A 144,179-nucleotide genomic window follows, 5' to 3' on the forward strand; every position below is an offset into this window, starting at 1 on the left:
TCTCTCATCATTGATGTTTCTATCCCTTCCTCCCTCTCTAAAATCAGTAAAAATATATTTTGAAAAAAAGAAAAAATAATTTTACATTTTAATGGTTGAAAATCACTAATTTACATCATGGAGCTGTAAGAGGATGTAGAGAGATCATCCAACCCTCCCCCTTCATTTGACCGACGAGAGATCTGAAAATCAGAAAGACTAATGGTCAAAAGAATTACAACATCCCCCCTGACTCATGGTCCCAGGGTCAGCACCCCCATCTTTATGCCCCTTCTTATCCTTTCCTGTTCCCCACGGATGCCCCCTCGGTGGGCTTCAACCCCTTCAGTTCCTGGTTTACTGAATATTTATTGAGCACCTCCTGTGTTCCAGGCACTGTGCCAGAAGGTCATTATTTCAGCAGCGCAGTCATCCTAGGCTCACATACGCTGATGGTGTCCTGGAGCTAGCCTAAGACATCTCACGAACCTGCTCATGCTCAACTCCAAATCCACGCTCTGTGCCATCATGTTGGCAGCTTGAAAATGGCCTTGGTGGGGACAGTCACAGCACAAAAATGGGCAAACACTGCCAACAAGGATTACTGGCATTATTTTTTATCTCCTGAAGAGTTGGTTTCAACATTCACCAGCACACACTGGGCTTAGTCTTCAGTCACATTCTCTGTCAGGCTGAGAGGGACTCCATGCCGACTATAGGTCTGTGTAATCTCATTCATTGATTCCCTCGTTCAGTAAATATTCATTAATCAACTGCCATGTTACAGGCAGACATATGGGCCTGGGATTGCTAGATCTGATTTTTTTTTTTTTTCTTAAGAGAGAGGCTGGTAATCCAGATTTTTGCATAGAATTTCCCAATCTTAAAATGTGGAGCAACAGATTTAAAAATTATTTTAATCTATTGCCTGGCCCAGCCTACACACCTCTTAAGGAATATTGTCCCGGGATCCACCAGTATGGAACCTCTGTTCTAATCCTAACAGAAGGGCTGGTCCCGGCCTCTCCACTCTCCCCTTCCCGGCAGTCTGGCTACCGTTGAGCCACCTGGACCTCCCGCCTGGCACTGCCCCCTGTGTCCTATGCCTTTCCTGGGAGGTGCCAGATGTGTGTCCTTTGCTTTCTCTACGGTATCTCCCACAGTGCTGGGTACTTCAGCGGCTCTTGCTGGAACGAAGTCATGAAAGCACGAGTGAGGGGCACCTCCTCTCTCCCCTGGTACACAGCGTGTCGGGGCCCTAATCCGTGCTGGTGGGAAAGGCAGGAAGCAGCTGTTTACCTTCGAGGGAGCGGCTGGGTGATGTGCCCATGTAAACAGCCATGTAGCCAGGTGTCCTGAGGAGCCACGGGGAGAGAGAGAATACACATCGATTCCTCTCCTCGCGGCAATGGCCCAGAAACCCCAGCTTGTCCTTCTGCGTGTCCCCGGGCTCTCCTGGAGTGGGAACCTGTTTTGTTTTCTGACCTGCCTGGGTAGGTCTCTAGTAAAGGCAGTGGAGCAGCTGCTTCAAACGCTGGTATGGAGATGAAAAGACAGAAGTAGCAAAGTCAACTATAACTATAGCAAGTAGTTAGAGGAAACACAAAACAAAAAAAGATCTAAAATGTGACGTCCAACACAGAGCATGGGAGAGGGGAAGTAACCCTGTACCACTTGAAGAATGCATGAGAACTTAAACGCCTATCTGCTTAAAATAGACTGCTATCTGTATTGATATATATATACACACATATATATAAACCTCATGAGAGCCACAGACTAAAAACCTACAAAACATACACACACACAAAATCAAGAGAAAGCAACCTGAATGCAACACCAAAGAAAACCATGAAACCACAAAGAGACCAAGAAAATGAAAAACAGAGAAGAACTACAAAAACAACCAAGAAATAATTAACAATATGGCAATACGTGCCTGCCTATCAATCATTACTTTAAATGTAAATGGACTAAATGCGACCATCAAAAGACCTAGGGTGGCTGAGTGGATAAAAGACGTGGCCCATCTATAGGATGTCTAAAGGGGATTCATTTCAAATTGAGATGAGAAGTGAAGGGATGGAAAAAGATATTCCATGCCAATAGAAAGGAAGAAAAAAAAAAAGCTGGAGTAGCAAAACTCACGTTAGGCAAATAGATTTGAAAACAAAGACTGTAAAAAGAGCCAAAGAAGGGCATTGTATACCGATAAAGGGGTCAACTCAAGAGGAAGCTATGGCATTTGTTAAATATAGGTGCACATCTATATTATAAAAACCCAGTTGCCCTAACACCGTAAGGACCAAAGGCGGGTCACCAGGAGGCTTCGTGCGCGGTGAGGCGCACGCGGGTGGGCAGGGACTTGACTCTGGGTCTCACAGAGTGGTGCGGCGGGACTTGGGGGAGTCCCACAGTGCGGCGGGGTCTGGGGTCCTGGGTCTCACGCAATTTCGCACGCTGGGTCACTAGTAAATATATAAAGCAAATATTAACAGACATAAAGGGAGAATTTGACTTCAGTAAGAGAAAAATCATAGGGTCATTTAAAAAAATTAAAGAAATAAAAATGGCATAGTAGATAAAGCAGCTGAAAAGTGAGCTGTTTCATAGGTCTCTGTTTCATAATTTGGGAGAGCCATGCTTATAGAATGGCCACCTGGATGGGGAGGGAGAGTATGTCCCCTGGTCACACATCCTCATGCTGTGTTTTACAGTAGCTCCCTGGCTAAGCCACAGGTTGGTGAGTTACCCGTAGCGACCCAAAGCTACTTACTGTTTCTTATTATGTACTTGATCTGTACATAAAAGGGAAACCAGAATTATAGGAATCTTCCCACTTTTAAGAAAGCATTTACTTTGCCAAACTAACTGTAGCAGGCAACTAATTAAAAAACAACAAGTTCTTAGAGAGAGAGAGACACAGACCCACAGCGTGCTCCAATTTGCGTAAAGGCTCATTCTGAAAACTGCATTCCATTACTTTGCAAGTGAGACCTGAAATCCAAATTTGGTAGTTAATACATCTCTGAGCTGATTTTCATCGTATTCATTCTACTTAGGTTTCTAGACCTTTATGGTCATTTTGAGTCTGAATTTCTCTCCAACTACATTAACTAACATTTCCATCCTTTGGTCAGCTGAAAATTCAGAGGGCATGTCTTCCAGGTCCTCAGCAGTTATTTATTAAAATATTGGAAAAAAAATAATCGGAAGCAAGGGCAGAATAAAATGAGGCTTTCCTACAGGCCCCTCTGCAGGTTGTCCATTATAAATCAACAACAACGTTCGTGTCTGATCGTTCAATCTACTTTAAATCCACCTGACAGCAGTGTAAATTTATCCACATCTGCCCCATTCCTCGAGGGCTGCCAAATATTTTACTCCCATTCAGATCTTCTTCCAGGTGAACTAACATAGTCATAGACCACAAGCGCCATGTACCTGACCGCATAGACTGGACTGAGGATAGAGAAACTGGATCAATTGGATTTTCTATCTCAAGAATTTGGTAGAGTTCATATGAGAGTAGGTCTTAACATTTCTCATCACAAGAAAAAAAAATTATAACTGTGAAGTGATGCATGTCAACTAAACTTACTGTGGAAATCATTTCACAATATATCCATGTATCATGTCATTATGTTGTACACCTAAAAGGTACGTGATGTTGTATGTTAATTATATCTCACGAGAGGCTCAGCACACGAAATCGTGTGTGGGTGGGGTCCCTAGGTCTAGCCTGCAATCAGGGCCATCTTCCCCCTGCTCACCAGTCCCCAGTCCTGCCCTACCGCCTCCACCCACCACAGTTTCCCGGTTGGCCGGGCATGATCTATCTGAGCCTGCGGGCCAGTGGGAGGGACCAAGAGGTGCCCAGTCCCCATTCCCGTGCTGCCAGCCACACAGCCCAGTTCCCCGTGGTTCCCTGTTGGCCATCCAGTGATGGGAACCTGCAGGCTGGAGGGAGGGACCGAGAGGTGGTCAATGCACCTCATAGTGACTGGTCAATCAGTTGTTCTGGTCATTATGGCGTTACAGTTGTTGGCTTTTTAAATATATATATAGATTAAATCCAGAAACAAAAAAACCCAAACAAACAAAATAGGTATGGAGACTGAGTCTATTAGCTGTAGGGAGCCAAAAAGGAGGGTCATGAGACTTAGAGGCTGAGCCCACCTGTGTTGGACCTTGTACAGCGGACGAGTGGGGGCTGGCCTGTAGGGAGAAAGGAAGAACCAAGACATACATGCTGAGAGAAACAGAACGCTGAGACCAGAGAGAGAGGAAAAAATGAAGAGTCGCCGCCTGTTGGCTTCTCACTTCCCCCTGAGGTCTAACTTTAGAACCTGCACTTTGATTATGCGAATTTTTTGTAGTTTTTAAAATAAAACTCCTTTTTTTTTTTGGCTTGAGCAACTAATGGGCTGAGCTAGGTTTCCTCCAAGCTGTATAGGTTGAAACCCTGACCTTCGGGACCTCAGAATTGGACTATGTTTGGAGATAGGGCCTTTAACGAAGTGATTACGTACAGGTGAGGCCGGGAGGGTGGGCCCGGGCCCGATCTGACTGGTGTCCTTATGAGGATATTAGGACAGAGACAGGGACCCTGAGAATGTGCGGGCACAGAGGTTCGACCCGAGGAGAGGCAGTGAGAAGGGGCCATGTCCAAGCCCAGGAGCGCGGTCTCTGGGGGAACCAGCCCTGCCGGCACCTTGACCTGGGGCTTCCAGCCTCCAGAACGAGGAGAAATTATGCTTCTGTTGTTCCAGCCGCGCAGGCCCTGGTATTTCCTATGGCAGCCTAGGCGAACTAGCCCAGCAAGTGTATGTGGTTCCGTGGCTTTCAGAGCGGGTAACAGAACTTAGACTTCATTGTATCAAAGGATAAGTCTGCGTGTTGTTCACATAACTAGAAGTCAGGAGGGAGAGAGCTCCAGGGCTGGTAAATCCGGCGACCCATGACATGGTCCAGGGTCGATTCTTCCCGCGTTTCTGCCCCACCATGCTCATCTCTGCATGTCAGCTCTGCTCCAGGCTAGATCCGTGCATGCTGACGAGATGGTTGCAACCTTTGCAGGCATGACATTGTCCAGAAGACGAAATTATTATTTATGCCTGAGAGTTTATTTCCAACAAACGAGGAAACACTTAAAAGAGAGCCCTCTCGCACTCTTTTGCACATGTCTCATTGGCCAGAAATGCATCATAGCCAATGACTAAGCTAATCTCTGGCCATGGAAATAGGGCCATTATGATAGGAGAACTGTGGCCCCATGGAAGAGGGTGGGGTTTACATAAAATGGAGATGGGCTAGGCAGAAAGAAGGGAGAATGAACCTGGAGTAAGTAACCAACAGTTTCTTTTAAGTGCTTCATATATATCTACATATATAAAAGTCTAAGTGTCTATCTGATCCGTTGCTATGACATGCACTGACCATCAGGGGGCAGATGCTCAATGCAGGAGCTGCCATGATGCGCACTGGCCATTTAACAATACCGGCACCACTGACCTGGTGCCAACAAAACAACACTCAGCTTCCCCCAAGTAGGACACAGGCCTCGGCACCACCCCAGAGCGACACCCCACCAAATCACAGCCAATGCTGCCAAGACCCCATGGCGCAAAATGCGGCCCACAGCCCAGCCCAGCCCAGCCTGGAAATGGTCGCTGTGGGTGCCGGTTAATGACGTCATGTAGCAATGCTCAGTTTCCTCTCCCTAGTGACTAGCCTCCGTGGAGCTTCTTTAGCCGAGTAACACGACTTGCTTTATAGTCGGGTGCAAACATTTTACACTTTAAACACATGTTTGTGAAGCGTTTTCACATGCCTCATCTCATTTGATCCTCACAGGAGTCCTGGAGTAGGTAGATAGGAGACTCGGTAGAATCCTATTATCTTTTCATTAGCTAGAAAACAGAGATTTAGAAAGTTTAGAAACTTGACCCGACTGAAAAGAAGTAAGAAATGGTGAAACTTGAAAATGACTTCAGGTTTTCTCCCTGTGCAAAATATCGTCAAACACTGCTGCAGTTAAATATTTTACCCTTTGTTCTCCTTGCGTGATCTACAATAATAATCTGCTTCGTGTTGATATTTACTGCTGTGTTGCTGACAATTACCTGAAAGAGAAGTTGGGGTGCTTCGTTGGGCTGGAAAAAGTTTAGCTAAATCAGAAAGCAGGTCTAATTAAACAAGTTTATTCTATATATGTAAAAGGCTAAGTTGACTTGCGCATGTGCAATACATATAAAGCTGTCGCTGGCACCAGTCGTATGCATGTATTTTGATCTGTCATTGTCGATCGTGAATTTGGTTGACACTTCTATTATAGAGAAAGGATGCGTAGTGATATTAAAATATTTCTTCTATTTAATTTCCTTTCAATGTGCACGAATCTTTGCACCGGGACACTAATATGTGTGTGTGTGTGTGTGTGTGTGTGTGGTGTGTGTGTGTATGTGTGGTGTGTGTGTGTGTGTGTGTGTGTGTGTGTGTATGGAGGATACCAGCTCTCAATTGTCTCAGTGCCATGTACATGACATGTGTCACATGACCCCTTTGCCTACTGGCAAGAAAGGTTAAGAAAGACATGGTGGGGGTGGGACAGCACATGGACATTTAATACACAGTCACCGTCTCTGCCACAGGATTTTATAAGAAATACCCCCGATAAAGATTCATTTCTTTATTCACTTATAAAGTTCTACTCTTTGAGGAGTGGTTATAGAAGCATCATTTTAATGACAGCTTCCGCTGGAGGAGAAAAAGTATCATATTAACCTTGCATTCAGACGGTGGGGATAAGGAGGCGATAAAGAATAACAAGTCAATACTAAAGAAAGGTGACACTTTTATTTCTTTGCCCTGCAGTGATGCGGTACAAAGAAGAGATCTCAATTTACATCCCAACTCTCCTCTGTGCTACTTCTGTGTCTTTAAGCAAGTTCTTTAACCTCTGAGAGCCCGCTGCTACCACTTCAAAAAAGAAATAGCATCTACCTTAGACAGATGTCATGAGGATTAAAATTTAAATATATATATATGTGTGGGGTGTCCCCAAAATGTCTACACATACACTTTTTGATAGCTCAATTGATGTTTCTTTCTTTTCAGATTTAAGCCATTGAAATTAATAATTATTCAAAGTGTGTATACAGTTTTGGAGGACATCCTGTGTGCATATGTACAAGGTGTGGCAAAAGTAGGTTTATAATTGTGTGTATGCAGACACTGAGTTTATTTTTGTATTATTTTTCATATGCGCCAGAAGCAGGGAAAGAAAGGCAGTAGCTGGTAGCAGAGGCCAGAGCCTAAGGGCCAGGGACACAAGTTAGGAGGGTGTCACTTTTCACTAGAATCTACCTCACGATGTTTCAATGAGGCACCGGCTCTGAAGGGTCTCCTGCCATGGTGGTCTTCATGCTGCGCCTGCTCTGGGTTTCTGGGGGGTGTGGGTTGGGGGGGTCTATGGAGGAAGAGAATGGCAGTGCTGTTTCAAAACTCTAGGGGGCGCCGTCCACACTGCGTTTACCTAATAGAAGGAAGTTGTGTTCTCCTTTCCTACCAGTGGCCTTGACCAAGAGGCAACACGTTTTCCCTGAACTACTCAAGACCACCTTTCTATTGGATGTCGGTGATATATTTACCACTAGAGGGCTGATGCACGAAATTTGTGCAGGGGGCTTGGCCCTCGAAGCCCAGAAGGTCATCTGTGTGCAGAGATCGGGGGTCTGCATGTGGAGGTCAGGGGTTGTGTTGGAGGTCGGGGGTTGCGTGTGGATGTCGGGGCTGCATGTGGAGGTCGGGGGCCACGTACAGAGGCTGGGGGCCATGTGCAGGCAGCCTCTGGGAGCGAGGGGAGAGCTTAGCGGGGCTCAGCACCACCCTCACATGTGCATATGAGGGCAAGGAAGCCAAGTGCTTAGTGGCTAGCTGCAAATTAACCAGGGATTGAGCAGGGGGCTCCAGCCTCAGAGAGCTTGCTTTCTAGCTCTCATTTTGGCCTGCAGTGAATGAATGACGGTCAAAAAGGATAGGCCACACATCTCGGCCACCCTCCCACTTAAATTACAATTAAAATTTCAGATTTAACCCATTGAAATAACTCAGTCAGATATGAGTCAAAGATCTCAGTGCTTAGGTGAACTCTCCAGAGAGATGGAGGGCTGCCTGGAGCCAGGAACAGGAAGGGAACCAAATGTGCCAGGTTAGGCACCAGGGCAGGAAGCACTGAGGTGGCCCCCACTCGCTGGCAGCCTCTGGCTTCGTCCGGAAGGTCGTCCAGAAGGTCGTTCGGCTGTCCCGTCTAATAAGCATATTACGCTTTTATTATTATCGATTTTTCAATGCCCCGGAGCCCTAGTTTGAAATTTTTAATATTCTTTTTAAAAAATATATATATTGATTGATTTCAGAGAGGAAGGGAGAGAGATAAAAACATCAACGATGAGAAAGACTCATTGATCGGCTGCCTCCTGCATGCCCCCCACTGGGGATCAAGCCCGCAACCCGGACATGTGCCCCGACCGGGAATCAAACTGTGACCTCCTGGTTCAGAGGTCGATGCTCAACCACTGAGCCACACCGACCCGGCTGAAATTTTTAATATTCTTTCCTTTATCATGTTGTTGACACAGGACATACTGCATAAATAAAATGAGATGATTTTACCTGCTGGCCTTAAAGAACAAAGCTCTTGGCTAACTAACTCACGTTCTTTGTAGAAAAGCACAAATCCTCTCATCGAACTGCTCACACATTGAATAGTTCGGATATGTGGCTTTCAGGACCCTCCAAAAAAGTCAGGCCGCGGGGACAATGGGAACCGCTGGACCAGTGCCCACTGGCCACAGAGCCAGGAGGTGGCTCTTCCTCCCGGGTCAAGAGGTCAAGCCCTGCCACATGAATTTTGCTGAGTTGCTTTGTTGTAAATCACGCACAAGGTCATTCATTTTCATTTTCATGTTTCTAATTGCGCGCATCTACTCCCGGGGATGAACTCCGTGAACAGGTGGCTGGGATGCTGGGGAGAGAACTTGAACCGGGTCCAGGGAACAGGCCAGGCCCCTCTCCTGCGAGAGAGTTGGATGAGGGAGAGATTTCGTCACCACGGGATGCGCACCTGGCCGATGACTCGCAAAGCAAACACTCATCTGTTTGGCGAGCACAGATCTATGTAAATTAGGGGAGATTATGTAGCTGCTCATCCTCGGCGGTGGTGTGATTAAATGCAATTGTTTCCCATTTCTTAAGAAACACCATCTTTATGAGACTCGGTCCTTTTTCTCCATTATTGTTACAAGTGAATTGTCCTACGGTTATTAAAAATAACAGGCTGTGTAAATGAAGTCTGGGAGCAAAGTGCTTATCAAAGAGAGGCTCTAACGGGGAGAGATATTTATGTGCAAGGTACAGAGACCTGTCAGAGAAGGGTTTAATGAGGTTCTGCCTGGCGATCTCTCTCCTTCATGCTCCTATAGCTGTCCCTTGGTGAAAAATAAAAAATGGCCCAGCCGGGTAGCTCAGTGGTTGAATATCAACTTATGAACCAGGAGGTCACGGTTCGATTCCCTGTTGAGGGCACATGCCCGGGTGGCGGGCTTGATCCCCAGTGTAGAGTGTGCAGGAGGCAGCCGATCCATGACTCTCTCCCATCACTGATGTTCCTGTCTCTCTCTCCCTCTCCCTTCCTCTCTGAAATCAATAAAAATATATTTTTAAAAAATGAACTCCCCCCTCCCCCACCCCTAAGAGAGCCCGTGGGCCCTCAGCTTTCATTGCGCAGCCTGTGGACCTTGTGGGCAACACCGCAGGGCCCCTCTTTCTGGAAACCCTCTGAAGCTTCCTGATGTTCACGCGGTATAAACCTCCCCTCTCATCACTACCTTTTTCTCCTCCAGGAGAAGAAAAAAAAAATCTTTTCCACTTGAGCAAAACAAAAACTAGCCGGCATTTGTGTGTTCTGGAGTGTAATTATAAACGGCATTGTACATGGCCCCTGGCTTTGATGCTTATCTTGAAGAGAGTTCCGTGAAAATAAATTGTTTTTATGGAAGCGGAGAAACCATTTGATAAATGCTCTCTCTCTGAAAATTGTTCCTGCAAAAGAGGTCATTCTCCCCCTTTAAGAGAAATAGAATGTGTTGCAGAAGACGGGCAGGACCACAGCTCAGGATGTCTCTGAATACAGGATCTATATGTTTTTAAGGCAGGGCGTAAACACATTGAAAATTGCACACCTCCCGACAGTGTGGAGCGTATTGGTTTTCATAATCGCTTTATTGGAGAGCCACTCAGGTCAGGGGCAGGTGCTTGCTCCCTTCCTTTTCCTGGGAAGGGATGTGACTAGGATTTTGGGGAGCTACCATTCCATAATTACTGTATATCTGTCAGAACCGATGGGCGTATCTATTCTGAGTGAACGTAATAGTCAGCTGGGAAAATGATTTGTTTTCTAGAGCATTTCTCGTGCCTGGTAGCCCAGAGACCAACATGGCCCAAGTGAGTGGCAATAATAGGAGATTCAACCTCATGCCCATAACTAAATAGATATTTATTATCGTGTATGGAGAGTTTTCTTATTCCCCCCCCACCCCCGCATTTACTCATGTGTCTGCATGTTCTCCTCTAAGTAAAATATCAAAACAGTCCACATTTCCAGGCCAGAAAAGTTGGCATCCATTTGAAAATGAAAACTAACCATGACAATGTTTGGGGATTTTTCCTCCCACGGTAACGCCGGTGGGGTACTCTCTCCTGGCGATTTGTTTTTCGAGCCTGCGCTGGAGACTTGTCATGAGGGCCACGTGGATGTTCACTATTATGAGTGCCTTGGTCTTTTTTTTTTTTTTAATATTTCTTTTTATTGATTTCAGAGAGGAAGGGAGAGGGAGAGAGAGATAGAAACATCAATGATGAGAGAATCATTGATTGGCTGCCTCCTGCACGCACCCCACACAGGAATTGAGCCCACAACCCGGGCATGTGCCCTGACTGGGAATAGAACCATGACTTTCTGGTTCCTAGGTCAACACTCAACTACTGAGCCGTGCCAGACGGGTGAGAGCCTTGGTCTTCATTTTATCTGCATGGGATTTAGACTATGAATGTGAAGGGGTAAGTCTCTCACATGAAACTCTCTTAAGTTTCATAGGGACGAGTTGTGCAGATGCTAAGAATCCGTGCTGGCTAGAAACTCGAGGCTTAATGACATGGAGTCAAATTCAGATGTAAAACCAAGCATAAGACATTTTCCCAACATCGTGCGTTAGCTGTTACTATGGGAATAGATGAGAGGAAACTTGAGTAGCGCTGGCCTGGTTAATCTCCATTTGGAGTTGCTGTTAATTTGGCTACATTACAAATTGCAAGCAGGGATCATAATATTTGGATAGGACTTTTCATCACCGAAAAACTCAAGAAGATTAAACCGTATTTAAGGCTCAGTAGTATCCTCATTGCATCTGGGAAAGCTGGACACGGGAGTTCAATGACTGCTCGTAGGTCCCTAAACGCGGGGGTCCCAGTAAGATCTTTGATTCTATGACTCAGCGTTTCTCATGGGGGACTTTCTTGTTTAATTTGGAGCCAGATAAAATAAAGAAATGAAGTTTTCAGAGTTCTGTCAAGAGGTAAAATAGCTTTCCCATGACAGCTTGTATATTTCTCTCTCTCATATTTTAGAGATTCTTGGAGGATACGGCCTATTCCGTTAGAAAAATCAAGATATTAAGATAGAGTTTTAACCCAAATCATATAAACACCCAACAGGAATTTTCTTATTCCCAGGAGTTATATTTTGGCTGCATAACCGATTCTCGTGCCGCTCTCCTAAACCAATGGCTGTTCGCACTGCTCAGCATACATCCAACGCGAGTTTCAGATATGTTCTTGCAGGAGTGTCTTCAAATTCAGGGCTAACCTAGTACAAAGGAAACCTTTGTCTATGGCAGGGGTGGGCAAACTTTTTGACTCGAGGGCCACAATGGGTTCTTAAACTGGACCGGAGGGCCGGAACAAAAGCATGGATGGAGTGTTTGTGTGAACTAATATAAATTCAAAGTAAACATCATTACATAAAAGGGTATGGTCTTTTTCTTCAATAGTTTTATTCATTTCAAATGGGCCGGATCCGGCCCGCGGGCCGTAGTTTGCCCACGGCTGGTCTATGGTGTTTCAGAGACAAAATTGCTGACAGGCTGAAAAAGGCGATACCCTTACGATGACACATAGCATGACACTTACAGTTGCCTGACCTTTTTAAAAAGCATCCTTGTAACGTTTTGGTCTTCTGAATGCAATGGAGAGTTTCATCAGATCAGTTCTAAAGGAATTCTGCTTTGAATACATACAAAGGAGCTGAAAGGGTGGAGTGCAAGAGGTCCCCTCCCCCTCCCCCACCCTGATTGTCTGTGAATATCTGAATCAGAGGTCCTGGGTTCTTTCTCTCTCCTCAAATCTTACTTTAACCAGGTTCCCTGGAAAAGATACAGTAGGTCCTCTGTTACGTCGGAGATCTGTTCCCACGGCGCGACGTAACGCGATTTTCCCCGTAAGTCGGAACCCACCTACAGAAGCACCTATGTCACTCACATGGAGCACATAGACAGCAGTAATGAAGTGAAACAGTAAAAAAAGCTTAAAAGAAAGATAACAACGCCTGACCTTTACTTGTGGTAAATAAATAATAAAAAACATAAAGCACATATGTACATACGTTGAAATGACGGAACTTTTTTATTTATTTATAAATACTGTAAATGGGAGATGGCGACGTAACCACGAAACGACGTATGTCGAGTCCGACGTTACCCGAGGACTGCCTGGATTCTCAGTGTGAGGGATGCCAAGCTCTGTGCCTCCCTGGTATTTCTGAAAGGAAGCCCCAGGGAGGGGAGGGGGCGGGACAGGCTGTTCAAGACCTCGCCCCCACCCCCTCATGACTGTCTCCTAAGAACCTTGGACCAGGCTTGGTACTTACCAGTAGGGGGTTTGCAATAAATAAATATTCACTTAGGAAAAATGGGAGGGGAGAAAGGGAAAAAGGGAAGAAACAATGTTTTAATAGTGGAATACTGTATGTGAATGTGTTTATCAGGACTGTCCCTCTCAATAGTAGTAGCTGAGTCAGGCCAGGATCTCCAGGTGACTGCATGGGACAGGGCATGTGTGCATGTGAATGTACTAGTATGTATATGTGAGCGCACAGGTGTGTGGAGTGTGCAACTCATAGTCTTCATTGAGGGCTTCCATGTGTGTCATTGGGGATCCTCTTTCTCACTCACCAGTGCCTCAAACAGTGTCTGGCACAGAGCAGTCACCCCAGATAGCGGTCAGAGTGCCTGGGAGGGCAGCAGCCTTCCCAGATGACCTGTTTCTGTTCTAGTGATTTTTGTATCCTAAGGGCCTCGACTTACATCTCTTCGGAGAATGGCAGTTTCCTTTTCCCTTCTCCTCATTCAAGACGCACACTCGGACTTTTTGCTTAAGGTACCTCCTTCTAAATCACCATCATCATACAATAGTCACTCACGGAAACAGTTTCTTCCCAAAGGCATTTGCCTCTGAACAGGGAGGGGGATTTTGAGGGGATGGCTTTCCTAAAACAATGGCCCAGAGGTCATCTGGGACATGACCCTGTATCCGCAACTCCCCAGCTTCCTGGGAGTCTCGCTTCCCTTTCGGGGCTCCAGGGCACAAGGTTCAAGGCAACCACACATGAGCCCACAGGCAATTCCCGATCTCGCAGCTAGTGGGGTTGCCACTGCGAACATGTGTATTCCTGACCCTCGGGGTCTGATGGCCATGACAGGTCAAGCTTAGTCTCTCTGTAACCTGGATGGCCCTTCCCTTCATCCTCTGGAGTCATCAAGCTCAGATTCGTGAGGAATGCGAGCGTGCCAGGAAAACACCCGCTTCCCAGTCTTTTGGGCTCCTGTGAACAACTATTGGGAAAAAAACAAAAAACCAACCACCACAGCCTCGTTTCTCTTTGGGAACCCGTGGCCAGGGGGCTGCACCTCTGCTGTGGCCAGATGCTGCCCTCCACACCGTGCTGAAACGCTAACAGTGAAACTTAAAAGTTGTTCTCTTGCCAGACAACAGGTGGCCACTGCGACCTCCAGCTCCGATTGGCGGAGAGGCCACAGGCGCGCCCAGTGGCCCAGAGAAAGGCCCTCCAGGCCTGAGGTTCAAGAACCTGCTCAGTAGGGTGTTGCCCTGATAATATCTCAGCTCGCTGCCAATTTGTGCAACCTGCTGGGCCATTAGGGAGCACGCCCGAGTTGTCAGTGTTAAATGGAGACTCTGGAGGGGAGACCAAAGCTTTTTTTTTGGGGGGGAGGGGGGGAAGGGCGGGTAGGGTGGAGAGGGTCGGTGTCAACCCAGGGGCAATGTGGGCAGTTGTCCCTTTCCTGAATACACACTGCTCTCCCCTGCAGTCCCCAGGCACACGCTTCTGCTACGAGAAGAGCCAATCCACTAACAGTCACCTAACTGAAGTTTATTTTCCCCTGCCTGGTCCCAGAAAGATACCATCCGCGGGCAAAGGGAGAAGGGACCGTACACAGGTGTCACCAAGCCCAAGTGCCTGTGCAGGACAGAAGAAAGGTCGCCCCCTGTGGGACGCTTGTCTGGCAAAGTTCTGGCCCTGGGCCAGCAAAGTGTGAGCCTGGGGCCAAGTGTCAGGGCGTGGGAGCTAAAATAAAAAAAAATCTGTAAATGTCACCCTTCTGCTCCAGTAGCTCCTCAATCACCAGATGGAGGAGGGGCTGTTGGCAGGGGACCCTTTCCCGGGACCCCATTCGTTCTGCAGGCTGACTGGCCGCACAACTCAAAGGACAGGCAACAGATTCACGGGAGAAGAATCCCATGTTAGTGCGTGCACACGGGGAGCTCACACAAGCAAGGGGAACCCCAAGACAGCCAGGCGGAACGCGGGAGAGATGTTACATTGGGGGGGGGGGCAGGCCAACGTTTGGCAAGTTCTTGCAGGGCCACCCAGAGGCAGTGGGGCACGGACCAGATTTTGTGCCCCCGGTGAGGGGGCCGCAGGGATTTCATATGTGGGGTGACTCTTCCGGTCCCTTCCTGAAGCATTTGCCGGTCCCTGCACCACCTCCCCCCCCCCCACCCCCATCACCACACACAATCCCGTGAGGCAGGTAAAGGGGGAAGGAGGTGAAAACGCTCGTCCTGGGTTTGTTGGGTTTAATTGTTTTCAGCTAAAAATAATCTGCACATTCCAGAGCCAGGGCCAACCTCAAAACACCTCTCCCCAACTCCTCAACTCTTAGCCAAGTCTCTTTGCCCGGCTGGGGCCAAACTCTCCTGAACCCAAGCGCAATCAATCCGAGGGGCCAGAGGGGAGGGGAGGAGGGGGCATGTAGCTTAGAGCAACAGCAAGAAATGAACAAGGGGGTGGGTGAGTGCAGTGTGAGCAAGTTAGCCACCCAGAACCTTCTAGGAAAATGGGGACGTTTTCCCTCGGAGCAGCGAGCGACCCGCCCAGACCCAGAGACTCCAAAGCCTCCCGAAGACAAACAAGAGCAAAGAAAACACGAAGGGAACCGCCACGAGGCTGCCCACCGGGAAAGGTCAGGCCCGCCACCCGCCACAGGTGCACGTGGGCCGGTGCGGGCTGCGGGGTTAGGAGCCTCCGAGCAGGGGCGTGAGTGGGGTTAGGCGGGGGGTCGGGGAGAGGAAGCCGGGGACCCGCACCCACGAGCCGAGGAGAGGAGGCGATGGGAAGAAGGTGGGACTGGAGCGGCCGGCACGTGGGTGCGAGTGGCCGGAGCTGGGCGTCCCGAATCGGCGGCTGCCACGGCGGGGAGGGCCCCGGGGGCCGAGGGGCTGGACGCGGCCGGGGCGGCGGAGGGAGCCGGGAGCGCTCCGAGGCCTCGGGGACAAAGGGGACCGGAGCTGGAAGGGGGCGCGGTGGGGAGGACGGGGGCCTCGGAGCGGGAGAGGCCGAGGCGCGCGCGGGGTGAGCGGCGCGGGGCGCGGGCCGGGCGGGCGGGGCGGGCCGGGCTCCCGGAGGCGGGCCGGGCGGAGGAGCGCACCGGCGGGGCGGGCGGCGCGCCAGCTGCCCGCGGAGGGAGGGGCGGAGCGGCGGCGGCGCGGGGAGGGGACCGGCGGCGGCAGGAGGGGGAGCGAGAGGGGAGGGGCCGGGCCCCTTGTCTCCGCGGCTCCTCGGCTCAGTCCGCCCGGGAGGAGGAGGAGGAGGAGGAGGAGCGGGCAGCCGCGCCGCCGTCCCAGCCTCGCCCGCCCGCCGCCCGGCGCACCTGAGCTCCCGCGCCGCCCCCGGCCCCGCGTCCCCGCGCCCGGCCCGCGCGCAGCGCCGCCTCGGTGCCCGGCGGGGCTGGTCCCCCGGGCCGCCTCCCGCTCTCCCGCGGCTCGCGTGGCCGCGCCTTTGTGTGCGGCGGCCGCGGCTCCCGGGTCCCCGGACTCCGATCGCGGCGCCCCTCCGGCCCGGAGTCCCGCGCGCCGCCCCGGACCACCCCGACCCGGCGCCCTCGACGGTGGATCCCGCCGCGTAGAGGAGGCGGGCACCCGCCCGGCGAGCCCCAGCTTCGGTCCCGGCCCGGGCCCGGCTCCGGCATGGATCTGAGGTTCTACCCCGCGGCGGCTGGGGACCCCGCCGGCCTGGACTTCGCGCAGTGCCTGGGGTACTACGGCTACAGCAAGGTGACCGGGCCGGGAGGGGGGCGGGGGCCACCTCCCCATCCCGGGCGCGCCCCGCACTTTCTTCCCTCTCCCCTCCCCTCTGTTCCCCTCCCCTCTCCACTCCTCTCCCTACGCGCCTCCGTCCCTGTCCCTGTCCAACTCTCCTCTCCTCCTCTAGCCCCTTCCCGCCCCCACCTCCGCCTGGCCCCCTTTTTGTGCCTCTGCCGGCACCCCCTCTGCCCTCCACCTCTCCTTCCCCTGTCCCCCCGCCCGCCCCCCGCCCGCCCCCCGCCCGCCGGCGCTCCTCGCCGCCCCGGGGAAGCTGAGCGCAGCCCGAGCCTGAAGGCGGGACTTGCGTGGGATTCTTTGTTGTTGTTATTAGTGAGCGCGGTCGCAGCCCCCCGGCGGGGAGGGCGCAGGGGTTCCGGGTCTCGCGGTCGGAGGACCTCGCCGCCCCACTCGCAGCCCATCATCCCTCCCCCTGGGCCCCGACAGCCGGACCGCGGCCGCTGGGGAAGGAAAGGAACAAACTTTTGAGCGAGCCCGGCGCGGGGAGGGGGCAGGGGTGGGACCCCTGCAGGTGGCTTTTGCTCCCCTCCGGTGGGGCGCCTTGGATCGCTCCTCCGCTAGCGCTAGGGACTTCTCACCTGTAATATTTTGGGAGGGAGGGTCCGTTTTGCCTTTTGGGGAGGGCAGGGTGGGAGACCTGCACGCCACGCCCTGGGTCGTCCCCCCCAACCTCCTCCCCCTCCTCCCCCTCCCTCCGGGCGACTTGGAGGGCTGGGCGGTTCTGGCGGCGGAAGGTGGATCTCAGGAAGGTGGCCAGCGCAGCTCCGAGGGCGAGTGGGTGCGGGAGCCCCAGCCCCCCCCCCCCCCCCCCCCGGCCAGGGCACGCGGACTCGGGGTCCCTAGCCTTCCCGAAGCCCGCAGGGCCGAGCCTTGGGGGAAACATCCCCCCGAGAGCGACATTCGGAGACAGCGCTGTGCCCCGCCGAATGGCTGGTGCCTTTTCAATGTGGTTTTTTCTTTCTCCTTCCCCCGCCCCTGCGCCTCCCCCTCCCCCCTTTTTCTTTCAAATCGTAGTTTGTTTGCGATGGCTGGGATCGTCGGGGGAGGGGGGGGGGGGAAGCAGAGCCTGCCCCAGAAAGGTGCGCTGCGAGCCTGAGGAATAAATGGCAGGAGGAGGGAGTGTGGAGAGCGAGGAGCGCTGTGCTGCGCCCCCCTGGCTGTTTGTTTATACTCGTGCCCAACTCCGGTGCTGAAGTTCGTGCGGGGCTTCAGGGTCCCCAGCGCCTGGCACAGGGGGGCCCCCGCGCCCCTAGAAGGCGGGACCTTATTCAAGCGGGTTTTAACCCTTCCCTGAGGGTGGGGGTTCACGCTCTCCAAATTTCCAGAGTGAGACCTTCAAGCAGAGAAAGAGAAACAAGCTGAGAGAGCAGGCCCCGCGGCCAGAGTTAAGGCTTCACCGTGCCTGTCCTCTGATCTTGGATTTACTCGGGTTATTAAGTGCTTTAAAAAGTCCCCAATGCGCGCGCAGGGAGGGACTCGGCCTCCTAATGAAGTGGGGAGCGGTTCTGAGGCTCCACCTGATTGTTCCTGGCGGGTGTTACTTGTCTCCTCGCAAACCCAGCCTGCGTGTGTGCGGGCCCTGTGCGCCTGGGCAGGCGCTTATTTTTGGAAACCATTACGTTGCCTAATGTAACTACTTTTTTTCCGATTTAAGATCAGCAACACTCCAATGACACCAAAATAGAAACCCTTTGTATTCATCCAGTCACTGCAATGCAGATCTCTCTGTTTCCCTCTCAGATCCCAGGGGCGCTTCAAGGCACCCGGAGGACATTCTGGGTGTTGTGTGTGTGTGTGTCCCCCTTTTTTTATTTATTTTGTTGAGGAAGGCTGTTTTGAGTCCATTTAAACGCGGAACGTTTATTTCAGGGAGGTGTCTAGAGAGAGCTGGAAAACAGACATGATTTATTGAGGTGCATGCTTCACGTGGGGAGTGGGGGGGCCTGCTGGTTGATTATCACGTTTTCTGAATGCAGCGGTTGGCCTGAAATAACTCGGGCTGTTGGTAATTCAGCAGGCCCGTCATCTTCAGTAGTGCTGTGGGTACTCAACTTGTGAAAGTTAGACACAGCGGTCGGTATTGGTAGAAATCAAAGTATGCTTATTTTACGGGATGTTTGCACTTAACTCCTTGCAAATTAACCCCCCCCCCCCCCCACACACACACAATAATCTGTAAATGGAGCCACAAAACTCTGTTTGCCTACTGTTCATTTCAGGAGTGACAAACCCAATTTTATTCCCTGTAATTTTTTTTCTTTATGGGGAGAATGGAGGAGAAGAGGAAGTATTAAGGTTATGTGTGTAAAACACCAAGTGCTAATGAAAGGTTTATAGCATTTGTTTCACAGCTCACGTGGGTGTCTGAAGGGGTGCTATGAGGATAGGTTTCTACTGAAGATGTGAAAGCCAGCATACCAGACACATTTATTTTATTTGAAAGTACTTCTACTCATTCCTCTCTTTGAGACTTACCTCGGTGACATGTATTATCTTCCTGGATGGGAAATGATGGATTGGAAAGACAGTAGGTTTCTGCCCTTTCTTGTTTTAATGACCATCTGGGAAACTTTAAAGGCAATACCGAACCCTCCTGGGCTCCAGGCCGAAGGAGGGAAAAGTTAGGGCTTATCTTGAAATTTTATTTACACACCGTGAATAATAGGGTTTCATTCATCTCTCTCTTTAACACATGACCAGACTCCTGTGTAGAAATGATTTGCGTATATATTATCTTTACATTCTGTGAGTATATATGGGTCCTTTTTAAATGTCAGCGCCCATGAAAGTGTGCTCTGTCTGTGGAGAATGGATGAAAGAGTGCTGAGGGTTCAAAAGTCCTAGCAAGTAGCAGAATAACTTCAAATAAAATATAGCCAGGATCATTAAAATCAGTTAATAATTCATGAACCAGCCACTGATGTATAAACTTAAAGTCATCTCTTTTTTCTAAGGGCTAATTTCCATTTTATTTTCAAGTGGAGAAATCTGTTTGAACAGTTCTTTTTCTGATGTAGCCAACAAATTAAACACACACACATACACACACACACACACACAGAATATATATATATATTTTACAAAAAGGCCTTAATGTTACTCAAGTGACTTGGTGACCCATTATCCATATATCTAGAATTTTTCTTTTCCTGGGTTCAATCTGTCTTTTTTGCCAGTAAGGTCATGTACAACATACCAGTTGGCATGTAATTGTCGGAAGTCTGCCAGCCCAAAATAAACTGTTGTATTTAACAGGGGTGTAAGGTGAAATTACACAGTGGGTTAATCATGAACTTGGACTAAACTCTAGTTACTGGCTTTTTCTGCATATTCTTGGGGTTCCCCCCTCTTTTTTCAAAATATGGCTATTAGCTTCTTGCCCTCTGTAGACTGCCCGTGTTGTTTTTACCCATCAGCCCCAAACCGTGTTTTCTAATTATGGTGTGTGCTATTGATCACTCTGCTTAATTAAGACGTTCTGAGGTGAGTGCTCTCGCTCTATCTCACTGAGCCTCTCTGTCTTGGTCAGCTCAAAGGGTAAGAGGACCTGAAGGGTCATTTGTCATTTGTCTACCTTCTTGGAGACTGTGGTTCAAATTGAGACCATACTGAGAAGGGGATTAGATCGAAACTCTTCTTAGGTTGATACCTGGCGAACTTGACACATGAGAACTAATGATTTCATTTCTAGGGTCTGGAGTATTGGGGGAGTTGAATCTTGAGAGCAGATGAGAGAGAGCGATTTCAATATTTTCCCATGTCAGGTCTTCAAAAAGAGATTGAAGCCACATTGTGAAAGAGAAACAAGATATTTCTAAGGACCTTAGACCAGGGGCCATGAGCTCAAATGTCTATGGGGACAGCCAGTTACCCTCCATGAAGACAGGGTTAGGGGTCTAGGGATGGCGCGCCCTGTTTCCCGGGGTAGCCTGTCCAGCATTAGTAGATCGTTGCCATGCCAACATTTGGGCCCAGTCTCGTCCACATTTTGTAATTATTTTTTTCAAGAGAGTGATAAGCTGGGTTTTTATGTGCAGTATTCTGAATTTTAAAGGTTGGCAAGAAAGGAACAAATCATTAGAACCGTGATGCGGGCCCCTCAAAACGTGCTTGCGTCCTGATGCTTTGCCTCTTCGTCTTAGACAAACTCCTAGCAGCTAAGGATTCAAAACCCTTTTTCGTGAGTCATTTATGGTTTACGTTCAACTCTGTGGACAGTTCCACTCCCGTGTCCTGCTCTGTGGACAGTTTAGTTAAGTGAGTGGAGGCAGTAGACTTTTCCACTTCCAATGGAGTTCTGGTCTGATCATTTGGATTCTATCATTGGTTAATTTCCTGGTCTCAAGTCAACGGACTACTAGTTCTAGATCAGGGGTTGGCAAACTGCAGCCCGTGGCCTGCTGCCCCTTCTTGTGTGGTCTGTGAGGTAGGAAGGGCTTTTACATCTTTAAATGGTTGAAATCAGTCAAAAGAAGCATGATATTGTAGGACTGTGAAGATGACATGAAACTCACAATTGTGTCCATAAATAAAGTTTTATTGGGACACGGCCCCACACATTTGTTTCCGTGTTCCTTTCATGATGCAGGGGCAGAGTTGACTCATGATGGAGGCTGTATGGCCTACAGAGCCTGGAACATTTACAGTTTGCCCGGGTGTGGTTGACCCATGAACCAGGAGGTCACCGGTTGGATTCCAGGTCAGGGCACATTCCCCAGGTTTCGGGCTCAGTCCCCAGTGAGGGGCATGCAGGAGGCAGCCGATCAATGATTCTCTCTCATCATTGATATTTCTCTCCCCCTCTCCCCCTCTCTTCCTCTCTTCCTCTCCCCCTCCCCCTCTCTCCCTCTCCCCCTCTCTCCCTCTCTCCCTCTCCCCCTCCCCCTCTCTCCCTCTCCCCCTCTCTCCCTCTCTCCCTCTCCCCCTCCCCCTCTCTCCCTCTCCCCCCTCTCTCCCTCTCTCCCTCTCCCCCTCTCCCCCTCTCCCCCTCTCCCCCTCCCTCTCTCCCTCTCTGAAATCAATACAGAAATCAAAAACAAAACATTTACCATTCGCCCCTTTCCAGGAAGAGTTTGCTGACTCCTGTCTGGCTGATCAGAGCACTTGATGAGCCTCCTTTGTTCCCAGCCTGGGAGGTAGAAAGAAAGTCTAGTTCACAAGATGGAATAACCGGAAAGATTACCGTCCCTGAGAATGTTTCTCAAAAATGCTTCTAGAACAGTGGGTTCCCAGCCCTGGCTGTTCTTGAGCCCTGGCTGAGTGGGAGAAAGCTTCTTAAAAAGACTTAATACGTGGCCTTTCCCCGGACCACTTCAGGGAGATTCTCGGGGACCCAGGTGGCAGTGGTTTTGAAAGCTGCCCGGGTGATTCCAATGGGCAGCCATGGTGGCCGAGCCTTGATTGAGGCTGAGGGTCCTGCTTGGAAGTGGTCAGCCTCCAGGAGCCGAGAAGCGGGTCGAGGGGTTTGATGGCTGTGATGAGGACAGGACTCCTGGCAGGAAGGTGGGCTCCCGGTTGGCACTCGGGGCCTTTCTCAGACCTTGGCAGGCTCCAAGCACTGGGGCTCGGGGCTCCCCTACATCATCGCAGACATTAACTTTCCCCCTGCTCCTGCCTGTAATGTGATAGGATTCCCTATCGGAGTTGATGAGTTGCACTTTGTGGACATTTAATTAAGCATCTGTTAATTTCAATTTTGTAGTTTGGGTGTGTGTTGTGTGGCCAATTAGTTGTTTCTTTCTTACACTTTTAAATGTTTTATGTAGCTCAGGGGTGGGCAAACTTTTTGACTCGAGGGCCACAATGGGTTCTTAAACTGGACCGGAGGGCCGGAACAAAAGCATGGATGGAGTGTTTGTGTGAACTAATATAAATTCAAAGTAAACATCATTACATAAAAGGGGACGGTCTTTTTTTTCAATAGTTTTATTCCCGCGGGCTGTAGTTTGCCCACGGCTGATGTAGGCCCTTGAGAAACTCACAGTTCTAAGTGTCTTGTTTATAGTGACTAAATACGTTAAATAATCCTGCTGCCACAAACCAGAGGCCCACAGACGCCCCATGTTGCCACCCGGGGCAGTGGAATGTTTACAAAAATCCTGTGAGCAGTAGAGGCCGGCCTTCAGTGAGCCACCGCAGGTTAATTTTAGTCATTTTACATGAAGCCAATGCATGTATGTGGCTACAACGTTCAGAGTGGGTGTAGGTATTTCAATTCGTCGCCTGTATATGAAAAAGACCTTTGCATAGAGAGCTGTATCTCCAGCTTCTCTTGAGGAAAAACTCTTACGTTTGGCAATATTGGACCCCTTCGCTCACATGGCACCATCTGCTCAGTGCCCTCCAGGGCCCATGCTCTTCCTCCTTCACCGGGGTCCTCTCCACTCCCTGTTTCTCATTCTGGGTTCCTCTTGGGTCCCTGGAGGCTTCTAGCTTGGAAACTTTGATTAAGGAGAGATGGAATGAAACGAACGACAAATGATGCTCCAACTTGGTGAAATGAGGCCATGGTCATGGGAGAAACACAGTCCACGTGTTCCTTACGGTATGCCAGTGAGTAGAGGCATGGAAAACAGTACTTTGTGATCCTGTTATAGAGCATTGTTTCTCAAACTTGAACGTGCACAAGGATCACCTGGAGAGCTTCCGGTGACAGGTGATGGACTTAGCCTGGAGGAGACTGCAGGTACGTGTGGGGTGGGGTTCCCAGGCGATGCTGATGATCTGTGAGTGGCACGGCACAGGGGGCCTTCAGGGGTACAGTAAGGAGTTTGCTCTTTGCAAGTCTTTCAGCTAGAATGCGTTGGGCTGCAGGTAACAACGTTCAACAAACAGTGGCATGAGTTCTAAGGAAATGTGTTGACTGACATGGAAGTCTTGAGGGAGGCAGTGTGGGCTGTTTTGGATGGTTCAGTCATGTTTTCAAGGACCCCCTTGCTTCTGTTCTGCCATTTTTGGGGTTTCAGCAGTCTCCTCAGGGTCACAGTTGGCTATTGTAGCTGAGGCATCACATCCTTATGTGATAGCATGCCAACTGGGGAGCAAGGGAGTGTGGGGGTGGGGGTGGGGGGGACAGCAAAAGGGCACGTTCTCTTTCTGTGCATCTCTTACCAAGAAGGGCAAGGTTTCTTGGAAACAGATCTACTAGACTTTTTTTTAAATCTTATTGATCAGAAATGAATCACATGTTCACCCTAGGGCCTAGGCCAGTAATGGCAAACCTATGACACACGAACTCATTTTTTTTTTGGTTAATTTTTCTTTGTTGAATGGCATTTAAATATATAAAATAAATATCAGAAATATAAGTCTTTGTTTTACTATGGTTGCAAAGATCAAAAAATTTCTATATGTGACACGGCACCAGAGTTAAGTTAGGGTTTTTCAAAATGCTGACAATGCCGAGCTCAAAAGGTTCGCCATCACTGCCCTAGGCCAGTCATTGACAAAGAAGAAGGCGATGCAGTGATTGGCTTAGCCAGCGGTTCTCAACCTGTGCGTCGTGACCGCTTTGGGGGTCGAATGACTCTTTCACAGGGTTCGCCTAAGACCATCGGAAAACACATATATAATTACATATTGTTTTGTGATTAATCACTCTGTTTTCATTATGTTCAATTTGTAACAATGAAATTGGGGGTCACCACAACATGAGGAACTGTATTCAATGGTCGCGGCCTTAGGAAGGTTGAGAAGCACTGGGCAGACCAATCCCATGTCACCTGGGGCTGGGCCCAGTGTCACGTGAGCATAGTTGATGTTCTGCTCTGTCAGCAAGGAAGAAGACAGTTGGGAAGAAAACCAACAGTGTCGTCTACTGAGCACATTTGAAGAATGTTGAGTGGGCTGGTGGTGTGGTTGGAGTTGTACTTTGTGAACATGGATCTGACCTTTTGACTAGATTACTGTAGTCAGACAGGAGGTGATGGGGCGGGGTGGGGGGGGGGCAGGGAGGCTGCCATGACCCCATTGAACTAAAGCTGTGGGAAGGATTGGAACTGAGGAGATGTGAATGTGGATGTGAAGTAGAGAAGTCACTGAACAGAGCATGTCTGGAACATAGGAAGAGAGGAGGAGGAGGCAGACATGACTCTGCATGTTTGCATGTGGGCCCTGGACCAATGGGAGTGCCTTGAACAGAAGCAGAAAGATCAGAGGAGCAGCTGGTTTTGAAGGAAGGAAAGTGCTGATTTGGGGTATTTTGCTGAGCTGTCCCCATCCAGATATCAAGTAGGCACTTGGACCGGTGCGCTGGAGCTCAGAGGTAAAGAGACGGGAATGGCAGGGCTCCTCCAAGAGGGAGGAGACGGGTTGCTAAGGTCCTCTCCTCGGGCTTGCAGGTTGGTTGGTGTTTGTGAGTCCAACTTTCCAGTTAGAGAGGAGGTAACGTGTGGGGCTCAGAAAAATTGGAAAGCCTGCTGTCCTATTAGAAGAATGACATACAAAGGAGTGTGTGTGTGTGTGTGTGTGTGTGTGTGTGTGTGTGTGTGTGTGTGTTGGCATGAGAATATATCCTTTCTATCGTAATAGTTATCTGGAAAGAAACATTCTTCAGTGGTGGCTATTCAGTGGGAATGTTGCATAATTTGCAATAACCTAATTAAAGACCCTATCAGCCATTTATGAATTAAAACTTTATGGGTTGTTTTCTGTTTATGTAAGGGGTGCAGTTTCTGATGGGATTTTGTGACATGTTCATGAGGTCAAGTATTTGGAGAATCTGTTTTGCGTGTGGTCAATAAGGAAGGGCAGTTTTTGCTAAATATATGCTTATAAATTTTTTTAAAAAGTTTGAAGTTGGAGTCAGCTCTTTCCCCAAACAAGAACACATACACCCACACGCACACGCACACGCACACGCACACGTACACCCTTGATTAAAATATGATTTAGAAGCTTTTATTTAAGGTCTGCATGAGCTCCTGACAGGCTTTACCTTCTCCCTTGGCAGTGGATGGATCCTTTTATTTTCTTTGTTTCCTAGGTTTGTAGCCTTAATCCCTTCCTGAGGGAGGCGCTGTTCCCTCAACATGTTCCATGCTTGTGTGAAACATACCGGCCACTGAAAAATGGCCCTTTTTGCATGTCTCACATTCTGATTTTCATCTTTTCTTTTTTTTTTATTGACTTTAATCTTGACTTTGTTTATAAAACAATAATTTGAATGTCTCCATAATCCATTAGTTAAGCAAATTGGCCAGGATCAAGAAGTATTTGGATTTCACTCTAAATACATATTTAAATGATATAAATTCATTTTTTTTTTTTTGGGAGGAGATAGATTTCAAGCTGGGCCTTTCTATTCCAAATGTTGCAAGTTGAATATGGCCTTTTCTACACTGACTGGATGGTTTACTTAGAAGAATTGTATTAGCTGTGGTAACGGGAATGAATTTTTTAATATTTTAAATGGATGCAGTGGAAGTCACTGTTCCATATTGAGAGATTTTTCTCAGCAATTTCTACAGCTACTTTGTAATGAGCAAGGGATTTTGATGTACTGTAGAATAACCAACATTTTACACATTCTTTTCAAAAGCTTCTACATATAGAAAGTAGAAGTCCCAAATGATGCCCTGCCTAGAAAACTTTTATATATATATATATCTTGGAAGTTGATTTTTCTTGAAAACAAAAACAACATGAGTCAAATCTAGGAACACTGAGCACGTAAAAAGCATTCTCAGTAGCTCTGTTTTGCTGCTCCTTTATGCCTACGTCTCGAATGAGAAACTCAACTCTTACTGGTTGGCTTACTCTAAAAATTCTAATAAAAATATTTACTGGGGAAGTGGTTAAAAGTATGTTTATTAGTGAAAATCCTTTCGATTGCAAGTGGGGAAAAGTCCTCGCATGGAGTTAAGTAGAGAAGGGATTGTCGGTTTTGGTTCAGGTGTTGCTGGATCCAGAGTTTCCAGGGGTCCCCTCCAGACTTGCCTGTATTCACTTTGCTTTCATCTGTTTGGTGTCTCCCCCCACCCCCCTGCCCCCCGTCACGCTCTCCTCAGGTGGCAGGCAGATTTCCCACAGCAGCTCCAAGTCACAGCCCCTCCAAGAGGGAGAGATTCTCCTTCCCACTTGTTCTAGTACCTTCTCTAGACCCAGTTGTGTGGGGATGGCAGTAACCCCTTCCATTCAAGCTCCTTGACAGTAGGGACTTTTGATGACTTATTGCATGCCCAGCATCAGGAATGGTGCTTGACGCGTAAAAGCAAGTATGATAAGGAGTGCCCTAGAGATGAATACAACGATTGTTGAGAAGATCTGGTTGTTCTTTAATCGTTGGATAAACATATGTTGGACCTACTATGCGCCAGACACGTCTATGCACTGGGAATGTAGAGTTGAAGAGTCCCTTGTCCTTTTCTGAAGGAGCTTGGCCTACAGCTGTAATGATCCCAGTTAGAGGTTTTTAAGCTTAAATTTTTATTTTACATTTCCTCTATCAATGTTTCATGTGTCGATGGGTGACAGGAATGGAGCAGTGGAAGGCATGGATGAGTTGATGGTGGTTCTTGCCCAGGCAGGAGTGAGGGAAGAACAGACGTGGAGGGAAAAAAGTGAAGGAGATCATTGAAGTGACGGCTCTTACTCCAAGTGTCCAGACTGGTGAAGAAATGGTCAAGGAAGTGGGGACTTTGATATGTAGCAGTGGCTTAAATGAGGTGGATGTTCAGCCCTCTTCCCCCTAACGAAGTGGAGAGGTTAATTAGTCGGGGGCTGGTACGGTGGCTTTGTAGACATCTGGGAGCCAAGCTACCTCCAGCTTTCATAAGACCCTTGTGCTCATGGTTCAAGGTAGATCACCATCCATCATCCACGTCAAGGGTAAAGGGAGGTTTCCAGTGGCTCTCACATGACATTGGCATCTTTTTCAATGGCTAAAACTGTGACCCATGGCCACATCTGTGATGACAAGCTATCCAGGAAATGTAGTCTGTACTGTGGCTGGCCATGTACCCAGTGACGCCCTCAGTTACTGTGGAAGGAAGGGGGGAGTGGGTAGATGGGGACAACAAGTAATTTATGGCAGGTGTGTGGGAGTGAGTGATGTGTTTGATCTTTTCTGTATGAACTATAGTCTTATATTTTGATAAACTTCATTCAATATTTTAGTCCTCATTTGTTCCGTGGAGGGTCCTCCTTTGGTGATACACTGATATCTTTCCAGTTCTTTCTTCAGTTTGGGGGTTTTATTTGGGGCATCTCAGAATACCCAATGGCTTATATTCTTCGTAGGAACTGAAGTCCTGTCCTAATTTTAACTGATTATACCTGTATTGTAAGCCCACATTTATCTTCTTTGCAGAATACCTCTTGAATTTTTATGCTACCATTTCTCAAGTCAAAGTTTTGAGCACTTGTCATCAGTTTCCAAAGTGGTTTTCTGTTAACAGTGATGCTTTTGCTTATTGATTCAGCCCACTTACCTCTCACTCATCATATCCCTGCAACCACCGAGTCTTCTTCCCCAGGAACCAGCAGTCCTTTATGTTCTTTCGCCTCATTTGCTCCACGGGCCCCTTTGGTTCACCTTTGACTCTTCATGCAGGCTCAGCTGCAAAGCCATCTCCCCCCCCCCCCCCCCCGTGCCTCCCAGCCTCCTCAGAAGCGTGTTTTGTGCCATCCTTCAGGTCAGTGTCATTGCTCAACTTTAGGGTAACTGAAAAGTGTGTCCACTTTCCTTACTAAAAATTAATGCTGCTGGAGTATACCTGGGCCCTTTGCTGCACAATCCATGTATTTATCTGTTTATTCTTTCAGACTTTTCCCACAATGGGTAGTCCACGTCTTCTCCAGGCTTCCAAGTCTGGGTCAAACCAGCCCGACCCTCATTCTTATAATCGAACTCTGATCTCTCACTTAATGAGGAATGTTGATATTATCCTATATAATAAAAGGCTAATATGCAAATTGTCCTCTTGACTGGGAGTTTGACCAGGGGGCGGGGCCGACTGACCAACTGCCTGCAGCCCCTCTCCCCAGCTGGACCCGCCCCCAATCGTCCCCCCCCCCAACCCCCATCGGGGCGGGCTGGCTGGAACCCACCCATGCACGAATTCGTGCACCAGGCCTCTAGTCTGATATAAATCGCTCATTTGTCATCCTCACTTGCCTAGGGTCCAGTTCTCTCTTTTCCTAGACCCAGGTAGAGAGAGCCCATCTACTCTTGGGGATCAGTCCTTCCAACAGTGTTTACCCTTTCTGATTGTGGAACATCCTGAGTTCTACAGACAACACCCATCTTTCCTGCTTGTTTTCTCTCCTTTGAATGTGCTCAGATTTCTCCAGTCTTTGGTTTGTTGAATGTCACCTCCCTGTCGGACTTTTGTCATCTCCTCATTCCATCCGCATAATAATATGCTTCACATTTTTGTTTGACTCGCTCTTCCAAGTCCTTAAATATATTAATGTGAAATTAAGACGACCACAAATGGAAAATTCTACCACTTTTCATACATAGAAGAAAAGCCTTAGAATGAACGCCAGGGGGGTAAACAGTATTATGGAGACCTTGCTTCCCCAAGCTCTGCTCTCTGTTGAAAAGGGGGCTTTGCCAGCCTTAGGAAAGTGTTGAAGACGGGTTAGCGCCAAACTGCGACTTTGTGTCTGACTTTATCTGGGGGCTTGAAAGGGATTCAAAACAGGATGACTTTCTCCCAGTCTCTGTTAACTCACAGAGCAGTGCTTCTCAATGTGGGGCATGCATCCAGGCCAACTGGGGACCTGGACAAAAGGGCGGCTCAGCAGGCTGGGGTGGGCCTGAGACTTGGCGTTGCTGACGCGGTCCCAGGTGGTGCTGATACTGCTGGTTCCCGGCCACACTTGCGGGTGTTGAGTTTAGGGAGAGACCATATATACGTTTGCACCTTTGTCTGACTCTGTGGACCTTCTCTAACATGTTTCTGAACAGCTTCTCGAACAAGAAATCTTTGCCTGGAGTTCCACCTCTTCCCCACCCTGGCCCTCCTTAGCACCTTGCGGTCTATTTCTATTCCCTGTTAGGTCACGGAACATATGATTCCCCCTCTCCAGGGAGCTCTGCTTTGCCAGATAAGACTTCATTCATCCTAGGATCTGGAATGGCTACCTTAGGCCAGGTACTGCTCTAAGCACCAGGGTCATGCTTTTCTGATGACTCCTGGAAACCCCCTATCTCTACCCTTTCACCTCCACTTCCCCTCCCACCTCCCATGTCCCTGGTCCCCTAACATTGTGTATTTGGATGCTTCGATGGCTTTCGCTCTGTCATGGTGTCTGCCCCTTTCCTTCCTCGTCCCAGCCATTGGGAATGTCCTTCTAAAGCTTGGCTCTTGCCTCTGTATCCCCCCCCGTCCCCCCCCCCCCCCGCCAACTTTATATGCGGATCTTGTTTTCTGCCTTCAGCTGTCCCCTCTATGGGTTTGTATCAGTTATCTATCGCCGAGTAACAAATTAAACTCTGTGGCTTAAAACAAAAAAAAGAACATATTTGCACCTGATTCTGAAAGTTCCTTGTGTGTTTCCAGTCTGTTGCGAGCTCCTAGGAGGCTTTGCTTCTGGAGCTTGGCTGGCTGTCAGCTGGGTCCCCCCTCTCTCCTGCGTGTCCTCCCTTACCTCTGTATGCCAAGGCGAGCGCAAGAGCTCTCGTGGTGGCAGCACGCTGAGCAGTGCTCAAGAGCCCTTGAGCGCAGTCTAAGAAGGGTCACGCCGTTCCTCCTACCACATTCTGCTGCCCAGAGCAAGTCACAAGACCAGCCCAGATTCAAGGGGAGAGGAAGTGGGTTCCGTTTCTCGAAGGGAGAGGAGCTGCAAAATCACCTTGCAAAGGGGCCTGGGTGCAGGGAGTTAGGGAGAATCGCGGCCCTTTTTGCAGTCTACCCCACGGCCTCCAGTTTTTGTCTCCGGCTTGATCTGCATTTCTCCTCTCCTCTACGGCAGCTCCTCCACAGCATAGCCCCACTTTGCTGTCTGCCCTCAGTTCAAGTCCAACATAAGCCTTATGGCAACATGCATTGCTTCTACCTTCGAAGTTCCCCATCATATTTTTACCATTTATCTCGGTGCCTTCATCAATTCCAGATGCAGAAGAAAAATTAATTTTGATGACTTGGCTTCTTTTATTCCCTTAGGTCAATGAAATACAGCATAGAGAATGTAGTCCATAATAATATTGTAATAACTCTGTAGGGTACCAGGTAGGTACTGGAAATATCGGGGGGGGGATATGCTGTAAAGTATATGATTGTCTAACCACTATTCTGTACATCTGAAACTAATACAAAATAGTATTGAATGTCAACTGGAATTGAAAAATAAAGTAGAAACAAAAAAGGCCATTTGGTAACTGTCCAAGATGATAGGATATAAATTCCTATGTGCTGGTCCTATTGGCTTTAGTATACTATTCTTAATTCTATGTTCTTTGCTTTGAGTCTTATAAATTCTTACCCTTTTCTTAGAGTCAAATTTACTTTCGAGAGTCACCCTCAGTTTCTGTGGAGAAAAGCAGCTTATGAATAAATACTTTTAAGTACTTGCAAGTGCAATGAATATGTTTGTATAGTGTCAAGGATACTTTGCATATCTTTCTACAAGAGAAATTTCCACATTGAAAGTGTATGTGTTGCGTCAATATTGTAAAGGTAAAAAACAAACTCTTACCCCACCTCCCCCTCCCCCCCCCTTTTTTTATAGGAATGAATATAATTCTCAATTTAAAGCACTAGCTACAGTTTGTCACTTATAGGATATTTCCCCTGGAATTATGGAATCTATTGAAATAGTGCAAATAGGGAAATCGCTATACTCCCTGAGCCTTTAAATAAGGTTTGAACTCTTCGTTTATTAAAATAGCAGGAATTCGTGAAAGTTCAAATCATGCTGTAGTCAGCATTTATTCTAGCGAAGATGTGGTTTGAATGTCACCTGACAACTGTCCTAAGATTCACTGGGCATTGGGGGTCCATGGACGGGACCAGTTGTCCAGTGTTGAGTGGTTCACACGTGTATCCCATGACTCGGTCCCCTCGTGCATCCCATGACCCAGTCCACACATACATTCCGTGACCCGGTCCCCACGTGCATCCCATGACCTGCGAGTTGGCTCCCTGTGGTTGGAAGAGTGTCTGCACTCGCCCAGGACGTGGCCCTCTGAGAAAGCGCTGCTCTCTGACGTGGGGAAGCCTGCCCTGATGGAGAGAGGCAGTGAGCACCTGCACAGCCCGCCACCCCTTTAGATCGCTTTGAGGTGACCCGTGGCAGTGCCCATGTACTTTACCATTGTTGGGGGGGTGGTGAGGGGACCCTGATTTGTTTCACCGGCTCCCTGAAAGGCAGAAAACTTGATTGTGGTAACTTTGGAAAGCAGCCTGCCTCCTTCCAACTCAGGCGGTTGTTGGTTCTGTTTACCTAAGGTGTAGACTGTAGACTCAAGAGGTCCCATGGGTTTCAGCGGCTCCAAGTAGCCAGCAGTTGGGAGGGCAGAGGCCCGGTGTGAACCCCTTTCCAACACTTCCTGGCATGCTCATCTCTCCAGCGGGGACTCTGTTCTGCTGGGTGCCGGGTAGACATGGTGAGCAACACAGGTAAAGCTTACACACCCAACCACAGCGTGGGATTGTTGTGTATAACTAAGAAGCTGGGAATAATCATAGCATTTACAACACACGGTGCTTGTCAATATTGACGGTGGCTCTGGCTGCACTAAGCACCTTGTTAATGTTGGCTCTTGTCACCATTGGATTTCCATCCTGAGCTCAGGTGAACCTCTTCACACGTGGGTAGATTGCGGAACGGAGACTATGGGAAGAGAATCTTCCCTTGGGATTTCCTGATATTTTAGCAGAACCGCCAGGAGGACCTCACACCTGGAGCGCTGATGCTGGGGGCGCTGCTCTTGCTGTGCACCCTGAGCCGGGTTTCCAGCCTCGGCGCGATCGAGGTTTTTGGGGCGGCTCATGCTCTGTTGTGGGGCTTCCCTGTGCACGATGGGATGCTTCGGGGCATCCCTGGCTTCAACCCACTGGAGGCCGGTGGCCCCCCCAGTTCCGACACCCCAAAATGTCTGCAGACATCTCCAAGTGTTCCCTGGTGGGGGAGAAGGGGGCAGATCACCCCTGGTTGAGAGCCAATGAGCTGGAGGAGTATTTTGGAAAACGTTCCGGTTGTGTCATTTAGAAAGTGCTAGCGGGGACGAGTTCCTCCTTTGTTACAAAGGGCACCTGCCTAAATATAGGGCAGTTCTCTCTCCGGGGCTGCAGAGCTAAAAGGAGCCTCCGTCGCGTTCCTCAGAAGAGCTAAGAAGGCCAGCATCGCTTCAGAGGAGGTGGTCGCCGGGGAAGGAGGCTTCTGGGCCAAGAGAAAGAAGTGCCTGTCTCGTCACCTGCCACCTCTTTTCTTCTCTCTCTTTCTGTTGGGCGGTCTCTCTGGGTTCATAGAAATAGTTTCAGAATGTACAAAGCGGTGTGACTTTGGTGGGCGGAGGAGAAGAGGTCTGTGCTCGCTAGAGGGAAGGATTGTCCAGGAACCGGGGAACTGGCTCAGCGAGGGGCCCACCTGTGTCTCTCGGTGCCGGGACCAAGTCGGTCACAAAGCTTTTGGGATGAATTGTTGAAACATCACCGGTGCCGGGCAGTGATTGGTGTCAGAGGAATAGAGGGGACCTGGGAGTTAGGGTTTGTGTGTCCTCTTCCCTTTCTTCTGAGGTCGTGGGGCCCGCTCACCATGCTTTCATGGGCTCGGTTGTTCTCAGTGTAGCTGCTAGTTATTACTATATTTTTTAAGTCTTGGAGTCACGTGAACCCCAAGCTCAGAAATCCTTTCTTCATTCATGCGTTCCTCACATCTCTATGCAGTGGCTGCCGTGCAGAAGTGGAAGGAGTCGCTCTGGCTTTCCGGACTGTGAGTTGCAGAGAGCAAATGGCCACGTCTATTTAGTTTGTGGCTCGGTCAGTCCCCAACCCTGAGCCTGGCGTGTGGGCACATCTCAGCCCCTGCGTAACTGGTTGCACCATTTTATGCTAATATTCAGTGTCCTTTGCTTAACGACGGTACATAGGTTGATTACTTGACAACTTTTTTGGACGCTTGGCAGGATATCCTCAGGAAGCCTGTGGCAACGTGTTTAGAAAGAGCAATTCCAAGAAAGTGGACTGTGGTGGCCCAGCAGCAAATCTCAAAGCCTACCTGGTGGACTTTCCCAAAGCACTTGTCAGAAGTCACGTCCCTCCCCTCGCTGCCACGCCTGCAATTCCCAAAGGGGAGGGGGCCCTGCCTGGTTCAACAATGTCCCCTCTCTGGCCTCTGATCCGGGTTTTATTGTCAGGAAATCCCTCTTTTCAGGGACTTCATTGTCTGCATCCTCTAACCAGTCCTCCTGCCCCCTCCCCGCCCCCACAACCCCTGCCAGCCAAGGATTTCAAGGCTTTATGGAAATGAAAAGTAAGTTGCTCTTCTTCACACACACACACACACACACACACACACACACACAGATGGGGGGGAGATAAAGTGATTAGCACTTATTTTGTTGGGGAATCCATCCGAACTCGCATCCTTGAACACTCATTGGGGTTGTCGGGAGGGTAATCTCTCGCAGAAACATGGGGCCGAATTGGCCGGTTCATTATGTATGTAAGTCTGCTCAAGAATGCTTAATTCACGGAGCCCTCATCTCCAGGCTCCATAATCTCCTGCCTTGGCCATTCTGTTCTCTGTGAGTCTCTGCAACTCATTTCTCTCCTGTTTATTGAATCTTTCCCTGGACGTTTCAGGCTCGGCGGAATCTCAATGAATAGATTTGGAGGGGGGAAAAAATTCCACACTCTTCCCGTTGGTGGTTGGTGACTGGATTGTGCTGGGGGCGATTAAACTCGAGGAGCGAAGCATGCAGGCAGAAAAGCGGGAGGTGGCTTAAGCCAATGGAAATGTTGGGGAATGTCTGAGAGGCGGTGGGAAATGCTTGCGAAGAGTCGCTCCCTTGGACAACAGGGGCAGTTCTCAGAGAGCCAGTTCTGGAAGATCTAAGTGACAGCAAGTGAGCGGACCAGACTGATGTTTTCACTGTTTAAAGACAGGAACCGGTCGTTCCACTGTGGGTATCTTTCAATGGGATGCATTGTACAATTTTCCCGTTTTTCTTGGGTTCTGGAAGGGTGTGTGTGTGTGTGTGTGTGTGTGTGTGTGTTTGTGTGTATCTGCCTCGTGGGACTCAGATGGATGTCCCAGTGCTGGGAAGCAGGGTGTGTGTGTGTGTGTGTGTGTGTGTGTGTGTGTGTGTGTGTGTACCTGCCTCGTGGGACTCAGATGGATGTCCCAGTGCTGGGAAGCGGGGGCGGGGGGGGGGGCGTGAGAAAGGGCCGTCCTTTAGTTACTGCCTGTGTGCTTCATGCCCCCGCCATCTCGGATGGCACAGAAGCAGTGAGTTCATTCATAAATGCTTGAGGGTAGCCACTGAGTTGAAATGAGAGTTTGCGCCTGTAGGTGCTGGTGGAGTTGCCGCTGGCAGGAGGCATGCTTCTTAGCAAGTGGCCCGGGGCCTGAAGTAGGACTTGATTTATCATTTTTATTTCGTATGCGCTCTACTGTCTTAATCAGTTAGGGAGGGGCTCTGGACTCCACATGCGTTTTCTTCCCACTTCTTTCCCAGTAGGCGGGCTTCAGGGAAAAGGACGAAAGAAAAAAGATGAACAACCCGTAGACTTCTTCAAGGGGAGGGACCCTGTCATTATTACAGATACATGAATAGTGCCCTCCCCCAGTCATCCACCTTTGCATTCATCAGAAAGACCTCGCATTACCTGATTTACTGTGTCCAACCAGGGGCCCTGCAGTCAGCCCCTACAAAGCATGGAGTGGTCAGGTTCTGCAACTTTTATTTATTTTTTAAAACCACCCTCTCACCTTTATCTCCCCTCAAAGGTCTTGCCTTTTAGAGTTTTTGAAACCAGAATAAAACAGAGAAGATAAAAAAAATAATTCTCTCTCCAAAAATAAGCTTGTTTGGGACTGTTTACCTCAACAGAGGAACATCAGGGTGGAGGTGCCATAGAGAGGCAGAAATCGGGGTCTCAGACAGGAGGAGCACGAGGCCGGCCTGGGGCAGGCCTGGCTTGTCGCACTGCAGGCTTTGGGCCTTACCTTGTCAGGTGCTTTTAAGCTCAGCCTGCGCCAAAGGTCTTGCTTGGATGGCTGGTTTGGAAGGTGGCTGGAACTGGTGTGAGGGCTGCCTGGGCGGGGAGGAGGGTGGCCCTGTGCTTGGGGCGGGAGTTGAGTCCCTGGAAGAGCATGGGAGGGCTCTTTTCCTTTATGGCATGTGCAGCGAAGTCTTCTGAAATCTCATTAAGAGACTTTGTAATCAGGTCCACGTCTCCGGGGTGATGTGAAACCATTTGCATTTCCTGCCCCCTCCATGTAAATCATGGTAATTTTAGGAAGAAAGAATTGCAAACATCTAAAAACTTCATTGGGATTCATTTCTCAGGTTCCATCTTTAAGACATCCCTTTCTTTCAGGCCATCTCATGTCTTACCCGAGTAATTTTTTAAAAAGGAAACAGACCATGTGTAGGCCCTATTGGATTCAGTGAATTATTAAATTTCCCATCTTTCAGGGGTTTTTTTTGGTGTTTTTTTCCCCATAGTTCAAGATAATGTTTTTTTAATACTACATGCAGAATTCCAGAGATTCATAATAGCTTGTGACATCTTAATGTCGACAGTGACATTCCACTGGTCATAACCAACCATGACAAACAGCTCCGTACTCTGCGGCGACACAGCCGCTAAGTGAAATGCGGGCAGATGCCAGCGGTCCCTCACTCCTATGACTAATGTTTCAGCTCCTGCATGTTAATTCTGAAGAAAACACATGTTTCAATTTAGTGCTTATGCCTTCAATTCCTAGTCCCTTTATTCTTCCAGGAAAAAAAAAATCAAGCAGCTATACTTTAAATGAATTTAATGAACTGCAAAAACTGACATTTTCACTATAAAAGTCACACTTCATTTAATGAGTAGTTAAATATTGATGCTATATTAAAATACAGGCAGAATAAAAATGGCACAGTGGAGTTCAAAATAGGAATTCAGGGTTCTTTTAGGTTGAAAATTTCATGAACTGAAAAAAACAACAACAACACACCAGTATTGTTCATCAGAATGTCTACATAAACACAGATAATTCTGGGGAAATAGCCTATTAGCCTACAGTACATAAATCCCAGAAGATGACCGAAGTTAGTCTTTCTTTCCACTGGTAGCTTCTAAGTCATTCTCTGTGGCCAGAGGACCCCATGATGTGAAATGTGTTTCCTGTCTTTAATGAGAAAGGTGCTAACATGATGGGAATGGAGCCTGATCGGTGTGGCTCAGTGGTTGAGGATCGACTTATGAACCAGGAGGTCAGGGTTCCATTCCCGGTCAGGGCACAGACCCGTGTTGCGGGCTGGATTGCCCGTGTGGGGTGTGCAGGAGGCAGCAGATCCATGGTTCTGATTTCTCATCATTGATGTTTTTTCTCTCTCTCTCCTTCTCCCTTCTTCTCTGAAATCAAAAATATATTTTAAAAAAATGATAGGGGTGGGATCCAGTTTCGTTGAACTGACTGACTTGGATATGAAGAAAACAACCAGTGTATGTCGATAGCTATTCTAGAAAAACAATTGAGCTGGGGCCTATTCATGCTGTGAGTCCGCTGTTCTCCAGCGGCTCTGATTCATTCATAGTCAAAGTCAAGTCCATATGAAGTCCTACACAGAGCCTTAGCATGGAGGCCTCCATGATCTCCTTGATCTTGTCTCCTCCCACAACACACCTGTGTCCTTGTCACCACCAGGCATACTCCCACCACAGGGCCTTGGTTTCTCGGTCCTAAGCTCTTTCTTCAGATATTTTCCTGTCTCACTTCCTCATTTTCTTAAGATCTCTCCTCCACAGTCTCTTTTTCTTAGGAAGGTGTTTAGGACCGTCCTACCTAAAATAAAGCCGTCTTCCCTTTCCCTGATATTCTTCATTCCCTTCCCTGCTGTGTTTTGCTCCCAGCGCTTGGTCTTAAGATAGACTGTTTTGCAGATTGCCTGTCTCTGCTCGAACAGAACCTGGTGAGGGCAGAGATTTTTGTCTCTGTTCTTCATTGTTTCACCCCCGTTGACCAGAACTGTGCTGGCTAGTTAGAGAAGTATTTCCGGAATGCACAAATGAATGGAAGAAAGTGTTTTGTGGTTGGGTTTTTTTAGACAAACGTGAAGTTTTCAAGGGAGATGTTCCCCGTGGTAGTTGGAAATGAACAGAATATCAGGAGAGACACCTAGAATGTAGATTTGGGAGCCACCTGCATGAATAGTGTGAGCAACTAATTCCGTGTTTCTTGGGACACCCAGTTTTTTTTTTTTTTTAAGTAAGTTTTTATTGACTTCAGAAAAGAAGAGAAAGAGAGAGAGAGAGAAACATCAGTGATGAGAGGGAATCACTGATGGGCTTTCTCCTGCACGCCCCACACTGGGGATGGAGCCTGAAACCCTGGAATGTGCCCTGACCGGGAATTAAACCATGACCTCCTGGATCATACATAGGTCAAAGCTCAACCAATGAGCCACACTGGCCAGGAGGGAAGCTTCTAGTTTTAACATGAAAGACCCGTGTCCTGGGAACCCCCTCCATCTGGACAAACTCGGATGATTGGTCACTCTCTGCAGAGAGAATGTACTTGAAGGTTGTGGAGTTCGCAGGCGGACAGGCGCTCACAAACCCAGGTTCATAGAGACCAGGAAGGTGAATGTAACTTAGACCTCTCTACAGGGTGGTTGCAGTTTCTCACGGGCCAACTGTAGCTCAGGAATTGTAGACCAGTGTTGTCTGAGCTCCAGAATTTTCAAGGGGAACCAGACATTTTGGTTTTGTGATGTTTTCAATTTTTAAATGTTGGCGACTTAATTCACAACTGTCTCAGGACTGTGTGTGGCCTGTGGGCTGTCTACGTTGGCTGAAGTGGACCTGGGCTTCCTCCTCTTTGGGAGACAAGGCCTATGAACATTAATTTTAAGTCATAAATGAAGAAGATAGTCATTAGATGTCTTTAATGTTTGGAGGCAAGAAATATTGTTAGCTGTAGGTCAAGGTCTTATGTAACTTACATGGGATGGTATTGATATCTGTGGAATATCGCCAGGAATGATTCTAAGTGTGTGAATACATTGAATACACTTTATGTGTATGAATACATTTAATCCTCAGCAGCTCTGTAAGGTCAGTACTGCTCGTGTTCCAATGTACCGAAGACGCATTAGATTAACTGACTCATTCAAGGTCACAGGCCAGGAGGTGATAGGTCTGGGATTTAAATCCAACAGCCTGGTTCTGGGGCCTGTGCTCCTTGCCCGCCTGCCTCTCAGATGTGAATGTGCATCCGAGTCACCCGGAGGACTTGTTAAAATCTAGGTTGTGGGGCCCCACACCCAGAATTTCTGATTCAACGTGAGTCTCACCATCCCAAGGCCGCTGGAGGGGATGGGAACCAGTGGGTAGAACGTACCTCCCTCCTTGGAGCTGTGTCCACGCAGGTGATCTTTGATGGCAGACTTGCCTACTTTGGTGATGACACTGTCTTCAGCCTGGGCAGCCGTAGACAAACGCATGGGTTTAATAAGCAATAACATGGGTTTTGTGGAATAGGAAGCACTTCCTGGACCCCTGTAGTCCCACACAACTTAAGTGTCTTTTCAGTTGCATCCCGAAGACCTCTGTATTTCCAAATGTCCCACAGAGAAACTGGGTCTGGCCAGGGGCAGGAGCAGACAGGAGGGTGAGTTGGTGTAGGACTAGAGGAAGTCAATGGTGAGGGGCTTCTGGGATGTGATTGGATTGTTAGCTACAAAGATAGGTCATTAAACCACATTGAGCCCCCTAGAAAGCATTTCAGTTCTCCCTGTATCAGTGAGAAAAATCTCAGTTGGGTGCCAATATGTCTTTAACACCTAATGCTTGCTTATCTCTTTTCTACAGAGGGATTGAGAGAGGGAGAGGGAAAGGAAGAGGGAGGGAGTCAGGAAGGGAGAGAATGCAGGACTCAATGTCAAACTCTTCCATAGCTAGTAGCTTGCTAGAATTAGTTAGATTATTTTGCTATTATTGTATTTCTTTTGGTGATTATATTCTATGTATGTCAAGGAATCCTGCGTTTTCCACTTATGATGTAAAGGTTCGTTTTGTTAATATAAAGCACAATTTTTTTTTCTTATTTCAATGACCAAACTTAAAGAGAAAAGTTTACGATACCTTATCCATACTGCCCAAATTCTAAAAGTTCTAGAAAACAAAGTTAAATAAGTCGATAGCAACCCACTTGCAGCAAAACCTGAACGTCCTGAACAATGCGTGGCTGTTTCTGTCCTCTATGTGTCTCCCTTTGTGGGACATTCAGACTTTTCACTGTGGAGATGTGTGTGTGTTTGATTATGGGGTGCTGCCCTGGGCCACGGGAGCTGTTATGTAAGGGATGGGACATGCATCCTATAACTTCTCTAAATCTGAAAAACTCAACTGCAAAACACATCTGGCCCCAAGATTTTGGCTAAGGAAGAGTGTGGTCCTGCTTTCCCTGGCAAATTTCAGCAAGAAGGCAAGCAAATCACTCAAAGTCGCAGGCGCGACCCAGGGTGGAGAGCTGTCATCTGAGGTGAGCGCGTGGCCATGCAGGGAGCATGCGTAGCACCTAATGGACAACTGCAGCGGCTGCATCCCTGTCATAACTGTATTTTGCGTAACATGAGGTGCTGGTCCTGCTGCTAAGTCTGATCTCTTAAAATAAAAGCTCTGCAGGAAAGTGGTAGTGTAAGACAGAACACACTTGGATTGGAAAACTTAAGATATTCAATCAAGAGCTCGTTTTGATTTTTTAAATCTTACTTTAATTGAATTTATGGGGGTGACATTGGTTCACAAAACCAAACGGGTTTCGAGTGTACAACCCAATAAGGCACCACCTGCACACTGCATCGTGTGTTCATTTCCCAAGCAAAGTCTCCTCCTGTCCCGTTTCTCAAATATAAACATGTTTTGCTAATTCTTTCACCTTCTTTCATCCAGTCCCCCGACCTCTCTCCCCTCTGACAGCTGTCGGTCTGTTCCATGTCTCCATGCCCAAGAGCCCCTTTTTAAATGGACTTAGAGATAGTATCTCAGGGTTTTAAAAACATACACTAATTACTCTTACAGATCTGCTTTCTACGTTTGGGTTTTAAAAGACTGACACCCCATAAAATCGGGCGTGTCTGACATGTGATGCCTGCATTTACATTCCAGTTTCTGTCGTCTGTGGGGCCATGGCATGTGTAGGGCATGGCTGGTGTTACTAGTGACGCCTGTCTTCTCAGTGTGAAAAAGGGCCGATTGCCCAACTATCAGACCCCTTCCTTATCTTGTTGAGGGAGGACTCCCTTCTTTCCCCCAATCCCACCCAGCGGAGGGACTGCAGAGCCAGAAGAGGCAGAGAAGAAAGACTCAGTTGCTCACAGAAGGTATAGTGAGGGGCCAGCCCTGCTCAGGGAGCGGCCACATTGGGTGATAACTTGGGAGTCAGACCTGAGTTTCTGGTGAGGTTGCAAATGGTGGCCCAACTCACCCTGCATTTTATCAGTGTGTGTGATGAAGGGACTAGCTCTCACCTTTCTCGTTTGCATATGATGAAAGGGGTTGGGAAGCAGGAGGTGTAGATTTCAACACCACACGCACGAGCTGATGAAGGTGTCCTGGGCTTGCAACAGTTTGTAGCCTCCGACATATGTGTAGATGGTTTGGCCCATGCGTCTGCCTGGGACAGTTAGTGCTGGGAAAGCTTGGCTTTCCGGGCTTTGAGTGATACTGTTTCCCTTTGATCTTCTTGACAAGAGTTGTCCCCAAAGTCATCCGCAGGGTGAGGGAGGGTGTCCTGCGAGGGGACATTGTCCTGTCTGTTTTCTTCCAGCATCTATACCCAGGCTCCTTCGTCATTGTTCTTCGTGTTTACGCTCAAGTGTAAATTTGGGTAGGAAAAAAAAGGAGATGATTTATTCAACCACAGAATATAAATGATCATTGGAATAGGATTCAAGTCGGAAACATCCCATGCGAGTGGAGAATGTTTGGAAAAGCGGTTCCTTGGTCTTCACACTTGAAATCTCTGAGGAATCTGTGAAGCAAAGTGATTGTTTTTTTATTTATATAAAAACAATTGGGGACACAAAGCCCCTAATTCTAAATTACTGTAAGTGTAAGCTGCTCTTCCCTTCTGTGCCGTATTGGATAGTTTTTGTTTTGTTTTCCAAAGTAAATGTAGATATTTAAGAACTATGGTGCTGCCGATTGCTTGTAAATATTAGAATGCTGTACGGCAGCGGTTCTCAACCTGTGGGTCGCGACCCCTTTGGCGGTCGAACGACCCTTTCACAGGGGTCGCCTAAGACCATCCTGCATATCAGATTCATCACAGTAGCAACATGACAGTTATGAAGTAGCAATGAAAATAATGTCATGGTTGGGTCACAACGTGAGGAACTGTATTTAAAGGGCCAGAAGGTTGAGAACCACTGCTGTACGGGAATATTGATAGGAAAGCGGCTTAGGACTGACACCATTAGCAGCGAGGTAGAGAAGATGTTTTATTAAATACTAATTTCATATGTTATTTAACAAGTAGCCAGCTTTGAACACATTAATCTCTCTTTTTAATTCAAGGTTGATGGTCTGGGTCTTACATATTGTATCCCCGAATAGGCCATTCAATAACTATGCAAAATATCTATTTCTCCCCTGGGTATGTGCGCTTTGATATTTTCTGATCCTTATTAAATTTAAACAGGATCAAATTTATACAGCTCCGGCAGAGATTTATTAAAAGACACTGAGCGGCCAGCTTGTGGGAGCGCAGTGTACTGTAATAACATATGCCTTTTACCAGAGAATAGTAATTATTGAGACTCAAATAAATCTGTAGGCGGTTAAGTATATATGGAAAAGATATCAATTGCAGTTCTTCAGAAACGCGCCTGAAATATTATTTGAAGATGTGTGAGTGAGCAAAGAAACAAGCCCCATCCTTTTAGACTCTAAATATTTAGCCATCTTCGAAAGGCAGGTTTTGGGGGGGATGTTTTAAATTCCGAGAGGGGGTGGGGACTCAGCATGATCAGAAATGTGACATGTGTTGCAGCACACTCCGTCTGTGGAGGCACCTGTGTTGTACTTTGCCTTTCTTTTTATTAAGTCGAATGGAAAGCACACGTATCACACAGTTTGCAGAGCCTTTTTTTTATTTTATTTGAAGCAGACATTTGGGTTTCCTTTGCTTGGGGTTTGGGAGAAGGATTGCAGATGGACTAAATAGAGGCCCTTTTCCAGACTCGTCGTAGTTTATGTTTTTCAAATCCTGTTTTGTCCTGAATGTTGTGTTTTCCTACATTATCTTCAAAGCGGTCTTGGTGTGTTGAATCTAATTGAAAAGGTTGCCTTTCCCCGAACTTATCAATTTTTCTCGGTGTGATGGCATCGTTGGGGGGGGGTTAGGATTTTAAACACTGAACATGTAGGTAAGGTAGGTTACGTAGCCCTTCTGTTCTTTCAGAGCCGCCGTGGTTCGAATGCTTTATCCTTCATAAACTATTTAATACGTTACATTCGTCATTATTAGTGCTTTTGTCTTCTCTCTATTTATAGGCACTCCTGGGGGCTGGCCAGGCCGACACCAAGCAGAAGAGAGATCTCAGTGAGGCGGGGGGGGGGGGGGGTTCCCCCAACAAGTGATCCAGGCTTTGCCACTCCCTTCTCCCCCCAGAATCTGCATTGCTTTCTCTGCCTAGTTCTTGTATAGAAGCAGAGGTGCAGGTGGAGGTGGGCTGTTCCTCTCTCCTGGTCAGAATCTTTGAGTGTCAAGTGAGACTGGCCTGAAGGATGGAATCAAGGGAGGCTTTGAGCGGTGGCACCGAGAGGAAGTGAGTTAAGATGTTCCTGGAGATTTCCCAAGGCTGCCCTCCACCAAACGGAGCATTGGTAAGGGGTGGTCAAGGCAGGGGGGAGGGAATCTGTTTTTTTTTTTGCTTTGTGGTAGGATATGTAACTTAATTTTTGTACTTGTTGTTTCTTTAACATTTTTTAATAGATTTTTTTTTTGAGAGAGAGAGAGGGAGAGAAAGAGGAGCACCAATGTGGGAGAGAAACATCGATTGGTTGCCTCCCACCTGGGGATTGAACCCACAACCTGGGTCTGTGCCCTGACTGGGACTCAAACCCGCCACCTTATGGTGTAGGGGACAACACTTCAGGCAACTGAGCCACCCGGCCAGGGGGTTGTATTTATTATTTCTTAACACACAGTAAGCATGTGTATGTGTGTGCTGTTTTTATAAGAGAATCACTATTAATTCATTTGTTGTAGTATTATGTTGGGTCATAATTAACATGTGTTTGTACATGAGGCTCTAGGTAGGCACTCTATAAGAATTCTTAGGTGTCATGGTAATCAGGGCACACACGCGTGTGTGTGTGTTTTCAGATTTACTGAGATATTGTTACATATAGTAAGGTTTGCCAATTTTAAGTTCTGACAGATATGTAGTTGTGACAACTCTGCCACGATATGAAGCATTTTCATCACCTCGGGAAGTTTCCTTGTGCCCAGCTTACCCCCAACCACTGCTCTCTGTCCACGTGAAGTTTATGCATTTATATTTAAGGCAACTTTATTATACTAGTAAGCATGTAAATGTTTATATATAACTGTAAGTAAACCTTTAAGACTAACATATATATTTTATAGTTTTTCCATCTTTCTCCCAATTTTGGTGCTGTCGAGTCATTATCAGAAAGAGGAAACGTCAGATATTTGAGTAAAAAGTTTACCTCAATTATAGTGAAAAGGATTATGGCCCAAACTACTTGTCACTTAGAAAATAAGTGTAATTGGCTGTATTGCCAACTTTTCTCCGCCATTGTTGCTTGTGAATGAGAAAGGTTATTCTGAAAGCTTTTAAGTAATGCATTCAGGTCCCTTTCTTCTGCAAATAAAATTTTTATTTGCATGTCTATTTTTATGTGGGCAAAATATTATAACTTGCCTTTTATAGTGTTGGTTTGATCCACAGTGTACTATAGACCTCGTTCCTGAAAGATGAAAATAGATAAAAATATTAAATGATATGATTTTAAAATCCCAATGTGTTCATCTTCAGTTGGTTTTTCAAAGTATTACATCCATGATCCTGTTGGATATCTGTGTGCAATTTGAAAGTTATTTTACATTTAAGGTCATTTGCAATACTAAGTCTTTGGACCAGATGAGCTCAAATGTCCTTTACAATTTAAAATATATAAATGTTTGAGTTCTTTTTAACAAATGAATGTGTGTATCTGATGTGTGTGTGTGTGTGTGTTATGTATGTATGCAGGTGTGCATATAAAGATTCACACACACACATGAATTATAAATGGGAAAGAAAATGAAAATATCCAAAGCGATTATGCTCTTGCTATCTTAGTTATTGTTTCAGAATATTTATTGTAAAGATAATTAGAATAACATCCTAGAGGTTGATTATGCCAGTTGGAACAGTGAAGAAGGTGGAAAGCTAAGTAACATACTTTTGCTACAGGGATCCTTAATACCAAGAAAAATACCAAAAAAAAAAAAAAAAAGACAAAAGCAAAAAAAAAAATCAGTATAGTCTGTTCTTCTGTTTTACCTCCTTCAAATTTATAGAGTAACATGAACCACTAGCTGCATACATGCCAAGCTCTTAAATGCTGTGCAGTAACAGGGGCATTTTTTTAGTGTTGTCAGAACTTTTGTTTGCACCTGGTGTTGCCCTCTATCACTGAATAATGGAGTGATAATGACTGTTATTTTTAAACTAAAGTATAACATCAGGGGAGGATGAGAAACTCTGAAAGCCCAACTCCCCCCAAGGGAGTAGGGAAATATAGTGTCAAGCACGCTGGAACTGTCCGAAGTCCGTGCAGCCAGCTATGCAAACTCAGAGCAGGAGTCACGCAACGATTCGTTCTGCAGCTCAGAAAAAAAGACTCTTTTTATTTCACAAAGATGAAAATTCAAGGAAAAACGGGGAGCATCTGGACACCAATGAACTAGGATGAAGAAACCGTCATAACTAGACAAACACAATCATTCAGGACCAAGGACAGAGGCACCGGCCTGCCTCTCCCCACTGAAAACCTTTTCTGTGTGTCAACGCTTCATAGCTGTGCTTTTAATTTATCCACTTGCTTCATTTATTCATTCAACAAGTACCTATTGAGCATGTCCCATGGGACAAAACAAGACAGACCAGAACTCGGCTCTTAGGGGACTTGTCTTCTCTTAGGTTCTTTGCTACAGTTAGCTCTTTTATAAAGTTATACGTTCTTTCCCTCTTTCTAGGGCTTGCCTCCTCCAAAGGGATTGTATCTTCCATCAATACCTCTTAGATTCTCAACCTGCTACCGTATTTTTCCGTGTATAAGATGCCCCCATGTATAAGACGTCCCCATGTATAAGACGTCCCCCACTTTTCTAATCCAAAATTAAGAAGTCAATATTTTAAACATTTTGCTGGTTGTCCTCTGAAGGCCTTCTTTTTTGGCACCTTAAGGAGTTGTTCTTCCTGTTTTCTCCACTGTCTCATCATACACTCAATGGGAGGAGGTCCACATTGTCTCTCTGCAGCTCTACGTCCATGCTCTCTTGTATAGCTGATTGCATTCAGTTTGAATTTTGCAGAGTAAGACCATCGCTTACCAGTATTTATCTTCAGGTCCATAGAAGGTTTAATATCTACTTCAGGTCCATATAAGGTTTAATGAACGTAAAGCATCTAGAAAAAGTAGGTGTAAATTCTCTACGTATTTTTTAATGAATCAAGGTAGAGGGGGGATAAATGGCGATGGAAGGAGACTTGACTTGGAGTGGCGAACACACCATACAATGTAAAAATGCTGTATTATAGAACTGTACCCCTGAAACATTTTTCATTTTATTAACCAATGTCACCCCAATACATTTAATAAAACATGTTTTAAAAACAGAAATACATATTCAACTAAAGGTAAAAAAAAAAATTAGTGAAGTTCCTTACGTTTTAAAAGTTCTACCTTTTAGATTTTTTGCAATGTTGACTTTTCCATCTCAATTCTAGGTCACTCTGCTTTTGCTCGGTGGAGTTAGTTCTAGAACTAGAATAGAAGCTACACAAACATCCTGTCGCTTTTATTTTGGAAAAGAACTCACGTTTCCTGAGCCCTTACAGGATCCTCGGTACTTTGCATATATTACCCCATTTTAACCACAAGAGAGCTTGTTTTCAGTGTCTTTTCAATTATTTCTATCTCATCTGGACTTCCGTCGTTTTCACTCATGTCTTTACCCTTGCCACGGTTTTAGTGTATGAATGTTTGGGAAGTATGGGCCTGGTATGTCTATACATGGACTGTACAGAGAGGAAATGCTCATTTGTCGTCTTTGTGATGAATAGAATACAAAATTTTTCTGGAGCACAGAGGTAACATGGTATTTTCTTTTTTTCAAAAATATTTCTTTTGGTTATTTATTGATGAGAGAGAGAGAGAGAGAGAGAGAGAGAGAGAGAGACCTGTTGTTCCACTTACTGATGCATTCTTTGGTTGCTTCTTGTATGGACCCTGACCAGAGATCAAGCCCACAACGTATTGGGACGATTCTCTGACCAACTGAGCTACTCAGCTCGGGTCAACCTTGTATTTTCTGTTGTTTGGAAGATGGTGCTACTGGTCATGATGACTCTTCTGAGCACGAGTGGCCATGGCGAACCTGTGCCTTTTCTGTGGGTGTGTCCTCAGCAGTTAGTGCTGAGCAGGCGAGGCTGAGATGGATGCCGACTCTTCGTGTCTCCATTCTTTTCACTCAGGCCCCTCAGAGCATCAGTGTCTGTCTGTCTGCAAATTAACCGTCTTTCCTTGTGATTCCCTGCTCAGGCACACAGTGCGGTGTTAGGAACATGTATCGTGTTTGGAATTGCAAAAGGAAAATTGATACACCTTTTGATGTTAGGTGGGAAATTATTATTATTTTTAAATCCTCACCTGAGGATTTTATTTTTTCCATTGCTTTTCAGAGAGAGTGAAAGGTAGGGAGGAGTGGGACTGGGACTGGGAGGGAGGAAGGGAGAGAGATTGAGAGAGAGAGGGAGAGAGAGAGAAAGAGAGACATTGGCATTGATGTGAGAGAGACACATCAATTGATTGCCTCCCGCACACACATCCCTACTGGGGCCAGGGATGGAACCTGCAACTGTGGTACATGCCCTTGACCGGGAATCGAACCCATGACCCTTCAGTTCCAGGGCTGACCCTCTAACCACTGAGCCAAACCGGCCACGGTGGGGTTAATTATTCCTTTTGCTTACCTTTCTCACAGCAGTGGGTTCTCTAGTCCCTTCCTGTCCATGCTGAAGCCATCCTGCTCCCTGGCATTCACATGCTGAAGCTAGCTCCGATTTCACCTGTTGCTTTTTTTCTCTTGCATGCCAGGCCCTTCCTGACTCGGGGCTTTGACACTTGTTCCTTCTTCTGCAGGGAATGCTTTCCCCGGCTCCTGGGTAGGCCAGCTCCTTTTCATCGGTTACGTCTCAGCTCAAAAATGTCCCCTCCTCTGAGGAGATCTTCCTGCTTCCCCTCTCAAAAGCATCCTTCCCACCCCGTTATTTTAAGGAACATAATCTTATATTATTTTCTTCCTCTGAAATTCTTTTTTTTTTAAATCCTCACCAGGATAGTTTTTTTTAAAAAATATGTTCTTTATTGATTTTTAGAGAGAGTGCAAGGGAGAGGGGTAGAGAAATAGAAACATCAATGAGAGAGAAACATCATCAATCGGCTGCCTCCTGCCGCCCCCTTCTGGGGATCGAGCCTGCAGCCGGGCCTGTGCCCTGACCGAGCATCAAACCGCAGCCTTTTGGTGTACGGGACAGTGCTCCATCCGGCTGAGTCACCCGTCCAGGGCCATTCCTCTGAAATTCTTATTTATTGTCATTTATCTTGGCCTCTCCCCGTTTGTCAGGGGCAGGGACCTTGGTCTCTTGTTGCCAACGCCCTCTTACACACATAGCCCAGGGCCTGGCTTAGAATAAAAATGCTGATGGCCTTTGTTGCTGTGCTTGGGTCTGTAGAAAAACAGAGGCTCGCGATGGTTGGGCTATCTTAGGAGTAAAGTTCTGGGTTATAGACCATTTTGGGGCTGGAATCATTTTGAACATAACCCATTGGTTGTGTAGTTTTTCCTTAAAAAACCTTCCTGGCAGTTGGACAACTATTTCTGAGGCACGTTTTTGTCCTTTTAATTCACTTGAAAGAAAATCATTTTGAGCCAATATTTCTGTGTTTCTTTTTCCAGAATGTGTCCTGATTTCTGGGGCATGGCAATAAAAAATATTCTTTTTATGTGAAAACCATCTTAAAGATGAGTCACCACATACAATCAAAGAAGTACGAGCCTCAAGGATGGTCAGTTTCTCACATTTGATCCCCACATTTACTCTGGGAGGGAAGTATGAAGGCGTTAACATTTTAAAAATGTTTGGCATTCGCTGTCTTCTTTGGTTTTCAGTATTCTCTGAAATTATAAAGTCAAATACAATTTTACACTGGAATTTTTTAAGTATGCTAATTTTTTAAAGTATGTTAATTTTTTTTAATTCATTAGAGAACAGACTGATAGCTTTCAAAATTCTTAAGACCTTAAGACTCCCTTGTTCAGCTGCTGCTGGGGTCCTGCATGTCTTCTCGGAAGAGTCCTGACTTTTCTGGAACTCTTTGGGTTACTCTCAGTGCTTGTGTTCATTCTTTCCTGCAAACACACATGCTGAAAAATGCAGCTCTTTTTGTGTGATAGGAGAAACAGCATCCAAATCTATGGACACCACCTCTTCACATTTACTTTTTAAAAATATATATTTGTATTGATTTCAGAGAAGAAGGGCAAGGGAGAGAGAGATAGAAACATCAATGATGAGAGAGAATCATGGATCAGCTGCCTTCTGCACGCCCCCCACTGGGGATTAAGCCCACAACCCAGGAATGTGCCCTGACCGGGAATTGAATCGTGACCTCCCGGTTCATAGGTTGATGCTCAACCACTGAGCCATGCTGGTCAGGACACGTTTACTTTAAAATATCTTCTTATACTCCCAGTTCTTTTGTATTACAGATAACCTTCTTATTTTTTTGGTGGACTTGACATTCATGTTGCTATTTTAGTGTCCTAAATTCAGAGCTTTTTATAGGAAGCTCTTTGTTCTAATGAATTATAATTCAGACTAGTGGCCCAGTGCACGGATTCGTGCACATTGAAAGGAAATTAATTAGAAGAAAGATTCGTGCAGTAATTACATTACTGCAAAAAATTGCATGTTAAAGTAGTATACTACTATCTAATATAGTATTATAAAATTAAACCATGTGTGTGATTGGCGCCAGTGAGAGCTTTATATGTATCGCGCATGTGTGAGTCAATGTTTATTTTAAATTGCCAGTGTGCGTCATATGTACCGGCTGGTCAGTTGTTCAGACAGTCAGACGGATGAATGGATGGTCGGTCGGTCACTTAGCCTTTTATATATGCATAGATTCTATGGACGCTTGGATGGTCACAGCGTGACCCGTGGGAGCCTCCTGTTTCCTCGTCAGTCCTCTGGGTGACACCGCCAACGTTCCTGACGGCACTTCGGTTTTCCGGGAGCCACAGGAGGCCCCCGTCCATCTTGATGCTCTCCTGGCCCAGCGCGTGGAGTCTGCTCTTCTCCAGGGAGCTGGTTCCTGCAGGAGAGAAAAGCACGAAAGGCTCAGCTTTGGATGCAGTTCCATTCAAGTGCCTCTGGAAGGAAGGAGATGACTCCCTGTGAGGTCATGCCAGGGGGGGTGCTGGAGAGGTCATTTTTTTGCTAAGGTCACGGGTTCAACTAGCTATATCCAACGTCAATCCAGCCTTACTAAATCCATTTTTTATTTTCTAACATAAAGTTTTTATATCAATTTCTGCTCAACTGTAAATTCTTAAGGCCCTCATCCTAAGAATTACTTTCATTCCTTTCTCTTCTTTACTATTTAAATTTTTTAAATTTTTTTTATTGAATTCACTCATCTATCACTTCGCTGTAATTACTTGATGGGCACAGATATTTTGAGGTTGTCCGTGCTTGTCACAAGAGAAGAGTGGAAGATGTAAAAGAGGACCTTGCATTTGAACTTGTAAGCGGCATCATGTGTAGCAAGGCTTCTCTCTCTCTCTCTCTCTCTCTCTCTCTCTCTCTCTCTCTCTCTCTCTCTCGGAAATGCAACAGATCTGTTTTGAGGTGCAGGGGGACGGGGTGGGAGGAAGGTAGCTGATGTTATCCTTGGAAGCTCCGCCCTCATCATTACCAGCAGCAAGCATCTGGTTCCTGGGAGGAATGGGACTGGGGGTGCTTGGAAGTTTCATGTAGCAAATTCCAGGCCCCATCCTTATAGCGTCAGCTTGTCTGTGTCCACGGGTGATGCATATATGCTTACAAAGTCACTGCTGGCTCTCTTCCCACCCCCCCTCCCCTGCCTTCCCTCTGAGGTTCAACTGTATTCATGCTTCTATGGTCTGGGTCTGTTTTTGATCATCAGTTTATTTGGTTCATTAGATTCCACTTATGGGAAGACATATTTGCCAATGACACATCCGATAATGGGTTAATCTCCAAAATATAGAGGGAACTCATACAGTTTAACAAAAGGAAGACAAACAGTCCAATGAAAACATGGGCAAAGGACCTAAGTGGACACTTCTCCAAAGTGGGCATGCAGCGAACCATGAGACATATGAAAACATGCTCAAAGTCACTAATCACCTGAGAGGTGCAAATCACAGCGACCAGGAGATAACACCCATTCAAATTTAACGGGTAATGATAGGAGGACTGCTGCTGTCAACCACTATGCTCGATATACCATACGATGGTAGGCGAAAAGTCCGTTTTAAACAATAGCTAGGCGTTCATGTGCGTGCATGCACTTAGGCATTCTGTGTGGTTGTGTGTGCACATGTACCCACACATACACATTAGGCCGCGTTGCATGATCTGGAGGAACTGCGAGGGGGCGGGTGTGATTGGCAAGTGTGAAATTGAATTTAATACGAGATTCTCTGTCTTAGGTAAAATATTTGCAAGAGCGTAGATAGCACAAAGCTGTCTAGCTTGGTGAAAAAATGACTTGTGTGTTCTGGGAGCAAGAGGTCTGAATGTTAAAATTTCATGTAAATGGCAAAACACATTTAGAACAAGGCTGGAGAATTTGATTTTAGTGGGAAAGCTTTAATTTGCTTATAACATGAGGCACATGTTATTAATTGCACCAAAAATAACATACTAATTAAAAGGTTCATGCATCGCTGTCAGAGGTTAACTGCACACCGACAGGCTTGGAATAGAAACTAATTATATTATGTTCTCTAAAAGGAGTATTTTTACCCACTCCTCTAAGATACCTTATTATAGTGCTGTGTGGGGTTTTTTCCCCCCCCCCCCTTAGCTTGGAAAGAAATCTTTGAGATGTTCTTTATAATAAAACTGCAATGATAAGCATTCGAACCCCATGACGACGCTATATAAATAGCTTTACTTGCAACATTAGCTGCAAGCATAGTTATAGAGGTAATTCGCAGTAAACCGTTATTCATGTTTGCCACTTAGAAGAAAGATACACAAAGTGGATCTTCCCTCAACTTCATTATCCTGGGTTGAAAGAATAGCGCAAGACGCAGGAATTCTGCAAATACTCTAATGCTCCCATTTCAGTTACTTTATCAATAACGATCTCCCTTGGACTGTTAGTAGGCCAGCAATTTGGGCCTGTTCACTCTTTCATTGCATTTTAAACCTCTTAATGGTCATATCTGTAAATATACATGTACAGATATCTGTGCATGTGGATTTAATTTGTGAAATCTACTTTATAGGCAGGAGTGCAAGTAAGGAGCACATTTAAAGACTAATGATAAAACAATCATCTTTTTGCCCAACTCCCAACTTCATTGAAGGTGATCTCCTTCTCAGTTGCAACTTCCTACAGCCACACCCCCAGAAGCAGTCACATCCCTGAATTTTATATTGATCATTTCCTTGTTTATTTCAACAGTTTGAACATACATCTAGTTACCCCCTCAACACTAATGTTGTTCAGTTTTGCGTATCTCTGGTCTCTGATAAGGAATGATATCATACATTTTCCTTTCTGACTTACTTTCCCCTCTCAGTGTTATTTTTGTAGCAGGCATCTCAGATGATGCATGGGGCTGTACGTTTTTTTTAAAAAAAGTATATTTTTTATTTCAGAGAGGAAGAGAGAGATAGAAACATCAATGATGAGAGAGAACCATTGATCGACTGCCTCCTGCACGTCCCCTACTGGGGATTAAGCCTGCAACCTGGGCATGTGCCCTGACCGGGAATCGAACCATGACCTCCTGGTTCATAGGTCGATGCTCAACTTCTGAGCCACGCCAACCTGGCATGTGGCTGTGCCTTGGTTTTCACAGCTGTAGGCTGTTCCATTGTGCGAAGGTGCCACTTCTGTTGTGGACATTTACACTCGTTACAACGTTTTTCTGTTACCCGCAGTGTCCCTGCAGGCTTCTTTGTGTCTGTATCCCAGTGTAACATCCCAGAGGGGTGGTTTGTGTTTGGCGAGGTAATAGTGAACTGTTTTCCAGAATGGTCCTACTGAGTTATACTCCCACCCCCCATGTTTCCATGTTGAACGTTGCCTCCAACAGCCGTCATCATAACGTCTCCAGCTTTGTGTCTGATAAATTAGTTCTCCAGTTCAATCAGAGGGAAACTTTTCTCAAACTTTTAGCAGTTCTGCTATGATAGAATATGTCTTGGCATACAGTGCTTCATCAGAAGTGCTCAATATTTTTGATCAAATATTAAACATGGGCAGCAACAAACCCAAAACTCATTAGTCATATTGTTCTAGTTATGCAAACCCCAGTACTTCCTCATGTTGATTTCAGAAAGGAAGGGAGAGGGAGAGAGAGAGAGAGAAACATCAATTAGAGAGAGGCCTTTTGGTGCATGGGGCAATGCTCATCCAACTGAGCCACACTGACCGGGCAAGTTACTTCTTTTAATACATCACCAGGGGCTACTGTTCTCTGGGACTTGTGGCATCTCCACTCTCCATTTCCCTAGATCCAGTACCACGCCTCGCCTTTCCGTCTCTCCTATTTGATCCTGTCTTTGTCCAGCCCAGTAGGTCTTTAAGAGCCTCCTTTATCCCTCCCACCAGTGCAACAAACCCCATCTCTTCCACCCTTTGAAACCTCACCTGCGCTTTGAAATGTCATGTGAGCAGGCAAGAACGTAGAGCTGACTGTGGTCTTCAACGCGCGTGTCCGTGGGGCCCTGTGTGCACAGACGTCCCTCATTGCTCTTCATTTTAGAGTCTGAGTTCTCTACCCGGGGCCTTTGCATCCTTTCCCAGCCACTGACGTTGCACAACGAGGCATGGCTGGCATATGCTGCCCTCATTTTCAGCGAGGCTGAAAGACACTCCTTAATCCCCGGATTTTCATGACCTATTATTTATTAAATATCTCATCTCATGCTGTCGTGAATATGAAAGTGGCGATTCTGTTGGAGAACAAATACCAGCGTATGACTCCTGGATGTTAAAAACAGCAATAAAGCAGGCTTTGAAGCGAGGGTGGAATTATCGGACGCGCTTGCTCTTTGGAGTATTGTTGTATCGTGTTGGAGCTGGTTAATGTAAAATATGCGTGTTCTTCCCAGAAACACATCCTTTGGTTCCAGTAATGTAAAAGGAAAGCTCTTTTCATTCTTTGTCCTTTGGGAATTAGAGAAAAACAAATTCTGTAGAATTTTGTTGAGAAAACCAGTTAATACTTTTAATATTCACTATTATTTTCTGTTGCCTTTATGTTTTGTAAAACTTTAGAAGATCCGGGTTATACTTGAATTTGGAAATGAATGTACAGTTTTGCCTGAATACCCACCGAGATCGCCACGGTGCCGGGTGTTTTGGTAATATCATTAGCGATCAGGCAGAAGGAAGTTGTCATAGGGTGGGTGGTAAGGTTATCCTTTCTGTCCATTCACTTGTCTGGGCCTCACAATGAATGACCACAGGAGGTGAAGACTGTCTTTATCTCCATTTTACAGATGGCAAAACTGACACCTAGACGTGGAAGGTCACTTGCCCAGAGTCCCACAGCTGTCCTAGAGCCCAGCCCTGTTGGATTTCATAGCTCAAGGCTCTTCATTCTGCATTTTTGAATTTACGAAATTTCTTTAATGAGCACACATAATTTTTTTATGGTGGAAAGACTGCAATAAACATTAACCATAAAAAAACACAGTAGATACAACTATTAATTTAAGTCGGGGGTTAGAAACTATGGTCCGTGGGTCAGTTGCCTGTTTTTTGTAAATAAAGTTTTATTGGCACACAGCCATGCTCATTCATGTACTGGCTATCTTCTATGGTTGCTTTTTGCTATAGCAGACAGAGCTGAGGAGTGGGCAACAGAGACCATCGGGTCCACAGAGCCCAAAATATTGACTCTCTGGAACTTTAAGAAAGAGTTTGCTGGCCCCTGATTTAAAGTAACATGAGAAAATGCATTGCTATTGTTATTAGTATCAGCATTCTACTACCAGCAAGCCAATGCTACATTATACTTAATGCAAGAAGCAATATTATCGGACCATTGGAAATTTCCAGAAATGGAGTTAATGGAGTTCAGTCTTCATTAGAATATCATGGAATTCTTATGTTAGTCTCTCAAAATTTTCGTAGTCATTGTAAAATTCTTCCTCTGCTCTTAGTTGTGTAAACATGTTATATTTGAGAGATCTTTCCGGAATTCTTCATTCTGCATACAGTGTAATTATTTGGTTGAACTTCAATCCTAAAGATTTTCTTCAAAGTCGTCCTGCTCTTCATTGGACATGGCGCCTGGATCAATGGTCTTTTTCCTTCTTTGCTGGTGAAATACTATCGTCTCCGTCTGTGCTTTTCATGAAGCGTAGAATTTTACATTTGACTGGAAGTTGTTTCCTTTGCTTGAAGACATTCCAGCTTGGACTTGCATAATATCTATTACTGCTCATCTTGCCGGAAACTGGCTTTCAGGCTCATACGTAAGGGAAGACATTTTAGAAATGAGAATTAAACCTGCAGCGTGGAAGAGTGGTGTTTGTCCACCCAGGGTGGATTGCCGCCTAATTTTTTTTACTTGGAAATCTTGTTCCTGAACGGCTGTAGCTTTTCTGTTTGGGCTCCTGGCCTTGCACGCAGGCTGGCAAACAGGAGGTGCTCAGGAAATGCGGAACTGCTGGTCTGATTGTAGGGGTGGAAGGGACTTTCAGGAAAAGAGAGGAGTTTCAGTGTCCCAGAAAGCGGTGCATCGGTAAGCTGCCCGGGCAGGTGTGGCCACTTTCTCTCTATGGACACACCATGTTCTATTGGGTGGGTGTTCATGTTATAGGAAACAATAATATCCTTCCCTTCTCTGTTGCTTCCTTCTCACAAGGCGAGAAGTGTCCTTGTCCCCCCAGGAAGGAAGGCCAAGGGGTCCTGGTTGGGGACACGGTTGTCTTTTATAGATTCTTCTAGATGGGAGGGTTGGTTGACAAAGGAATCAGAGGGAAGCGGGGAGGGGGGCAGGAAGAGGGTAACCAAAGGACTTACAGGCATGTATGCATTGCCCGTGAACACAGACCATCGGGTGGTGAAGGCCTGGGGAGGGGTGGGAATCGGGTAGTGAGGGCAAAAGGGGAAAGGAGGGGAAGGGACATCTGGAATACTCTCCACAATATAGATTTTTTTTTAATAAAAAGGAATCTGTTCAGATTAGTGGCTTAGGGCAAGAGTTTTCCCCAGTATGGTTCACATGGCTTTAGGATTCAAGAAGAAAGTATTAGTAATCCTATATTTTCTATCATACTTTTTAAACTATAACTTTCGATATGCTTTTGAAATATCAGAATGGAAGTGACTGTATGTAATTCGTAAATAGATACATAAATAAACCTGCACACACTGGAGGTGTTTTTATTAATTTTTTAAAAATATGTTTTTTATTGATTTCAGAGAGGAAGGGAGAGAGAGAGACAGAAACATCAATGATGAGAGAGAATCATGCATCAGCTGCCTCCTGCACACCCCCTACCGGGGACCGAGCCTACAACCCGGGCATGTGCCCTTGACTGGAATCGAACCTGGGACCCTTCAGTCCACAGGCCGACGCTCTATCCACTAAGCCAGACCAGCCAGGGCCACACGGGAGTGTTTTTGGAGAGACAGTGCAGTAGCTCAGGAGTGTGGACTCAGGAGCGTCACCCCGCCTCCTGGGCCGAGGCCCTCGGTAGAGTTTGGTAGTGAGAGCACCTGCCGCGTAGGTTGTTGTGAGGATTTAATGTGTCAGTGTGCGAGAGGGTTTCGAGCTGCTTGCCACCACAGTGAGTCACAGGAAAGTGTTAACCAGCTCTCACTTCGATGATCTTTACTAGCGGCACGGAATAGAAAATAATTGGAACCTACTTACTTAGAATGTAAGATTTCAGAACCAAGCTGTTCTTGGTTTGAATCTCGCTTTTCTGGCTGTGTGATTATGCACAAGTTACTGAACCTCTCTGAGCTGTTGCCTTAGCAGTAAATGGTGATTGCAATACTACTACTACTAATCTATATATATAAAACCCTAAGTGACCAGTCAACCGTTCGACCAGTCCACCGTTTGGTTGCTATGATGCGCATTGACCAATAGGGCACAGATGCTCAATGCAGGAGCTGCCCCCTGGTGGTCAGTGCGCTCCCACAGCGGGTGTGCCGCTCAGCAAGCTTACCAGCATCCCCTGAGGGGTTCCAGGTTGTGAGAGGGTGCAGGCCAGGCTGAGGGACCCCACTGGGGCCTCTAGAAATAATAACAATACCACGTTTCACTAAGGCACACATTTCCCCATCTTTTTACAGGTAGTTGGATTGTATCTTATAATCAGCGGTGCCTTAGAGCTTATGAAATGTGATAGTTTCTACCTGTGAGGAACACCTTAGTGAATAGGAAGGGATTTGCAGAATGCCCAGCATACAGAAGGTGCTCAATAAATATGACCTGTCATTCTTAAGACATGTGGGCAGGGGGCTCATGCTGTGGAGGAAGTGAGGAAGCTCCGTGCAGGGCAGTGGCTGGAGGGTCAGGAGCCCCGCCCTACCTGTGGAGCAGGCGTGGGGACCTCAGCCTTCTCCGTTCTGGGGAGCGCTCCCAGGGCACCCAGTTCTCCAAGCACGGCCGCCTTTTGGTGTCCTCCAACAGCCTCTCTGAACCATCTCTCATTTCCGTGTCACTTTTACTTTCCAACCAGAAAACCTTGCGGGATCCCTTCTCAGCCTTTGGCTAAGATCAGGTGTAGGGAAAAAGCCATGGGTTCATACTCGCCTCGCACAGCAAAGGAATGACTCGGGAAACCTTTCCAAGGATTGGGGTGCCTGCCGCCCGGCTTCCTGGGTGGGAGCAGCTGTCTGCGTGGCCGAGGCTGGCCTGGCAGCCCCTCCTCCTCGCGCCTTGCCCGCTGGCTTTCTCATGTCCCCCTGTGATCATGGCCGTAAAGCCTCATTTCCAGGGGGAGGGCCTTGCGAGTCATATTCGGCGCTTTGGGTTAGAATAGCCATTGGGTGTTGCCCCGGTATTCATTTTCACCATTACGGGATAATCGAATCACCCCTCTCCGAGGATGCCGTGCAAACGGGAAATAATGGGGCTGGGATGTACAAACGGCGGACGGGATGCAGCGCGCTCACCCGGGCGGGCAGGCATGTCCTCCTTTCCTGTTCCAGCTCACTGGAAGCCGTGATGGAGGAAGGAGATGGAAGCGCATTTCCGCATCTGTGCTAAGGCCGGCCTGTCCTTCATCTGAATATGCAATTGTCTTTTTATGGCTCAGGGGGTGGCGCACTCTCAGAGGCCTCCCCTGCCGCCGCAGGGACCTGGGGGAGCAGGAGGCCGCCTGGACCAGCACCCTACCGCGGTTTCCCTTTTAATCACAGACAGCATTGGGTGTCTCTCTGCTTCCAGAGCTATCGCTTGCAACTCTCTTCCATGCTCATCAAGGCCGCCTTCTAGCTTTTCTGAAAAGAAAATAAGTACATAAAGAGCACGCCGAGGCTACATTGTTGGAAAGTGCAAGCCCCCCCCCCCCCCAAAGGTTCTGATTTGACAGGGATGTGGGGAGGCAGGTCAAGCGACGGCCTAATGAAGATGAATGAAGAACATCGTTGGTACCAGGATCGCGCGGGGGCTCCCGGCCCAGGTTGTGGAAAGTGTGATGGAATCTCATCGCTTCATTTGTCAGTGTCATATTTGGGCTAAAAGTGAGCAGTCTTGTTCTCATTTCTCCCAGATGGATAGGTCAACTTTAATATGTATGGCTCTTGTAGAACATTTGTTTGATGTATTTCCATTAGCTAGGCAATAATAGAAAAGCAGTGGAGAGAAACACAAAACAGCTCCCTTCCTATTCAAGTTGAAATACAGCGCACACGATTGTAGAACCACGGCCTGAAGTGCCATTGATCCCCCCCCTCCCCTTTTGGTTGACGACATGATTGTATATATTAAAGATCCTCGTGAAAATAATGGGGAGGCGGCATGAATAGGCTATATATTGAGAGCAGCTGGCGGGGTATAAATTGTGTTGTCCTTTGATTTTCATGATGTGGTCATATAATTGGCGAATTTCTCACGGCTATATATTAAATTCTTCACCCGACATCATATTTTAGAGTTGGGAATAATGTGCAATCATCCTCTGGGTTCTACGGTGAATCTCCATAAAGCTAGGATTTTTTTTTTTTTCACGTGATAGAGCCGATTGTTTTCAGTCGCTGAATAATGTTGACTTTTTTCTTTATATCTTTGTGGGAGGGAAAAAAAACTGCCTTGTTATAAACAGCATTTCCCCGCATTGCGACTGCACTGAAGATAAGACCCTTGCACGTGCAAAAAGATTGGCCCTGCAGAGACACGGGGCTCCCAATTTATTAGCTGATGCTCACATTTTGCAGGAATCGAAACGCCAGGACGTTACTCTTACGCGGCGGAGCAAACCTAGCTCTTGGTGAGGTAGGTGTTGTCTTAAGTGCAGCGCAAACATCCTCGCCATATGTTTCTATAATTTAAATTAATTCGGTACAGTCATACTGTTAATCTTTAGTGACTTGTTGATTGGCATTTTGCAGACATATTTCTGGAAGGCTCCCAATGCCATTTTCTGCAGCCTCTCTGGCAGTAGCGAAGAGCAACATTTCCACAAATTGGAATCTTGTACAGCCCTGGGAAGCGAGCCAAGATTTAAATTAGACAATAACCTCTGCTCGGGATATAGCTTCTATTCTTCAGCTGCAGGCAGAGTGATTTGTTTAATACAGTCAGCCCTGGAGCATATAATAGACTGATATATGAGTCACTCCTTGGCAATGTGTGTTTCTTAAATTTATATAGATTGAACAACTGGTCGGTAATGTACTTAGTTACAGTTGTACAAACAATAACTATTAGCAGGGCTGAAACAGGCCTGCAAAAGCTGCCCTGGGCCGGTGTTTGTGGGGGATCCTAAAGCATTGCCGAATTTCAGATAATTCCCCTTTGGAAGCTAAGGGAGACTCTATTTCATAAACCTGGGTGTGTGATTTTTTTATTTTTTTATTTTTTTAGCAAAGTAGCAATAAAAGTTTTATGGTATAGTTTTCTGTTTCTCATTTTCTATTTGTTTAAAATTGAATCGGGGAACCTAATTTGCTTCAAAAATTACACCTAACATCAGTCTGCATTTGGGGCAGGATCATTGGGTTGCAAGAGTGTGTGTGTGTGTGTGTGTGTGTGTGTGTGTGTTTTTAAACATTCGCTATTTCTCTTAAAAGAACATTGGTATCAATACATGGCTTTCATTTCTTTTCCCAGGTTAGATTGTCACGGGCATGAACTGTTGGTAGTTGAAGATCTTTTTGAACAACAAAGATCTTTTCAGGGAAAGAAAGTGTGCGCTCCACAAGTTCAGTTCATGTTTATTTAAAAGATTAACATCTTTAGACCAGTTCTCACTTTTTTTGAGGGGGGGGGGGGCGTGGGTAGTCCAAAAGAAAATTGATTTTGCTTCCTCATAAAAGCGGGATCTCAAAGAGGATATTCAGGAATACGCACATCGAGGCGATGTGGAATCTATTTGCGCCGCTGAACAAAGCTGTCCTGTTGTCCCCGCTGGACACTGGCTTGGCCTCGCTGTGAACGTTTCTGAACAGCGTTGTCACCTGCCTTTAGAAATGACTTGTTTTGCGAGGCAAAGGGGACCGCGTTGATCTAAAACGTTTTAATGCCTTTTTAAAAAAATACACTTACCCCAGCTCGAGCGCTTATACAATAACACACCCTGTAAATACTGAACGATACGAAGACACCTTTCATAACAGTTCACCGTGTGCCGCGTGTGCTCGGGGGAAGCCCAGCGGTAGTTAGTGGCGAATGATATGCCAATCAAAAATTACCATCGCGAGTGGAACCTGGTAGAACGCGGTACCTGATCTGGCAGCGTCAGCTTGATCGAAGCCAGCTCTTTGTCTTCGCAAGTTCAGCTCTTGTTTGCCCTGGGTGAACGCTGCCTCCCGGAGGCTCATTTGCATTGCGTGAGGGAGATTCTACTTGACAGTTTTATACATTTAAACAATCTTGATTATATGGTATTTTGCATGTATTTTTAAGCTCCCAGTTTCTATTTTACGTCGGCTTTTAAGTCTTCAGTGGAAGAGAATGAAAGAAAGTCATAGGTAGAATCTGATACTGTGTGTGTGTGTGTGTGTGTGAACAGCATCTAGTAAAATTGGGTAGAGAGCCTCTTCCCATTGGCCCCCGGATTCAGGACGGGAATGTCTGATCGTTGCTGGTGGGGGGCTGGGGGTTGTTTGCACCGTTTCTCAGACCTACATTCTAGTGAGAGTCCATGGGAGACCACGTGATACTCAAGTCTCACTAGACAGAAATAGAGACTTATACTCTTTTGCCCTCCTTCCTACCCCATGATAACTTGGAGAACTTCTAGATGAATTTGGGGGGAAATGTGAGGATCAGGTGCCCCACTGCAAGAACTTGGAGATGGTCTGTGTGCCAATTGTGCCCTGGAAGGTCAGGGGCGCATCCAGACACCGTGGTGGGCGTTGAGGGTGCACCAGCCGGCACCAGACAGACTAGCTGCAGATCCACTGTCCACCACAGGTGCCTGTCCATGTGGCTTTTGAACAGGATGCTAAACTGCTCTGAGCATCCGCCTCTGCAGCTGCAACTTGGGGAGAAAGGAACACTCCCCGGAGAGCTTCTGAGAAGGAAAAGGTCCCGAAACATCCATGAACGTTAGCACTAACATGGTCTGTCTGGTAGCTGCTTTCGATCTAATGAGATTTGGAAACGCTGGTCCAGAGTGGTAGCTTTCATCCATGCTCTCCTCTCATCAGCAGATTATCTGGTAATTATCAGCGGAAGGTCCCACGGCTGTTCTCCAGATTGTGGGAAGAAAGGGATTTTGAAGAGAAAGTAAGGCATCTGGGAGTTGCATTTTGGGGAGGAAGGGAGATCTTCTCTGTTTTCAGATGTACTTTCTGAACTCCGGACTCCTTGGAAGACCATATGATGATGTCTGAAAGGCAATGGAGTTTTCTTCACGTCTCTTATGAGCTGATCGATAATCATAATCCTTCAACTCAGTATGAGTATCAGCTCCAGCTCATTCTCTTCCATAAAACAGGAGATTAATGGATTTAAGGAGTTTGTAATGAGCTTATATAACCCTAGCTGGTGGGTGGGATTTGAACTCATAACCTCCACACAGCAAACCCATGCCCTTTCCTGCCCAGCAGGCAAAATTCCTATTTTTAGGAGAATAACTTCTTCATGGAAATGCTGTTAACCACCCGTCCCTGTGTGGTGCTGGGGAGGGGGTTGTTATTAGTGAGCTAATGAAACCCCGTTGGCCATTGGACATGAACTCTTGTGCCCACTGGTGTACAGATGACACAGGTGGGTGCTTTTGTCACAGGAAAGTAAGTAAACTAAAAAACCTCCTCTCCTCTAGTATCATGTCATCAGGTTGGCCTTGCATTTGATGGAAGAGAACTGAATAAATATTTATTGATGGAGGGGTTCAAAGAGTGATGTTACCAGATGCAAGTGAGTGTGATAGAAACGATATGTAAGTATTGAGAGGACGATTTTTGATGGAAGTTTTTATTGGAGAGATGGGTTTGACCAGAAGTTTGGAGGTCAAAAGGACAAAGAAGGATCTAAGTAATATAGAACCATTGAGATGGCCCCCAAAGCTCTGAGAGGCAGAAATGAATACATGGGAGATGATGGCCTGGTCAGATGATAGCCCAACATCTGTAACAAATAGACCCCAAATGGAGAATAGAGTAACCATAATAGAGGTGTATTTCTTGTTCACCTGTTCAGCTTCAGGTTGGTCTTGCTGGTGAACCCAGGCTGATGGAGGCCCTGTTGTCATCTTGAGGTGCCAACAACCATCTTTACGTGCCAACTAGAAGGTGGGGTGCAGGGAATAGGAGGTGGAGAAGCCACACTTGGGTCTCTGCTTTGGCCCCACAGCGACACACATCTTTTCTGCTCAGGTTGCCTTGGTGAGAGCTAGTCATATGGCCCGACCAAGATGCAAGGGGGTTAGAAACAGCCAGTCCCTCTCTCTCCCATGGAAAGAGGAGTGTGACTTTCAGAACATAATTAGCTGTCGCTGCCTCAAAAGACAGAGCAGATCTGTCTGCCAATATTCGAGGATTCTTTGGGGAGTTGGAGGAACAGATTATAAAATTCTTCTTAAAGAGTTCTGGGTGGAAGGGTTAGAGGGCGTCTTGGATCATCAGTCAGGACATATCTGCTCTCCTAAGATAGAAAACTCAAGTCTCTCCATATGGGCGAAGATAAATGTTTGTGGAGCACAGGCCTGCAGGGAGAGGTATACACACTGGAAAGGCATCTGAAGTGTTGGCATTGAGGGTGAGAAGTGTGCCAACGACTGAAGAGCCGTCTGGGTAATTATGCGCTTAAACAGATAGAAGTTTGGGAAATAATTACCACCATTCTTCCAAACAAAGGGCAGGGTTTTGTAGGAAAACTGGGGTTTCGAGAGGGGGAAGCAAAGGCCTGGGCATTTAAATGAAGAAGTCGCATCACAAGCTGTGAACAAGGCACCGTGTCTAAGATCCCGAGATGGATGGGGATGAACATAAAGATGTTGAAGACATTTCCTTGTCATGAGAGGGGTTGGGAAGGACAAAAGAGAGTGTTCAGGGTTGTCAAATATTTATAACCGATTGTCTGCCTTGATTCTTGCTGGTAATTCTCTTCAGATGATATTTGGTATACCGTGTGCTTTATAGCTTTTCATCACCCTGGAGTTTACTTATACATCTATTTTTTTAATCTCTCCAAGGAACTCACCATTACTACTTTCATTTTACGGTCCAGTTTATGGCTGCGCTGCACTTCAATAAAGAGTGTTGCTCTCCACGTGTCCAACGAGCTGGGTTCCGAGAGGAAGAGGGTTGGTGGACTTGCGGGCGTGTGAGTGTGGCTGGCTGGGCGTGTGAGTGTGTGTCCAAGGCTAGATATTTATTAACGCTGCCTTCCATTGACGTCTCCCTCTCATGTGATGCTGCACAAGTCCTTTGGAGTCCTGCTCCCTTTGCCCCAGTTACGTCACTGGTGTCAGATGCCTATTTTGTAGGACAGGAGTGTCCTTAGCAGGGGTGAGGATGGAGAAGGCGGAGGGAAGCGCCGTTCTGTCCACTGGCTCTGTGCTCAGTGGAAACACAAAGTACATGTTTGTTCCACGTGTGGGTAGAAAGGGAGAAACCCCACCTGTTTTGCCTTCAGAAATATTCTTTTGATCTCAGAACAAAAGCCAGCGTGGGCTATTTTGTTTTTTTGGTGTGTTTTTTCCAGTTGGGTTGTCTGATGTACCTTGTGCCTCTCATGAAAACAGAATTGGGAGTTGAAAGAGTCTACACTTGAGGGGGAGGAGGGGAAAGCAAAGATGCTTTTCATCATCTTGCAAATCCGAAGCAAAGATGAGGCCTTTCATTTTTCTTGCCATACCCGACAGCACCTGGTAACACGCGGGGGCCCTGACTGGGTTGGGAAGGGGGAAAGCGACTTAGCTTTGATTGGCCGTCTGTCTCAGGTCCCCGATACAGTACATGGAAATTCAGGGATCATGAATGTTCCACATCCTGATATGAAGGATTTTTATAGTTTTAAAAGTGATGGACAGCAAGCGCTCCATTCCAAAGTTTTCGAAATATTGCCCAAGTCATTTGATACCTGAATTCATCCTACAGGTCCATTTTGAGAACTAAATCTAATTTACAAAGCTGGGAGTGAGTGAGGGAGTAACACTTCAAAGCCAGCCTTTGTCATGTCAGGGGGGCCTAGCAGAGCTGTTGGGGTTGGCGTCCTTCAAAAGCCAAAGTTCCTACCGCCCCAGGCTGCGTGGCCTATGGCCCTAAGCGTGGTGTGACATATGGCTGCGCCCCCCCCCCTTTTTTTTTTTCATGAGAGACAAGAAACCTTGATAAAACTTATTACAGGGCATTGAAAAATACTGACAATGTCATCTTCTGATTACTTTTTTAAATCCTTACCTGAGGGTATGTTTTGATATTTTTAGAGAGACAAAAAAGGAGAGGGAGAGAGAGAGAAGCATTGATGTAAGAGAGAAACATCTATCAGTTGCCTCCAATATGCACCCTGACTAGGGATCAAACCTGCAACCTGGGCATGCGCCCTGACTGGGAATAGAACCGCAACCTTTTGGTGTATGGGATGGTGTTCCAACCCACTGAGCAACCCAGCCAGGGCATGATCTTCTGATTTTTGATGTGAAACCCTAACCAAAGTGCTTGTGCTCCAGTCTCCACTCTCAGGAGGCGGAGCTAACACTGTCATTGACCTCACAGGGTCATTTATTCATTTACACAGGAAGTCTTATTTAGCAACTGCCCCCTCCCACACAGCACCGTCAGTACTCAGAATGAAATAGTGAGCAAGAAGAGGTGCAATTCCATTGTGACATTTACAGTCCGTGGGGCTGGCAAACACGTCAACCAAATGATTCCTCAAATACATGAAACGTGTAACCGAAGCTCAAACATCATACGTGGCACATACTTAGTCTTTAATGAATGTGAGCTCTTGTTTGCAAGTAGTATGCAGTAAGTCCTAGACTGGCAACGCATCCACATAAAAACCATTGTTTTAATTTATTTGACCCAGATTTGAAAGGCTGCTCTGGGTCTTTTTAAAAAAATGTTATTTTCCATTACAGTTGACGTTCAGTATTTGTATTAGCTTCAGGTGTACAGCATAGTGGTCAGACAGTTGTACACTTTACAATGTTCCCCTCGATTCTTTCAGTACCCACCTGGCACCACACAGAGTTATCACAGTATTAGCGACCATGTTCCCTGTGCCGTGTTTTAGATCCCCATGCCCGTTTTGTAGCTAGCAATGCGTACTTCTCAGCCCCTCACCCTTTCCAACCAGTACCCCAACCCCCCTCCCGTCTGCCACCATCCGTCTGCTCTCTGAGTCTCTTTCAATTCGGTTTATTTATTTTGTTGTTTGGATTCCACATAGAAATGAAATCATGGAATTTGTCTTTTTCTGACTTAGTTCCACTTAGCAGATGACACTCTAGGTCAGGGGTGGGCAAACTTTTTGACTCGAGGGCCACAATGGGTTCTTAAACTGGACCGGAGGGCCGGAACAAAAGCATGGATGGAGTGTTTGTGTGAACCAATATAAATTCAAAGTAAACATCATTACATAAAAGGGGACGGTCTTTTTTTTTTTTAGTTTTATTCATTTCAAACGGGCCGTAGTTTGCCCACGGCTGCTCTAGGTCCATCCATGTTGCACGCGTGGTAAGGTGTCCTTCACTTTTTACGGCCGAGGAATATCCCGAGGCTTTCGATGTGCACCGCCGTGGCGTGTCTCCCGGAGGGGCTCATGGGGGACTGAGGGAGGAGGAGGAAAGAACCGGGCACATGCATGTGTGAGACGGCCTGGGCATCCCCGCAGCACGGGGCAGGGAGAACCAAGGCGCGAAAGGCGGGGGGCGCCAGAGGCCTGAGGTTGACAGCTGAAGAGGAAGGGAAAGGGATGAGGCTGGAGGGATGCGGGTGTGGACTAGTGTCTGTTTTCCCTGCTGAAGAAAGGACTTGGTGATCATTAAGCTGTGGGCATCGCAGGAGGACTTCAAGCCTGACAGGAACATGCTTCATCAGATTTCCGTTTTGCAAAGCTGACCCCACTGAGGCCTGAGGAAGTCAGTCATGCTCTCCACGCCTTGGCAGACTGTGTGACTATGAGAAACCCCATCCTAGAAAGTGATGGCAAGGAAAATGGCGAGGGAGTATCTTTTTCCATTTAAAAAGTGTGTTAAATGTATATACTTAAAAAAATAATGTACTGAAAATGTTATCTAGCAGATCACTGGAAAGAATAACTGCAGACACCGCGTGGAGGATGGAGGAGAGGGGAGAAAGTGGAATCTGAGGGTTGGCTAGGATGGGCGGTGCCTTGAGAAGTGATGGGAAAGGTATGTGTAGTTGGCAAAGCTGAATGACCTTACGTGGGGGATGAGAGGATCAAAGGGGGTGTTTGGGTGGGAAACCTAACAGATAGTCCTGGGTTCCTGGAGGGAGCACGTTGGAGGCCGGTAGAGATAAGCCCTGCGGCTGGGTGTGTGGAATGTGAGCGGTTGGCGAGGCACCCCTGCGCATGCAGCAGGAGCTGGGAATTTGCAGCTCACTACCTGACAGATGTTTAGACTGGAGAGCGTTGGTGGTGGCTGAGGCACCCGACGTGAGGAATGATCGGAGCACATGTTAAGAAACTGAGAAGTCTTCGGGGGGCTGAAAGCAACTATTTCCAAATGAAAATACTCTTTCAAAACAGGGACTGGCTGAGCGTGTCAGAGGAGAGATACTCCGGGGAACTGTCTGTGGGATTTGGAAATGACGTGTCTATAGTAGACATAAGGACAGTAGATGATTACATAGAGGGAGACAGCTAGCAGGAGGGTTAGGAGAGAATGAGAGATCAAGGTGTGGAGATGGGAACTGGGTTAGTGGGATGAGGGGTGAGATTAATTTGAGAGGGGCTCTGTGGCCTGGGCTCTCCCACCCCCTCCCCTCAAGGATGAATGGGATTTGAACATTTTCGTAAGTTGAGGCAGGAAGCAGTGGAGTGGGAAAAGTTGAAGATCCCATGAGAGGTGAATTGATGGAGTCAAGTCTAGATGAAACAGGATTTCGAGTAGAGGGTGGGAAGGGGTGACTTCCGGTGCTGGTTTTGGGGTGACAGTTGAAGAATTCCTTCTTGATGGTCCTTTTTCTTGGTAAGGCACACATTTCTTTAGTGGAGGGGTGGGTGAGGATTGGAGCAGAGAGCTGCCGAGAGGGGCAGGGGTTCATAGAACTGCTGTGGGAAATGGATAGGAAGCGTTACAAGGGATTGCTGAGATCTGAAACCTAATTATGAAGACATCGTGCCTATTGGTGGAAGGTGGGTGAGATAGGGGAAGGGGCTTAAGAGGCACAAACTTCCAGTTACAACATACCTAAGCTTGGGGCATATCGTCAATAATAATTACATTATATGGTGATAGGTGGTAACTAGGCTTACTGTGGTGATCAGTTTGTAATGTAAATATCCAATCACTGTGATGTACTCCTGAAATTAATAGGATGTTGTATGCCAGTTGTATTTTAATTAAAAAATCATGGATATTGGGAGATACATATTTTGGTGTTCATGTATCCAAGGTTTATTAGTCCTTTGTGTGTGTGTGCGTCTACATATATGTGCATGTGTATGTGTATTCCATAATGAAGGCTCCTGCACATCTGTTGAATAAATGAGTTGTCGGTTTTTGCAGGCAATTGTTTTTTTGGGGGGGCGTTGATTTCCTGGGATGCAAGTAATATAATGTCAAGATTTGAATCCCTTTTCCTGTGTCTTACTTACTTTTGTAAAACCTTTTCCCCCCCTCTTCGGTGGATGTTTCCTCTTCCACCAAAAAATAAAGTTCATGTGAGCCCAAACCGGCCTGGTTCAGTGTTTGAGTGTCGACACGTATGAACCAGGAGGTCATGGCTTGATTCCCAGTCAGGGCACATACCCAGGTTGTGGGCTTGATCCCCAGTGGGGGCTGTGCAGGAGGCAGCCAGTCAATGATTCTCTCTCATCATTGATGTTTCTCTCTCTTCCTCTCTGAAATCAAAAAATACTTTAAAAAATATTTTAAAAATACTTCATGTGACAATGAAAAATTAAACCCAAATGATTACTGTGTTCCTTCCATGAATAAAACATTGCACACAGCTAACCCTGCACAAGCCGATCAGTCATTCATTTGATTTTTGTTTCCCCAAATTGCAGACTCGTAGGAATTCCCATGGCTCCGTAGACAAATCTGCCCATTGAAAAGTGCCCCAACCCCAACATTTATGAAGACCAAATTGCTTTTGTGAGAAATGGTTTCCGATTTTCTTAGAATTTTCCCGTTCATATTTCATGCATTACCTTGAAGTATAAAATCTACTGGGATTCTCTTGTTTTTAAAAACAGTATTGAGGGACACGTGACCATGGTAGTTTCAGGCTCATCACTGCTTCTTGTCGAGGTCATTTTCTTCTGAACACATCTGGATAATTCCTCACACTTACAGGGTGTGGGTCAATAAAATTGGAGACAGGAGGTATTTCTTGCTCAATGCATGTATGTTTAATCTTGAACTATCCCCCCTTCCATGTTAAAATTAAGTCTTGAGGTGAAATCAGTCTATAGCACCTTTAAATATATGACATTTCCTAGCAGGGAAAGGGCATTGGCAAAGCTCACTCTTTTCCCCTTTATCACATGAATGATGAAGGCGATATCTTTTTTTCTTTTTTGTCATCTATTTTTTTTTTGACTCAGTTGCTTCCTTGGCTCTAGAGCTAATGGTGATGGGCAAGGACCGGCCCTGTGCTTATCACCGCCAGACCCACAGTTTGTGGGGCATCCAGTGCTTACCGTTATTGGCAAATGAGGCCTTCTCACCGATTCCAAGTAATGCACCTTGTGCTTTATTAGAAGAGAATCTCTTTCCTTCATGTGTTCTAAGGAATTCTGCTTTATGGAAATCTTCAGACCCTGCATATCTATTGAGGGCTTACTATTTTTCTCCCATGATAATCAAGATCACAGGATGGGTGTTCACCGCGTTTTTTTCTGTGTGTAGTTCTCCCTTAGCGCAGCCTTCTCTCTTCCTCCTCCACGTCTCTCTCCTCCCACCTAAACTGGAGCTGAGTACTTGAGTTTCTCTGGGTGTGGTTCTGAGTCGAGGCTTGTCTGTCTGTCTTGTCTTCACAGCTCCTGAGGGCAGCTGGGACCCTCCCTGCCTCGTATCTGGAGGCTATGCCTTTGAGAACGGCAGAGGGTCTTGGCATCAGGAACTCCAGCGAAGACAGTATTTCAGCTTCCAAGTTTTTGCTCTACGTATCGTGCCTGATCCCTCTCTCGTACTGAGGTCCCCTGTTGACGCCAGGAATGTCACTCTTTCCAGGCTGCCCTTCTAAAGCTCTTGCCAGCCATTCACAGGCTACGTGATGGGATCAGTGTCCCTGTCATTAAACAATGGAGTTTCTCAAGATCCTACTTTAAGTCATCCTTCCGGTTCTCCCTTCCCACATCTCCTTCACATTGATGGCTTTATTGAACATCCGCACCCATGCGTCTGGCAAAAAGAGTCTCCCCATTCCAGACCTTTTGCATAAACCATAGACATCACTTGGTGCCTCAGTCCCAGCACGTTTAACATGCACCCACGTTCCGCCCACCGTCCATCCCCAAGACTGATTCTGTTCAGCGTCCCCGTGCCCATGAATGGCATTGCCACCCATTCAGTTGCACAAGCCCCAGACCTCGCTGACCTCCTCGGCAGCCCCCGCTCCCTCACCTCTCTGAACTCATCATTGCCCTGGAATCACTCACTTCTCAACTTTCCCGTCTTCTCTCCCCACCTGCCATTGCCACCCTCGTTCATGCTCCTGTCATTCATCTCTCATCTGCTCTGCTGCGTGTTTTCCTTCTGGTCTACCAGCACTTATTCTCATTCGTTCTCTACCCTACGCCCTTCTCCATGGCATACTTTGCAGGTGAAGTTTCACCATGTTGCTATAATCATTTGATTGCTCCCTGATTTCCCTGCCCTAGGCTCTATGCTCTATGAAGATAGGGGAAAAAAAAAAAAAATATATATATATATATATATATATATATATACACACACACACACACACACACACACACATATGTATTATATTTGGCTCATGGTGTATTCTCAGTATTTTAGCATATAGCCTGGAACATAGATGCTGTCGAATGTATTGTTGTAAGAATGAGTAAATGAATGAACAGTAACATTGATTATTGCTGTTTTGTTTATTTTCGGATTTTTATTTACTTATTTGCTGTTAGAGATTAAGGAAATACTTGTTGAGACATGTTCCATTGCAAACATTGGTTTGCCTGATTGCAGAACTAGTAGGTGCTAATTTTAGAAAGCATAGAAACATTAAAAAAAAATTTATCCTACTGTCCGTGGTTCTGAATCATGGTTTTTCTATGATCCCATGACCATTTTCCTGTGTCGATAAAAGCACTTCAGAATTTTCATAAATAAAACGGACAAATCTGAAGCACACAGCCTTTCTGGAATGTGTATATCTGATGCAATGAGACTCCTGGGAAGACCTCGTTTAGTTAATGACATTTCTCTACACCAGCGGTTCTCAACCTGTGGGTCGCGACCCCTTTGGGGAGTCAAACGACCCTTTCACAGGGGTCACCTTATGTTCAGTTTGTAACAATGAAAATACATCCTGCATATCAGATATTTACATGACGATTCATCACAGTAGCCACATTACAGTTATGAAGTAGCCACGAAAATAATTTTATGGTTGGGGGTCACCACAACATGAGGAGCTGTATGAAAGGGTCGCGGTGTTAGGAAGGTTGGGAACCACTGCTCTACACTATTGGAGTCCACAAGGTTTGATGAACGTTAGGATCTGTTGAAAATGTATTACACTGTGCTTAGTGTCAGAGATGGCTTCTGCTTCGTGCTGCTACTTTGTAAAATTCCATGTGATCACCTGGACCTGCCCATGTTCAGATTTCCCAAGAGCAGGGTGAGGATTCCTTGGTCGGCATTTGTCACAAAGCGACCCTTGATATTCCCCATGACCACACCAGGCATCAACTCCAGGCTCTGCCCTGAGGAGTGGAACCTCCTCTCGTTGGTAAAGTTACTTTACTTTGTATTAAAAACTGCCCTGGCTGGTCAGGGAAGCAACCTTCAGCATTTTCGCCCACTGGTGCGTGGGTAGGCACGGAAGGGTTCCTTCCAGCTCTTGTGCTCAGAAGGGGAGTGGGTCCCTGCTCAGTGCTGGGGTGAGGTGAGCTTGTTTTCTCAGCTCTTCTCTTCCATTATCGCCCATGGATTTATTTTCTCACGGAGGAACCTGATCTTTTATACGGCGAGTGTTCCTTGTATATGAACCTGTATTTTTTGTTTTGTTTTTTCCCCAGTTGAGCCTGAAGATGTTCAGGTTTCCCGCTTTATGATCAGATTAACATCGTTAAACAGGAAAGAGAGAGGTTGGGTGACATGGTCGTGTTGGAGGGCTCGGTCTCCTGGGAGCGCCTAGTTTGGGGAGGGGGTGTTCAGAGGGAACAGTGGGGAAGGGAGCGGCCTGCGGCCCGTGCCAGATGGCCATCCCTCACGGAATCTGTTACTTGTCCCAGGGGCCCTGTTATCCCCGGTTTATTTTCAATATTAATCTTGATATGAAGGCAGCTGCAGTTCTTAAAAAAATTCATACCTCGAACGTATTTTTATTATGGCCAAAGTAATTTATAGATAGGCTTTCTGATGGATCTTACTTTCGCCTCCGTTATTAACCAGCACTGCGGAATGTGGGGAAATTTTTCCTTCGTGCCATATATATTCTTCCGCTGGTAGCAATGAGTAAAGAAAAGCTCTTTCTAGGAAAAGATGGAGTCAGTATAGGCTGGTAATATGTGCATCTTATATGAGTCCTTGTAAATAAGGTGCTAACATTTTACTTTAAACCCAGGCAAGTAGTTTGCCTTTTTTGTGTGTGTGTTTCTAAGCCAATCCCCGCCTCCCCCCTTAACTGGCATGTGGAGAAGGTTAGTGAGTTTTTAGGTTGTATTCACATACTGTCTTTAGCTTAAAATGCAGCCTCACCGATGTCCTTTTGTGGTTCTTTTAAGGTTTTTGCATCTGTTTTACTGCCTTTTCGGTCACTTTCGCATTTACACCTCGATACGATTTGCCTTCATATAGGCAGTAGAATTTGTTTTTTGCTGGAGTGCGTGAAAGTTGATATATGATTTAAGAGTAGCTGCTTACAAGTGGCTGTCTATAATCACATCTTTTTAAATTCACGTCAGGGAATGCTAAGGTCATCTTGAGAGTATTAGTATACAATGGCTGTTTGGGATTCTAAGAATAAAATGCCTCTCTTATTTAGGAACTAGAGGCCTGATGCATGAAATTCATGCAAAAGTAGGCCTTCCTTCCCCCGGCTGCCGGCACCGGCTTCCCTCTGGCACCTGGGACCCGGGCTTCCCTCTGGCCCTGTCTTCATCCAGAATGATGTCCAGTCTAATTAGCATATTACCCTTTTATTATTATAGATACTTAAATTCATGGTTATTTTATATAAAGTGGTATGATACGTTTGAGTTGTATACCAGATTAGCATTGACATCTTGACTGAATGCTACCATTTGCCTTTAGGATGAAAGCCAAGGGCCCTTACTTTGAAGAGATTTTATTTTATGGTTACTATTAAGAAAACATTAGCCTCATACTCAAACTAATTAAAATATAGGTCTGGGTGGGGGGAGGAAACCCTCTTTTTAAATAAATGTAAGATATAAATTCTTAAGTTACAAATTTCGGAATAGTGGGTTGGGAGGAATGTGATTTCTCTCCCTCTTGCCCCAAGACCTTATCCGAAGTGGGATTTCATCTCCTGTGATCCTTTCCTAGCAAAAGACTTTAGATAAACAAATGAACAAAACGGGTAAGAGACAGAGAAGTAATGAAAGCTATGCAATCACCCATCTGGTGAAAAGTTGTCCCTACAGAGTTCAACTCATCATAAAATCGCAGAAAAATGTCTGTAATCAAGATATTCTTGCAGTGTGAGCAAAAGCCCTCTGGCCCTGGCATGTTTCAGTGGCCAGACCAGCGCCAGTATTTTCATGTCTTAAGTCTCATAATTCCTTATCAAGTATCAGAGACTTGCTCGTAAACGTTTGGAATTGAAAGCTGTGGCTTAATAGACATGAATAGACCTCATATGCGATCCTGTTTGATTGAAATGATTACATATTCTGTATGCTTAGGAGCTTCTTACCATGGATGGTTTTTGAGTTAAGCAGGTTTCCAGTATTGGGTTACCCAAAATGATGGAGGCTGATAGGGAATACAGTTCATAATACTGTAGTAACGGTGTACGGTGCCAGGTAGGTACTAGACTTATTGGGGGATCACTGTATAAATTTTATAAATGTCTAACCACCATGTTGTACACCTGAAACTAATATAAAATAATATTGAATGCCAGCTGTAATTGAAAAAGAAAAAAAAAGCAACTAAATAAAAATAATTGAGGCTTGAAAATAAGCACATTAAGTCACTTAGTCCTTCAGAGAGAATTTATAATTTATTGATCTTTTAAAAATGTTAGCCTGAGGAAAACATGTTCATCTATTTCTATTTCTGGAGTTATTCACAGCAGGGGGGAAAAAGTACAACTGACTATTTATGGAAATGGGAAGCTTCCTAGCTGACATCAACTAGTTGATACATGTTGGAAACTCATTATATAGATAAAAGCCTAATGAGCAAAGTGTTCCCTCAGGAGTTCAACCAACCGCAAGTTAGATCGCTCGCTATGACGTCTGCTGACCACCAGGGGGTGGCGTGGAACGAAGGAAGGCCCTGGCTGGCAGCTGGCAGCTGGGGGGGGGGGGTGGGGGCGGCGAGGGGAGGCCCCGGCTGGCAGTTGACAGCTGCTAGGGACCCTACCTGTGCACGAATTTCATTCACTGGGTCTCTAGTTTAACATAATTCTTGATTGCACTCAATGATCTTACCAATAGATCTAGTCAAAGTCAGCAGAATGCCCACTTGAAGAAGGAATGCCAGTTGTGTTTGGATCGTGTAGAAGTGATAATCCTGTAATGTTTTGGTTAAAACATTTTATCTTTTGTTTCTGTTTAATGTATGGATTGATTGATCTGTATTAGAGTGTCTCAGCCTCAGCGCTATTGACATTTTAGGCAGGGTAATTCTTTGTTGTGGGAGCCATTCTATGCCTTGTAGGGTGTTTAGCAATATCCCTGGCCTTGAGTCGTTGGGTGCCAGAAGCACCCACTAGTCATGACAGTGAAATCCCTCTAGACATTTTCAAATGTCCCCATGGGGCAGCAAAATTGCCCCTCGTTGAGAATCCCTGATATATACATCTATCCTATATAATAAAAGGCTAATATGCAAATTGACCGAATAGCGGAATGACATGCACTGACCACCAGGGGGCAGATAGCGCCCCCTCTCCCCTCCCCCCCCCCCAAGTGCATGAATGTCATGCGCTGGGCCTCTAGTATATTTATATCTGTGTATCTATAACTTTATGTGCATCTATATATTAGCCTATTGGTTTTAGGCACCTGGACACGATGTAGTTTAACAGCATACAATTTTAAACTTTAGCAATCTAAGAATGGAAGATAATACAGGAACTCATTAATGTTGTGATGGAATTCATATGAAATCATAATTAGAGGGGTCGAAATTGGAGAACGTGTTTGTGTTGCCATTGGTTAGTAGAGATTGGTTTCTGAACTGAAAGAAATGTTATAATGAGTTAAGATGTTTGTATTTAAAAATACTGAGGGACATTTTTCTTAGATTTTGTTCCCTTTTTACATTTGAAACGTCATGTGGCTGTGCAGGAAGCAAGGCCCAGGAGACTTACGAAGAGCCCAAAGTCTCTAAGGTCCTTAGCCATTTGGTTGCAACATGAGCTATAAAGTCTGGCAGGACCAGGAAAATAACTCAGGTTTCGTCTTCTATGACTTTCCATTTCTATTTTGTTTTAAGGCTTGGTTGTTGGGCCCATCCCAAAGATTGCTCCATTTTTTTTTATTTTTTATTTTGCTAAAAAGAAAACGTGATTTGGGAAGCTTAGAATCCTCTCCTCTACTTACATTTGTTTCTGATATTAAACAAGTGCAGTTTTTTTTTTTTTAATTTCTCCTTGCCACTTCTAACTAGTCCAGATGGTCCTGCAGTTCACAGACTCCGATGTGTCCAGACCGTGGCCATCCAGAGGCCTCCCTGTGCAGGGAGAGCCCGTATGTTTAGGCCTTGCTGCTCCTTCTGTGGGCCCACAGGACTTGCTGAAAAATTGGACGGTGGAGCGCGCCTTCCCTCCGTGGTCCAGCCTAGGGTGCTCCCGTCCTCCCTCCTGGCCACGAGGGTGCCGGGGGCTGATGGTCGCCTCCCAAGGGGATACATGTTCCTGCAGCAGCGCCTGCGACCTCGGCATTTCAGTGCGCTCCTCCTCAGCTAGCTGGGGAGGTTTATTTACAGAAAGAAACCTCCGCCGCAGTAGTCTGAAGCGAACGAGGCTAGTACTTTTCAAATGGGAGTGTGTTTTAGAGTTCCTGAGGAGCTGGTTAGAAATAACAGATTTTTAGGGCCCTGCCGCGTAGAGATTCTGCTACGGTCAATCCAGGGTGCGGCCGGGTAATCTGCATTTCCTGCAGGCAGTGCTGGCCCTGTGCTTCCTAGCGCCACACTTTGAGGAACTCTGACATAGCCTATCAAGCAACACACACACACACACACACACACACACACACACACACACACAGAATATTTTAAATAAATTAAAAAAAATAAGTCATCAAATTTAATACTCAGATTCTTGCCCCTTGATGTTAGACCTTGTCTCCTCTCAGTTCCTTACTTGCAGGCCAGACCCATGTTGTTCATCAGAGCTTGTTTTCAACCACCTAAGGCCCCACCCAGCCTGGACACTCCAGCCCCACCCGCCTTGGCCTCCATATCTTTTCTATAAAAGGGTTCGTTCATTTTCTAGAACAAAGCATATTTTTTTTTCAAGCTTAAGTATCTCTAGCCTTTAAGATGTTAATTTTATTAGGAGATGTAACCGTTCCTATCACCACTTCCCCACCCCCCCCATGGGTGTGGTTGGTGGAGGGACCCGGGGTGATGGGTGCTTGGGGTTTCCCCTTTTCACGTGGATTTCAGGTGCTTCTACTGTGCCCTGCTTGGCCTGGAGAACAAGTCTACGTAGCATCCGTTCACACCTAGAAATTAAGTCGATGGAGATGTATTGAATGCCTGCTGTCTATCAAACAGTCCTTCTTAGCACTGGGACATCTGTGCAAACAATGGACAAGACATTCATATCATTAGGTTTGCAGTGTAGTGGCGCGGGGAGAAGGACAGTAAACACATTGGAAAGTGTTATGGAAACAAATCGACGAGGGGGAGAGGGATAGAAAGTGCTGGAGGTGGAGGACCGCAAAGGGATTGTCTAGGGGCGTCAGAGAGAAGGTGGCATGTGAGGAAGGACGCAAAAGGAGGGGAGTGAGCAAACCATGGGGACACTTGGAGGGAGGACATTCTGGGCAGAGGAAAGAGCCAGTGGAAAGGCCCTGAGGTGTGTGTGTGTGTGGGGGGGTGTCGGGGTCTTGAAGGAAGAGCAAGGAGGCCCGCAGCCAGAGCAGCATGAGCAGGAGGGAGAACGTTGGCCAAGGGCCAGAGAAGACGCCAAGACCCATGGAGGCTTTGGGCCTCTTCCCTGAGTGGATAGAAAGGCACTGGGAAGCTTTGAGACGAGTGATGGGATCTGGCTTAGATTTTCAGAGGATGCTTTTGGCTGTGTGCCTATCATGCACTGTGCGGGGGGGCGGGGAGGGGGGAGGAGGGTGGGGGTGGTGTGGCCAGGCTGTGGCCTACAGGGCGGCTGCAGCGGGACGGCATGCATGGCCTGGGCCTGAGTGAGTCCCATGGAGGAGGGGAGGAGTGGTCAGCTTTGGGTGTAATTGGAAAGAGAAACCAACAGAAGCTTCTGGTGGGAGAAAGTGTGGATTCAAGCATGATCTTCAGCCCGAGTCATTGGCATTGCGCCAGTTCCCCATAAAGGCGGCGGGGAAGGCTGTGGGTGGGCAGATGTGGAGGAGATGAGTTCGGTTCTGCTCATGTGATCGAAATGCCTACTGTCCCCCAAGGGGAAGTGCCATGGCCATTACACGGGACCCCGGTGCTCAGCAGATAAATATCTCGGAGCTTTTAGCATGTGGGAAAGGCAAATGATAGTTTTGAAAATTTATTTTCTTTACCTGTTAACGTACGTGTGCGTATGAATGTATATCTATAATAATAAAAGCATAATATGGTAATTAGACCAGACGTCCTTCTGGACGACCTTCCGGATGAAGCCGGGGCTGCGAGGGAAGCCTGGTTTCCTGGTGCCAGAGGGAAGCCGGTGCCTGCAGCTGGGGAAAGGCAGGCCTACTCTTGCACAAATTTCGTGCATCAGGCCTCTAGTCATTATATATGTGTGTATCATTCTCTCTGTGTAACTGTATGTACGTAACCAGCAGAATTGTGTGTGTGTGTGTTCTCAGTGTTCACTGCTTGCGTGTCTTTGTTTCTAGATATTACTGGGAACCCCTTCCCTTTGGTCTTTATGCGCTGAAGTCATTCTTTGTTTCCTGATGGGGGTTCTCGGTCCTCTCCTCATAACCCTCGGTGTTATGTGTTCTCATCGGCCACACTGGGCTTGTGCTCACTCTCTGAGGATCTAGATCTTGGAACGGATTCCATCCCTGCTGACAGTGGCCCACACCTGACCACCTGCGGGAAGTTCTTTCCCACGGGGTCGCTCACAGGGCCCGGGAGAGTGTGCACTTCGCGGCACCGCCTTCCCCGCCACGGGACCACGCCTGGCACACTTGACCCACGGTGGCACCGTTCATTTGTGTGCGCAGCCTGACAGATGTCCCCGCCGAGGCGTCCCATTGGAGGGTGTCTGCTTACAAGTCTGGTGGGGGAAGGAAGAGAGAGTTCGAAGGATTATCTTTTTTTTATTTTTGAGGATTAAATGTATGCCATTTAGCTGCGACGCCCTGTGGTTAATGCTGCTTTCTTAGAAGCCTGTGCGCTTCGTCACGTGGCCGTCAAACCATTCCAGCGAGAATGATGCTGCGTGGACTCCTCGGGCTGCAGTGTCCGTCGGGGGTTACAGATGGGTTATTGCCTGTGCCGCTCCACGCTCTCCCACGCCTGGTGCTGGCCCGGCTAGACTTCGCCGAAGCCACGCATGTGCTGTGGCCCTTCGCACGGTTAGCCAGCCCAAGAGCACAGGGATGTTCGATGCATTCGTTAGAAAATCCTACAGCACTTCTTTTTCATTCATGCCCTTCATCCATGGTATTTGCTGAAGCTGTAGGCACTCATCAAGGAGAGAAAGGAAACCTGCCTTCAACTACAAGGAAGATGTTCTTTTCCGAAAGTATGAAGATACAGAAGTAGGCCGAGCACTTTAGCTCCGCCGAGTGATTTATCGGCGAGGATTTTATCTGTGGGGATCACATCCATCAGAGCCTATCAGAGTGGAAAGGACCCAAGCAATGCCCCTGTCTCTCCGTGACCATTGCCCACATATATATATATGTGTTATCTATATATGCCCATTGCTTTCATAATGTGTTTTTTTTTTAAGAGAGAGTAGATGGGAGAGAGGGAAGAAGAGAATGAGAGAAACATCAGTGTGAGAGGGACACATCGATTGGTTACCTTCTGCACATGCCCTGACTTGGGCCCAGGGATCAAACCTACAGCCCAGGTATGTGCCCTTGACTGGGAATTGAACCCATGACCCTATGGCCTGTGGGCTGATTCTCTAACCATTGAGCACATCGTCCAGGGCATCATCATGTTTTCATATACTCTTTGGAGTAGTTAACTCTCCTTTTCACCTGACGGTCATTTAGTTTATTTGAGGTATTTTGTCTTGACTCTTCACGTCTCCTAGAGCAACCTCATATGGTTGAGCAGGAGACGTCTGAAGGAACAACAGTGGGAGTTACCATCTACAAAGGCTGGAAAACAAGGCCAAATTAAGGTGACTCACAGCGCTTAGTTGCTTTGCAAAATGCATCACCTTTTTACCGTTGGGCAAAATGAAACTCCTCGCTTTCATAGGGCTTCGGGGAAAAGAAAAGCATGTCGCCAGGAAAGCGCTTGGAACAAGGTTTCCCAAAGCGTGTTCCCACGGGGTGCTGTGGGGGAAACAGAAGGCAGAAGCGTTCCACAGGGGAAATACTTTGGGTGGGGAGGGCGTTCCTGTCTCACTCTTAAACGTGCGAGCTCCATCCAAGCGGAAACCTCATCATCTTCCCCAGGTTGCCTCCCGTGCCGAGCACAGTACCTGGTGGTGCCTGGAGGAATTAGCTGCAGGACTTCTCAGGGCCTTTAAGGTTGTAGCTGGTCTTGGGAGTCATCGGAGAGGGCAGGGGTCTGCAGCCTTGCACACACACACAGGACAGGGGAACCCTCTTCGCGAGCATTTTACCGCACTTGGGTACTTGCAATACCCGCTGGGAAATTCTAGCTTTGGGTGCGACGAGGTGGATAGGTTTCAGAATGGACTTGATCGGGGAGTGAAATACTCATGTTGCTATGGATATTGGACTCTCAGCGAGACAGATTGTGAGGCAGGATGGACGTCCCGCTTCTGTGCTTGTCCCCCATTTGGGGCCCGTAGGCTGACCCTCAGAAGCCTCAGTTTGTTCATCGATAAAATGGGGAGAGGAATGATGTGCATCTGACTGGTGGTTGGGGGAAATAAATTACATTTCGTTGCATTTAGGAAAGTTCAGTAACGTGTGGAGAAAAGGCTTTACTGGGCAAACACATCGTGATGGTGATGATGGTCATCATCATCATGATCATCACTCTCATTATGAGGCACTGAAGTGAAAGTAGGGTTTCTCTCTCCCTCCCTCCCTCCCTCCCTCCCTCTCTCCCTCCCTCCAGTTCATCGTGGGGTGTGTTGAATATGCCAGGCATTGTCGTTCTGGGGGAGTCAGTGGTGAGCACAGTGAGGGGCCCGTCCTCCCTCAGGGGCCCTGGATTCTTTGTGATATAATGTGTTTACCAATGTCACTGTCTCTTAGATCATAAACCTAATTGCACACAATTTAGTTGAAGTTAATTTCCTGAGGTCATTATATTAAAGGCCTGGCCCCCGAGGCGCTTTTTCTTGAAGCATCAGATCTGTTCTTACACAAACAAGGCAAGTAGGATCCATAGGTCGTATTTTAAAAATAAAATAAATAAGACTACACTAGCATCTCTAGGTCAGGTAGGTCACACGGGGAGTGACAGCCCTTCCTGCCTCAGCAGGCCACCCCCATCCCACAGTAGGGTGGTCAGATTTCACAAATAAAAATACACAATACCAGGCTAAGTCTGATACTACAAAGAGAGAATCAAATTTTTAGTATAAATATATCCCAAATAGTGTATGGGACATACTTATACTTTATTTTTTTTTTAAAGGTTGTTAATTTGAAAGTCAAGTTTAACGGGGTTTCCTGTTTTGTTTTATTTTTCTTTTCAATTTTTAAGAAAAAAATTTTTAAATATTTTTTTATTTCCGACAGGAAGGGACAGGGACAGAGAGATAGAAACATCAATGATGAGAGAACCATTGACTGGCTGTCTCCTGCACGCCCCCTACTGGGGATCGAGCCCACAACCCCAGCATGTGCCCTTGACCTGGATCAAACCTGGGACCCTTCAATCCACAGGCCGACGCTCTATCCACTGAGCCAAACTGTACTTTTTTAAAAAAAAAATATTTTTTAAATATATTTTTATTGATTTCAGAGAAGAAGGGAGAGGGAGAGAGAGAGAGAAACATCAGTGATGAGCGAGAATCATGGATCGGCTTCTTCCCACACACCCCACACTGGGGATCAAGCTTACAACCTGGGCCTGTGCCCTGACCGGGAATCGAACCCGGACCTCCTGGCTTAATAGGTCGACACTCACCCACTGAGCCACGCCGGCCGGGCTGGGTGTCCTCTGTTTTGTCTGACGACCCTCCCGGCCTGCACCAGCGGCCCGGTCACCTGGGCAGGAGGAAGACCGTTGCCTGTCACCTGTCAGCCTTTGAAGCCATCTTTGTGGAGGAGATTCGTGACCCCAAACAGCGAAGAGACCTTTGCTTCGGTATGAAATGACTGACGAGTGTTCCTGCCGGATGGGCAAGTGTCGCCAAGTTAAAAGCCACCGGTGGAGGCCTTGCATAGGCGCAGAAGCTACGCGGGGCGTGCCCTGTGGTAGGCGGTGCTTCAGGTGCCAGCTTTGCCAGTTACCTGGGCCACGGAGCCACCTGCTCGACTCCAGGCAGTGCCAGGGCCGCCATCCCTGCCTCATCCTCCGCGGAGGTGTTGGCCTGGTTGCTGGGCAGATGCTAATTAATGGAGACAATTCACAGCTGATTAGCTGTAGCTCCTGCAGTAATTACATTCGCTTGCTAACTGTTCAGGGGAGGATTTCTAACCCAGTTCTTATTTCACTCGGAGCTTAATTTGTTTTTTGAATTGTTTGGGCCCTTCATTTAATAGCCATTTTAGTTTTTTCTGTGTTGTTTTAGGTGCTATTAGATAATAAGTTGAGTTTATTCTTTAAAAAAAAATCCTCTGCGATAATGAGCTGTTTGCTGTAAATGGATTTCTAATGCCCCCACAAAACCTTCATTTAAATAACGTGAAAGTGGGTTCTGTAGGCTGTTTGGGGAGCCGGGATTGGTGCGTGGAATACACCCATCGTGACCCAAGTTCTCGTAAATATTTATGTAATGAACATGCGGAATGGGGACCCAAGATTTTAATTCTGAGATCATTGATTCATCAAGAATTCCAGTGCAGAAACTATACCTTTTCTTGCATATTTTTAACATCCTAGAAACATGGGCAAAGTGTGTGTGTGTGTGTGTGTGTGTGTGTGTGTGTGTGTGTGTGTATGTACCCACTCACGTGCTTTTCTACCCCAAAACTTTTAAATTATTTGAAGCCGTTTTATTGAGGTATGATGGACGTACCAAAAATCCCCTGCCTACTGAACGTACACACCTTGATTGTGGGAAGACCGGTCTGCCTTTATTTCTGGTGTCCCCAGCCTTCTGAGAGGCCGGATAAAGGCCTTTCTGAAGCGCAAATACATACATCTTGCGGGAAAATCCTTGTAAAGGTATTTGTCCAAATGGACCCGATGGCTTCTTGTGTGAGGGTGTATGGAGGTGTCCCTTTGCAGGGTGCATTGTGCATCCGGGGACCCTAGCAGCGCTCCGGAACCATGAGGGTCTTTGGTATAAGGCCTGCTTAGTTCGTGGATCCCCGACGTGATGAAGTGCAGCCTGCCAGTCCCTTCTGAGCAGGAGTCACAGGCTCAGAGTCAGGGGCTGAGAGCCCCCCTGGAGAAAAGTGTTAGTGGGTGTATGGAGAGGATTTATGTGGGTCTTCCATTTCTGTGTTCTATTTATTCTCTCCCTCCCGCTCCCCCCTCCCTCCCTCTCCCTTCCCTGCTCCTTGGGAAAATTGTGCCTTCTGCTTTAAATAATTACTAGCTCTGTTTACATTAGAGCAGCGGTTCTCAACCTGTGGGTCGCGACTCCTTTGGGGGGTCGAATGACCCTTTCACAGGGGTCGCCTAAGACCATCGGAAAACACATATATAATTACATATTGTTTTGGTGATTAATCACTATGCTTTACTTATGTTCAATTTGTAGCCATGAAAATACATCCTGCATATCAGATATTTACATGACGATTCATAACAGTAGCAACATTACAGTGATGAAGTAGCAATTAAAATAATTTTATGGTTGGGGGTTACCACAACATGAGGAACTGTATTAAAGGGTCGCGCCAATAGGAAGGTTGAGAACCACTGCTTCAGAGAATGGAAGGGATATACACATTTCACCCTTTGGAGACCAAACCTCCGTGTTATTTAATGCATGAAGGGAAGGAAATCATACACTTTGTAAAAAGGAGGGCATCCTTTCACCATTTAAAAATCACGAAAATAATATAACGGCGGCGAATCATGCCCACAGGCTCTTTCCACCTCGCCAGGCCGGTAACAGGATGTTTAAGGCCACCAGACGCCCCGCTTCCACCATCCGGACCCAAAAACCCATTTCTGCCCAAATCCAACTTTTTTACATTTTGATAACAGGTCTGGAGAAGTAAAGAGCTTACGTCTGAAATGCGGATACCGTCTTATTTGTGATGGTCTGAATGGGCCATTGTGTGAGGGAATTAAAGAAAAATTGCTGTGTTCATGGGATCCCGCTTATTTTTTAAACCTCTTTGCACTTAATGTTACATTGAGAGATTAAATATCACCCTTTTCAACAGCTCCGATGGCTGGAGATAGGACTTGAAACCCTGGAGATTTAAAAAAAATAAAAAAGTCTTTGGTCTGATTATTTATTGATATTCACACCACACCCCATTCGCTAGAAAATAGAATTTTGAGTCCTGGGAATTGGATTCTTTTAATTCACATCTAAGCCTACCCACACTTGTGACATCTGTTCTGGAAAAGTGAAGCTGTGAAATCCCCACGTGTTTTAAACATGTGTCAAGGTGTTTTTTTTGGGGGGGAGACACTCTCTGCCTTCTAACCCAGGGGTGGGCAAACTTTTTGAGTTGAATTTTAAGAACCCACAATGGGTTCTTAAACTGGACCGGAGGGCTGGAACAAAAGCATGGATGGAATGTTTGTGTGAACTAATATAAATTCAAAGTAAACATCATTACATAAAAGGGTACGGTCTTTTTTTTTTTTTTTTTTTTTTTTTTAGTTTTATTCATTTCAAACGGGCAGGATCCGGCCCTCGGGCCGTAGTTTGCCCACGGCTGTTCTAACCTGTGACAAAGGCCCTGGCCGGTGGGGGGAGGTGTGTGATGGCCTCCCTTTGCGATGAGTCTCAATGAGAAACAACGCTCTTTTCTGGGGATGGTCAAGTTCGAGGAACTCTGTGCTTTATTTTCCCGCGTGAGCCAGCTGCCAGGGTACCACCCGGTTCCCCTTCGCCCCGAGGAAACCCCCTCTGTCCTCTCCGAACCCAGCATCGTATTCTTCCCAAATCCCGCCCAGCATTAGGGCACCACCAGCGTCCGTCCGCTGTCAGGCTGCGTACTAACCTCAGACAATCTGCTCTCTTCCAGTTTGGGAATAACAGTAACCACATGACGATGGCCGAGGCAAGCAACGCTTTCTTTGCGGCCAGTGAGGTAGGTGTCTGCCTTCGTGTGTCTGTCCACCGTGTGTGTGTGCCATTTGGGTCATTTACGAGGCTGGAAGGGGAAAGTGAAATAGCGAATTTATCTCTCTCTCATGTGGCACGAGGCAACGGCGTAGGAGGAGAAATGAGAAAACCCTATCGGAGAAGAAAATAGCCTGACAGGTCTCTCTCACTCGTCCAAGGCTGTTGAGAATGTGCGCCACGCACACACATCTCTTTCTTTTTTTTAAAATATATTTTATTGATTTTCTACAGAGAGGAAGAGAGAGAGATAGAGAGAAACATCGATCAGCTGCTCCCTGCACATCCCCCACCGGGGAAGTGCCCACAACCCAGGTACATGCCCTTGACCGGAATCGAACCCGGGACCCTTCAGTCCACAGGCCGATGCTCTATCCACTGAAAAGAAATACAGAGGCAGACCAAAGGAGATATGTGAGGAAGGATATGAAAGCTAGCTGTGCACCCTGTGTTGATACCTAAGCAGATAAGTGGTTATTTTGGAAACTAGGATGGAAGTGACTTTTGATAGACAATATGTTAACCTGGCTGGTGTGGTTCAGTGGTTGAGCGTCGACCTATGAGCCAAGAGGTTGCTGGTTCGATTCCCGGTCAGGGCACATGCCTGGGGTTGAGGGCTCGATCTCCAGTAGGGGGCGTGCAGGAGGCAGCTGATCAATGTTTCTCTCTCATGATGTTTCTCCCTCTCTATCCCTCTCCCTTCCTCTTCCTCTAAAAATCAATGAAAAACATGTTTAAAATGAAAGTATTTCAACTTCACACAGCTCTGAGGATGACTTCATTAAGTTGCCACATTCTGGGAAAGGATGTGGCAGACAGTGTGGTTGTTTCTTGGGTCTTCGGTGGGAGGGATGTGAAATGAGTGTGTTGGTTTTTTGTCAGATCCCCACCGCCTAGCACAGTGCCTGGCGCATAGTAGGCGCTCAATAAATATTGATGGTATGAATGAATGAATGGATGGGCAAGCTCCAGACTTGGCCAAAGCCAGGAAAGCTGAAGGATGGAATGTACAGGCAGCAGCACACGGACTGTGGGTTTGCGTAAGGGTTTACTAGTGCAAATGGAACACACACCTTCTTGTTGCTGTTGTTATCGAATCGCTGTCTTACTGACTTAGGGCTGCTGTCTGGTCCCATTGGTCTGCCCTCCAGAAAAACTTCTATCTTGATTAGGTCAAGGAAATAGTTTCCTAAAAATGGTAGGCAGTGAGATTTGAGATTTTATTTTATTTGTTTTAGTTACATCTTTATCGTTGAAAGTATTATGTATGCCCTCCTTTCCCCCCCCGCCATTGACCCCTTCTAGCCTGCCCCCACCCCCACCCCCAGCTCAGGCCTTACCACCCCATTGTGTGAGTCCATGGGTGATGCATATATGCACACAAGTTCTTTGGTTGATTTCTTCCCACCCAGCCAGCCAGCCCCCCGCCCCCCTTCCCTCTGAGATTTCACAGCCTGTCCCATGCTTCTATGTCTCTGGATCTATTTTGTGTATCAGTTTATTTTCTTCATTAGATTCCACATGTGAGTGGGATCATGTGATATTTGTCTTTCTCTGACTGGCTTATTTCGCTTAGCATCATATTCTCCAGGTCCCTCCATGCTGCCTCAAAGGGTGAGAGATCCTTCTTTTTCATAGCTGCATAGTATTCCACGGTGTAAATGTACCACAGCTTTTTATCCACTCGTCTACTGATGGGCACTTGGGCGATTTCCAGATCTTAGCTCATGTAAATGAGCTAAAACAGTGAAATTGGTCCAAATGGAGCCACTTGGCAGTTCTGCAATAAAAAATCTTCATCTTCCAAATATATTCAAATATAGGAAACGGAATGAGCTTCACCGCTTCCCCCCCGGAGGATGCAAAGCATAATGGCTTCTCCAGGAATCTTGATCCAGGGAAGCACCTGGCATGAAAGAAGTGAACCTGGAGAAATGATTAGGGGGGAAAAACACGGGAAACCCAGATTTAAGGGTGATTGTAGACGAGTCCCTTTTTAGGGTGACCATCCTCTCTCTCGCCCAGAAGACAGCCCCGATGAGGGAACAGCGTTTGGCACTGGCTGCCGGGTTGTTTGTGATAATGAACACAAGCCCCATCTGTACGGACAACACGAAGCTTCATTCTGTAGGATTTTTTTCCCGTCCATTTGAATCAAACATTGATGAAAGCGCCACTGGCAGCAGCTGCGCGGAGACAATTTAATTCCAGCTGTGATAATTCACCGTGTCAGACATCGGCTGTTATGTGTTGATACAACAGTTCTCTAGATTTGCATTTTTATCAAAAGGAACAAATGTTTTGAGCATTTCAGTACAGATGGTATTTAACCATGTACGCACTCCTTAAACATGTTCAAGGTAAACACTGAAAAGTCAATATCTCTTAAGAAGTCATCATCGAAACTCCGATATGATTAATCTGATCTCAGGCAGAAGGCAGAGTTTGTCTAAAAGTCAGTAACTTTGTGTGTGTGTGTGTGTGTGTGTGTGTGGTACATGGTTACTTTTATAATCTCAGATAACCAATTTTTGTTATGTTTTTCTCTAAGGAATGCTCACCACTGTATTTAATGCATTACCTCTCTTTGAAAGTGGTGGAAGATTCTAGCATTTTCTTGGTTGTGCACTGTAATATAATTTTATTGTATGGTTTTATCAGGTTTATGATATAGTAAGTAGTATACTACATTCTACCTAAAAATTATCTTGTCTTGTGTAAAATTATACTGTGATGACATTATATATATACTAGTATATATGACATCTCATATTCCTTAGCAAAAATAAAAATGAAAACCTCCTTAATTTTGACTGCCTAGCGTAAGATGTGCTTATGTTAGAGTTTAGGAGGCAATCTTACGTAATGATTTCCCAGAACATCTTCCTTTTTTTTTTTGGAACAAAAAAATAAAGCCCGAGTAAATGTTAACACACTGCATTATAGCCTGTGCCTCATTTCCCCATCACTACATTAAGAGTAAATGTATTTGTTTTTGTTGTTGTTTTTTACATTTTAGTGAGCGCAGACTAATTCAGGAAGCCTTTAGGTTTGGTGCAGTCAAGTCCAAACTGTGCCCCCAAGCAACCCCCAGAGCTAACCCCGTGGGGACCAGGATGCCCTGAGTGTGAAATTCACACATTGGCTGCGCGTTTTCTGTCTGTGTCATGATTACCCTGACCATGTTTAAAGCACTTCAAATATTTATTGAAATAATATTTCAAGCGTTAATTACAGTGGTAATGAAAACAGCCAAATGCCACATATCAAGAATGAGTGTTTATCCGTATTGTTAATGTGATATGTTAGATTTCATTAAGCAGTAATGGGGTAGCAAATGAGTCACAAATTACAGTTGCATCTGTTACTGCACCACATTAGTGCCAAAATAACAGCAAAGGCAGCCATAGGGCGGCATTCATCAGCCAACCACATTCGCGGCCAGCACATCCCTTTGTGTTTGAGAACTCAGTACCAGCGTAAGCAGTCAACCTCTTTGCGGGGTCATTATTCGAACAAATATGTCAGAAAATCTAATAGTCTCATCCTAGCTTTCAAATGTGTTACTGTGCAATAAAGTTTTTCGTCTATTGAATCTACAGAGGACCTCGAGATGTGCGATGGTCTGCCATGCAACTCCCTTGTCTTGTGACCTATTTGTTTCTGGTGAGATTAAAAACCACAGTTGACCAGTTCTGTATGCAAGGGACGTGGTGCTCCCCCCCGCCCACCCCCTTCATTTTGTTTCTATTTTCTCTCAAGTGGCTGTTAAATTATATTATGAATTCCTAGTTTGAATAATGGTGATTTTCAGCTCGAAATGAGTTCTCTTAACCAATTAAGGCAAATTCAAACGATCTTGCATCAGTTCACTCTTCAAAAATGTTATTAATAATAAATAGACTGTAAATTGGACCCTCTGAGCTGAGGATTAAAAAAAAAATCTGAGTGGCCACACAACCTCTTCACACTCTAGCCAAAATAACCTTCTAACCTGGACCACCCTCCTTACCCCCAATCCAAGGTCAAGTTTAAGAAAGGTGGTTCGTCCTGAATTACATCAAAAGGCCGTAGTTTATAACACCATCTTTAAGAATCTAAGTAGCATGGAAGAAAGCAGTGCAGTATTTACTCTTAGGTCTTGAGAACTAACACTCACCTCAGTGAGCAACCCCAATGGAAATAGTATATCTCTAATCCATATATCGCTATGTTCATTCTATAGATGGTTTTTAAAAGTAGAAGGCTGGCAGAAAATGTTCTGATAAATACCTATCAAAGTCTTCAGAGCAAAGGAAGTAACTCTTCATATTGTTTAAATGAAAGCACTGGGACATTTTAAGAGATGATCTGAAGAAAGTCCTCAATGTAAAACGTTGTAGGACAAAACAGTAACAATTTCCATAGAAGCATTTTTTGTGTGTGTGTTTTTTGTTTGTTTGTTTTTGCCCTTGGGAATATATCAATAAGGAAGTTGAAAAAGCAGACCACAGATTTAATATGACTTGTTTGATATGTTGTGACAGGGAGTAAGTATGTGTAATGTTCGCTGCTGGATTCATGTGGTGTGTGTGTGTGTGTGTGTGTGTGTGTGTGTGTGTGTGTACCACAAAATCGTCAGCGTTTTACGAAGCATGTGTGTAATGGGAGCGGTTTGAGCTGTTTCACTAACATATCAATAAAGTGGCAATTTGTTATATAGCCAAACCTAATGTCGCTGCTGCTCCAACTAACAACAAAGACAGATGCTGCTAATTAAGTACGCATTAAAAAACTGTTAATACGGATACTCCATTAAAACCATATGATAATGAGACTTAAATCTTTAATCAGAATGATCAGCAAAACTTTCTATGTGGAAATCTGTGCTTAAGATGTTTCCATCGGAGAAATAAATATTTGGCCTCGCTGTGGAGTTGTTTTCATGCAAAAACCTTGCTGCTTCTCTCCAGGGAGAAATAAAGATATAAGAACAGAGTGTGAAAATATCTGTGTCTTGTTTCCTTTTGTTTTGCAGACATTCCACACACCAAGTCTTGGAGATGAGGAGTTTGAGATCCCCCCAATCACGCCTCCCCCAGAGTCGGACCCCGCCCTGGGCATCCCTGATGTGCTCCTGCCCTTTCAAGGCCTCAGCGACGCCTTGCCCTCCCAGGGCAGCGAATTCACACCCCAGTTCCCCCCTCAGAGCCTGGATCTTCCGTCCATCACCATCTCAAGAAATCTCGTGGAACAAGACGGCGTGCTCCACAGCAGTGGGTCGCACATGGTAGGCGGCAAGCTGATTGCTTGGACGTTTTTTTTAATCCTCTGTGCTTTTCCTGGCAAAGCTCTGAGATCCATGTTCTGTCTTCTGGGGGGACGCGTGGATTGTTTCTCCTTCGGCCATGTGAACACCGAAACCAGATCAATCTCTGGTATTGGCAAGAGGGCACGGGGTTGGTTGATCGTCACAGAGGAAAGCGGGCGTTCCCACGAGATCTTTCTGATATGAAAGGATGTTTTAAAAGTCAGGTTCGTGGATTTGGAAGCAGGCCATCTTCCCCGGCCTTGGGTTTAGCAGAGAGATGGGCTTGAGTTGCAAGGTTGCCCAGGCGAGAGTTGAGAAATGGTAGCCCTTACCAAGTGCCCAGGCCTTTTGCGTTTGGTGGGTTTATCACACCACGTTTATGATACGCGGTCTGCTCCTCCCTCAAACGAAATATCCAACCGAGATACAGAGAAAGGGGAAAAGAATCATCGCTTCTAACCAGCAGAGGAAATTATAGATTCGGTTATTGTGGGAAATATACCTAATTGTGTTATTTATTGTCATAAACGTGGCATAAGGCACTCCAGAGAGCCGAGATTGCTAATGCAATCGCTTTGGTTCTATTTTTCTTAGTGAGCAATTAGAGTCGGCAATCGCCAGAGGAAAATCTCCTTAAGTATTTTAAACTCTTCTGCTGGGATTTAGATTTTTTTTTTCTTCACCATAGGATATAAAGCATTTGTGTCTGTCTAGGTGAGGTACTAAGCAGGCATTTTAAAACAAGATGAATCGTTTAGAAGGCCTTTTTTTAAAAACCCTGATAAAATGAAACAGATGTGTTGGTATAACAAAGACACAGATCCTCGTGCCTGTTGACATATTTCTCTGCACGCCAGGACCCTGGCCGGTGATGTTTACCGGGTTCCTGGTTAATTCCCCAGATAACAACAAACAATTGCAAAATACGGAGTGGATTAGGGTGCGGAGAATCAGCGTGCTCTCGGAAATATAAGATTACTTTCCCAAATAGGATTGCGGCCGCATAATTTTCTTTGCCTGTGATCTTTTGTGCTTCAGCTGAACATCAGGGTGTTTTTTTTCTTAATTTTTACTTTTTTTTTTTTTTTGTCGGAAAAGAACCTAGCCAACAGTCTGGAAAGGGTCATTAACTATTCATAAACATTCCCCGCCATCGCAAAGAATTGTTTCCTGTGGACTTCCTGACATTTATGTCCCTTTGACCCAGGAAGAGGGTCCCGGATGTCTCTTCCTCCACAGTCAGGCTTGCCATGTTGAGCCTGGGAAGTAATAAAGAGGGTTCTTGGTCCCCAAGGGAGTTAGCCAGGGCTCCCCATTATTCATAGATGCTCAGCGAGGCTCAGTCAAGTCGCGGAAATACATAAAAGACCCTATAGTGCGTGCTACCATGTGTACTCTATGAAATTGGTAAATATTGATTATTAATAATCGAAGAATCTGCCTTTACGTGAAACGTCTGATGAATTACCTTCCCTTAAAGCCACAAGGCTGTTATTGCCGCTATAAAAAAAAGTGTAAAGGAGGCATTTTGACTATGAAATTTCATTTCATGGCCAATCGCATTTGCCGTATGGGGAAGAACTAAAGATGGAATCATAAAATAATTATGATACTCGCATCCACTTCGAGAGCAGTGCTTTTGCGGGCTGGCGTCGGGAGAGGGGACTCAATTTTTAATGCTGCTTTCGTGATGTATTGCTAATCACCGACGCAGCTGAATTATGCCATTGATTTTGAAAAGGATAAGTACATTAGCCGAGGGCGGGCTGCTGTCGTGGCGTTTACACGGACCTCATCCCATTCGCCGGCGCCTGTCTGAAGTTTTTGCTGCAGCCCGGTGGTATTTATTTGGGCTGGAAACAAACTCATCTTGTCGAAAAGTCGGGGAGAATTTCACCTTGAAGAAATGTCATGGCGCTTTACATCACAAATCTTGGGGGAGGGGGTGGTGGTGGTGGAAAAAAATGTACCCAGACAAAATGATGATGAATACAACGTGTCGTTGGCTTTGTCCTATGTATGGCTTGGCGTGCTCACCTATAAACTCGGGTCTGGAATCGCCGGAGACATGGCGAAAAATAGGTTGTGTCAAGGTTCGCCGTCTCCCTCCGGGCACCCAGTGGGCCGGTGACACCATCATGGTCTGCGGCAGCTCCTGCGAGATTTCCCCCCGGAAGGTCACCGGGAAAATGGCATGTCATACCGTCTCCATCACGCATGCGGCGTCCCTGGGTGCATGGATAGTTCATACCTGGTGCACGCAGACGTGTCAGTGTCCCCATGAAGAGGCTGCCTGTTGAGGATGGCGGGGGTGAGGGAAGACCATCCTGCAGGAGGCAAAGCCCGCTTCTTGATGTTGCATGACACCAGCTTTCCTTCAGGAAACCATTGGTTTTCCTTTCAAGAGAGTGACGGTTTGTCACGTGACGGATCGGCTGCGCTTTTGTTGGCAACAAACACAACAGGTTTGTCTTCCTGGAATGTCTGCCGTTACATTTTCAAACAGAGAGCAGGAGCAAGAGGGGGCGAGGAGAATGACTCCAAGGAAGCAGACTCAGAGATACAGAGAACAGGCGGACAGCTGGCAGAGAGGAGAGGGGTTGGAGGCTGGGTGGAGAAGGTGAGGGCATTAAGCAAAAAAACCACACAAGACCCCACAAAAATCAAACACAACATACACAACAAACCTCATAGACCAGACAACAGTTTGGGGATTACCAGCGGGGATGGGGGGGAGTCGAGGGAGGTAGAAGAGGGAACAGGGGGGATAAAAGGTCATGGCAGGAGACTTGGGGTGAGGAACACACAGTACAGTTTGCAGAGGATGCATTATAGAATTGTACACCTGAAACCCATGTAATTGTATTCACCAATGCCACCCCAATAAATTCAATACCAATTCAAAATAAATAAAAAAGGACAAAACTTAAAAACAAACAATCCATGAGTCTAATAATCAGCATTCGCATTTCGGAACATGCAAACGATGCTCCCATATTCCAAAGCAAATTGTGGAAAAAATGGAAAGCCGGTGCATGTGTGACTTCAAAGAAAAACCTCAATTTGCTTGCGGTGGGTACGTGTATTCCAAAGCAGCGTGCGGCTGACGAGTAGAAATCAACAGTACATTTTGGTTAAAAAGAAAAAAAAAATTCCTTACCTCTACGCATTATTGCCAGTTCAGATGATCATCTGGAAATTATTTTAATCTGCAAAAGATTGCAATCTGCAAAATCTACAAGCAGCACGCCGGAGGGCTTTTGTGGGTTTTTTTTTTAACACCTCTCTATAATCTGCCGGCCTGCCGAGTAGCATCGACATCAGTAGTACATCAATTTCAGAAAGTGGATTATTTTTACTAGACAGCTATTGTGACATATTGGGTCAGTCATAAATGAAAGATATTCATGCAAGCATGCAATACTTGTAATGAAGTCTCACTCTGACCTTCTGTATGATTGATTCTGTAATTTAGTTTTCTCAGGCAGTGCCTGAAATGAAATGAAATCATGTTGAACAAGTTTTGAATACCCACAGTGCACCAGGAGAAGAAAAATCCTCAGCCCTAGAGGCTTGAGAGAGAGCCGCTGAACGATTTATCTCTATGCTATTATAGCCTTTGCCAGCATTCAACATTCTTTTTTTTCTCTCCCCTTTCCCTTATTTGGCTTAAGTACTTAATTCTGCAGGTAGCTGTAAATGGGAAAATAAAATGCTGTTCAGATTTAAAATGACAGGACAGGAGTATGTGCAGGGAACTGATAAAATATCTTGAATAGAACTGACCTTTCATGTAGCTGAAAGTTACTGGGGGATTCATCCTCATAATTACCATATAGATTATTTTTATTTCTTTCCTGCAATGAAACATTTCAGAGAGCAGGAGTGCTGATTGAATGAAAATTGAACTTGTTAACATTCTTTTCAGCTTAGCCTGTTGTACATAACAGAAGGTTAGCTTTGATGAATTTCAAAATTCCCTTTGATAGCCAAGGAACAGACAGTAAAATAATTGTCTCTTGTCTGATGTTTTGTAGGCCCCGCCCCCAAAGAGAATTTATAAAACACACTGATAATTCCCGGGCGTTTTCTTCATGCATTATAGTTCCTGTTTGGAGGACTGACATTTTCTGTTGGGCATGGGCTCTGGATTTAATTGTGGTAGCACATGTTTATAGAAAAATGCCACACGGGTGCCCTTGTAATATCAAACATAGTATTAGAAAATTGAAAAAGATGGAAGTGAAGGGGGGGTATATTTGAGTATGGTCGCTTTGTGTCTGTTAAGGAAAGAAAGAGAGAGAAAAGTCCTGTAGGAGATGAGCATGCAGAGAAGAAAATGATAAGCTTTTAAAATATTCATAAGACACTTAAGTCATAATCTAAACAGATGTCATTTTTGACGACCAGAAGAAAATGGAAATATACCCAAGTAAGACATCTGAAATGATCAGGCTTATGTTAGATATTTTTACGTTTCAGACAGTCGTTTGGTATAAGGCTCTGATTTTGAAGTCGAATTATGTTGTGTTTCATTTCTGGCGTGCCATTTCTAGACTCTGAAAACTCTCCCTTGAAGAGAAATAGCAGACTTTCAATTAATACCTTGTTTTAGCAATGTTGCTTAATGTGTTACAGATAACACAGTTATTTCATGGGTCATTAATGTGTTTAATGCGTGGAACGTTCTATTAAAACAAGCCCTGATGATTGTTATGAACATGTGCGTTGCCATCGTCAATAGAGTCTGCAGAACGAAATTCCACAGGGTGATTACTGAGCCATGGGGGTGCGGGGGGACAACCAACAATTTCTCAAACAAATGGAATGATCGTTTCAGTAACGTTTATTTTTGGTCAAGTCGTGGTCGAAGTATTTTTACTGTAAGTTAACAGTAGCAAACGCATGACTTACGTGAGCAATGCAGTTTGAATGGACTAGGACCCAACTGTTCAAAGTCTAAATTATAAAATTGAAAAGCTGTATCAACTTCCAGAAAATATTTGCTGAGCACCTACTGAGTGCTATCCATTGTTTGTAATAATTGGAGACTGATTATACTATTTATAAAAGTGTTTCCTTGCCCTAACTGGTTTGGCTCAGTGGATAGAGCGTCGGCCTGTGGACTGAAAGGTCTCAGGTTCGATTCCAGTCAAGGGCCTGTACCTTGGTTGCGGGCACATCCCCAGTGGGAGGTGTGCAGGAGGCAGCTAATCGATGTTTCTCTCTCATTGATGTTTCTAACTCTCTCTCTTTCTTCCTTCTGCTCTGTAAAAAAATGAATAAAATAAATTAAAAAAAATTGTTTCCTTGATCACCCACCAGTGTCTCTTCCATGTACTACAAAAATTCACAGTCTGTTTCCTGATTTCAAGATGCTTATCATCAAAAGTCAACTTGAATGCAACTGTTACTGTACCTTGACAAGGCCACAGACATTTTTACAAGCTACCGTTCTTCTTTCTTTTTATTTTTTTTAAAAAAGTATGTTTTTATTGATTTTAGAGAGAGAGGAAGGGAGAGGGAAAGAGAGAGAGAAACATCGATGTAAGAAAGAAACACCCATCGGTTGCCTCCCATACGCACCCCTATTGGGGACTGAACCCGCAGCCTGGATATGTGTCCCGACCGGGAATCCAACTCGAGACCTTTTGGAGCACAGACCTTTCGGTGTACAGGACAATACTCAACCAACTGAGCCACACCGACCAGGGCCTTTCTTCTTTCTTTGTAGAGCAAATAACCTCCTACCACACATAGCTTAAAATAAATACCGTGTTTTTTCCGTATATAAGACGCCCCCATGTATATGACGTCCCCCACTTTTCTAATCCAAAATTAAGAAATCAATATTTTAAGCATTTTGCTGTTTTTCCTCTTAAGGCCTTCTTTTTTTTTTTGGCACCTTAAGGAGTTGTTCTTCCTGTTTTCTCCACGGTCTCATCATACACTCAGTGGGAGGAGGTCCAAATTGTCTCTCTGCAGCTCTATGTGGATGATCTTTTGCAGAGCTGATTGCATTCAGTTTTGAATTTTGCAGAGTAAGACCATCGCTTACCAGTATTTATCTTTTTACTTTTTGACATCTTTATGGGCTCAAAATGCTACGGTCCCTGTTGCATCTGTGCTCTCTCCACCTCCAATTATGGCATCAGCTGACATCAGTAACAATAAGGCTTGTGATTGGAGGAAGCCTGTTTGACCAGGTATGGGCAGCTACGCACCCGCGTGGCTCCCTCCTTGGCTGATTTCTGTGTATAAGAGGCCCCTCAATGGTCAGTCTAATGATTTTAGAAAAAAATAGCGTCTATACATGGAGAAATATGATATTCTTGATTCTCAGCCTAGAAATACTTACTAACCCTGAACATACAAGTGTTGTCTTTAAGTTGAGTTACATTAGGTCCATCTATTAAAAGAGGAGTGCGCTCCGAACTTCTAAACCCAATTAGATGTTGTGAAGTGTGATCATTTGTGCTCGGTGTATAACATGCAAGGAAAAGTGTTACTGGGAAGTGATTCATTTCCCTGGACCTTGTTCGTAACATAGATAATCTATAGTTATCTACTCTCTGGCTATATAAAAGACTAATATAATATGCAAAGTGTCCCCTCAGGAGTTCAACCGGAAGAACGGGAGTTTGATTGCTTGCTATGATGTGCACTGACCACCAGGGGGTGGCACAGAACATGGTGACCAGCAGCGGCGGGGTGCTGAGGGAGCAAGGGAAGAAGGAGGTGGGGAGGCGAGGGGAACTGTGAACCATCCAGTGGCAGCGTACTGGTGGTGAGGGAAGGAGGAGACAGGGAGAAGGGGAGGCGGGAAGGCAGGGAACCTGATCGGCCCTGATTGCTGACCGGGCCTAGGGACCTACCCGTGCATGAATTTCGTGCACCGGGCCTCTAGTCCTATAATATCGCCAGTACTCCCTGCTGGTTCAGGGACAGTAGACGCACTGCTTTCCGTCACGCAGATTCCCGAGGGAACCTGGCCTGGTGGCTCCGACAGTTCTTCAGGGATGAGGGTTACTCTCCATACCTTTGCCCCATTTTCTTTTGCTCACAGCACTTGCCACCCTTTGAAATGGTCTCTCTTGCCTGTCCTGTCCCTTACCTGTCTCATTTGCTGCTGTCCATCCTCAGGCCTGGAAGATTGCCTGGGTCGGAATACACTGTTGTTGGACTCACAATAAATATTCTATTTGTTGAATATATGAATGAGTGAAGGGGTGATGAGAGAATATTTCATTTGTTTCAGGAGCCTACCTTGACTACTAAATTAAACTGGAGGGGCAGGGGTTTCAGGTAGAAACAGCTGTAATAATGGAAATCCTCTTTAAAATTTTAATTTAGGACTGAATAAAATAATTTAGGAGCTGACTTCTTGGTAAAACAAAGGAGTTACAGGAGTAAGTGTTTTATGATAAACTCTTGAAATCTCCATTTTGCTAAGAAACTATTAATTAACTTTTAGGAAGACTGTGTCGGTATGTTTGATTATAACCCTGGGAGTAGTTATTAAGTAAAAATTATCTATTTCGGAGCAGAGATTTTGATGAAGTTACACTCTGTGGTATGTAGGGTCTGTAATTATCATTGGTGTGCTTTTGGCATAACTGTATTTGTTCCAAGGTCTATTTGGGTTAGAAAATACAGTATTTTTGCATAACTATTGATTGTTGTTAATTTGGAAATAAAGTCTTAACAATTGCTGTCAGACAGAACTAAGTAATTGAGCACAAAATTACTAGCCTGAATTTCATATTTGTAGGTCTCTGGTATTTGTTAATATAATGCAAGGTTTGTTTGTGTGTGTTTTTACTGATCATTGTCTAATTACTTCATTTTTCACCAAGTATTGATTAAAAAACTAGCGCAGTGAACATGTATTTAGTCACACTCTCTAATATGTTTGGGTTATTTGCTTCTTAATTAGATATTATCTTCCATTATGAAAACCTATCATTGGATCATTATTTGTAAAAGGAGATGGAACGTACATTAAACACAGTTGTCTATTAGATTTTACACATTTTTTAATGATAAAATCAACCCAGATGGAAGTAAGCACCATTGTAGTGAATAATAATAATAAAAAAGAATAGAATGATAATGGGGAATATTTAAATGTTTAAAAATCAAACTGAAAGCTTATATCTTGCCTTTGTCTAGGAAAGTTGTTTGCAAACCAGGGGGAGTTTACCCGCCAGGAGACATTTGCCAACTGTCTGGACAGTTTGTGTTTGTCACAGCCTGGTGGGGGAGGGGAGAAGTGCTAACAAAGCCGCTTCCCAAAGAATGACAATGGACAACATGAAAATGTCAATATATTGTGGAGCTTGAGAAACTCTTACCTAATACTAGCGGCCTGGTGCATGAAAATTTGTGCACTCGGGGGGTCCCTCCGCCTGGCCTGCACCCTCTTGCAGTCCGGGACTCCTCGGGGGATGTCCACCTGCCAGCTTAGGCCCGCACCCCTGGGGGATCAGGCCTAACCTGGCAGTCAGACCTCCCTCTGGCACCCCAGGAGGCCTTGGGGGATGTCCGACTGATGGCTTAGGCCCACTTTCTGTGGGGAGTGGGCCTAAGCCATCAGTCGGGCATCCTTAGTGCTGCTGAGGAGCCGTCAGCCTGGCTTGTGGCTGAGCAGAGCTCCCCCTGTAGGAGTGCACTGGCCACCAGGGGCAGCTCCTGCGTTGAGCGTCTGCCCCTTGGTGGTCAGTGCGCATCATAGCGATCAGTCGTTTCAGTCGTAATGCCATTAGGGTCAATTTGCATATTACCCTTTTATTATATAGGATCACGGGACAGAGGATGGAGTGAGACCATGAAGAGAGAATGAGGTTTCCCCAAACGATGAACAATTTAGAAAACGATGCGATGAACCTGACATATAAAATCTAATTGTGAAAAGGAGTAGAAAAAGGCTGTGAGGGTTCAACCCTTGTTGTTGGGTAGGAGAGGGGTGTCCTCGTATAATTCACTACTTGCTTTGCCTTTCCGTGATCATTGGTCATTTTTTTCAGGGTTGAATTTTAATAACTGAGAGGTAATGATTTATAAAAAGGCATTACATGTCTTAGGTTTTATCCTAAGAATGAGTAAGAAATGTGTATCCATGGTTATCCATGTCCTTATCGTGTCATTACAAGTAGGAAAAATGGTGAGCTATTTTGAAGGAGTATGTATGAATTATTCTTGCCTACACGTTGTCATAGTAAATTTATTAGTCCGTTCTAAATTACGTTTAATTAGAATAATGTTGAAACGAATGACAAGGTCATTTTCAAAGACAGGAGGATTGATATATTGGGTTCTGTGGCCTGGCACATAGTAGGTGCTTAATAAATATCTTTAAACTGAGCTGACATCTTTCTCGTTTTAACTGGAAATCCTAAGATCAAAGGGAACGTCTCTGCAAGGTTACTTTTTTAAGGAAAACGATTGGCGCTCTGAAGGATTGCCAAGTTCCCCAAGGCTGCTGTTAATAATCCGTGGCCCTAAAGGAACTTGGATCTCTGAAGAGGCATTTTCACCATGAATCTTCTTAGACCACCGGTTCTCAACCTGTGGGTCGCGACCCCTTTAGGGGTCGAACGACCCTTTCACAGGGGTCGCCTAAGACCATCGGAAAACACATATATAATTACATATTGTTTTTGTGATGAATCACTATGCTTTCACGATGTTCAATTTGTAACAATGAAATTGGGGGTCCCCACAACATGAGGAACTGTATTAAAGGGTCGCGGCATTAGGAAGGTTGAGAACCCCTGTCTTAGACTGTAATCTTCACACATGGCATGTTATTATCCGATAACGGTGGGCCGTGCAAAACACTAGCAGATTGTGATGCGTCGATTATGTGGTTGAGAGGTTACTAGGAAATATTTTAGATGCCCTGTGGGCAATAAGAAAGATAGGGCCAGCGTATATTTTTGTTTGTTTGTGTTTTTTGTTCTTTTGCATTTGAAAGCTACATGGATATCTCTATGTTTTGGCAAGGCCTTGGCCTCATCACCAGTATTTTTCAGGGGTGATTTTTCACTCTGTCTCCGCTGTAGAGGAACCCCATTTTTTTGTAGTGAAATGTTATGACAATCTCAATGTATAAAACAAATGACAATGGAGTTCCTTTTGTCAAAGGGAGGTTGTGGCCATGGAGAGCCCACAGATCCATTCGTCTCTCTCTTTGCCTCCACCATCGAGGCACCATACTGCTTGGAGCAGTTTCTCCGTGGGTGTCCGTGGGTAGCTGTGTGGCCCGGAGAATCACAATGATCTAAGAAGGGTGTAATAGCGCCTAATTCTGCAGGCTTTTTAGAGGGTTGACTCGGAGCATGCATGTGAGGCTTGGCACAAACCCTGGCACATCGTAACATCCAGTCAGTGTTCCTTTTTGGCTCAGTGAACCCTGGCCATGGGTCAGCAGCAGCTCCCAAGCAGTCAGGTCCACAGGAAAGGCATATGTAGCAGGTGAACCTCAGGGAGTGCTGGCTGGGGAAGCCAGGAAAGCTGACTGGTTGGCCTTCTGTTTGGCCTGAGATCCATCCGAAGTGCTCTAGGAGTGGGATGAGTCCATCAAGTATTGGTACGTGCTGATTTTCACAGGCATTGGGGTTAGAGAGCAGAATAACTCCTCTCTTAATGAGAGAGCGTGCACATCATACTGCCCAGTTTAATGCCAGGCCCGTTAAACTACTTTATTATTATACCGTCAGAATGGAGTTACTTAGCTTAAATGTGCTCTGGACATTGTAGATATCTGAAAACATTTAGATGGCAATCCGTCGGAAAGGACTTTTCAAAAGCGTTCTAAGAGGTGGACATGGAGAGTAAAATTAAGAATGAGATACCGCCCTGGCCGGCTTGGCTCAGTGGATAAAGCGTCAGCCTGCAGACCGGAAGGGTCCCGGGTTCGATTCCGGCCAAGGGCACATGCCTGGGTTGCGGGCTCGATCCTCAGTGCGGGGCAAGCAGGAGGCAGCCGATCAATGATTCTCTCTCATCATTGATGTTTCTATCTCTCTCTCCTCCCTTTCTCTCTGAAATCAATAAAGAAATATATAAAAAAAAAAAAAAAGAATGAGATACCTTCATTCCCAGTAGTTGGGGCACGGAAGTGACGTAAGCAAGCAAAGGTAGAACTTCAACAGAATGTGGAAGAGTGGACAGACAGCTCATGATTTCTAAGAGAAATAGCTAAATGTGCAGGAGAATGCTAAGAAAAAATGAGGACAAATTGATGATGTGAAATCCACTCTGTGAGACCAGTCTGCAGAGGGACGCACGCCAATAGAAGGCAGTATTTTAAGAGCAGTGGAAGGGAATATTGTCAGTGAGGCCGAGGAGCGTGGGATTGCTCTGATACATGTGACTCATTTCTCTGGGATTCCACAGGAACTTGATAACTCAAATTATTAAGAAAAGGAAAAATTGTATATTTTACTATTCAACCTTAGCAATGAACTACAGACTATTTTAACTACTTGTAGATCTTTTTTGTGTGTGTGTTTGTTTTAGATCTTTCACACTAAAGTATTTTAGTTTATTTATTTTGTTTCGTGTTTTTGTAAATGGAAAAGGTTAAACTGCTCCCCTCCTTCCTCCGGTCCTAGTCCTTGTAATGTAACCATTGTTAAACATTTGGATGTACACTTTTTTCCCCCTTTTTAAACAAAAAAGGGGTCTGTCCTCTATAATTATTTTGCAACTTGCTTTTTCACTTGCTATCTCTGAGATACCAGTCTAGGTCAGTGGTTTTGACTAAGAGCAATTTTGCTCCACACTGGGTGGGCACTATTTAGAGACATTTAAAAATATATGTGTGGGTGTTTTTTTTTTTTTTTTAAATTGATTTCAGAGAGGAAGGAAGAGGGAGAGAGAGAGAGAAACATCAATGATGAGACAGAATCATGGATCAGCTGCCTCCTGCATGCCCCACACTGGGGATCGAGCCCAGAACCTGGGCATGTGCCCAGGGAATCAAACTGTGACCTGGTTCATAGGTCGAAGCTGAACCACTGAACAATGGCCGGGCCACAGACGTTTTTGATTGTCATGACTGGTGGGGAGAGGGAGGGAGGTTGCTGCTGGCATCAGGGAGGTAGAGGCCAACGTTGCTATAAACATCCGATAATGCAAAAGACAGCCCCCCAAAAAAGACGTCTCTGGTCCAGTATGTTAAGGGTCAAGATTGCTCCAGGCCTATACATGCAAACCTCATTTCTTCTACTAGTTTCCTGTTGAGAGCTGTGGCTTCTTATTTAGTGGCCTTCCATAGACTTAATATTCCAAAACCCAGTGCTCCCGTTTAGTTATTTACAATCATCTGTTTCTGTATAGAACACAAAGCTAGCTTCTGCAGAAACGATTCCAAAGAGGCACAGCTCAGCATTCCCAGGCTGGGGTATACAGTTAGATTCTGGTCACTGAACATCTAGAGAATTCGGTTTCAGTAAAATCACAGGCCCACTTTAAATGGCAGGTTCTCAAGTAAGTCATTTGAAAAGCATGTCTTCATTTTTTGACTCTTTGGAATTAAAGAAAAAAAAAAAGAAAGCAAGCACTCTTACAGCCTCCCGTATGGCTGCCGAACACAGAAGGCTGGCTCTGAAGGGACTGCAGTGACTTTCCGAGAAGCGGACTCTGAAGATCTGTGCCTCCTTGTTATACATGCTGCTAAACACCCATTAGTACATGAAATCGTGGCGGGTGGAACAAGAGAAAACAAAGCAGGTTGAAGAAAGAAAAGAAAAAGGGATCTCCAATCCGAAAGGCGTGGAATGGCTTCCAGATGCCGGGGGCATTGTAACTCCGAATGGGAATGACCCTCTGGCCAACCACAGGGGTTTTTGCAGAAAGGGTGCCCTCAGGCAAACAGATGTTCACTGGGTGCTTGTCCAGCCCGCTCTCCACATGCCCGCTGCGTTCCTGGGAGGACTGGACAGAGAAGGAATTCTCCTCTCGGAACTGGGCCACGTGCAGTGGAACCAGAGCCATGTGTGTGAGGAGGGTGGCAAGCCCACCGGTGAACCGAAGTGGGGGGACCTCGGCTTCACCCCTTTCCGTGTCATCCGTTTCCTCAACAAGAAGCAAGAGGTCTAAGTCAATCTGAGAAAGACAGTTATCCCATGATCTCACTTATTTGTGGAATCTAATGAACAGAATGAATTGACCCACAAAATAAGACCCGAAGCCGGGATGCATGGAGCAGACTGACGTACCTCCATGTGGGGTCTGGGGGACGAGAAGAGATAAACCAAAGAACTTCTATACTGACATGCACAGCCCACGGGCACGGGCGATAGGGTGGTGAAGACCTGGGGGGTGGGGTGGGTAGGGGGTCAATGAGGGTAAAGTGGAGATACCTGTATACTATCAACAATAAAAAGTGTACATAAAAAAAGAAGCACGAGTTGGAAGTTTATTACTCCTGTGCTAATAGTCTATTTTAAATTATTCTTTTAAGTCATCCAGTGACACCTCTATAGTGACATAGACTCGGCTGGATAATTTGGGCTTTGTGCTTTTGACTTTTCAACTTTTTTAGCATGAGTCCTTACAGTTAATATATTAATAGAGACCATCATCCCGGGATGAGTCAGACCCATCAAAATTACAACTAGTTAAATCTGTCTAGGGAATTGCAAACATTATACATTCAAGGTATAATTGACATATATCATTAGATGCGACGCAGTACTATTAACTAGAGTCCCCACATGCTGTTCATCCCGTCCTGATGCCTTCCTTGCTTTATTACTGGAATCGGTACCCTTTGCCCCCCTTCACCCAGTTCGCCCACCTTCTGCTCCCCAGAAGTGCACTGACGTTTGGGGAAACTAAAGGAGTTTCCTCCGTTGCTGTTGCCTTTCCAGGACCAGAGCCACACCCAGGTGTCCCAGTACCGCCAGGATCCAACCTTGATCATGAGGTCCATCGTCCACATGACGGATGCCGCCCGCTCCGGGATCATGCCTCCCGCCCAACTCACCACCATCAACCAGTCTCAGCTCAGTGCCCAGTTGGGGTTGAACTTGGGAGGAGCCAGTTTGCCCCACACGTCTCCTTCACCTCCAGCGAGCAAATCGGCCACCCCCTCCCCTTCCAGCTCCATCAATGAAGAGGACGGGGATGACTCCAGCCGGGTAAGTTCACTGCTAAGTACAGAACCACCCAGGGAATTTGAGACTCCCCCCCCCCCACGCCTCCCCCCGGCTTCCTCATGTCTTTCAACTTCATTCATGGTGTCACCTTCTTTCTCTTCATGAATTTGTGTTGGCATTTAAATGAATGATGATTACTTTTTCCACTCTTTCACTTATTTCCTGTGTAACATGTATTCGACCAGAAGTTGGGAGCTCTGGCCTCTCCTACTAGTTGAGGGCATTGAGCAGGTTCATTTAACTCTGGTAGGCCTGATGTTCTGCGTATGCTAAAGGGAGGGCTCGCAGTAGACTTGTATGCTAAACATGCTTTGGTTCTAATGTAATGTTCACGTGGGGGAGTTTCATCCAGTTAGATGGCTGAGCTGCCACCCCATCTGATAACCTTACACCTTGGATGGTGTTTATCATTCATGACGTTCTAATTGTCTTACACCTTTGCGTTTGTCCTGGGAAGTGTGTATTATTTAATTATACATAGTTTGAAGTAAAAGCTTAGTTGCAGGTGTGGTTTTTCTGAATGCCTAGAAAAGTGTCCCGTTTCATTAAATTGACTTATTTTTAGGCCCTTCCTTATTCATGAGTTAGAGGTTGTACCCCTACTGTGTGCTTGGCATTTTACTTGGTTCTGATGAGATAAAGATTTGTAAGAGCTACTGCCCATGGGACTCCCCACTGGGGAGGAAGAGCCACGTTGAAAAGGAGCTGCAGATGTGATTAGCGTTGTAATGGATATACCCGGTGCCCTGACATTGTAATCCATTCTGCTTGGCCTGAGGATCACTTTATTGGGGAGCTGATATTTGAATTAGGTCTAAGAGGATACATAAAAGTCTGTGAGGCAGAGGAGAGAGGCCAGCCCCCGGTAGACAGAGTAATGGAAGCACATTGGAATTTATGGCCATCATGAACAGTGTGAGATGAAGGAGGAAAGATAGGAGTTGGAGAAAGACACGGTTCAAATGTGGTAGCCTTTCTCTTGTGGGTAGTTGAGGGCTGATTAATTATTTGCATAGTGGGATGGTAAAAGCAAATCTAGGCTTTGGAAAGATAACTCTGGCTATCTATAGAATGCGTCACAGAGGGCGGGACTTGAGAAAAGGGAACCAATGAGAAGACGCTTTCTATGCAGTGTGTCATGTTAGCACAGGAAGGAGTGGACTGGAGGTGCCAGACCAGTGAGACGCTGCAGAGGGAGAGTCATCGGGTTTGGGGACCCACAGGAGTTTGAAGGAAGAAGGAGAAAAATGGGTTTTAGTTTAAGAGCCACCATGCATGTCAGTAAATGGGAGGGTCACCCCAGAAACTCAGGCGTGTTATTTTTTTTCCGCCTGATGGGGAAGGTGAAAGTTTGGCATGTGATGGGTTGAACTTGAGACGCGTATCGTTGAGTCTAGAACTCAGCTCATTGGAAGTGGAACTACAGACTTGGGACCCTCAGCGCATAAACATGAAGACATGGGAGGAATCAAGAATTCCTACAAGTGTCCACGGAGCAAGTCAAGGCCAGTACCCGGAGCCTCATTTATTTTTAAGTAGCAAATGGAAGAAGAGAAGTTAGAGAAGACGGAGAGGATGAGAACAAGGTGCAGGGAGAGTCCTGTTGTAGGGATTTCAAGAGGGAGGGTTTGGTCGATGGCATCCTGTTAACACCCATTGGACTCAGGGCAGGCAAATGCTCTAACAGTCTCTGCTCACACAAGGACTTCAGTGAGGTGAAGTCAGAAATAACGATGAAAGAAACCAAGGGGTGTCAAGGCACAGCTCAGTGATAGATGGTCATTACCCAAGCCCGATGGACACCTTTCACTTCACTCCTGTTTCTGCTGATGTTAATACTTACCTCCGTGCCAGGCTGAAATTGTCTTGTCTACAGGGAAGTTTTTCTGTGACTCCTAAGCTTGCTCCATTTTAAGCGACCGTCTATGTTTTATGTAAAGACCAGGAAAAAATCCAGTTTCCATTTTAAGCAATTTAGCTGGGAAAGGAAGATTAATTTTATCATTGATTATGCCTTTGGAGTAAAGCTATTTCTTCACCTTTCCCAACCTTTTTGATCAACTACAAAAAAGTTTCTTTAGGAGAGTTCATTCTGAGCTTTTATTTAAATGGGTGAGATTCTTCATTTCTCGTTTGTTCTTAAAAGGGAATGGCGGTGAGGGCAAGTCAAGTTTATCCAAGAAAGATGCTAAAAATTGTCAACATTTGAATGTTGTTTTTCAAAGAATGAAATTGGATGCCTCTTATTTGGAAAAAGCTGCCCTGGAAATTAATTAAATCTTGCCATTGGTTAGAGTATTGTTGGCACAAACAGTGCTACATGCCCCCTCCTCCTCCCTAGGAAAAGAATACAGAAGCCTGACTCAATTAGAAATATATATATACTAAAGTAATATTTTCTCATTGAAGGAAAACTTGGCTTTAATTGAAGTTCTGTCTAAAAGGCATCTGACTCCTCTGCAAGTTCAGATTCATTAACTAGAGCTAAACAAGTCTCACTTACTCTGAGAATTTAGAAAAAAAGACTGTGCGGCCTATAAACTTTTGCTGGGTTAATTGTGTGAGTTATCCAAGCTGGCCTTTTGAGGGAAAGGTGAAATATGGCTTACCGCCATCTGAAGTATGTGCGGTGCTTGCGTAAAGGGTGGACGTTGTTACCTCTCAAATAGTGCCAACAGTAAGTTCACCTGGGAGTAGGCTAGCGATTTCCCAACACTTGGGGATTCCACGCTCTCACAGACACTCTATGTACCCCGTTTCCTCCCCAAGAATTTTAGTAGTTGGGTTAAGTTCCAAATGCCCCTCATCCAGAAAGTAATGATACTCTTGGCAAATCTGAATGAAGGTTTAAGACCCAAGGCCATAAAAAGCCAACCTGTTTGTAGCTTGAATCTATCTCTGCTGATCTTGCCCCAGGCTGGCTTTTAAGACAGCTTTTGGTCAAACATGTCCACATTCTTGATGAAGTCGCTGCAAAATGATCCCCGGTGTAGTCACATGATAATCTAAGGGGATGAAACAAGGTTGACCCATCATTTCGCCTGCATCTCTGATGAGTATAGAATATTTGGAATCCGGTGGTGGTAGCAGAGGAGTCTGGAAGTCCATGGTTTATATGGTTGCCGGGCTGTATCCATATCATTTCTAGGAGCTCATATTGGGAATCTGTGTGAGCACCTGTGTGGCAGTATTATTCTGGGCAAGCTTGTTTACCACCTATATATATAAAAGCCTAAGCGACCGAATGACCGGTTGACCAGTCGCTATGACGTGCACTGACCACCAGGGGACAGTGGATAGGATTGGGCTCTCTCCTGTCTGGATGGGGCCTGTGGGGAGGGGGCTGAAACTGGCTATCTGACATCCCCCAAGGGGTCCCGGATTGCGAGAGGGTGCCAGCCAGGCCGAAGGACCCCACCGGTGCACGAATCCATGCACCGGGCCTCTAGTATATAATAAAAATCTTCTTGATCTTCTTTTTAGCCGTGATGAGTTTAAGATCCACTATTGCCCTATCACAGTTTTTTAATTCTGAGAAGGGTATCAGTTTCCTTTCTATCTCCCATTAAAGGAGTTTTGACGTGCATTTCTCATTCTCCTCTTCTTTAGAAAGTTAATGTTTTAGAAAATAAAGATGACCTTATCCTTATTGTACAATCTTAGGGGTTGTGGCTAATTTCTAGTTGAGTTTCCGGAGACCTGTTAATAAAGTAACACTCTGACAAAATAAAAAATCAGCCTCCAAAAAAAAAATAATCAATTCAGACCCATCCTACATATGGCATGTGACTATGGCAAGGGACCTCATTTAAAATATCTGAATAGGATTGACATCCTGAATGTTACTTAGGTTTACTTTTAAAACCCCTGAAAAAGTGAGATATTTTGTTTATGCATATATGTGTAGCCTTAGTGTGTGTGTGTGTGTGTGTGTGTGTGTGTGTGTGTGTGCGCGCGCGCACGTGCACAGGGATGGAGGGAGGGAGAGAGAGAGCGCGCATTGCCTGGTATGGAGGGTTATTTTTCATTACTCATAACTGCTATTTAGAGCATATGTTGTAACTAGATTGGAGATACCTTGGGATCTCATTAATCAAAGTTCTAAATGCTAATCCCTGCTGTCCAGTGAACTCTAAGCAAATCTGCCCCTCCCCCGCTCTGCCTGGTGGCTCATCTGTGGGTGATGCTTCCCAAAACCTTAAAAGAACAATTGCGGACCCGAGTAGTAGGTCTTGCTGCAAAGACATGCCAGGCAGTGAATTTTCTTCGTGCTTTGCAGGCCGTCGGGGAGAAAAGAGCGGCTCCAGATTCTGGCAAGAAGCCCAAGACTCCAAAGAAAAAGAAAAAGAAAGATCCCAACGAGCCCCAGAAGCCAGTGTCCGCATATGCCCTGTTTTTCAGGGACACACAGGCTGCCATTAAAGGCCAGAACCCCAACGCCACCTTTGGAGAGGTCTCAAAAATCGTGGCATCCATGTGGGACAGCCTTGGAGAGGAACAAAAGCAGGTAAGACAGAGCTCCGTGGTGGCCACAGGGCTAAAATGTGGCCGGGGTGTTCCTTACATCTTTAATTTAAAAAAACAAAACATCCTCACCTGAGGATGTTTTTATTTTTAATTTTTATTGATTTTAGAGAGGGCGGGGTGAGAGAGAGAGAGAGCAAACATCAACTAGTTGCCTCCTGTACATGCCCTGAGCAGAGATCGAACCCGCAACCTGGGTATGTGCCCTGAGGGAGTCAAACCTGCAACCTATTGGTGTACAGGATGATGCTCCAACCAACTGAGCCACCTAGCCAGGGCTCCTTACATCTTTTTTTAAAAATAATACTTTTTATTAATTTTTTAGAGAAAGAGGAAGGGAGTGGGAGAGAGAGAAACATTGTTGTGATTGCATAACATCAACTGCCTGCCTCCTGCACACCCCCTACCAGAGACCAAGTCCATAACCTTTGCATGTGGCCTGACCGGGAATCGAACCAGGGACCTTTTGGTGCATCGGACGATGATGCTCCAACCCACTGAGCTGCACCTCCAGGGCAATATCTTTTCTGAGTGAATATGTTCATTTAATATGATCACTTCCCACAAAATCCTTTCTAAACTATGGAATGGAAAACACACACACACACACACATAAATATATATGAATATATGAACACAACCCATGCTCCAGTTATATGGATTCCTCAGTTCCTATAAGGATGCGTGATCTGAACCCATTCAGAGGAGAGTTGGAGGAAATCTAGGCAGTACCCTCCAAGCATACACTTTTGATTTTAATCTCTTCATTTTAAATAATGTGGACTGTTTTCCCCCTTTGTTCAAAAAGGGTACCACAAAGCCACAAGGTGCAGCCCACTTGCCTGTTCGGTGATCATCTTTCTGAACTCGCATGCTATCCTAGTGGGTTTCCTAACTTTGAAGCCGTCCCTGCGTGTCTCATTATTTTCCCCAGGCATTTGAAATTTTATGCCAGGTTCATTTGAAAGCTTGGCAGTGTGAGAGGTATTGGGAGATTAGCCAGGCTGGTGGGAGCTACTTCCTTTGGGCCTGGTCCCTCCTCCTTCTCCCTGCAACTCCTCCACACAGCCCAGAAAAGAAAGGCTTCCCTGGGAGTCAGTCCTCCCCTGGCTCCTTGCCAGGAAACGCCAATGACCATTAATAGGAGTTAACTGGAAGAATAGACCCCTATTCGTAAAAACATAGAATAATTGTTTCAGGGTTGGGGAGTGGAAAAGCCTTGATTTTTTCCTTTCTTGACAAATCATGATATCATTTTTACCAGCTGGTTTTGTTGGGAGGGTGCAACTGCAGAAGTTGCCTGTGCATTTGCAGTGTGTAGCAGTCTGATTTTCTACCCCAGACATGTAACCTGAAGGTTCTGGCTAATGGCTTCACCCAACTTTTCAACTCCGGGGAGAAAGATAGGCTTTGGTCTAATACGTAGCCATCAGGTCATTGTTAGGAAAAGAAGCCCAAATCATATGGAATATGCTGGGAAGTGTTTATGCAACTCATGCATCTCACTAATGGAAATCTCCCAACTTTTACTATGTACGGCTTTTCTTCTCTGCAAAAGAAAACCGAGGTCCAAAGGTCTCCATCCTTTCTGTCTTCACACACTCTACCCATTGTTGGTGTTTTGTTTTTTTTTGGTTTTTTTTAAATACACTTTTATTGATTTCAGAGAGGAAAGGAGAGGGAGAGAGAAATAGAAACATTAATGATGAGTGAGAATCATTGATCAGCTACCTCCTGCACACCCACTACTGGGGAACGAGCCTGCAACCCAGGCATGTGCCCTCGACCGGAATCGAACCAGGACCCTGCTGTCCACAGGCCAACGCTCTATCCACTGAGCCAAACCAGCCAGGGCCGGTTATTGTTGTTTTAATTCTCTGATTTAGAAATGTGTGTGAGGGAAAGAAGACATTGATGGAGAAACTCGTTACTTTTTAAAAAATGTATGTATTGATTGATTTCAGAGAGGAAGGGAGAAGGAGAGAGATAGAAACATCAATGATGAGAAAGAATCATTGATTGGCTGTCTCCTGCATGCCCCCTACTGGGGATCAAACCCCACAACCTGGGCGTGTGACCAGGAATCGAACCGTGACCTACTGGTTCATCGGTCAACTATCAACTACTGAGCCACACTGGCTGGGAAAACTTGTTACTTTTTATAATTTCAACCATTTGCAGCAAATGTTATGCTTACTTCCTTAGTTACTGCCTTCGCATGAGACCCTCCTCTGTTACTCTCAAAGAGTCTACGCTACACCCTGAGATCTTTTTCTCATTTGCCACAGTAAACATCAAAACTGTGTTCCAGTGAGGGTGGCTGGCTTTTGTGTTGAGGTGTGTGTGTGTGTGTGTGTGTGTTTGCACTGATCAAAGCCAGGGAGACCAGCTTTTTATGTGAGTTAATGTGATTAGGTCACGTTGTGACCTACATTGCACAACAGTTATTTCGTGGTTCAGAACGGGTGGTGCTAATTGTGGCCTTCCGGCAGGTGTATAAAAGGAAGACGGAAGCTGCCAAAAAGGAGTACCTGAAGGCCCTGGCCGCATACAGGGCCAGCCTCGTGTCTAAGGTAAGCCTGTGCCGGGGGGCCGGTCTCTGAGAGGTACAAGGTTGAAAACAGCACCCCCCTTCCCCGCCAGCATTGAACACATAAATGCAACTCACCTCAGATCTGACCGAAAAGGCCTCTTGAACAACTCACGCATTTATTTGTTTCCATTAAGGAGTCCTGGCATGGTGGCATGAAAAATACGATAAATTCAAGTAATTTCAGCTGCTGAATCAAAATTGTTGCCAAAGGATTCACTGGTCTCTAGATGTGTGGCGAAGGCATTTAGACAAATTTGAAATGGCCTCTTATTCTTTCGTTGAAGTCAGAGACGGGGCTGTGTGTCACTGTCCTCTGTTTAAGCTGGGAGGCTTGTCTGTCTTGCAATGTTGGTCATCATGTCATAAGTCCGCCAGTGATTTCATTATTGCAAGAGGGGAGGTTGCATTTTTTGACCAAATATAAATTTATATTTATATCATATAAATAAATAAACCTCATGGTTATTTAAAATAAAACTATGCTCCCGGCACTGAAAAATAAAGACATGTGTATGTATTATACGCCGAGTATACAATGGACCCTGATGTATTATAAAGTCCCCCAACATCCCAAAGCAAATGTCACTCTAGATTATTATTACCTTGATCCAAAAGGAGCCTGAGCTATTACATTATATGATTTTAACATTTAATTAACTTTGTCTTCAGCCTCCCTAGAATTTAGAGAGGCTTTGGGGAGATTAAATTGAGCTAAGGGTTTTTATCTTGATGTATGTCCCCTGGCAAGCAGGGATTCCACTTCTTGTCATTGGTTTTGCCTGCAGTCCCACTCGGGGCCTCAGGGCGTGGTAGGTTGCAAGGCTGTTTGAAAGGGTGTACCCTGTTTTTTCTCTTCGAGTTGTCTCTCCTTTTATGTTAAAATCTACCATGCTCAGCTGCTCAGAATCAGAGCAAGAGCGGTCCTCCTGCCTGGGACAGCTGGTGGGACACTTGCCACTTCGTTCGAAGGAGGAAAAGCAGTCTAGGTCAATAGCCAAACCTTTTTTCCTGGAAGATACACATTGAAAGATAGGGCACCCACGTGACGGTCACTCCTGTGCGGAATCTAAGCAACAAAATAAACTGATGAACGGAGTGGATCCAGAGACATAGAAGCATGGAACAGAGTGCAGAATTTCGTAGGGAAGGCGGTAGAGGGTAGGGGATGGGAAGAGAGCAACCAAAGACCTTATATGCATCTATGCATCACCCATGGACACAGACAATAGGGTGGTGAAGGGCTGCGGTGGGGGGTGGGGGCGGGCTGGAGGGGATCACTGGGGGGAAAGGGGGACATATGTAATACTTTGAACAATAAATCATTATTTAAAAAAGAAAGAAAGCTAGGGTACCTGTTCTGGCCTCAGATTTGTCATTTGCAGAAAACAACTGAATGTGGGCCGTCGCTATTCAGAATTGAGTGCGGTCCACGGCCATTAGGGGGAGGGAAGTGAGTAAGGATGTTTACGCACTTGCTCAGGGGGGCATTTGTGCACACACTCACCCCGAAGCAGGGAGAGGTGATCTTGGTGCTTCAGAGCGTGAGCCACTGACCGCAGGTGGCTATCAGCCCAGAGCCAGTGACTCACTGAAAGGCACTAAGGAAATCACGGCCATGCTTGTGCGCATCAACTCTGCGGCTGGCTTAGAAGGGAAACGTTAAATGTGACACATTGGGTGCTAGAAACTAGCTTCGGAAATATGTATTTAACGGGATTCCGTGACTCTGAACAGTCAATCAGATGGGATGTTAAAAGAATCAATCTAGAATATTGTTTGTTGGTGCGGTTTAAGGGGTTCCTAAATTTACATTCAGAGACCTGGCGGGCGGCTACAATAGTCCTCGAGGTGTAAGTTCAGAATAACTTCAACCCAGGCAGCACGTGTGAAACAGGGGCTAACATGCTGATCTCACATAGCAGGAAGCAGCGTCTCATTGTACAGCATGGTGATCAGCCCGCCCCTGAAGAACTGGGTCTGTTTTGGGACCCCACAATTTAAAGAGGAATGGCGATCAGTTGAAGGGCCCCCCCAGAGGGGGGCCTCAAACGATGATGAGGACTGAAAACCAAGTCATCGAAAGACACAAGGAAGCAGATGACGGTAGTCTTCAGATGTGAAGGCCGTCATGTGACGGAGGCCAGAGTTTCACCTCTGAGTCTGACACAGAGCTCGTCCAAGGAGTGAGGTTCTGGGGAGCATGCGTTCAGCCTCCCCGTGAGCCACGACAAGGAGGGTGGCGTCATATGTGCGTATAACTTGTGTCTCCGCCTTCGGAGCCCAGGACTCACTCTCTTATGATGTGACTACTGTCACTTTCAGTTTCCATAGCAGCCAGAACATTAATGGAGGCTTACTGTTCAGTGATACCACGCATTCAAACAGAAGCCTCAGCGATGGCTTTTCCTACACTGAGTGACTGTCTGTACCAGCGATTTCCAACCAGTGTGCCGTGGCACACGGGGGTGCTGCAAGAATTGTTAAAACACGCAATACTTGGCTTTTATTCAGGGGCACCAACCTCTCTTCTCTTAGACTGTCAAATAAAAAAAATGACAACAGCCCTAGTTGGGTTGCTAAGTGGTTAGAGCATCAGCCTGCAGACTGAAGGGTCGTGGATTTGATTCTGGTTAAGAGCACGTACCTCAGTTGCAGGCTCAATCCCCAGCCCCAGCAGGGGCATGTGCAAGAGGCAACCTATCAATGTGTCTCTCTCACATCGATGTTTCTCTCTCTTTGTCCCTCCGCCTCCCTTCCACTCTTTCTAAAAAAAAAAAAAAAAAAAAAAAAATCCTTGGAAAAAATATCCTCAGGTGAGGATTAACAAAAAAAAGAAAAAGAAAAAAATGACAGCCAACACAATAATAGCCGTCCAGTGTGAATGAATCAAAATTATACCTTTTTTTTTTTGTCAGATCAGCAAAAACTATAGTTTTTGGTGTGCTGCGACTTTTAGTAATAGTTTTTGTGTGCCAGGAGATGAAAAAGGTTGGAAATCGCTAGTCTGTACCTATCAGGTCACTTGTCAGGTTCCTTCTAAGAGTAGATTTTTATAAATCCGAGTGATAAAAATGCAGACGTAAACATTCAAAATCATTTAAAAAGAGTGGGTATCAGCTCGATGGCTCCATGGTGACGCCAATACCCTGTCTCCCAAACCTTCTAGTTCTGTGAAGGATAAGGAGGAAATATAGTCTTTAAGAGGAATCACTGCAATCCCTGTTGCATCAGTAAAATATATATTTTTGAGGCGGTAATTCTGTGTTTTCGGTGCAGAGCATAATAGGTAGTTTCTCTCTAGGCTGAGCCCCAGCTGGGTTGTTTATAACAGGTTACTCAGTCACAGGAGTTTCAAACATCCTTCCCTCATCCGTGGCTGCTTTGGTAAATTCCGGAACTCTTTGCAAATACTTGGTAAACTAAACCACTTCTCACACTGTAAAGTACTTCAATGGAGTACCTCTAAGGAATTCAGGTATGTTGTTCTTATATCCAAGTGAGCCCTGTTCTACAGTAATCACACACATACCTGGCTTTGGTGTTTTCTGGTAGCTGTGGTTGTTAATAAAAGCTGCTAACATGTACTCAACGCTTCCCGTGGGCCAGGCACTGTTCAAAAATGCCTCACGCATATGATTTCATTCTCACGACCTCTACACAAGGCAGATACCATTTCATAGACAAGGACACGGAGGAACAGCCGGATGAATTAATTTGCCCCAAATCACAGAGATCTGAAGTCATAGCGGTAGATTGGTACTCAGGCAGTCTGTACTCCGTGTCAATATTAGGTGGAGAGGTTAGTGCCGACTTACATGCTGAAGAATCGTTGCTCTTCAATATGTGTATCAGTCATCTATCCCTACAGCATAGCTGCGTAACAAGCAGCTACAAAGCCAGGGACTTCAGAAGGTAAGGGTTGATCTCAGAGAGTGCCAGTTAGCTGGTTGGTTCTTCAGATTGAGGGCATGGTGGGCAGGATCAGCTAGTTCTGCTCATCTCTTGACAACGCCTATGGAGGTGCAGGGTCAGGGTGAGGGGGGAATGGACTCATTCCCATAGGTGGCAGGCAGTTGGCGGGCTCTTGAGTGGGGTAACTGGGCCATGCACGTGTCATTGCACTTGGCAGTGGTAGTTCTGAGAGGTAGTGTGTGTGGACGGGTACAAGGCCCCTTGAGACCTTGCTTCCACCACATTCCGTCCAGCAGAGCAGAGGCACAAGGCCGGCCCCAGGCAAGAGGGGGGAAATGTGATTCTATCCCTGGGACGAGCTAAAAAGCCACACGCAAAGGGCTTAGGGGCGGGGGAGCATGCATCGTGGCGGCCATCCTGAAAAGAATGCTTAACTCTGTTAACGGCGCGTGCATTTTCATACTTGGGACTTTCCCTCCCGGAATGCAGGCGGCCGCTGAGTCGGCGGAAGCCCAGACCATCCGTTCTGTTCAGCAGACCCTGGCGTCCACCAATCTGACATCCTCCCTCCTCCTCAACCCTCCGCTGCCTCCGCACGGGGCGGTGTCGGCGGCGGCCGCGCCCCAGGCCCTGCAACAACAGTCGCTGCCCCGCTCCATCGCTCCCAAGCCCTTACCCATGAGACTGCCCATGAACCAGATCGTCACGTCGGTCACCATCGCGGCCAGCATGCCGTCGAACCTTGGGGCGCCGCTGATCAGCTCCCTGGGCGCGGGCCTGGTGGGCTCGGCGTCCGCCACGCAGGTGAGCCCGTCTGTGCAGACCCCGCAGCAGCAGCAGCAGCTGCAGCAGATGCACCAGCAGCTCCACCAGCAGATGCAGCAGCAGCACTTCCAGCAGCACCTGCAGCAGCAGCTCAGCCAGCAGCAGCTCCAGCAGCAGCTCAGCCAACAGCAGCTCCAGCAGCAGCTCCAACAGCAGCTCCAGCTGCAGCAGCTGCAACACATGCAGCACCCGTCGCAGCCCTCGCCGCGCCAGCACTCGCCCGGCAGCGCCCCGCAGATGACCTCCCCCGTGCCCGCCATCGGGAGCCCCCAGCCGGCCTCCCAGCCGCAGCACCAGTCGCAGATACAGTCCCAGACACAGACTCCAGTGCTCCCGCAGGTCAGTATTTTCTGAAGACGCGCAGCCAGCCAGTGGCAGGCGGACGGATGGGCGCGTGGAGGCCGGCAGAGGGTCCACTGTCCGCGGCGTAGACTGGGCAGTCGGTGTCGGCCCTGCGGACGCGCATCACAGATCCCATGGTCCTCTGAAGTGTCTATTAGATAGGCAATAAGAACAGCGTAGCTGAGCATCCTCCTCTAGCTGACTCGAAAAGCCACTTGGGTTTTCACAAGAAAAGCTGTGCTCTGTTATGTGATGCCTTTTTTTAATTTATTCAGGCTGTACCTACGATATGTGAATCAAACCGTTTCATGAATCCTGGAACCTACCAAGGACAACACAGGGGCCTCTCTGAGTCACAGGACATGGCCTTATGTCTCCATTTAAGTGACTGGACCGTACTTCCAGGTGACGGGAACTCATGAAACCCCCCCCCCAAAAAAATTAAAAGCACAGTTGTAACTACCTGAATAGGAAGATATTCCCGTGTCATACAAACATTGGTATGACATGAATCGTCGATGGCATTTTTTTTTGTCATAAAAAAATAATAATAATGTAAATCACAGACTTTTGCCAAAGGTCTTATTTTTTTTTTCCTAAATATCTCCAGAAAAAGAAAAAAAAGCAAGTGATGAGATTCAAGTATTGACTCGTTTCCACTTTTTACCCACGACTTCTCCAAATCGAACAATATCTATGACCACTGTTAGCCCATTGTATCCATTCCAATTAGAGGGAAAGAATGTGAATATTATATTCTGTGTTTTGAGTGACAAGTTTCGAAAAATAAAAACACTGTATTTTTAAAAGGGAAATGAACTTAAATGAAAGCAGTTATTACAAAAGTTAAGATTTAAAAAAAAAAAAAAGCGAGAGTTTTTATTATGATGTAATACCGGTAGAATATTTAACAGGCCCACCACAGCTGAATAATCAGTGTAAATATTTTCTTTCCAAGTTGTACGTTTTCCTATCATGTGTTGTAAAGTTTTCATAAATGAGGCTTTAACGTAAACACTGGTGACACAAACCATTCATTGCTACGTTGCTTATTGTGTTTTTACGCTGTTTTATACTTTTTTATGAGTTACGATAGCAGCAATTGAGTTGTTTGTATTTTGCTTAACTAAAACAACAAAAAAAAATGCTTTTATCTTGCTATAGAATAAACACATTTCAGTAAAGACCGTGGGCTGTATTTTGATGCAACAACCCGGAAACTGTTCACTTTTCCAATAAAATGATCTGTCACGTTTCCCTTTTGGTTCCTTGAATACGTGTCTCAGGGGGAAGTAGGCCACGGACCAGCTTGTACTGGAACTCAAGATCGTCTCCCATTTGCAACCGGAAAGGGGATATCAGAGTGAAGGGTGTGGACGGCCTGGCCCCAAACGAGGGCCCTTGAAAAAAAAAAAACACAAAGCAACAAAACATACTTTGGAAATGGTTTTGTGATGATGTTTTTGTTAAGGGGCAAGGGTGGAAGGTAAGTAGAGAGGAAAAAGCACGCGTCTTCTATGAGAGGGCGAGAGCGGGCTGGCCTGGTGCGGTGATTGCTCTTAAAACCCATGCTAATTCTTCAGCCAAAATAATGATTTCAGTGCCCACGTCGTCCCCCCTCTCCTCGCTCCTGATGGCTCCTCTTGGAGAACACTGTGACCACGATCCCCAGTTGTCTTGCATGATTAATTACAGCATCTGTCGTGTCAGAAGCTATAATGAAGAGGTCTTGATAAAAATTGCAAATTACCACTGGCAACAGTCTTCCACTGCTTATGATAAAATGAAAATTAAAAAACAGCAAGTGTCAAGCCCGACCAGACCCTCATCTGGAGGGAAAAAAAACAAAAACACACAAACGAGGGTGTGAGGAGCCGGGTCCATAGTTACCGGGTGCGAAGCACTCAGAAAATAATGGACCCTGGACGCCTCCAAGTTGTTGCTTCTCAAAGAATATTTACTGTATGTTGTGGGCAATGAATAATGAATCCGGCTTTTAATATTTCATAATCCTCTCCTCTGTAGAATGTACAAATATTGAACAGCAAGCGATCCTAATTATACATTTATGGATTTCTTGCTGTAGAGAAATGTATGTCTAAATGGGAGCTTTTCCTAAGATGCATGAGTTGACAGGTATCAGTGTGCGGGTTTCGGACGACGCCTCATCCCAACTAGGAGGGGCCAGTGCACCCCACACAGAAGGGATCTGCTCGCATCAGATCCACCAGAAGCAGAACCGACGGGTGGAAGGTTCTCTGAGGATCGAGACGAACGTTACAGAACAATAAGAGCCATTTTATATTCTGTTGTGAAACCTTTAGACAAATGTCTTCAGAATTAATTGGCGGACTCCATGTGACAGTAATTGTGTATTAGTTCTGTAATTGTCATTTTGAAAACCCATGAAGTATTGCTGGGGGGGAAAAAATGTCACTAGTGATAAGGCTTAATTGCAAGTGAAGTCTGTGTTCGACTGTTTGCAGTTAGAAGCAGGTGCTGTAACATCTATTAAATGACTTTCTAAATCTTGGGTTTTATCACATTTGATTAAATGCTGCGAAGCCACTGATGGCCCATGTCTAGGGGGGAAAACATAGTTCCGTCCCCTCCAGTTTCAAATATTAATCATCAGGCAAAACTAAATGTTACAAAACACCCAAAGGCTTGAATCATGAAAAGAATTTCCCCAGACTTGGGACCGAATTCTTCTTCTCAGGACTCACTAGGAATATGGTGCATCAACTTGGATTTCTATCTGTACATGTGTTTCTGGTGCCTTGGAAGTAAGAAGGCGGTGGACTGTTTGTTGTTGTTACAGGTCGGAAAGAAATCGGGGTGCTGAGAAGTAGGCCTGAGAAATGTGGAAGCTGATTAGTGGGGCGCCTCAGTGGCCTTCAAGCCTCCCCCCTTAAGTGTCCACAATCATGAACAAGGCCCTCCCACCCCTTCCACCTCCATCACACACCTCTGTCCCCCCCTGCCGTGGGCACATAATTTTATTACTCTGGCTAAACATGTTCTCTCTCTTGCATTAACCTGGATGCCGTAGGATGAAATAACCTACGGAGTTTTCCTTTGTAGCTGACACGGGGTCATTAGTTCCTGGCTCCCAAGAACAAAAGCTTAAATGCCTTTGTTGCGGCATAATTTCTGCGGTAGGCTCCCACCTGACGGGAGGTGGAAGGCCTTCGCGACAAATGGACTCCTAGCTCAAGGGTGAGCAGAAGTCCTCTGCCATGTGCGTTCAATGGGCTTCAGGTCTCTCTCCCCTTTCTCACTTCATGGAGCTTTTTTTTTCTTCTTCTTCTTCTCAGCACTGGACTTCAATCTAACCTTCCCTCCCCGCCCCCCTGCCCCCCGCCCCCCCCCTCTCCCCGCCCCCACAGCCTTTGTTTGGCTTTTGTTTTGCAACAGCTGTTATTATCGTTTTTTTGGTCAGCTGTGATTGCTGGAGGCAAAATAGGACCAGATGGTGTTTTGCTATGCATGAATGGGGAGTTAGAGGGCTTGGGATTGAATAGGCCAAGTTTGAATGGTGTCTGTGCACCACCTGCCTGCCTGGGCCCCGGCTCACACATCACAGGAGCGTGATCCGCCGCAGACCCACCAGCGTGGGATGGGAAAGTGGGGTGGTTTCCCCCATATTTATTGATCTTCCATGCGCTAACCGAATAATCCAGGCAATCTGAGTTAATTGGATATGACGCAGCTTGGGCGTGCAGTCTCTCACTCTAGAATTCCTGGTTTGCTTTAAGGATTTCATTTTTCTCCAAAGTAGACACACACACACACACACACACACACACACACACACACACACACACTAGCGAAAGTTACTAGGCTAAGTAGGCAGTGACTAATATAAAATGATGTATGTTTCAGGGGCGTCATTCTATACTCCATCATCTGCATGTTGTATTGTGCATTCACCACCCCAAGTCAAGTTTATTAACCAGTGTCACCCCAATCGAGTCAATAAAAAATACATTTTAAAAAGTCTAAGATGATAGACTTTAAGAGTCTAAGGCTGAGGTGTTCGGAAGGTAAGGACAGCTCCATGATATTCATATCAGCTAATAATAGAAGGTAAAGAAAAACGAATTCTGAGATGTAGCCTCATCTTCGTAGAGTTTATCCATCTAATAAGGCACATTTATAAGAAATGTGCCTTACTGGGGACACCACACGCACACACACCAGATTAGAGTCTTCTTAGAAAATATTAACGCCGCCTTTTTCTCCTCATTCCTTGAACTGTAGCGAGTGTTGCCGACTAGCTGAAGTGGTAGCCCCGAGGACAGATGCTAGCCCTGAATCTCGAAGCTGGTGAATGGGTTCGACTCTTGTTGATCGTGGTCCTACAGGTGTGTGTGTGTGTGTGTGTGTGTGTGTGTGTGTGTGTGTGTGTGTTGCTCAGTGACCTTAAGGAGCCTTGATTTTTCTTTATTGCAGTGGAGACATGTACCCACCAGACAAAATGATTCATGTGCCAACAAAAGACAGAAAACAAATGGGGGGTGGTTGTGTTTTGTGTGTGTGTGTGTGTGTGTGTGTGTGTTTAATATAATTTGAGAAAATTGAAATGTATTTGGAAAGGGAAGAGATTGCAATTGGGTAGGAGTGTTGGGGGAAGTTGCATGGGATTCCTGGCCTTTAAGATGTGCCCGGAGGGGTGGGTAGGATTTCAGTAGGAGAGGAGGTCCTATCTTGGTAGAACTAGGAACTATCTCCAGACAGAGCAGAGCAGGAGAGAAAATATTCACTTTGAAAGCAGGGGCACCATCCCACCACTGTAGAGAACATAGCGAATGGACCGGGGGTGAGCTAATGCAGAGAGGATTTTAACTTACTTCCAACAGGGGAGGCTCCCCTGGGCACTACAGGCTGAAAGAAAAAATGGAACAGGATTCTCATTTGAAAATGGACCTATTTGCCCTCGCTGGTTTGGCTCAGTGGAAAGAGCCTCAGACTGCGGACGGAGGGGTCCGGGATTTGACTCCGGTCAAGGGCATGTGCCTGGGTTGCAGACTCAAAGGGAACCCATCGATGTCTCTCTCTCTCTCTCTCTCTCTCTCTCTCTCTCTCTCTCTCTCTCTCTCCCCCTCCCTCCCTTCTATTCTCTCTCTAAAAATCATAGGGAAAAAATCCTCAGGTGAAGATTATTTTTTTTAAGGTTAAGAAAAAAAAAAGAAAATACTGATTTTCATGATTCACAGGCATAACTAAAGCTTTGGCTTCATTCTCATTCTCTCTCTCTCTCTCTCTCTCTCTCTCTCTCTCTCTCTCTCTCTCTCCCCGCTCCCATTGTCCTGGTGCAAGAACAGGCCACCGACAAAGCCAGATCAAGGCCCTTTTGGGTGCCAACTGTAGAGCCAGCCTCATCCTCCCATTAGCATGGCGAGGGAGATGGTGTTCTGTGTTTCCGCGCTGCGAGGGCAGCTCTGCTCACCCCTGGTGAAAGGTACCTCTGGGTGCTTGAGCTCGATGCGATGGATGATGAAAAGCAGCCCTGGCTTTGCTGCGGCGTGAACCTCAGGCGGCCTGGGAGGGTGTCGGCTATGGTCTCAATTTAATTTCAAAGCAGAACCTTCACAGGCAGGAAGGTGGGCGCGAAAGGAATAATGCTCTTTTGTAAAACGCCTCGTTATCCCTCGCGTCTGTGCGGCGCCCTGTCCTCTTCCCAAGCCGTTTTCTGCCGATAACCTCACTCGGTTCCCGCGCGAGAGCGGGCAGGAGATCACCTCCTGTGACACATTGGGAAACTGAGGCACAGAGAGCCAGTGGGGACTGCTTCCAGCATCTCTCCGTGGAGGAGAGGTGCCGTCGGAACTGGAAGGGAACTCTTCCCATTCTAGGTCTCCTGGGATGTCATGGACCTCAAATTGGCACATGTATGACATCCCTATACACTTGAAAGAGTGACATCTGTCCTGTGTTCGCATATAGGATGGATCAATCAATACGTGTGTGAGAGAGGTAGGTGACACACAGGCGTAGATGACAGCAGTCCATCGCAGTGGCGAAGACCGTCATTAATCCATGTTGTCCTCATGGCCAGCCAGGTGCTCAACCCCACGCAGGCCCCTCGCCCGTGCCTTCAATGGGCGGAATCCACATGGCGCTTCCTGTCGGTGTGAGCACCTCCAGCTGTGGCTCCTCCGACACGGCCTCTCTGTAATGATGTTGTATTCGGGCGAACAGCTTTGACTTGTGTTCAACACGTGGGACTGGAGGTGCCGCAAACGTGCCAACGTGTAATAGTGCTCACATGTTTGTTTGTTTTTAAGAAAAAGCAGGTTTGCAGGAAGGTCGAGATGGGTGAGCACCAGGGAGGTGCGCCTCCTTTGCATGGTTTAAGGAGTCGGGTGAATCCACATGGGGGACGGGGGCTCAATGACAGGACGGGGGATGCATCTCCCTAGTCCCATGGTCGGCAAACTGCGGCTCGCGAGCCACATGCGGCTCTTTGGCCCCTTGAGTGTGGCTCTTCCTAAGCCTTAGGAGTACCGTAATTAAGTTAATAACAATGTACCTACCTATAGAGTTTAAGTTTAAAAAATTTGGCTCTCAAAAGAAATTTCAATCGTTGTAGTGTTGATATTTGGCTCTGTGGACCAATGAGTTTGCCGACCACTGCCCTAAGCAATGACGCAGGAGCCACCCTGGTACTGCTTCCCGAGGTCCCACTCCATCTCCAAGGCCACTCCCCTTGCTAAGGGGGCTGTGTGCTTCCCCGGGCCGCCACTTGTCAAAGGAAATACAGCCGTGAGGACCTCTAATCCTTCCTCTTCTGTCCACAAGATTTTATTATTGTCTTGACTTTATTATTATTTTTAGAATATATTTTTATTGATTTCAGAGAGAGGAAGGGAGAGGGAGACAGAAACATCAATGATGAGAGAGAATCATTGATTAGCTGCCTCCTGCACGCCCCCCACTGGGGATCAAGCCCACAACCTGGGCCTGTGCCCTGACCAGGAATCAAACCGTGACCTTCTGGTTCATAGGTTGAAACTCAACCCCTGAGCCATGCCGGTCGGGCTGTCTTGACGTTAAATGAACAGACCACTGAAGCTCCCTTGCAAAGAGTCACTTGCTAAGACTGAATAGAAAGGATTAGCAATTCTACCATATTCACCCCGCGCACCAGGCATGAGCATTCTAGTGAATGAGTCCTCAGAGGAAGTTTTCCTTGACAAGGTGCTTGAGTGACTTATCGAGAGTCAACAGAGTCGTGGTCATTTTGCGATCCAGGTCTCAGGTTTGTTTTCAGACTCGAGGGGCCTACTTTTGGTTTCTGGCCAGTTTGCCTTGCATCCAAGGATATATTACCAATTAGGATACTTTTGGTACCGTCCCTCCTCATATGTCATCCCTGTGACATGTAGAGAGGGCCTGAATTTTCAGTTTGACACAACGAGGGAAAGTGATGCCTTGTTCGAAACCTGTCTTCATCGGTCATTTGCGAAGTTGATGCAAGATCTTAGTCCGGATCATTCGGGCCTGCTGGTCCACCTCGCCCTTTCTGCCCATGCGCAGTCCTCTCCTCTATCATTGGTATTGAGTATGTCAACTCCCAGGGGACAAATAATAGCATGGGAGGAAATGACCTCCATAGAGTCTGGCCTCTGGTGGGCTTTTTCGGGATGCCAAATTAAGACATCCATTTGGCTGTTTGGACAGTTACCTGGGAAGAATGGCACCATTTTCTCCATGAAAACATTTTTATAAATTGTGCCCAAATGCTGGCATTCCTAGTGTGCGACTTTATAATGATTAGAATACTTTGGCCCAACAAATGCGAGCCCAGCTATAGTTCTTTGGGAAGTAGAATATAATTCCATGGAGGAGATGCATAATCCTTTTGCATGTAGAAAACAACTCATTGTTGCCTATGTTATTTGGAGGTAGGGATTTCTTACCCCCAAAAAAAGAGTGTGTTCTCATAGTTTATATCTTAAAATCTTGGTTAGCCAGGAGATCGGGACTATTGTCAGGGGAAATCTTCAAGATTTAAATATACTGGAAAGGTGGCGATAAGTGCCTCTAGATCTTCAAATCCCCAAAATGTGGTTCTTGGGCTCAACCAGCTGCTAGACACGAACAACCAGTCAAAACGGACGCCCTTTCAGAATGGACACCGATTCTCTTTCTTGGGTTGGCTTCATTCCTCTGAGGAAATTTCTATTTATTTGTAGGCAAGTGTGTTTCTTGCCAAAGAACAATTTATTTGTCTGTTGGGGACAAAATATGTACTGTGTTCATATCGGGAAGGTCAGATTCTTGAATAGTTTAGATAATTGTGTATAGAGGTTTAAATTCTTGAACTCTAAACTTCAGAGATAGGTGATCTTTTTTTAAGTTGTTCTTCTCTTTTTTTTAAAAAAAAATGTTTTTATTGATTTCAGAGAAAAAGGGAGAGAGAGAGAGAGAGAGAGAGAGAGAGAGAGAGACAGAGACAAAGACATAGAAACATCAATGATGAGAAGGAATCATTGATCGACTGCCCCCTGCACGCCCCCTACTGGGGATCGAGCCTGCAACCCAGGCATGCGTCCTGGCCAAAGGAAATTCAGGAAGCTCCACTCTTGGCCAAGTTCAGGTGCTGAAGTCATCGCTGCACATGGAGCAAATGAACAGAACGCGGCAGGGCCATTGCACCTGCTCAGCCCTAAACCAAAGCTCTGCAGAAGCGTTTCCGAGGTCTGGGCACATGTTCCCTGATTCCTGCACTGCTCCTGAGCCCACAGGTGACCAGGCCTCAGGTCCAAGAAGCCAGAACGCAGCCGGTGAAGGAGGAGATCCCTGGATCGTGCCGTTTGGGGGCCCAGCATCAGCCGTGAAACAGCTCGGCCCCAGAACAAATAGGCTCCATTCTGTCAGAGCCTGTGTTCTGAGCACAACCCAGAGTTTTATGTCTGATGCAGATGGTGTTTATATAGAGTCTATGAGCTCAGCGTGCGAAGTCGTCATAAAACAGAATGGGGTTTGGTATAATTATTCACAATTACTATTGTATAATTGGATGCCATAACTATTGTATAAAAAAATATTTGAAGGAGTAGACTCCACTCCTACTCGCACAAGAGTTCTCAACAATAAGAGACATATGCTGCGAACATCGTAACATGGTTTATGGTGTTTACAAACTTACTGGAGGTTTTGGCGATGTTGCAAGCATACAAGGCCAGCTTCCGCTTCTTGCATGCTTAGGTAGACCAGTTGTCCTTGCTTAGTTCCGGTGGCAAGCACACCTTCTACTCACCCAGCAGATTTCAAGAGCCAACGGCACAAGGCCATGCAAATGAGCAGCTGGACGTGGATAACAATGTTTTAGCAGTTAATCCAAGAGAGAGGGAGAGGACCCACTTTTTTTCAACTTTCTCCAAGCCAGCAAAGGAAAATTCTGTTGGGTCAACTTGTGTCAATTGGCACATGGAAACAATGCTTATTTTAATTTAATGTTTCTGGGTGGGATGAATCAATCTGTAGACATCTATCATTATAGAGGGTTTCCCCAAAAATGTATACACACACTTTGACCAGCATATTGCAACTGTTTCTTCTTTTTTAAAAAAAATACGTTTTTTATTTATTTCTGAGAGAGGAAGGGAGAGGGAGAGAGAAATAGAAACATCAAACATGAGAGAGAATCATCGATCGGCTGCCTCCTGCACACCCCACACTGGGGATCGAGCCCACAACCCTGGGCATGTGCCCTGACCGGGAATCAAACCATGACCTTGTGGTTCATATGTTGATGCTCAACCACTGAACCACACCAGCTGGACACACCTCTTTCTTTAAGAATGAATGATGATACCCCTTTTGACCAACCTGGCTTATGCTATGGTACAAGCAACCCAAGGAACTGTTAATAAAAGAGAACAGTTGTTCTTTCTGCTGGGAAGAGCTTAGGGTTTTATTTCCTACACCCTAGCTTTTATTAAGAGCTCACTGTGAATGTATTACTTATTAATCATTCCCACTTTTTTATGTTTACAATTTTTTTGATTTTTCTCTGAGCTTTATGAAATAGAGTATCTATTTATTTGACCTCCTATGCTTTATCTTATCTCACTGGCTCACATGTAGGGATAATATTAATAATAATCATGTTGAGTCAATCACTTATGCATTCATTCAGCAAATATTTATGTGGCACCTTCTCTTTCATAGAGTTATATTCTGATGGGGATATGGTTTTATTAGCTCAGTGAGTATCTGGGCACCTACTTAAGTGAAATGGATAAAAAGAAGCAGGAAAGGGGGGTAGGGACAGTGTTGAGCTACAGGTTTGAGCACAGTAGCCAAGAAGACATCACTGGGGATGACAGTGGGCGAGAAAAGGAGCTGTGTGTCCATGGGAGCATCCAGCCGGAGAGAACGGTGTGTGCAAAGGCTCCAGGAAGCCAGTGTGCTGGGGACACTGTGGGAAGCCAGTGTGCTGGGAACACTGTGGGAAGCCAGTGTGCCTGTTGGGGGAACGAGCGTGGGAAAGAGCAGATGAGGTCCAAGTGGAAAGTAGGTAGGCAGGCTGTGTCGGATGGTGGTTCTTCATCATCACAGTGGATCACAATAGCTGTTCATTTCTTTCCTTAGGTTGATACTATGTGGTTATGTGTGTGTTTTTTTAATTCCTTAACTTTTCCAGCTACATACTGAACTATCTATGGCTGGAATGAGATGCTGTTGGGGATTTGCTGCATAGCAGTGCATGGTGCGGACAGTGGATGGGGTTGCGGAGGGAGCAGTGCTGGCCGTGGGTTGAGAGATGTGGGGGGTGAGTTATGGGTACACGGACGTCAATGTGTTATTTTGTCTAAGTTCAAAACTTGCCATAATAATCACATAAAAAAGAACCACCTGGGGAACCTTTAAAAAATAAAGAACAGCTCCAGTGATTGGTCTATGGTTTAGGGTGTAGCAGAGACACTGTTTCTTGTTTGTTTTAAGCCTCCCTAGATGGTGTTAATTTTCTGTTCATGTGAGAGCCATTAGTATAGGGCAGCCGTGGGCAAACTACGGCCCACGGGCCGGACCCGGCCCGTTTGAAATGAATAAAACTATTGAAAAAAAAGACCGTACCCTTTTATGTAATGATGCTTACTTTGAATTTATATTAGTTCACACAAACACTCCATCCATGCTTTTGTTCCGGCCCTCCGGTCCAGTTTAAGAACCATTGTGGCCCTCGAGTCAAAAAGTTTGCCCACCCCTCGTATAGGGTCTTCTAGGTCCTTACTAGGATTTGGGTTTTTGCTTTGAGTGAGAGAGGGAGTAAGAATGTTGGGCAGAGGATGACACAATCAGATTTCTATTTGAAACACATCATTCTGGTTTCTGGGTTGAGAATAAACTCTAGGGCAGCAAGGGCAGAAACAAGGAGATCCAAGCATTATAGACAAAAGTAATGACAAACAGTTCGGTGCGGGCTGTGACAGACTGTGGGGCCATAGAAAAGCAGACTGAGCATATATAGTCTCACTCTGGGCAGAGGGACATCTCACAACCTGTGACGATGGTGGACTGTGAAAGGTAATGCTGTTTGAAGTCTTGGGCGGAAGATAGAATGTGAGAGAGTAGGATGACCCAGTATAAATCCCACAGCAAGAGAAAGTCACTTGCCCTTTAAGACTGTTGACTTCCTTTACCTGGAACAATTACATTGCAGCCACTTGTCCAATCTGATTTCTGATTTTTCATGAGCAGGGCAAGGCCAGGAAGGTTACAGAGAAGCAATGCATTCAGGGCCCAACATGCAGAAACTTTGCATCCCTTAAGCCGTCTCCCACCCACTTGTGAATGTCCACCAGGGTTTGCGAGTCCCCCCAAACCTATCGAACCCATTTTTCAATGACACGGCTGGCATGTTGTCCCATTCGGTGGGATCTTACAAGTAGAAGCAGAACACCCCCCATCGTCCTGGCCTATATCTTCCAAGTATCACTCCCAGACACTTGTTTCAGTAAGCAGTGTCTAATCCACAACTATACATTGCATGTGCCTCTCCGTAAGGGGCTGGATTGGACTTGGTGGAAACAAACTGGCCAAAATGCAAACCTTGTCTTTAGCATGGCCTTCCATTCTGACCACCCGCTCTTCTTCCGGCCCCTATTGCACTGTAGTTGATACACAAAGAAGTACTGAGGGATTATCTAATTTGTTGTGTAGGTCGCTGTGGATTTTAAAGCTCATGAAATACAGGGTCCACACCTTATACGTGAACATTCAAGTTCTAGGATGCTTAAAGATGTTGGTTGACGGCTTTCTAGGTCATTTTCATGTGAAATTGATAAGACATGGAGTGTAAGTGCATTTTCTAAAATTATTGCAGGAGGCTGGCCATGTGCCCAGCTGATCTGACCCCCAGAGCACTGGGAGAGCCCCCCAAATCCAACTCACCAAAGAGCCCATGAGAAGGGGAGCTGGATTGGTTCGATTTCTCAGCCACCGAAGAGGATCTCCAAGTTGGCCAAGATCCTTAGTGCTCTTTTAAGCTTCAACCCTCTGGCCCAGGCCCGTCATGCTAAGGGGGAAGGCATGCCAGATCTAACACTGACCCAGCTGGCTTCACCTCCAAGAAAACCCTACCTCTGCCTTCCACTTTGAGTTTTCTCTTTACATCACCTCAACCCTTTTGGATATCATTTAATAGGCAAAACTCAAGCATTTTATTGCTTTAAGTAGACGTGATTCTGTGCCATATACATGTATGAACACCGTCTCGTCTCCTCCTTTCACGACTAAGTAACGCTTGGTGGAAGGACCGTGCCTTCTGCTTCTGTAGAAGCCCACAGCAGGTGCTCAAAAAAAATAGTTCATAAAGAAATAGAATGAACCAAATGCATTGTTCTGTTGATTTCTGTTTTAATTAGAACTCTCAGTTGCAGGAGATAAAAACCCAAATCAAATTGGCTCAGGGAAGATAAGGGAATTTATTTGCTCGTGCAACTGAAAAGTCCAGGGACAGGACTGCCTTCCAGCACAGCTGCTGCCAAGAGCCCAAACAAGTCATCAAGGCTCATTTTCCCTGTCTTTGCTCTACCCTCTACTGTGTTATGTCCACCCACAGGTTCTACTCACTGACTCCTGTAACTACCAGCTCAAACTACATTATTGCTGGCCTTCCCAGCAGAGAAAAAAAGAATGTACTCCTCTCCCCACCCCAGAAAATCTCACTGTGTTAAGTTGGTTCTGATGGAGTCTTGTGAGCAAGCATAAGCCAATCACTGTGGAGCAGCGCAATGTCCTGCCCGGATTGGCTAGGCTCCAGTCACCTGGAGAGGATGGATCCATCTCCACTAGAAGTACCTGGACCAAGAATGGGGAGATATGGTTCCCTCGTGGAAAACCGAGTACCATTGCCAGAAGAAGAGCGAGTGGAAGCTGGGTGGCCTTAGCAGTGCACATAAAATACTTTCTGCAAAGGAAACTTTCAAACAGTTGGCTGCCATAAAGCATCTCGCAGGAGCCTGGAAAAGGGCAAACTTGCCTTTGATGTGTTCCAACATCATTCGTTTTGTGGCTTTGGGAATGTGTTCTCTCTTGCTCTCCGCTTGCCTTTTAAGCAAGGGCATTGCCTAGAGTCAACTCCATGTCTGTCCCTCCAAGTGAAGCCAGGTGACCTGTCTATTGTTCCGATTGCCTGCCCTAGGTTTGATGTATATAACAAAGAGAGACATTCTTCTCTACGACACCCACCCAGACACACAGACCTCACTTGCCCCCTCTTTTAGGGTTCCCTGTGTGGCTGTTGAATAAATGATTGACTATGGGACAGCACTTAATCTTCCTAACAAAGGCCTTCCAAACAGCCAACGCTGTCAGATGCTTTTCTGGCATTGGGAAGTATGCCTGCAGCGAAACCATCCATTGAATTTCACTGCGACTCAGACCTTGTGGACAAAGAAGACTGTAGAGCTGCCATCATTTGGCAAAATCAGTCATTATAGGGCCTCTGTGGGGGAGAGCAGGAGACGACCCTCCAAATCCAGCGGAGAGCGAGGTGCCAGGGCTTCCCCCAGCTTGGACATGGACTTGATGCTTTACCTAGAGGGTTCCAATTTGGAGACACGTCAAGGGATAAGCCTGAGCATTGGGGAGAGGGGTTGGCCCTCCATAGCATTAGTGCTGTCCCAGATGTTGGTTTTGTGACTATGAGGCTCAGTGTCTTGGATTCTTCCTGCCTGAAATGCAGAGAAAATTGTACTCTTCCTGGATTTAAAAAATGAAGACGTTGACTTCTCTCACATAGTAAGAGGACTGGAGGCCAGTGGTTCCATGGTTAGCTTAGTGGCTTAACAACACCTCTAGCTCTTTCTCTTCACCTATCCCACCAGGTATAGTTTCTTGGTCTTCAGACTTGTCACCTCAAATTCTCAAGATGAGTGTTATACCCTAAATATCAAATCCTCACGGGAGAAAATCCAAGGAAAGAGGGAAAAAAATCAGTGTCTCTCACATCAGATCTGGATCATAGGACCATGCCCAACTCTAGTGAACCTGGGAGGAGAGGGATCATTTGTAGCATCTGCCAAGGGAATGGCTAAGGGCGTTGACAATGCCTGTTGAAAGGCAACCTGTAGTGTGAGCAAAAGTAGATGCTCATTAAACATGTATTGAGTGGATGAATGCATGGTAGTTTTTGATGTGCACTTCTTCCGGTCTGTTATTTACAGGATCCCCATTCTAGAGGAAGATGTTGTGCCAAATACGGTTCCTGCTCCCCAGTTATTTGTTATTTAGTGAGTTGTTCCCTTAATTTCCTGTCATTGAAACAACATGTGAGTGATATCTAACTGGTACCAGTAAAAGAGTCAGAGGTAACAATGGGAAAGCTGATGGAGTTTTCAAATTTGTAATGTCCTCCCTCACCGAGTGCTGTATCAGTCTCTTCTTTTGTGTGCATGCAGGCTTCTTTATTTTCTCACTCTTGGAAACATCTCACATGACTCAGTTATTACCTGGTTATTATTTGCATGATTATTTTTCACAAACGTTCACTGAGTCCTGTTCCTATGCTAGTGTTATACTATGGGCTTAGCATGTCTGATCACATTTCATCTTTGCTTTAACCTCATTAAGGAGGGAAGATTAATAATAAATAATTCCCTCCAAGGCCATTACAATGCAGATCTAGCATTTGAACCAAGATCTATCAGACGTCAAAGATCGTTTTCCCAACCAGAAGCGTACACTGCTTCCCATGAGAGAACCTCTTATGCACTCTTTTTTTCCTCTGTCAAAACGTATCTGCCTCGTGTTCCAAACCATTCTCTCATATCAACGGTGCTGACTTCCACTTCTGACCACGACAGTAATTGCCACCTAACTTCCCCTTCACCCGGGTCTCAGGTATTGGACCATAGAGAGCATAAGATCTCTGCGAGAGGGGAGACAAAGGAAGTGAGACAACCAAACTTCCTGCCTCGGGTCTTTTATGGTTTACAGCACACAGTGAGGCAGCCAGTGAAAGCAAAGTACCCTCACAGAGTTGAGGAGAAAGAGAGTGGAGATTGGGGAGGCCTACTTAGCTGGAATCTGTTGGGCAGAATATAGGAGAAGATGGAGTCTGCTTAGAGAAAGCTCCCAAACTTTGCATAGGTGTTCCCTTGAGTCTATAGCTAAATACTATGCTGCACGTACATAAAACTTATGAGACCGGATACAGAAATACTGCTTGAGACCTTGATCTTTTACTTCTCAGCTTTGGTTCTTTCTTCCCAAACCTTGGTTGCTTTGTAAGCTCCTAGAGGACCGGTCCTCTGTGTTATTCATGTTTTGCAGCTTTTCTTCTAGTGCTTTTGACCATAATCCGTGCTTTTAAAAATGTTAATTTATAATTGATGTGGGGAAATTGACGGATCATTCTTGCTATGTATTCTATTCTGCTTTTACCAGGTAAGGATTTGGGGTATCGTGTTTTATCTTAATTTACTTGTGGTTCATAAAACTTTCACGATGATGATGGTGATGCATGGGATATTTAGCACATGTATCTCCCCCCCGCCTCCCAAGACATGGTAACAAGGGAGGACCAAAAGCACGGTGGAAAGCTTTCGTGGGGAAGTAACTGGTGTTATTAGGACCCAGGGACATGCCTCCCCATGAGTGTAAGCTCCCCAAGGAGAGGGATCTTTGTGGTTTTGTTTCCTGAGTATTTACAACCATGGTGGCCACTCAGTCCATTGCCGAGTGAGTGAATGAGTACACAGCTGTGTGATAGCACCTGCCCATCAGGGGCTTCTTCCGGGTCAGCCAGCAAGGTATTCCCCAGGGAGGATTCGTCAGAAGTAGCTTCCAGCAATTATCAAGCAAAAACAAACACAAAAAAATGCACATTACATTTGATATAGACTTCATGAATTCTCCCACTCTCCACTACTGATACGCATTTGGTAAAATTGAGGCCTTTGTGACGATGCGAACAAACATAAGGTAAGTTGGTCTCAGTTTTCCGCGGAAATTTGAGTTGTAATATGGAGAGTTTGGCGATGCCCAAAGGATTAAACCGAAAGCTCTGTGGATCACTGACACAATGGAATACGACGTGGCTGTACAAAAGAAGGAAATCTTACTTTTCCTGATAGCAAGGGAGGGACCTGGAGAGCGCCACGCTGAGTGAAATAAGCCAGTCAGAGAAAGACAAGCGCCATATGATCTCACTCATATGTGGAAGCTAATGAACAAAATAAACTAACAAAATAGAAACAGACTCATAGGTACAGAGAGTAGACTGACAGCTGTCGGAGGGGAAGGGGTAGGGGGGCTGGGTGAAAAAGATGAAGGTATTTAAAAAAAACCCATAGACACAGACAAACAGTACAGTGATTACCAAAGGGAAAGGGGGGAGGGGGAAGTAGGAGAGGGTGAATGGGGGGTAAATGGTGATGGAAGGAGACTTGGCTTGGGGTGGTGAACACACAATACAATACACAGATGATGCGTGATAGAATTCTACCCCTGAACCTATAGCAATACATCCAATTAAAAAAACAAATGCAAGAGAGAGGCATGCTAAAAAGAAAAGTCTTGAAAAAAAAATCCCCCAATTTTTTTTTTCTCCCCTAAAGTATCGTGGCTGATTTTCAGTTTACTTCAGGGCCCCTTTTCAGCATTCGGGTTTCTCCTCCATCATCCATCATTGTCAATTTGAAAAAGTACAATACTTAGGGTCATTTATCTAGACCTAGTGGAGTCTAAAATTATGCAGCTTCAGTCAAATCTATGTGAATAAAGACTGTCACTTCTGATTAATGACGTGACTCGACTGTCTCACAGAATCGTCTGCGCCGTCGACGCTTTACAGAAAGGCTCTTGGGTCAGGTCTTCCCCTCCTGGTTCTGCTTCTCCCCCTAAGAGTCCCAGAGGCTCCAGGTTCTCGGTAGGAGGGAAAGAGAGCGAGTGTTTAAGGGTTTCAGTTGTAATTGTTGCTCAGGTTCTCGGTTTGCTGGGCCCAGAGTGTTTTCAAGTTGAACGTCTCTTCCACTGGGTGGTTAGGCCGGCTTAGAATGTTGCTGTTTTGCAGTTTTTGTTGCCAACATAGCCCTCCCTATTATTGAAAAACTAATCCATGTAAGACACTAATCTTACTCAGTTGATGCGGAAAAAAAGAAATAGTGAAACACGTGCCAATTCGTTGTCAATTACGCTTCCCGTGAGTCATCCACGGTCTTCTTGGAGCGTAAAATTCCACTTCAGCCTCGTCCCAGAAACATGGAGAAGAGGAGACTTAGAAAGCCAACTCTGAAGGAGAAAGAGCCGGGGCTGAAATAATGAACAAAGAGGACATTTCCATATACAGTCACACTGGGTCTGCCTCTCGCCTCAGCCCGCGTCCACCAAATCTCTTCCATCCCTGGGAACGGAAGGGGAGAGCATGGAGGACCAGCCGTCCGTCACGTGCCCCTTGGGGTGACTGAGGTAAGCGGGTAAGAGAACCTAATGAGGGATGGGACCGTTTCGTCCCTGTCCCTGCTGTTCCCTTCAAGGTGGAGGGAACTCCTCCGATGTGGCACTCTGGTCTTCCCCTCTTCACCCATGCCTGGGGGGCGGGGGAGGGCCCCACTGATTGTAAATATGAGGGGAATTACAGGGTATAGTAGGCTCTGGTCTGAATTTATCCCTCCGGGGAGTGAGCTGTTCACAGGGAGCTTCATTTCTCTGCTTCTCCTTCCCCTGTGGGGAAGCTTGTCCAGAGCTGATAAGACTAGACACTTAACTCTTTTTTTTAAGATATATTTTATTGATTTTTTACAGAGAGGAAGGGAGAGGGATAGAGAGCTAGAAACATCGATGAGAGAGAAACATCAATCAGCTGCCTCCTGCACACTCCCCACTGGGGATGTGCCCGCCACCAAGGTACATGCCCTTGACCGGAATTGAACCTGGGACCCTTGAGTCCGAAGGCTGACGCTCTATCCACTGAGCCAAACTGGGTAGGGCTAGACACTTAACTCTTACCCACGTGGGCATGAGGATGAGTAAACTCACGTGACTGCCGTTCCCGGTGGGTCTCCCACCATGGTCTCTATTAACTTAATACGAGTGATGTTTTGGACCTGTTTCTTTTCTTCTTTGTTTCTTCAGTTCATGTAGAATCCGACAGGCTGAGCTGGTGTTGGAAATTAGGCTTAATCTTTACAGAGTAACTGCTACCCTGGCGCTTGCCTTTCCTCCCTGTCCCGTGAGGGAGTCTCTGAGAGTCCCGTGTGCTCTAGTGTTTGAACGACTTACTTAGTATTTCCTTTTTTAAATTGGTCTCTTCCCTTTTCAGAAGAAGCGAATGGAAAGAAAAATCTATATCACTATCATATAATGAAAACTTGTCCTATCGTGTGAGATAAGTAGCAACCTATAAGGATAACCCAAATCAAGTGGAATGATGTGAATCACACCCTATCTTGATACGGAGGGTTCTGAGCACGGTCCTCATCTGTCCTTATTTAAAAGGGAGATTATCGGCTGTTAGAGAGATGTCAGAGGGCCTATTAGTACTAAACTGAATTCTTCTTGAGTTGAAAAGGATTAACTTTCTGGCTAAGGATTTCAATATTATTTAAAATTGTAGCCCAGTGCCATTTAAAATCACAGCCTCTAGACCACCCAAAGTGACTTACCTCCCACGGGATACGTGGTCTCTGCTGTATTCTACCTTTTAGGAAACAATGAACTGCATGAGTAGTTGTGCATTAAAAACACCCAGACATGCCCTAACCGGTTTGGCTCAGTGGATAGGGCATCAGCCTGCGGACTGAAGGGTCCCAGGTTCGATTCCGGTCAAGGGCATGTACCTTGGTTGCTGGTACATCCCCAGTAGGGGGTGTGCAGGAGGCAGCTGATCGATGTTTCTCTCTCATCGATGTTTCTAACTCTCTATCCCTTTCCCTTCCTCTCTGTAAAAAATCAATAAAATATTTTAAAAAAACAAAACAAATACCCAGACACACTCACACATATGCACACACACTTGTATCCTCACACACATACTTACACGCACTCACACATACTCTTATACATACACACACACACACACACATACACACAGTTTCACATGCACTCACACACACATACTCTTAGACATACACAAACTAACACACACACACTCTCATACACACACTCACACATACTCATACATACACACACTCACACACACTCACATACACACACTCACATGCACTCACACACACACACACTCTTAGACATACACAGACTAACACACGCACTCACATACACACACTCACACATACTCTTACACACACAGTCACATACATGGTTCTCAAACACTCCTGTGCCTGAGAATCACCAGCAGTGCTTATTTCTGAGCCATCAGGTTTGGCATAGGTCCTCAAAACGCGTATTTCCAACCAGAGCCCAGGCAACACCAACACGGTCGCCTGCTTGGAGAATCACGGCCCGCCATGGTAGCCGGCCCCTTGTATCAGCAACTTCAAAACCATCCCGCCTTCTCGGTTTTGTTGATGCCCAACCCTCTGGGTCTTTACAGGAAGCAGAAGACCAGAGCGGAGCTGAAACCCGGATGAATTAAGATGCACACATGTCTTAACCTTTCCTCCAGCGAGGAGTACATCCATGCCTACAAGTGGAACGGCCGCTTAGAGTAAATAGATCTGCTCTTGGAAAAGGTCAGTACACATGTTCCGCTACAATCTAATTTCAGTCTATTGCCCTCTGCCCTATCACTCACTCCCGTGCAAGAGAGTCGATGGGGAAACGCTTGAATTTAATTGTCTCTTCTCTACTAAAAGCTCCTCGGCCCACGGAACATTCATGAGAGCTAAAGAGACGAGCCAGGGACGGCTATCTCTCCAGCCACAGCCTCACGCACATCACCTCTGCTCGGAGAGACGCCTGCTTCTCTAGCTTCCATGGGGTTTGGGAGAAGGCTGCTTTTATTTCTTTAATATGTTTTTATTGTTGATAGTATTACAGATATTTCCCATTTCCCTCCCTCCTCCCAGCCCTTACCCACACCCACACCCACACCCTCACCCACAACCACACCCAGGTCTTCATCACTCTATTGCCCGTGTCCATGGGCTATGCATATCTATAGTAATAAAAGCATAGTATGCTAATTAGACTGGATGATCTCCCGGACGAAGCCGGGGCTACAAGGGAAGCCCGGGTCCCGGGTGCCAGAGGGAGGCTGGTGCCGGCAGTCGGGGGAAGGAAGGTCTACTCTTACATGAATTTCATGCATCGGGCCTCTAGTAAGTTTATAAGATGTTTGGTTTATCTCTTCTCATCCCCCCAAATCCCACATCGAGGTATGTCAATATGTTCCAGGCCTCCCTGCTTCAGGTCTTATTTTGTAGGTCAATTCATTTTGTTGATTTTAAATCTTGAAGTAGTCCTCGGCTCTGTGTTCTTGCCTCTTTACTCTCATCACCAAGAACCAGGTACTAGGAACTATTTCGGAAAGACACTCCGAACACATCTTCCTGTGGCGTGCTAGCGGTTCGCCAGCCCTTCTGCCGAATGTGAAATTGCATTTCGTTTCTATGACTTAATAATTACTTTAATTTCACTTCATACTGTTCTGAAGAACTCTTTTTGAATGAAGGGCACTTACCGCACTTCTAGTGCTCGCTGGGAGCCCACACAGCCCATCAGGATGCGTGGAATTAAATAAAAGAGTAATTATGGGGGGCTGTGATGTGTTATAACAGATGCACCAACACCAGACTGGATCCACTCATTGCTCAGAACAGAAATGATTGATGAAGGCAGTTTTAGCACAGATCCTACAAGCTCAAGTGGACGCCTTTAACAGGGTAGAGGAGGAGGAAAAGCTAAAGGTTGGGGAGCTTGCATTCAATAAAATGATTCTAATTATCTTCTTTATCCTGGGGGCTAATTCCCATTCAGCTGCATCTTCCCACAGTTCTTGGGGTTCAGTTCTGTTTTGAATTGTCCATCCGTGGGAAAGGGGTCCCTTCTTGGTTCAAATGACCATGAAGGAAAGGTGACTGAGGGTCGACTAGGTGCTACTAAGGCAGCCATGGACAAACTACGGCCCGCGGGCCAGATCCGGCCCGTTTGAAATGAATAAAACTAAAAAAAAAAAAAAAAGACTGTACCCTTTTATGTAATGATGTTTACTTTGAATTTATATTAGTTCACACAAACACTCCATCCATGCTTTTGTTCCGGGCCTCCAGTCCAGTTTAAGAACCCATTGTGGCCCTCGAGTCAAAAAGTTTGCCCAGCCCTGGACTAAGGTCTACTGAAGGTCCTCTATCCTAAGGGTGTACAGCAAGCATGTCAAACTCCAAGGCGAACATGGGCCAAATAAATGAGGCATGCAGCCTGTGGGCCGTGAGTTTGACGTGCTTGATGTAGAGGAAGCTTCAGGTCAACCAACCTACTCATCTCACCCTTTTTATTTTTCTACCATTTTTATTGATTTTAGGGATGAAGAAAGAGGGAGAGAGAGAGAGAGAGAGAGAGAGAGAGAGAGAGAGAGAGAGAGAAACATCAATGATGAGAGAGAATCATTGACCGGCTGCCTCCTGCATGCCCCACACTAGGTATGGAGCCCACAACCTGGGCCTGTGTCCCGACCGGGAATTGAACTGTGGTCTCCTGGTTCATAGGTCACTGCTCAACCACTGAACCACACTGGCCTGGCACTACATCTTTCCTCTGAACCCTGTCTCCACTTGTCCTCTGTACAATTTGTGTGGAATTTGTCATAGGTCGGGTAGGGCCAGTCTTCCATGTATTTTTTGCTCAAGCTTCTCAATCTGACATCTCTCTACTGATTGATTTAAATGTTCATAAAATTTCCAAAAGCATCTATACTAGTAAGTTATTTCTCCACGTTGTCCACAGCTAGACCCAACCTTGCTGAGGATGAGTGATATTCCACGTTCATCTAATTTGGGACAGCGTTGTTTTCTACAGAAGCCATGAGTCTGCTGGGTGATGATAATGGGATATAATATAATCCAGGTCGGCAATGGCACAACTCCCAAGGGTGAGTAATGGGCAAAAATGCTTCTTTCACGTATTCCTTCTTTTAAATATTGGCTCTAGGATGAATGAGGCTGGAGGGCAGGCGAGTGGTGCTCCGTTTGTAAGCAGAATCGTGGCGCCACAGGCCTCACCGGAATGAACACGGTTTTCAGCTAGGAGCTGGGCTCCCAGCCCCACAGTTCTGGCACCATGTTGAGTTCTGGAAACCCTTAATCCCCAAGGGTGCCCGCGTCCCCATCCCTAACGCAGGCCTGAGGATAGCACGTACTCTTGTTCCACACATGGACATGGTGGGGATCAAACACAATCATAAGGGAAAAACATAAAGAGACACTCCGGGCCCCATGTAAATAAATAAAAACTGTTGTTTATGGTAATGAAAATGGGGAGGACGGAGCACACACTGAAACCGGCACCCACCCGTGTGATCAAGTCCAGACGCATTGGCAGTTGCAATAAGTCTCATGGCTTTATAAAGTTTCTACTGTTTACTTGCTAAATCATAACATTTTCCAAAAAAACAAACACAGGCCTCTTTCATCGGGGCTGCTCTGCGGAGTGGGGGCGGGGGTGCAGATGGTGACCAAATGGGCTGGCAGCGTCCTGCGAGGCGGCCGGATTAATCGTGCTTTTCATCAGGCGGGGCGATCTCGGGGGAGGCACACGGGGTTGGCCTGGACTCGCCCTGGACCTGCATGTGCCCGTCGAATGCCAAGGGCATGAAGACACCTGGATCTGCCCTCCGGTCGCCCCCCTCCTTCCAAATCACACCCCGATGAAATCCTGGAAGAGGCGACGCCTGGGTGCTGGAGCTCACGGAGCCATCTGCTGGTCTGGGCCTCGGGGCTGCAGGAAAGGCGCGTGGATCTTCCTGGAGAACCCACCTCTCTCAGCCGCAGGTCCTGTGGCCACGCCTGGCCATCCAGGGCCAACGAGACTGCGCGCTAGAGCTGGCATTGGAATTGTCAGAGAAAAGAAGCCGCTTTCTCTGGGCGCTAGAAGCATGCAAGATGGGAACCCATGGTCCCCGATCACTGGGGAGATGGGAACCCATGGTCCCCGATTACTGGGGAGATGGGAACCCATGGCCCCCAATCACTGGGGAGATGGGACCCCATGGCCCCCAATCACTGGGGAGATGGGGACGCCTGGTCCCCGATCACTGGGGAGATGGGAACCCATGGTCCCCAATCACTGGGGAGATGGGAACCCATGGTCCCCGATCACTGGGGAGATGGGAACCCATGGCCCCCGATCACTGGGGAGATGGGAACCCATGGCCCCCAATCACTGGGGAGATGGGAACCCATGGCCCCCAATCACTGGGGAGATGGGGACGCCTGGTCCCCGATCACTGGGGAGATGGGAACCCATGGTCCCCGATCACTGGGGAGATGGGAACCCATGGTCCCCGATCACTGGGGAGATGGGAACCCATGGCCCCCGATCACTGGGGAGATGGGAACCCATGGTCCCCGATCACTGGGGAGATGGGAACCCATGGCCCCCGATCACTGGGGAGATGGGGACGCCTGGTCCCCAATCACTGGGGAGATGGGAACCCATGGTCCCCAATCACTGGGGAGATGGGAACCCATGGCCCCCAATCACTGGGGAGATGGGAACCCATGGTCCCCGATCACTGGGGAGATGGGGACGCCTGGTCCCCGATCACTGGGGAGATGGGAACCCATGGTCCCCAATCACTGGGGAGATGGGAACCCATGGTCCCCGATCACTGGGGAGATGGGAACCCATGGCCCCCAATCACTGGGGAGATGGGAACCCATGGTCCCCGATCACTGGGGAGATGGGAACCCATGGCCCCCAATCACTGGGGAGATGGGAATGCCTGGTCCCCAATCACTGGGGGTGATGGGAACCCATGGCCCCCAATCACTGGGGAGATGGGAACGCCTGGTCCCCAATCACTGGGGAGACAGGGACGCCTGGTCCCCAATCACTGGGGGAGATGGGAACCCATGGCCCCCAATCACTGGGGAGATGGGAACGCCTGGTCGCCAATCACTGGGGAGATGGGAACCCATGGTCCCCGATCACTGGGGAGACGGGGACGCCTGGTCCCCAATCACTGGGGAGACGGGGACACCTGGTCGCCTGAGAATGAAGCGGGCGCCGTGTCCAGGGAAGCAGAGCTGGGAGGTGAGGACCTGCTGTGGCAGCAGCGCACGTGGGCCCGTCGGCAAGTCCTTCCTTGGCGTTCAGGGCGCTTGTCCGGCCAACATTCCTTTCTCGGAGGCGCATGGGACAGAAGCACAATAAAGGAGGCTGTGATCAACACCAAGGGCTTGTGTACTAGCGAGAGCGTGCTTTGTCCTTCTTTGAGCTAAACCTCTGAAAAGACAGCCCTCTCCTGCTCTCCCCCCACACACTGTCCACCTTCTAAAACTGGACACACACACACACACACACACACACACACACACACACACACGAGTTTTCTATTTGTTCCTGAGGTTATTTCATGTCCAAGTTTTGACTCCCGGAGGGCTGGGTCCATTCGGGACTTGCTTAGTCTCTCTGACTCGCTTTCTTCTTTAGCTTCTCTGCGTAGAAATAGAGCCCCGCACACCCCGTCCCATCGTGCAACTTGGAGCCAGTTGGGCTGGAAATTCAACCCAATCTCCTGTAGACACAAGAACGGGACCCCTCGCATCTCTGGCCCCACTGACCGACGCTGAGGTCCCCCCGACCCTGGGGTCCCCCAGGCCTCAAGGAGCCTGGTGGTGGGATGGTACTTTAGACCCGGGGAGCAGTATGTCTCCTTCACCTGAGGGCTTGTGATCATTACGAATGATAAAGGGGTTCTGTGCTTTATTATTTTTACTTTTAAAAAATTCTGAAGCAAATGTTTCTCTCTGTGCCATAACTGATCATTTTAATTTCCTTGCTTTGGCTATAATAAAAATTGACGTTAAAGGATGCCCGAGGCAGTGTAATGAGAAAATGAAATTAGTTTTTCAGTTGACTGATCAAAAGCACTTTATATGTGATAATAAACAGTTTACTTTACTCTTTTGCTTATGACATAATTAATGGCAAAAATATTTTCCTGAAATTCATATTGTCTGCTGAATTCTCCTTCCAAGTTCCAAGAAAATAATATTTTGTAATTCTCTAGACGGGGCAAAAACAAAAACAAAAACAAAAAACAACCAAAAAACAAACAAACAAACAAACAAAAAACAACGACAAAAATACAAACAAACTTGGCCATCCCCTGCTGAAGAGAGTTCCTGGTCTTTGTTTAACCCTTGGACCCATCAGGCCAGAGAAAATGCCTGTCTACTGTTACCTTCCCAGGAGACACCGTGTTTCTCTATTGAAATTGGAGCCAACCTTCCCGGGTCTTTCTTGTTGCAACCCTCCTCCTAATGGCCTGACAAGCTCAAGTTTGCTGTCAGGATGAAAGGGACAGGTTTTTTTTTTAAAAAAATGTAGGTGGGTTGTAACCCAGCAAACGGGATTCGAACTTTTGTTGATTTTTGACTTTAAAAATGTATTGATCTTTCTCCACTAGCATGATCAGAGCGTGCTGGATCGGAATGAATGCCGCATTGAGATGTGAAGACCTGGCTGCTCATCCCAAATATCTCCTCGCCCCCGGGTGAGTGTGGTGTTTCAGCGTAATTTAGCTGCATCTCAGTTTCCTCATCTGTGCAACTTCCCGGGTATCTTAACCATAACCATGGTACCGTTTATTAGAGACACGCTGTGTCCCGGATGCCCCAAGCCGTGCATGCAAAGGCATTTCTGAAGGTGCTGCCTCTAAGACCAAACACGGCAGCCAGCCACCCAGCATCAGTTAGCTCTTGTTGCCTAACAGTTACTCCAACATGCGGTGCCTCAAACAGTGACATTTTCATTTAGCTCAGGATTCTGAGTTGCCTGGGTCGTTTTTCTGGTCTCGATGGACTTGCCTGGCCCCTGTTTGGCTCTCTCGTGGTATCCGAGGTCAGCGGACGCTGTGACTTGCAGCTGGATGGTCTAGGATCCTCTCCCTCCCGTCCCCCCACCTGCCTGGAGGTTGGCAGGACGGAGAGTGAGCTGGAACAGCTGTTCTCTCTCCATGTGGTCTGTCAGCCTCCAGCAGGCTCGCCTGAGCGTGTTCACACGCTGGCCCCAGGGTTCTAAGAGCAGCAAGAGAAAGAATGCGCCGGTGTACAACATTGGTAAGAGTCTCTGCTTGCGTAAACATTTGTAATCATCCCATTGGCTAAAGCAAGTCGCATGGCCTGGTCCAGAGCCCATCTAGTAGGGTACCACCCAAGGGAGCAGAGTCTTTGCATCCTCCTTGGCGATCTACCACAGGACCTAAAAAGGGGAGAAATTAAATGCCAAGAATGGTTGATTCAGGTATGGTTCATATCTGCGCTTTGTCCAAAGTCTTTGCATGTGCTGTTCCTTTTGTCTGAGATACGCTTTTCTCGTCATTTATTTAACCCATTGTATTCCCCTCGAGTTCTAAAGAGTATGTTATTTCCTAATCTTAGCAAGTCCAGGGAACTACCATAGCATGTACTGAGGGCTGGCCACTTTTCTTAGTCGATAACATGTATTATATCACCTAACTCCTGCAACAACCCTATAGCGTACCTATCACCGTTATCCCCATTTCACAGATGAGAAAACTGAGCCTCAGAGAAGCTAAGTCACACACCCAG

The 144,179-nt window shown here is 46.2% G+C and overlaps 1 protein-coding gene across 2 annotated transcripts; it reads left to right on the forward strand.

Moving 5' to 3' along the window:
• The first annotated feature begins 16,127 nt into the window (after nucleotides 1-16,127).
• TOX3 (TOX high mobility group box family member 3) lies at nucleotides 16,128-118,243 on the forward strand. 2 transcript variants are annotated; one of them, XM_059668063.1, is made up of 8 exons: nucleotides 16,129-16,668; nucleotides 85,237-85,302; nucleotides 90,352-90,603; nucleotides 104,505-104,774; nucleotides 109,072-109,299; nucleotides 111,809-111,889; nucleotides 116,311-116,985; nucleotides 117,264-118,243. In XM_059668063.1, exons 1-8 carry the CDS (start codon nucleotides 16,582-16,584, stop codon nucleotides 117,408-117,410), a joined length of 1,806 nt encoding a protein of 601 aa, XP_059524046.1. In that variant the 5' UTR covers nucleotides 16,129-16,581; the 3' UTR covers nucleotides 117,411-118,243. The 2 variants fall into 2 exon arrangements, with proteins under 2 accessions (XP_059524047.1, XP_059524046.1); XM_059668064.1 differs by having other exon boundaries at nucleotides 16,128-16,668; nucleotides 116,311-117,404.
• Nucleotides 118,244-144,179: the final 25,936 nt, after the last annotated feature.

This window comes from Myotis daubentonii, chromosome 15 (genome assembly GCF_963259705.1).
Source record: "Myotis daubentonii chromosome 15, mMyoDau2.1, whole genome shotgun sequence".
Classification (NCBI taxonomy): Eukaryota; Metazoa; Chordata; class Mammalia; order Chiroptera; family Vespertilionidae; genus Myotis; species Myotis daubentonii.

Bases quoted from the DNA above. Each gene is read 5' to 3' on its own strand.
- TOX3 (XM_059668063.1), top strand. From the start codon at position 16,582: ATGGATCTGAGGTTCTACCCCGCGGCGGCTGGGGACCCCGCCGGCCTG. The intron at 16,669-85,236 runs GTGACCGGGCCG...GCTCTCTTCCAG, and splicing joins GGTACTACGGCTACAGCAAG to TTTGGGAATAACAGTAACCA. The intron at 116,986-117,263 runs GTCAGTATTTTC...TAATTTATTCAG, and splicing joins AGACTCCAGTGCTCCCGCAG to GCTGTACCTACGATATGTGA.